Source organism: Sturnus vulgaris, chromosome 2 (assembly GCF_052056855.1).
Source record: "Sturnus vulgaris isolate bStuVul1 chromosome 2, bStuVul1.hap1, whole genome shotgun sequence".
NCBI classification, from domain to species: Eukaryota; Metazoa; Chordata; class Aves; order Passeriformes; family Sturnidae; genus Sturnus; species Sturnus vulgaris.
In genome coordinates, this window is record NC_142244.1 from 95,365,823 (window position 1) to 95,510,001 (window position 144,179).

General features: G+C 40.3%; 1 protein-coding gene and 2 long non-coding RNA genes across 13 annotated transcripts; 2 read left to right on the forward strand and 1 right to left on the reverse strand.

The window, feature by feature from the left end:
* Nucleotides 1–41,392: 41,392 nt before the first annotated feature.
* Nucleotides 41,393–59,526, reverse strand: LOC148224912 (uncharacterized). Of its 10 annotated transcripts, XR_015801745.1 has the most exons (5): nt 54,833–59,526; nt 53,512–53,841; nt 52,815–52,892; nt 49,175–50,069; nt 41,394–48,741 (listed from the first exon to the last, which is right to left on the reverse strand). It is a non-coding gene; the product is annotated as an uncharacterized LOC148224912 (long non-coding RNA). The 10 variants fall into 10 exon arrangements; XR_015801740.1 differs by having other exon boundaries at nt 41,393–48,741; nt 49,175–53,841; nt 54,833–54,994; nt 55,134–59,526; XR_015801741.1 differs by having other exon boundaries at nt 41,393–48,741; nt 49,175–52,892.
* A 6,193-nt stretch (nt 59,527–65,719) lies between these two features.
* Nucleotides 65,720–93,538, forward strand: IRS2 (insulin receptor substrate 2). 2 transcript variants are annotated; one of them, XM_014883241.2, is made up of 2 exons: nt 65,720–69,230; nt 91,111–93,538. In XM_014883241.2, the coding sequence occupies exons 1-2, from the start codon at nt 65,735–65,737 to the stop codon at nt 91,113–91,115; spliced, it is 3,501 nt and encodes a 1,166-aa protein (XP_014738727.1). In that variant the 5' UTR covers nt 65,720–65,734; the 3' UTR covers nt 91,116–93,538. The 2 variants fall into 2 exon arrangements, with proteins under 2 accessions (XP_014738727.1, XP_014738726.1); XM_014883240.2 differs by lacking the exon at nt 91,111–93,538 and adding an exon at nt 70,469–70,894.
* On the forward strand, nt 70,949–91,012 carry LOC148224913 (uncharacterized). Its single transcript, XR_015801748.1, has 2 exons — nt 70,949–71,348; nt 83,298–91,012. It is a non-coding gene; the product is annotated as an uncharacterized LOC148224913 (long non-coding RNA).
* Nucleotides 93,539–144,179: the final 50,641 nt, after the last annotated feature.

A 144,179-nucleotide genomic window follows, 5' to 3' on the forward strand; every position in this document is an offset into this window, starting at 1 on the left:
GTATATATTTGTTTTCTTGGGAGAAACATTTACAGATGAGATGAGGCTCACCCCCAGGCACATCACATCTCCTCCTACCCTCTTCTATAGGGATTCATTCTGTAAACTGATGAGTGTTTAATCAGTTGTCTTTCCTTCTTACCTATGGCAGAAACAACATCTCACACCTATCCAATCCTGATGTAACATTTGCTGAAGACAAAGAAAAAACCCTTTGGTTTCAAGCCTGAAGAAGGCATACTTATTCAAAAGGCTGGTTGGTTTTTTGCTGGCTAGTTTATTAAAAGATACTACATATTCTTACAAGGTTTGCCCAACATACCTTTTGGCCATTTCTTCTACAGCAATATAAGTAAAGCTTATATTTATACTTATAAGTAAAGAAGATTAAGGACCTACACCCCTACAAACGCTCTTCTTGGACTTGAGCATTTGAATGTCCCTAAGCATAGTTAGACTCTGAGTGCAATATTAAATGCAACTGGTGTGTAAATAAACAAATAAAAAAAAATCCTGCAGAGGCTTCTCAACTGTTTCAACTGCAAAAATGAGTTCCTCAAAAGACTGTTCTTGATATCAGTTCTTTTATTAAGTGCAGTGAAACACAGAAATTTCAGTGCATTTATATTTTAGCTAGAGCTCTGTCCCTAGTTCACCACACTAAAATTAGACTGAGAATTATCATTCCTGTTTTCATCAACTAGGTTAACTACTAGTAGTCATATTTTCATGGCTGAGTTTTCCCAAAATACACATTTATGTTCTGTGCAACTACTCTCTTATGCAAATATCACCAAGAGGAATTAATTGCATATGTTCTTCTCTCACACCCCTGGGGTAGAGCTTAGGTTAGGTACCACCCTGCTGAGCACAGCACAAGTTCAGTAATAAAATCTTCACTTTAAAGACTGTTAGGTCCCTACAGATTTCAGCTCCAAGAGACTGACTGCATGTCCTCTCCTGACAGCAGCAATGCCTCAAGTGGGAGTGCTTGGCAATCCCCACCACTGTCCCTGGTGAAGATTTGCTTGTGTTAGCACTTTTTACCCTGTTTCAGCTTTAACCTGGCTCATTTTGATGGATGTGGGTCAGCGACTGACTATCCAAGTAGCTCAGCTAGCAGGTCCCTAGGACAGTAAATTCTGGCAGTCTGGCAGTGACAGCCCTGAAAGTGGATCTTCACCACTTGTCCCTGCAGCTAACAGAGAGGGAGTGGGGATCTCAGTGAAATCAGTGAAAGTATTGGTTGTCTTTTCATTTATTTTAATACTTTTGCCTCTGAATCCCTTCTAGCATAATAATAACTGGTAGTCTAGTGCCAATGTGTGCTAGGGGACTGACATGAATTTGTATAGGAAGGAATATAAAAGGAAATATTCAATCTTGAATATGGAGGTTTTATTTCTCAGGCATAAGTGAAATTATCCATCTATGGAGGAGGACTCTTTTCATGCTTCCCCTGAAATTCTTTTCTGCAGCTCACTGAGCTTCTGACTCATTCATTCTGTGCAAAACAGAGTGATTATATGTTTTAAAAGCCTATATCTTTATTGCTGTTTGTGTACTCTCCCCGTCCCTTTTGTTGATTTTTTGAGGGGTTTTTGGGTAGTTTTTTTTTTTGTTGCTGTTTTCTTGATAAGCCAAATGGGTAAAAAGAATGATATCTTTAATCTGTCTTTCAGTCCAGATCTCATTATAGGCAAATATTAAATGCTATTTCATAAGTTTTAACAGATAAACCCTTATTGTCTGAGGTGTGAAAATGTGTGTCTTAAATAAATGTCTTTCCTTCTTTTCTTGTAGGAGCTGTCACTGACATCCTGCTGCCTGGAGAGCAGAGGAACCCACATTTCTTCCTGCTTTGCTAGCACAAAGGCAAGCTTACATGCAGACCAGGAGACACTTCTTGGGAGAAGCTGACAGCTTAGGCATAATGGGAAGGCCAAGATGCCTCCATACCACCTCTGAGAGAAAAAAAAAAAAAAGGAAAAATCATAGAAAATAAGTGGTTCCTCAGAGAAGCATTTTCCAGGCCCTGCAATAATTCTGTAGAGAGAGGGAGGTGAGAGGGCAGATGATGGCAGCATGTGATGGTTCCACTGGCCTCCTGCATTGGGAATGGCCTGGCAGGTCAGCACAGGGGGCAGGGAAGGCAGCTTACTGCTGGCACTGCTTAACAGGTGCAGAACAATTCTCCCCAAAGGTATACTGCCTCTGGACAGGGGTCCCAGCCAGGTAAAAGGGATGTGCAGTGCCCAAAGCTTTACAGCAATCTGATGCCAGCTGCCTGAGCTGGAGCTGTATTGTCCTGCACTTCCACTTTGGCTCTTACTGGAAGACACTGCAGCAGGACAGAGACTCAGTTCAGTTTGTTCTCCTTTGATTTCCTTTCTCTGACCATTTCTCCTTTTCTCATCTTCTCCCCATCTGTCTTACATAATTCCTGTTTCATCTTATGCTGAGTGACGTTATCTGTCACTATGTGTCATCATACTGACATTTAGACATCATTTAAACATCTTAGCAGTGTCTTCATCACTGAGGTTGCCTTGGACTCTTGAGATCTTTCACTTTCTAGTGAAAAGTTTGAACATCTTACATTAATTTTGAATTGTATAACAGCACTAAATACCTCACCCCAGCTTAGCACCTTCATCAGGTGTTCTCTGACTGTTTTCAGTGGGGATGGCAGGATTTCTGTAATTTCTACTCTTCCTAATACACAGCTGAACTGAGGCAAAATAATGAAATTTGTTCATTCCATGAAGCAATTCAGCCAAGATCATGCTGGTTTTCAGAACCTGTATCACCTGTCAAGTTGCAATAAGATAATAGGGCTACAAAGTGACATTATCATCTCTCTTCTTTCAAAACAGTCAAATGAAAAGTGTGCAAATGTTTGACTTTCACATGAATTGCATGATCCTGAGGTAATCAGACTATGATAAAAGTCATCATTCTGAAAGGGAAAAAGTCTGCACGCACTCACATCCACCAGCACAAACTTGTCTTACCTCTTCAGTACCACTGAAGCATGATGCCACTGAAGCTTTGTGCCAATAAATATCCCCAGGATAAGGCTGCTTACAAGTCTCCCATTCATGAAGTTCTCTAAATATTCACTGTCATGTGTGATATTTCAAAGGCATAACAGTAAGAAAATGTGTGCTATTTTACAAGGGTGAGCTAAATGCATTTCTTCTGCCCTGTGCTTGAGATGAAAAGAAACCAGGCAATTAAATAAGGAAGTCTGGGGCCCTTTTTATGGCATTGTATGTGACCGCAAAAGGGAGAATGGTAATTGCCACTGGTGTGTGATATCCTTTAGCAACCTCGCTCAGAAAATATCTCTGCATCCTAGAATGCTGGTGTTTTATAAAGCCTGCAGGCATATCAGTCTTCAATAAGGGAGCTCACCCCATTAAAGCATTTAAAATTAATTTTAATCCAGGGAATTCAACTCGTGTCTTTAAACCTTTACAAACAAGTTTAAAGCTGACATGTGCCATAAATTCGAGGTGGTCTGTTGAGGTTTTTTTATAAGCTGAACAAAGCATAACAGTTACATGGGGAATTCAGCAAAGCCCAGTTGGTGTGTATAGATAATACACTTAGAGGGGAGTTCTTTCTACTTTTTATAACAGCTACTGTATGTATAAAGTCTACAAGAAAATGTTGCTGTGATAACAACTATCCCTTAAGTCAGGCGTGTTAAAATGAGAAGACAGTGCCACTCCTTTATCTGTGTGACAATAAAAGAGCAAAGTAGATATCCTGTCCCATAGCCTGGACATTGTAATACAGGTACAGTCTGACATTTATCACAATGATGAAATTTGTCCTGTTCTGCTGCAAAACATGGTAAATTCTGTTGTTTGACTTCATGTGCTCCTTCCTTCTGAAGTGTTCAAACAAATGCACATTCATTGTCTTAAGATGAAAACAAAATGAATTTCAGCTCTTGCCCATTTCACTCCATGATCACAAGATGTTGTACTGACAGTGGCTAATATGAAGCCAGTACCTAACTGACCAGGGCTTGGCTTCTAGACTGGTCCAATTTTCTTCTCTTGGGCCTCATGTAGTAAAGCAATGTTGACTCCCACCTCTTCTTTGTCAAAGATTCTGACCTTCACCTGTTATGCTTCAAGCAAGCACTAAGTGCTTTTGGTGCTGCTATTTCACTTGACAAGGACACCTTAATGGTGCTGAAACTCCTCCCTGGAGCTGGCACACTGACACTGCTGCTTATTGGGCTGCTCCCTGTGACCCTGCTGTGTTGCTGTGTTCTTTGGCAGCTCTGCCCTGTTGCAATCCCAAAGGTAGCAACTCCATTGCACCAACAAGTCTCAGGCTGAAGCACCAATTGCCTGTGAGACACTGTTTGCCATCCCATCAGGTTTGCTGATCCAATCCTCTTCAGGGTTACACTTCAGACCCGAAAAGTGAAAAGATCCAAGCTAATAGCCCCCCAGTCCTGCCCTAACAGTAGTAGTGGTTTTTTTTGAATGGGAGCACTTCTTCGATCCTACAAAGGAGCAGCTGAGATGAAAGAGGATGGGAATGTCTTAAACCTGCTTCCCTGGAGAAATCTTAAGTGAACCCTTATGTTCATTTATTTTCTGTTGGTATTTACATGCTGACTCCAGTCATAATTAAACTACAGTTCCTTAGGGCAGAGACGAGCTTTTTGTTTGGTGTTAATTAGCAGTTTATGCAACAAGGCCTCTGTGACTTGACTTCTGAGTGACGCAAAAATCAATGTGTTATGTTTTTCAGGTTTGGGGGAGGTTCTGGCAGTCTTCACACAGAGAAGATTGACATTTGGTTGAGGATCATAATGCATGCAATTAGTGGAATGCTGCTGCTAAAATGATAAACACTTATGATTCATTTGATGTTAAGACTTGAATGATCATATTAGGATTTTGTGTTAGTAGTCTGCTGTGATCTAGTCACCCTCATCTCTCCAGGCTTTATTTCAGGCTGTTTGCACAGTCAGTAAAGGAACAATGCATGGATTTACTCCCAATTCATATTTTCCGTGTTTTCTGGAGTGGTTAGGGTTGAAAACATATTTATTTTCCTATGGTAAGACTTGGATTCCTGGGGGATTCCAATGGGCTGCTAACTGTGTAATGGCTGCCAGGAGCTGCTACTGACCAAGTGTCTATGCTGGCTCTGGTCTCCAGGCCAGTTGGAAAACAGTAAATATTTTCCACAGAATTTTACTAAGGAGCTATAAAAACTTTTCTTAGGGGAAAAGTAAATAAAATAAAGTATATTTCAAATTGTCTGTGCAATATTAAAAACGTTTGATTCTGAACAAAATATTCCTTTTCAGCTGTTTAACTGGTCCCCAAAAAAAGCGAAAGAAGGAAATATGCTATGTGAAAGAGTTTTTTTGAAGTCAGTTTTTCATTAAAACTTTTAAATCATCTGTATTTGTGACAAATAGAACACACATGGGGATTTAAGATACTGTTTGTGTAATATGTCAGAGAAAGAAATTTAGAACTTTTTCCAAGCATCAGAGAATTGTTAGGAGTTCTCAAACTGTTACCAGTCTTATTAATCACCTCGGATTTTAAAGTATGTATTTCCAACCATGCTAAACAATTAAATCAAAGTTAAGGCCAAAGTTTGTCTGTGAATATGCATATGCAATATCCATTTATGTCAATGTGAGGACAAAATTTAGCTCTTAAGCCTTTTAACTGATAAGGTCCTAAAATAGCTTTACAGGCAAGAATTTCCTGGCAAGACTAGAGTTTTGTAAATCTAAAAGCATGCAATCATATTTCAATGTAAAAGAGCATATAAATATCAAGCCACATCTTGAATTATAGCCAAGTGCAACACTACATCAAGCACAGCTCAGAAGTGCTATATACAAAATTAATGTTTTGTCAAGTTTCTGCATTGGTGCATAGTAAACCCAGAAATTTGCACATACACACACACACACATACATACATACATATATATCATTGTAAAATATGGGTAGGTACAGTTATCCTCTTTGTCTCAGTTATAAGCTTTTTTTGCTAAAAGGAATGTAACATTCAGCTTTTAAAGTCAGAACAGGATGTAAGTGGACAGTATTTCAAGGAGAGTGTTATGTCTAAGGCTTACTGCCACTGTACAGTGCTATATCCCTCCTGGGGTCACATGCAGCACAGTCAGTGGCTTTCTAAGAGTCAAGTACTTATGAACTTAGGTAGAACAGAATTTTTTATAAAAGTCTCTCATCCCTGCCTGCCCTCCTCCCACCTCCATCTGCATAAGTCACAAAACCCTGTGGGAAAATTTAACACGTCAGCAAGTAATAACACAATTAATCTTTCTCAGAAACTTTTCAGTTCCTGTTTGGTTATTACACTCCACCTGCGCATATCCATTCTAATTTAATATTGTATACACTATAATTTCTCATTTCCTCTCTCAAGCCTGAAGTTCAGTGTTATGCATTGCTGGAACTGCATCCTGCAGGAAAAGTTACAAAAGATTTGCAGAGGAGGGCTTAGTGACTGATGCAATGAACAAAGCAAAAACTGGGAACTAATGCTGAGGTTGGTATTATCATAATGATGCCTTGGACTGGCTACCTAGAAGAGAGGCTAGACAGAGTTAAGTGAATAAAGTGGGTGTTTATTAAAGGCCTTCAATAGATACACTTTGGGCAGCCAAAAGCCTTCCAGAGGCTACACTCAAAGTGGCCAGTGTTCATTAATTTTTCAGACAGATATGTTTGGTCTATTTGCATATCAGGGCTAATTGTCCAGTTACAGCCTCAGGTAATGAATTCGTATTCCCTTGGTTTGCTTTCACGCCCCCGATTCACTTTTGTTTTTACTTTTTGTTTCTTCATTTTGGGCCTGAGGCAGAGGGTGTCCTCAGTTCTTACTGACACTCTATATGGAGTTCAGAGTTATACACTAATGCAGTAGAGGTTCTGAAAAAACATAAAAGCTAAAATGCTTAAGGCATCAATAATGATAAGTCAAAGCCATCTCTGCAGCAACACTGTGTACAGATGTCAGTGCCTCTTGCTGAGGCCAGAGAAGAGGCCTTTGAGGCAGCCAGGATAATAATGGCCCAGACTACTGCTTTATATGTAAGAATGGAAAACAGAAGGCACAAGACCAAATGGAAATGAGCTCTGAGGCCAAAGAGAGAAATGATAAATGAGATAAATGAGCTATCTTTCCTTGTCTCTTGTTACATGGTATGTGTTCACATTGGGAGCCTGCATGTAAGACGACTGAAAACAACTCATTATGTCCACAATTCAGGAGGTAAGAGTCCTGGAGAGTGAAGACAATGACAAGAGACATGAGTGGGTCCTTTCTGAGCTGTAACTAACTAGGAAAGAGAGGCATAAGTGAGGAGATCTAAATAAGCCATTTCAACTCTGATGCTCAGTGGGCTCCTTCAGCTTGAGCCTGTCTATCACTTGGCTGCTGAACTCTCTCAGAGTACTGCCTAAACTTCTCAGACAATTCAAAGGTAATGACAGCTACCTACTACCAACTCAGGAGTGCTTCCAGGATGGCTTATTCTCTTCCATGGGGCAGTAAGACATGCCCTTTGCTTTTACATATGGATGTGCAAACACGGTCCTTGGAAGCAGCAGGGCAGGGGGCTGAGTCTAATCACATCAACAGTTCTTAGCTGTGCCATCCTCACCAGTAAATCAAAACCCATAATGATGCCTGTGGTGAAACAGCATCTTTTTGCTTCCACTCCTTTTACCCAAACAGGACTTCTTGTGAGCTCACTTTGTGGATTAATACCTTCTTATAACAGAAGAAGGCCCTTGTATTGATGACCAAGTTCTTATTCTAGACACAACAGTTCTCAGGACACCAACTGCTAGTCTTTCCATTAAATGGTAGGAAAAGAAACTAATTAATTCCCATAATTTCTGATGTTTATTTCTAAAAGCAATAGTACCAAAAAAAGTGTTTTTCAGTGAAAAGTAACTTACAGCAGATTTCGATTTGTGCATGTCTTAGCTTACTCTCTCTCAGAGGAGAGGGTTTTTGCATTCCTGCTTTTGTAAAACAAAATGCACTGATGAGCCAAGAGGCTTAAAACATACAAAATAATACTGATTTTTTTCTATTTTTCTCCTTGAAGAAGTATTATCTTCTTCAGGAAGCTTCTAGCAAACACACTAGTCACAGTTGCATTTCATCTTCCACACCCATTCATCTAGCATTCAATGTTCAGAACACTTAACTTCCTTAAACAAATGGAATTAATTTTATGGAAAAACTGAAAGTTCTTCTGTATTGATTAGTAAGTAAGTTAAATTGGAAATTCTTCTGCCAATTGATCCCATTTTAAATCCAAGGCTTGGAGGTTTTGCTTCATCTTTAACCACTGTTTATTTAAGAATGGCTTATTCTGCCAGTTCTACTGAGGCTTTCTTGTCTAACTTCAGTGAAAGTGAGGAAAAAACCCCACAGGCTTACTGAGTCTGAAGGCTTGTGCAAACAATGCAATCCTAGATGAGGATTCATGCAATTTATAACTATACATTTATAAATGTATACACACACAGACAGAAATATGCGCAGCAAGCTTTTAAAAAAAGGCTGGGGCAAAATTGCATTTCAGGTTAAAAAAGCCTGACTTAATAAAATTTGTTTTGACAATATTCAGCTTCAGTATTTTCATTATTATACATGTTTTGAAAAGAATTTTCAGAAGGTCTAATAATTAAAGATGCTATAGAGCCCCTGCATGCAGGCCCCAGACCAACTCGTGCATCTCTCCCATGTATCGTTTGGGACATTCATAGGCTTGCCACTGTTTTGCAGACACCTTCATACAGCTACTGGTATCCTTTACTGCTTAAAAACCATGCATATGTTTCTGAGAAGGACACTTTCTGGTGGCATGCTCCATTTTGTCCCTTCTCTCACTGTTCTTAAAGAATCTAGCTTGATCAATCTGTTGGCTCAGGTTGCAAAGCTGGTTTAAGAGTTCTTCCTTTCCCCATCCTCAGCTGCTCACCCCTGCTGCTGCACAGCAGGTCACTGCCCCCTCAGCAGTGCTGAAGCAACAGTTACAGCATGAAATAATCTAAGAGCTATTTTCAGATAACTTTATGTACTAGTGGGGCTTTTCTGTTGTTTTAGGTTTTTAAACCCAGTTTGGTGGCTGGCTCACCTCCATGGAATTAAACCAGCACAGCTGAGGAAGTGATCAGTTAGAGCCATGGGGCATGAATAAGCAGCAAATGCAGGAGCCTCTTAAATCAGCTGCCACCTGAAAAAAAGCTCCTATAGCTACATGGTTGTGTGATGTGCTGGGGGAGTAGAAGAGTATTTTTATGAATATAACTGCAGTGATTCATGTGTTTGGTGTTCTGGAATGTGTTGAGCATATGGTATTGCAGGCTTTATGTAAGTGACCTTGCAAGTTTGTATTTTTAAATCTATTATGGAGCAACTAATGAATAGGTTCTGATTTCTCCTTCCTACTGGGATAAATCCTGAACTTCTGGTGAGCATACTCTTTAGGGCAGAACCCACAACTATTCCTGTAGGACTAGCATTTCTTTCATCCCAATGGAAAGAGGAGTTCTCCACATCTCCTGGGAGATTTTTGCTCTTAGCATACGTTATCTTGTGGGGGTTTTTTTTGTGTGTGTGTGGTTTTTGCTGGTTTTTTCCCTTTTTTTTTTTTTTTTTTTTCTGTGGGAAGAAATTATGTGAGCCATGTTAGAAATTATGAGATTTACTGTATTTACAAAGTCTTAACACTTTCCAACAGCACAAATAAACTAGGAATAGTGCTACTGCTCTTGTTCCTTGACAGATCCAAGGCTGTGATGATTCCAGTGAGTGACAAGGTACCAGGGAGCGTTACTGACCTCAGAAAGTCCCTCACCCTTGGTGCTGTGCTGGTGGATATCTCCTCTGTGGGCTTTTGGGTTTGCTTCCTGTGGGTGATGTGATGAAGAAAAGAACTTGGTCTGAATTTATCACTTAGGTTGTTGACCACCTCAATAAAACCCTCACATCCAGGCCATAGTTTTTACACAGTAAAAGTGTTCATACCAAGGGCCAGCTTAATCTTTCTTCAGAGTTTTAGTTTAGCAGCAGATACCCAGTGTGCCATGGCACAAAGCATGGGGACCATAAAGGTGCTAATGCTAATGAAATATTGTAGGCAAATACATTTCCTCTGTACTGCTCTGAAATTCTTTGACTAGGTGCTTAATGATAATGTACTGTGCTTAACTGGCTTATAAACAGTGTCTTAGAAGTGTGATAACTGTATTTTTTCATTAAAAATAGTTAATTCTAAATATTGCATCAAAGGATGTACAAGTCTTTTCAGTGCAAAGCCTCAATTAGCACTTTGTGGAGTTCTGGTCTGCCTTTGGTGACATGTACAGTCTGCAGGGCCTCAGAGGCAGAAATTGATCAGAAAAGCTCTTTCAAACTAATTATTCTGCTGAGCCATTCTTCAGGCACTCATCCAAAATGTAAATGAGCATGTTCTAGAATAATTACTCTACTCACAAAGCAGGGTAAATATCCCAAAATGAAATAATTTCTGTTCCAAATTAGACTCTCTTCATAGAGGAATCATTCTGTAATATTGGAATAGCAAGGAAGTATGGAGAGTGTGTGAAGATTTTGATTACTCAGATAATTTTGCTGTCAGTAATTTCTCTAAAAAGTCATAGATTTCTACATTTGTAAAGCCATTTAGAGTGTGTGAGGTTGCTACAAGCACATCTACAAAGCTTAATGGTTATGTCAGATATATTTGTACCAAGTAAAAAATAAATTAAGTTCCCAGTTTGCATATTTACTATGGAGATAAGGATTTTTTAATAGTTTGAGTACAGCACATCCAGTGTAATGAACTAGTTTACTTGCTTGAATGATAAATTGACTAAGGCCCCATTTAGCTGAACGTTTATTTTTGTGGCAAAGTGTGTTCACATGTCATATCTCCCCATCTGTATGGTCTCCCATTGTACAGCTGCACAGTGAACTGGGATGAGAAACTGGTAAGCTAGGAAAACACTCAGAAAAATACACCTTTTAATCTTTATTAATTCCTTACCCCACTTTGTTTGGAGGCCTCACACAACTGTACCACATATAGTGTACAAAGGGAAATGAAAGGCAGACTGGCAATAAAAACCCATGTTCTATTTTGTTGGAACTTTCCACTGCTTAATGTAAGTGTAGAAAACTTTCTGCTGTTAAAGGTGGTAATGAATAATTTCCAAATCAAAGATGAGTAAGTGTGTGTGTACATCCAGTTGCTGTCAATCAGTCCAAAGGCACAGTTGCAAAAGAGGGTCATTTTCCTTCAACACCTTTCAGTATATTTATTAATTAGTGTTGTGTTTAAAACTATGTTAGCTTTTATGTTTTTTTCCTTATAAGACACTGTTAACTTCTCAGTATTCTAGCTTCTTTTCCCAAAGGCCTCTCAGAATTTGGTTCAGGTCTCTACAAGTAGCATGGCCGGCTTGAAGTTATAACACAGCTCTAATTATTTGCATGCAAAATTAAAATGCAGGAGGATAATTATGCCAAAAATGTTCTCTTGTCTAGACAAAACCTTATAAGGTTGTCAGGATGGGGGAAAGCTTCTGCATTTGTCTCCAAGAAATTCTGCACTCCTACCATGCAGAACAAGCACCCCGAGGACAGTGCCTCTGAGACAAGGCAGGCTTGATGATCATCCCCACACACGCACTAGGAACATGGGTTTTGATAGTGTCAGGCTGACTACTCATATGTAAGGCCAACATGCTCTGGCTTGTGCTGGCTTTACTTCATACCTGACTTTTGCATCAAAAATGACTGTTGATTATAAATCAGTCTTCTTCTTTAACCAGGCCAAATATTTTAATTGAGAACCAGTCTAGAAATACATGGATATATCAGGTCCAGCCCCACTGGAAATCTAATATTCAGAGAAGCCTTTAAGATAGAACAGTCAACTGTGAAAAGAACCCTGAAAATGTCTTCTCAAAGGCATCTGTCTAATTAAGGAGCTGAAATTCAAGCAGCTACAACCTTAGGAAGTGTTTTGTGAATGTTGGTGCACATCTTTGTGCATGTGCCAAATTTTTGAATATATAGCTCTCTCATTGCCAGGGATATGAACGTGGAAACATCTAATAAGTAAGCCTTGAGCCAAGCAGAAATGAGACAGCCAAAAAATCTGGCTAACCCATGACACTTTTTGATATTTCTCTTCAGAAGACATCTATAAAGCACTATATTTTAGAACCAAGGCTTTTATCGTTCCTAAAGTGTTAGCAGGAAGACCACAGAAAAAAGCCAGGGCTAATAAATCATTATGAAAAATCGTTACTGAGAAGACACAGAAGCAAAATTAAAAATAGGACTATCATCACTTTATTAAGAGCCATATTTTTAAAAATGCCCACAGGGCAGTGCTTCTCTTCTTTTTGCTCTAGGACTAAATCCTGGTTCTGCAGGATTTATCCCCAGAGAAGCACACACACTTACAGAGGGCTTTATTTAATATGTACACATACCCTGAACAGCAGAAACTGTACATGCCATATCTTGTGACACATATGCAGCCCACAAGCTTAAGCAGAGTGCCCAGGAATGCTGTGCAGTCACTTCCATGGCTGTGAGATGCCATGAACTGGGTCAATTGATGTGTGGCTGTGGTCCAGGGGCAGGGTCATGTGCCTGATATGTGCATGTGGTTGCAGTCAGATGGAGGTTGGTCTCCTTCACCAGGCAGCAAATAACAGAATGAGAGGACAGTCTCAAGCTGCACCAAGGAAAATATAGGTTGGATATTAGGGAAAAGTTTTTCACTGAAAGAGTGTTAAAGTACTGGAATGGTCTGCCTGGGGAGGTGGTGGAGTCACCATCCCTGGATGTGTTTAAAAAAGATTGGATGTTGCACTCAGTGTCATGGTTTAGTTGAGGTGTTAGGGCATGGGCTGGACTCAATGATCTTAAAGGTCTCTTCCAACCTAGTGATTCTGTGAATTCTGTGTGGCCCTGTGAGGATGTCCTGGGCACTGCATAGCTCATGCTGGGAGGATGACAGGGAAGGCAGGGCTGTGCTGCTGCTCTATGGGAGCCCCTGTGGAGACACAATGACCACTGAGTAACTAAATAGTTGGCTCCTTTCCAGCTAATGAATGCCAGGTGTAGCCTGAGGTAGAAGAATAACCATGGCACTGCCCTCTATGTGCATCAGGTTGGCTTGTCCAGGCAAAACATTATCTGTGTACAAACACAGGGCTGGCAATTTCTGATCTTTAAATCATAGCAGAAGATTTTGGTCCTGCTCTGTCTTTATTTAGGGAGTTCTTGAAGGGAAAAGACAACCCTCTGTCCACATGGCACTTTGAGAGCATGAACTTTGTAACAGCTGTCTGAATGTGACCCAAAGTGATGAGACATTAGATTATCCAGTAGAGAAGACTCAGTTCTGAAGAGAATGAGGTAGAATTTGAAGTTAAATTCCTCCAATGAGGATGAGACATCAGTAATAGTAGACAAAAGGACTGAGATTGCATCTAGGACCAAGGGATTTCCCAGACAGATGGTAGGACTGGAAGACAGGGGTGTTAATTACTACTGTTTATTTGGTGGCCAGCTAACCTGTTTCTTACAACAATAAGTGGGTCTTACTTTATAACATATTTGCTGTGCTATTCATTGTTACATTTTCACAAAAGTGGTCAACAGTAAACATGGCAGAAACTTCCTGCTCTATGACAGGGGTCACAAGGAGGCATTATTACAAGATGGGCTAAGATGTGAGACAGGATTTAGGGACCAGAACCTCCAAAATTTCAAATGTGCATGACCAAGCCTGCAATTTTAGATTGCCATTCAGGTACTGCCTTGACTGGAAAGCATGGAGTGCTTTGTTTCTGTTTCCAGAATTTCTGTATGTCAACCCATGGTTATTCTATTTAAAACACTAAACCAAAGCTAGGAAGGGACTGGAATCCACAAATACTCTCTCATGCCTTCAACAATAGGCCAAAGAGTGATTCTTCTGTCTGTATTACATACTTGTTTCTTCCACTTCTGTGGTAGCCCCTGCTACCCCCTTCACAGTGGGGTAGATTGTGTGTTCCTGCAGACCAGTAGCAACAACTTCAGAAGAAAACCCCCTGAAATAATCTGACAGAATCACAATTTGGCTTAGGGAGCTGAGAAAGGATAGACCTCGCATACATTTGGTAGGACAAAAGTCTTCTTAGCCTGAACCACAAGAAACTAGTGGGAAAGGCTAGAGAAGGAGCTGGAGTAGAGAAATGATTGCAGCTCACTTGCCTGGACAAACACACAAAAATGAAATGGGAGAGTCAACTGTGCCGATGGAAAGGCTGTAGAGAAATCCAGAAATACTGGTATGATAGCAGGATTTTCCCAGCATTAACTGTCCCCAAGCAGGTATGTCATAACAAAAATCAGGTGAAAGTTTAACTCCATCAAAAGCTGAAGCAGGGGAAAAGTTCTATGACACAATCATCTCAGAAATTCTGCCTACCAGCATTTGGATTGAAAAGATAAAGAACAAATATGAGCTTGGGATGCTCAAGACCTACTGTAATTTGACTACTTTTGAATTTGCTTTATCCCTTCACGTCAATCCTGTTGGAGTAAGTGAGGCACAAGCTTCCTTGGATTCCTTGAGGAAAGAGGATGTCACAAGTGTTTGTGCTGCATGCATGGGGGAATACATGGTAAAGTGGAAAGCTGGAGCACAGCCACCCGAGGAGTACTTTTGCAGGGCTGTACAAGCAGTATCACATCACTGCCAGAGCAGCACATGCCTCAGGGCAGTCTAGTTCAGGCTCTTTGCCCACAGTCCCTTCCACCAGCCTACTTCCCTTCTCCTTCATGGGGGATGAAGAGCCCTGGGTCTGCAGGGATGACCTCAAGGGGCAGTCTGGAGATGATATCAAATTGTGTTGCTTCTGCTTTCACTCACAGCTGTTGTGCCTTGTTCCTCTGCTTGCTTCCAAGCCAACAGCAGCCTCACCTGTTGTCAGTATTCAAGATCTCAAGCTCTTTAAGCTCTTTGCTGAAAGATGCTCCCCAAGTGCCAGATCCAATCGTGCCTGAGCCACACTAGTGAAGGTGCAACCCCAATAATAGTATGCAGAAATTATACTGAAGTGATAAATACTTGAATGATTAATCATTAGTCATATGATTTGCTCTGATAAACTAAACTAGAATAGCATTGCTATCTTGATTCAGGCTCTGAAAGGAAGTAAGCTGTACCTAAAGGCTGGCAGCTGCCCCATGGCCAGGCTTCCCTGGATTTCAGGAGGTTCTGTCCATTTGGCCTCCCTTCTGACTGCATTGCTGATACCTAGGCACAACCATTTCCTGGGATTTCCTGGACACAGACCCTAGGATCTGTCATTCCTAGACTGTAAGTCTAATGAAACCTGGAACCAAACTCTCAGTAGTAATGTGTTTGCTAAAAGTTCTCCAAACAGTGTTACTGCAGGTATTTTTTCTGTACACAATGCTATCAGTGGGCATCTCCCACAAAGCCAATAGAGACCTGGTAAGTGCAATGACTGTGCTAATGAGTGGTTAGTGGAAGTGAGAGACAAGTTAAAATGGCACTACTCTTTCAGAAAACAGCAGCAGCAAATATGGCTGTTGCTTTCTGACATTTCAGTGTGTGCATCCTGCTGACTACTGAGATTGGTAGGGAGTTGAATCACATCACTAGCTGGACTACATGGCTACCTCTTCCCTCACTAGTTGCAGCAGCCTCAAGTCTTCTGTAAAAACCAGGAATGATCCTTGAAGGCCAAGTAGTGTGCATACCCTCAGAGCAATTAAAATCCTGCAATGTATGTGTGTATTTAAATACATATGTGTGTGTATGAAAATGTGCCTGTGCTAGGGATAATTATATCAGTAGAGTAACAGGAAAATAGATGGCCTTTATTGTTTGAGTACAAGCAGTCCTTTAAGTAATAGCACAGTTGTGTAACAGCACGGAAATTTAAAGCTGAGCTCTGTTTGCTCTAACAAATGTAAGGCTGGCACCCTGTCAGTGATGACTCAAGCAGCACATTGTAACTCTTTAGCCATATTGAACTGTGCGTCACAAGGAGACTTATTTCGTACTCGTTTTCTTACTCGTGGAGGTAAGCACAAGAGCATAAGCAGAAGGGTTTTTTTTTTTTCCTGGTGAGATGTAGGTTTCTATTTGCTTTCACTAGGATGCTTTGTAATAGGATGACTGCCAGACTGGTTTCTTACAAAAAACACCTTACCTGAGTAACAGTGCTGTTTCTAGAGAGGAAATATGCTTTACACTTTTTTTTTTATTGGTGAGGTAACAAGGTCATAAAACTAAAAAAAAAAGTTCAATATTTAAGAATTTTAATTTCATTGTTGACCATTGTGAAGAAAATAACTCCCCTGTTTTTCTCTCTTCTGCAGAGAGGTCTGCAGTCACTCTTACTGAAGACCACTGAACAAGCAATAGAGCTTTAGCAGCTGTGATTTCATCCTCATTTTACCTCTGTGCAGTATTATTGCCCCTTATAAAGCTTTGTGGTAGTCTAAAACATGTAATACTAGCAGTTTACAGTGTGGTGTTTGGGAGGCTTTTGGGTCAGATTCTATTTAAATCTTTATTTTCAGAATTAGCAAGCATCTCATGTTAACTTTTGTCCTGAATAGCACAACAGATTCTATTAATTCATGTATTGTCATGATTTTAAAATCTCTTTTCCTCTGTTATGTTGTGACATACAATACTCATATATGTCATAACTTGCTGCTTAATCCAATGTTACAGTTAACCCTTTTTTCCCCTCAAGAGTAGCTGAGTAAGTATCCTCCTTTCTTCTCCCTTTGTTGTGACAAAGGCTCTTTCTCTCCCTCCAATGTAGCTCCCTTCTCTTCTACCAAAATATGGGAATGAAAGAAAAACTTTGTGACTTCTTTCTTGCTTAAGCTCTTGAAGCAACATTCTGTGGGTAGTGATTTTCTGTAACCCTGTGTAATCATTCACCAGGTTCTACTTTACCTAGGGAAATCTTCCAAGCAGCAACAGAATGCCAAACTACAGAGCTTGTCATGGGCATCAGGAAACAAGTAGTCTTATCCAAAAGTGCTTTTAACTAAATGTTATTCTCCTTCTGTTTTTAAATTCATTATGCATCATTGCCCACATTCAAACAGAAATCTTATTCTCTGAAGGCCTGAAATCTTAAATCTCCTCAAAGTAGACCTAGATGCAAAAGCGATAGGTGTTACCTTTGAAAGTGGAATTTCTGGATTGTTTGGGTACTTTAGATATTTTTGTGTAAGCTACAGCTATGAAGGAGGTTACGCTCTGCTTAAGGCTGTCAACAGCATAGAAGGAAAAAAAGGCTAATATAAAAATCATAGTTTTCAGTACTTTGGAAAACACTGAAAGAATTGGAGATTTTCAGTGTGCGACACTGTTTTTGAATATTGTTCTGATGCACTGGTTTACACTCCCAAGTAATACTACAGGTAAATGATGCTAGAAATGAAAGTCAGATTTCCTATGGGAATGTTTGGTAAACATGGATTCTTTAGACTACCAGTCCCACAGAATTATGTTTCAGAGGATATTTAAAAACTGACTTCAAATCATTTTAAGTGGTTGTTAGCATCTGTGGTAATATGCAAGAGTCTCTCAGCCACAAAACAGCCTGAAACTTATTAAGATTTCAGTATATTGACTTCTGCTGAAGACTGCTTGAATCTTGGCTTTGACTTCCATTTAGAAATAGATGAAGCTGGGAAGCGTCCATTGTCCCAGCTGCACACTGCTCAAAGTTCAACCACAGTAACAAAGAAGTTTAAATGGGATTGACATCCAGTCCTCTACTGCTGTAATTTCCAGCATGATATATAGCTGTAAGATTGGCATTCACAAACCCCCACTGATGTCAACCAGTTTCTGTTTATGGCTGTAGGACAAATTGTAAAGAGAGGTAATTCAGATATCTGTCCTGCTCGGGCACTGCTGGGAGATGGGTGGGATAGCTGTGAGTGCTGCCCCAGCTCCCCCAGCTAAACTGGTGAGCACAAGCCTGAGCCTTTTAAGAAATCGTGTTGTGAGTTTATTGGAGCTGGGGGTATCTATGTGCGTATCTAGAAGTTCCATTTGGAGATTGTGGGTTCCCAGACAAGAACTGGATAAGCCCTAGTTGGACTGGAATTGGGGCTGACAGTATATTTCAGAAGCCTAATTGGTACAATCATTGCATCAAAGATGCTGATGTTAAAACAAAACAAAACAAAACAAAACAAAAAAACCCTCAAAAAACCCAAGAAGAAAAGGAAAAAAAACCGGTGAAATATTTGAAAACAGCTAATGGTGCAGGTTGCTCAGGTGCTTCTCCTGCTTTTTTTTTCTTTTCCTAGAGAGTCCTGTTAAGGCTGTAAGATAGCTTTGGGCTATGTCCTTTCAAATCACACCTACCAGTCATTCCTTCCTCACTTACTCATTGTCTCATCACTCATCTGCTCCCATCTTTCCATTTGCTGATGTCATTCACTACCTACTTAAAAATTATCTTTCATCCACTTACTGAATGAAGGATTCAGATAGATCAAGGAGTTTTATTTTCTGTTTTAAACTTATTTTTCCTGCAGTCTGGAAGACTTCCTTTCAGAAGTGAATGTGCAGAAACCTGTGGAACTGGGAAGGAGCTTACTCCTAGCACAGTTTCCACGCCCCAGAAATGCCTCAGGGCATAGAGCTTTTGACCTTCTCTATTTTCCTCCCTGCTGCCATCAGAACATCAGAAACTCCATAGGAGCAGGATGAACTTCTCTGCTTCCATGAGAAGCACTCGAGAATTTCTCACTCATCACACTTACAAAGCATGTGCTGAGCTCTGAAATGCACAAGACTTAATTTATCACTAAGGCTAGTCACAAAAATAAATCACAACGCTTTTTCATTAATCATGTTTGAGCTTAAACACTTTCTGCAGCGTGTTCTGCACTAAATTATTTTATAGGCAAACCCCCAAACCTTTAAATGAAACTTTTTAGACTTTGATATCTGACATCAACATTTTTGATAACCAAATTATCTCTTATCGCAAAGTAATTTCTAGTACTCAACTTACACCACAATTCCAAAACTTTAGATAATAATTCAGTTTACAGAGCTTTGTAACTTTAGGCTTCTCTTTACCATTATACATTTCCCTTAGACATAGAAGATCCTCCAGTTTTTTATTAGAAGTATCCTAGCCATCATTATTATTAAAAATGCTCAATGCCTTAAAAAAATAGACATAAAGGACTACAAATATATCACAGGTTTTGATGTTTAAGACAATCTCATTCATTTTTTCTTGATTCTTAACTGTTGTGTTTGGAAACACAATTTAAAAATTTATTAAAATTTCATGTTTTTCTTCTAATAGCCTTGAAACCTAAATTTTTTTTCCTGGTTCTAATACAAAAAACCCTTTCAAATCTGTGAAGATCTCAATGTAACTTACCTCTCTTCACCTCATTTCCTAGTGAGTTTAAAAATGTTTTTTCATATCTTGCTTTTAGAGGACTTATCTGAATAAAATAGACAGGTCAGTAAAAATATCATTTGACAGTATATTTGGGCTCAAGAGATATTTTCTTGGAGATTTAAAGAAATGAGAGACAATCTTCTGATAATTTTATTTTACTTTGCATATAAGGACTGCAGTAATATACCAAAAGCTAGTAAACCACAGGCTGAAACTTTGAGGCACTGAAAACTTTGAGTGCAGTCTATCAGACTTGGTCCAAGAGCCCCTAGCAGAGAATGCAGCGACAGTGACAGGAGGCTGTGCAGGGTGGGGAGCAGCATCCACCTGAACCTGGGCTCAGCACCTTTGTGGGCTCAGGCAGCAGGTAGGGAGGTCATTTTTAGCTCTCCAGGAGAGCTGCTGCTCCTGCCTGCTGGGGAGAGCTGAGCAGGAGTCTTGGCTCTGCTCCCTGGCTGGGCTGGCACAATGAGCCCATGAGGGCTCTGCCAGCTCCCTGCTGGTGTCTGGCTGCTGGCTGGCAGATGTAAACAGCTCCTTAGCTGGAGGGTGACCATGGTATTCAAAGCCAACACACATACACACACAATGAATATTTTTATTCCCTCATATAAATTGTTAGACATTTGCTGCCAATGATTTGCTAGAAGTTAAGGCTTAAAAGCTTTCTGCAGTCCTTTTCTAGCTGTCTCCCTCCCTCCTTCTCCCCCATTAAAAAAAATAAACTTACAATCTTGTTTGGTCTCTGAGCATTTCACAGTTTATTATTTATTAAGGTAATATTTGGCTGCTGTACTTAATTTATATGGCAGGAAGAAAATTTTTGTTGCCCCAGGCAAACGCTCTACCTTCACACATGTCCTGTGAGCAAAAAGGGACCTGATCCCCTAAAGACAGGAGCTGTTCCCACCTACCTTATCTCAGCCCTCAGGAGGAGCACAGCTGACATTCTGGCACTACCAGGAGTCTTGCCTGAGACAAGAACTGCAGGTATAGGCCAAAGATTGTCCAAAAAGTGAAGCGACAAATGCTCTCCTTTGACATCTCTTTTGAGGCCTAAAGGCACTAAGCACTACATGAAAGCAGAAGTTCTGATTGATATTTTGCTGCTTGTACAATTGAACATTAGCAGGGACATGAATCTGGCACTCATTTTCCAATTCCTACAGAAAACATGGAAGAAACCTTTAATTTAATAAAACATTTCTCACTGAATACTGCCTTTCCTGGTTGAAAGAATCTCTTCACTCTGTCCTAGAAATACTTCTCCCTTTCTCTCTAAAATCTAAATAATTATGTTTTGACAAAGCTTCTATCTTTTTCAGAAATCCACTGACTTCAAGTTGTTCCTGTCCTTCCTGGGATTTTCACATCATGACAGTTCCAGAAGTCTTAATTTTTGTTTTCTTCCCTAATTTTGCTGTCAACATGCTGGAATAAGGACAACAGATTTAGAAGATATACTTAGTATTTTGACATATTAAATACAACTGCTCTTTGAAGGTAAGGGGAATACATTTTTGAATCATCAAGTCACTTGTAATTTCATACAAATAGTGCCTTCATGGTCTGCAGAATTTATTTCAACTCATATTCATTGTTTGAGGTATTTTTGTTTCGTTTTTGTCTGAGATGGAAGGTGGCCTTTTCATTTTATTTATAATACTACTGCTGTGAACTTACTACGAGCCAAGTACTAAAATTAAAACAACACACAAAACATGTACACAATGCTCACTGCAGGGAGAATATTTGATTCCAAGTTAGTGCAGACATGAAGAGGAAAAGGGACTAAACTTTGCCAAGTGGTATAATGCTGTACACAGGTGTGCTCCCTGAATGCAGCCTGCCTTGGGGATGGGTTTGGCTGTCAGCACTCCAAGTGTGTATTTTCTCTAAGCAATACTGTATTTGGCTTGCATCAGTGGCTATTGACAAATGTATTTAATCTTTATCACCTTGAGGTCAGGTTATAGATAAAACTTGCTGCCAAAACGATCTTCCTACTTCTCCCACATAAATCCATGCCTGTATCTCATGACTATTCCTGATTTTTACATACGATGTCATTATTTTAAACTTGAAGATGCACTTTATACACAAAGAGTGTGCTCAGTTTTGCTGAAGTCTGTCACTGCAGCAGCAGGGAGCTCCACGAGTTCACTGTGAAAGGAGGGGTTAATACAATGGAATGAAACCCTTTATTAATTTAAGCTCCTATATCAGTTTCTGGGTCTTTTATACTGCTTAGGCTTTTGCTGCCTGCCAACCATATCTCTAATTGAAGTTTGAAACATCAGAAGAGATGTCTGTAACCTCAGTAGCATTACTGTCCACTGGTATGAGTGGAATGTTGGCTCTGTATGGGCAAACCATGGCTCTCCTGGTTAACTCCTGCTGATACCATGGTGCATGAAAGCCACGCATACATCTCATACCTAAATTTGGTTTTGGTTTGTTTGAACTGGAAACTATCACAGCTCAGTGACCTTCCATTTGTTTACCAACAAAAATGTAAATGGGAGGATTTGTGGGCCAATGCACAGCAGAAATGTTACAGCCTGGTGCAAAATAAGTTGCAGAAACTTTTGTTTGCATTCTCTTCTGTTGTCTGTAGGAAACAAATAAATAAAATAAGCAATTTTTTTTTCACCACCTGGTTTTCAAAGCACCTCCATATTTAAATGTGAACTATAGACCATTAACTAAAATGTAAAATTCTTGATTATAAAAGCAAGAAATACAAGAAAATATATTCCATATTGGTGAAAAATGCTGTGTAAATTCATATTATTTCTTTGGATGGTGGGTTACTGTTTGCTTGTCAGTGACTGCTTAAGGGCTATAGAATTTAGCATCCACTGAAATCACTGTGAGACTACCTTTACTTAATGATTAGGTATTTACAACATTTGTGTAAGTAATACATTGCATCCCTGCCTATTTTCTACACTCATATATGCATGGGGTTGTGAAATAAATGTTTTCTGGGAATAAACCTGGAATGACCACACTATTTACAGATCATGAGGCTGTATTTTGTGAGGATGCACAAATAAGTATGTCAGAAATCTATGGCCATGAGTTTCAGATTTTTTTTTTAAATTTAGTTTTCTTTTTTATGCTTGTGGTACATCTCTATCAGCAGGTGGTGCAATGCAAGGTGGAAGAGCTGAGTTTTGTCTTGCTGAGACCTACTGTGGTTCCAGAACTGTATATCTGCATTGCATCTTCAGAACAGAACAGAACAGAACAGAACAGAACAGAACATCATATATGATAGACCAGAACAGAATATTTGAGTTGAAAGGGCCCTAAATGATCATCCAGTCCAACTGCCTAAAAATATCAGGCCTGATCAAATATTAACCACTATTTTTAAGGGCATTGTCGAAATGCCTCTTAGACACTGACAGGCTAGGGGCATCAACCTCCTCTCTAGGAAGCCTGTTCCATGGTTTGGAACCTCTCAGTAAAGAAATACTTCCTAGTACTTAGTCAGAACCTAACCTGATGAAGCTTTGAGCTCTTCCCACACATCCTATCACTGGGCCCCAGGAAGAAGACCTCAGCACGTCCCTCTCTACCTCCTCAGAAAGCTATGGAGAGAAATGAGATCATCTGTCATCTTAATTTTCTCCAAACTAAACCTGTCCAAAGTCCTCATCCACTCTTCATTGGACTTGCTTTCCAGCCCTTTCATCAGCTTTGTTGTCCTCCACTGGACGTATTAGAGGACCTTCACATCCTTCTTAAATTGTGGAGCTTAGAACTACACATATACTCCAGGTGGAGTTCCACCAGTGCTGAGATCAGTGGGATAATCACCTGTTTTGGAGCAACTGGTGATGCTGTGTTTGATGCACCCCAGAAGGGGATTTGCCCACCTGGCTGCCTAAGCTCCCTGCTGACTCCTACTGAAACCATTGCCAACCAGCACTGCCAGATCCCTTCTGTAGGCCTGATCTCCAGCCAGTCTTCTCCAAATTCATACCTCTGTGTGCCATTTCCAATCCTATGTGCAGAATAAGGCATTTAGACTTGCTAAATTTAATCCTAATTAACATTGTGCAATGATCCAGTCTATCTAGATCCTCTGTAAGTGTTCTTGCTCCTCAAGGGAGTTTACAGCACCTCCCAGTTTGTATCATCAGCAAAATTGCAACAGTGCATTCAATTCTGAATCCAGGTTGTTGATAAACACACTGAACAGAACTGATTGTCACTGCTAGTGACCAGTCACCAGCACTGTGATGTGGCCTCATTCTTTGCAGCTCCTTGAGCCCTGCTCTTCAGCCAGTTCCTTGTGCTGCACACTATGAACCTTCTCATCCCATAGCTGGACAACTTGTATGGAAAGAAAATTTGAAGGACAGTATCAAAGGCCTTACAAAAATCAAGATAAACCACATTCACCACCTTCCATTCATCCACTAGATGAGTGAGCTTATTAGAGACCGATATCAAATTAGTTGAAAAGGACTTTCTCTTTGTGAACCCACATTGGCCTGATAATTACATTATTATTTAAATGCCTTCCAGTAGTACCCAGAAGGACAGTAAGGTTTGTGGCCCATGGCACACACAGTGGCATCCATGGCAGGTGACTGCTGGAGGACCTTGAGTTCATGCTTCATGTGAGGTGCCCTGAGTGGTGGCCCCCTGTGTTTCTTCAACCTTTATTATCTCTGAAGGGAAACTGCACTGAACACCACTGATGTGCTTTGTTGTAAATCACTAACACAGAAGCACAGATGACATTTTTGTGTTCCTCATTCATTCCATTACCAGCCTTACAAGGATGTCTGCATATGTGAAATTCCCTAAGTTATATCAATGATAATATTATAATATATAATAGTATACCACTTATAAATAAGTGGTATCATACAAAAGAAACATATACACACCTAAGCATGTGCATATAATATATTTGCCTTGTCCAGATCTTTTAAAATTAGTATGGGGAAAGTATTTTGACTTCCATGCAAGGTCTTTCCACTCTGTCCAGAGGAACTGGGTGCTCCTGGTGGTAAGCACCACTGGAAAGCAGCCCATTGATTCCTTTCAATTAATGACATAAAAATAAGGGGTTTTTGCAAATTAAGTGGTTTATTGTGCTTCAGTGATTGTCCCAAAATACTGTATAATATATTATGATAACTAGGTGGCAAAAAAATCGATGAGTTCAAAAGATATAGGGACGTGCTTGTTGGAGCTTCAGAAAAAGGCTTTGTGATACGAATGTCAATACTCAATAATTTATGACATTATAAGGTGATTTTGTTTCAGAGTTCAAATGCTGTTATTGTATGCCAAAAGTCTTTCAAGATCCTGTGTTCAGAAGTCTCTTAAAAAGCTGTGTATTTCAAGGGGGAGAGGAAGTATCAATTTTCAGAAAAGATAAAAGGATTTTTATTATTATTATTATTATACCTTGGTTTGATACAAAATATACAAGGCAGCTAAGACAAAGTATCTGCAAAGTTTAGTTATAATAAAAGTAGAGACAAAGATTTAGCTATTCTAACATGGGGGAAAGAAAACTACAGACAAGGGAAAATCTGTAATGTAGTAATTGACTTGCTATGGAATGATTCATGTCTCAATTGTGTGTGAAGTACAGATAGGAGATATTCCAGAGCACAGAACACAATGTACCCTGCACTGCAAAACAGCAAAAGCCTTTAGGCCAGAAAAAGCTTATGAGATAGGCACAAATACTTTAAATACTGCTACAAATGGGGGAGCATAACCATTCTGGGTTTAAGCCTGCTGTAATAGTAGCTCCCATGCTCAGTGGAAACTGATGCCTCTCATGTGATGAGGAGTAACCTTGAAGATGCTGACATATGCCAGGTGACTAGATGCAGAATGCAAAGTGTCCTATACCAGCTCCTCTGCCTCGTGTGACACTGGTACCCTTCAGCTGAACTTCAATGATATATTTGGTTTTGCATTTTCTCAAATGTATGCATTTTTCCCTTCTAAAATCAACCTCATAATGACCAAATTAAGTAATTAGTTTTTTCTACAAAATGTAGAGAAATTTTGATGCTTATCACACTTTATCTCTTAATAATTATTGTCTGTTTTCAGCAAAGAAGGGAGAAGAGAGATAAAGCTTTCTCTGACGGTCTCATCTAGTGGATAGTCAAGACATTTCTAAAAGAATAATTTAGTGAAGTTCTATTTGAAATTATTAAGAATTTAACTAATAGTATTAAAATTGCTGCTCAGCTCCAAAGACAGCAAATAAAATTCCTAGTATGTCAACTACAAACTTGGAGGTGGTTTGGAGGATGAGTTTTAGGAAGACATGTCTAGACTTCCTTGTAGAGATAGACTATCATATGAACCATTATTCAAGACTATTGAGCCATCACTGCAGTTTTATTTCAGGACCATTGAAAGTAGTCCAATAAGTTCTTTGTAAAGTAAAATATTTTTAAATGATAATCAACAGTAGATTAAAATTATGCCATTCACAGACTGTGTAAGGAAAGACAGCAATAAGATGTCTGCTTCTGGTCCTTGGAAACATTTAAACTGCCTGCCACAAACCTTCATAATAAAAAGGCATAGGGCAGTTTGCAAATAAAATTAAAGTGTTAGACAGAATTTATCCTAAAAGTTTGGAATCACTTCTCTCAGACTCTTGCTAGATTTTTTTATTCCTCCAGATGCTAGTTTGAGAGGACAAAATGTAAATGCTTACTCATATATTTCAGGTAATTTTAGCTTTCTCTCTCCTCCCTCTCCAATGAAATTACTTAGTTAAACTACTCCTGAGGCCCTCCTGAAGTGACCTCCTGTCTGAAACATATACACTTTGAAATACATTAATTTCTCAACAGTTCAGCCCATCCTCGTCATTACTCTGTCCCACACTTCCTCAGACATGAAACTTTTCTTGTTTCTGCCAGTTGCCCATACTTCTACAGGATTTACTGGTGAGAACCAGCCTTTGGTGATGCACATGGGCACCATCTCCTTCTAGATGCATTTGAAAAAGCCGTGGAAGACCAGATGCTTTTCTATTAGCCCTCTGTCTACCCGAACTTCTAGTTTTGTGGATCTGGCACCTTTCAGAGGGCAATTCATTGTGGTGGGGAAATGAGCACAGCGTTTTGGCTTCTGGGGCCTTTTTTGTGCTCTGCAGTGACCATGTTCCAGCTGCCAGGGGACCATGGCCAAACTGCTGCTTTTCTGCAGGAAAACTGACAAGCTCCTGCTTGAAGCCTGGAAAAATACTCTCAATCGGTAAATCTTCAGCTTCAGCTTCAGCTTCAGCTGCAACAAAACATGGAAAGAAAAATTCCTTTCCCAGAGGTTCCAGGTGTCCGATCCTTGACAACTCATGACTTTGTTTTCCCTACTCTTGATCACTCTGGGTAGGTTCTGAACATTTAGATTGTTGTAAGTGGGAATGGGTGAGATGAGCAGGAATCTGTATGTAGACCTTCAGCAGAAAAATAAATTCACTGAAGCGTTGTCTGCATCTCTGTACTTAAAGAATTAAGCCTTTAGCAGATAAGGATTAATATGAAGTCTCTGAAATCTAGAAGCTCCTCTGATTTGCACTACACAGGAAATTTGTCCTTGAGCATCTTGTTCCTTTTGTTCTGCTAGATTCTTATTAGTATCTTGCACTTTAATTTTAATAAATTTTAGCAATACACAGTAATCTGACTATGAAAATTGTCAACATAACTTTTAGCAAAACAGGCCCTATTTTTTGAGATACAGACAATATTTAATACTTACTGAAGCTGATGGGAGAAACAACATAGCATTTTATAAAGTGGTCTGAGATTTTTGTAACCAAAATGATCAATTTTATTTTATTCTATATTTACCATAAGCTGTCTTGCATAATTGCCTACTTGGCTTCATGACTCACAGTAGGGAAACTGAGAGCACTATTCTTAATAAAACTGTGTTGAGCTTTTCACTGATAATGGAATGGGGTTTATGGTGCTCCCCATTCAATATGCTGGAATTCCTGAAAGTAACTTTTAAACTGAATCTAAACCAGTAGTATTACCTTGCAGCTAAATTTTGAAGTAAAATATATGTATTTGGACAGTATTGCCAATTTTTTTCTAGCTATAAATTTAGAAACACAGGATATCCTATGCTTTGTATAAATATTATTTATTATGAAGTTACTGGAAAACTGGCTTAAATCCGCAGCTTTTAGGTAACAAATAGTTCTCACTTTGCTTCTAGGTAACAAATAATTCTCAATGTTTTTCCACATATAAAGGAATATAATTTCTGCCATCTGTTTCAACAATTAATTTATTTTGCAGTAACTTCAGCTGCTGTCTGCAGTGACTTCAGTTGCAACTTTAAAAATCTCTCTGATGAGACTTCCCAATAATGTATTGTAGGTTTTAATTTCTTTGTTTTATTTATGGAACCCACCACATTTCTACAGAGTTTTTTAATGCCTACAAGAAGAAACTGATATCTGTACATCAGAAAAGGCAATTAGAACACAATTCTTGCTTAGGACAGACCAAAATCCAAAACAAATAATCTTTATACTTCTTGGGTGGCATATTTTTCCTTTAGGAATTTCTTTGACAGTTTATTCTGAGCTATTATTTAAAGGTCTGAATTTTTAAGAAGAACTCGTGTTTTCCATTATTTCGATGTGTCTAATGTGAATATCTGAAAAGGTACCCAAGATGTGTTTTCATGGCATTAAGTGTTCAGTGAAAAAACTGTCTTCAAATACTCTATTCTCTTTTTCATTCTTCTACCCTGTACTGTGGCATGAGGGTGAAAACAGACCGTCAGCACTGCTGAAAAATTGTTTGTGGCACCACACTGTGAGGTTGAACACAAAACTAAAAATCTTGCAGGTAAACTGTTGGTAGTGTGATACCATGGCCCAGAAATCTCTTGTCACTCTAGACACTGCAGGTCTTCCTGTTCCAGAATTTGGAAAATCATCCTGATCTGTTTATTCTACTTCTATGAGTCAGTTAAATCATAGTCTTTGAACTCCTCATACATGTCTCCTCATACAGCACCCTTACAGAGCTGTTGTTCACTGGATCTTCTTTTCCATTATGACAGCATTGTTCAGATCTAATAAAAATGAGGAGGCATTGCAGGCAGGCAAATACTGTCATTCCCTTCTGTAACTGTTCTTTGAGGCTGAGGGTGTATATTCATTCCTCCAAAAGGGTACAGGCTGTATCTAATCAGAATCTGGCAATTACTTCTGTGCAAAAAAATTGCAGTGTGATTTTTGTATTGTAAATTCTGGTTTTGTTATTTTTCTGTCTGTTTGCTCTGGGTGAAACTGGAATGAGAAAAGTGATAATTTTTATTAACAGGGTAAAGACTTTCATGATCAGAAGCAGGAGTTGGGCAGCACTTCTCCACCTCAATACAGGAGGAAAATTTGCATACAGTGGCATCCTGTGCTAGAAGGAAACCTGTTATATCTGTAGTTGGCCTGGTAAATTCAAGCTTGATTAAATATTTCTGGAGAGTCATTCACTTTCAAATGCTTCCAATGGGAGCCCAAATACATGAGGAATGACATAGCACTTTTGTCAAAAGATAATACATGGGGCACTAATTGGTCTAAGGCAATGAATCATAACCTTGTCCAAAATAACCTGTGCTTAAGCAGGATTGAATAAGAGCATATGAATGTGTCTGCCCATAAACATTATCCACTATCAGCAGTGTTCACAGGCAGACATTCAGATAAATCATAAATCTTGACTTCTTTTTCTCCATTCAACATGACTGATATTTTAACTTAGATTGTACTTAGCTCTATCCTAATACAGAACAGGCTGGGCTGCAAACCACAACTACTTGTGGGTCTATGGCTAGTCAAATAATAATTACTTGGAAAATAGGAAATGCTGATTTTCTTCTTAAGAGGACATAAGATCTTATATTTTTCTATTAAAGAGAGACACTTTGATTCTACCCATAATCCCAAGGATGTTTTGGTAACAAAAGTCAAATTATTACATTGTTACAGGTTAGAAAATTTCTTAGGTTTTTATTTATGTAGATTGATAGAGTGGCTTGGATAAGATTGTTCTTTATGAGAATGCTGACATAAACCCATGACATAATATTTTAAGATATGACAAAATCATCATTCAAGCTGATGACATAGCAATTATTTTAGCAGTTCTTCGACCAAACTATGAGAAATAATCTAATTATAATTTTACGTACTGTTGATACTTGTGCTATAAATAAGGAATTGTATGTAGGTCACTCAACTGTTTGGTTGTAAAATCGTTTACTTAACATACTGATGTCATTAAATTATTATTCCAGGTCACTGGGTAATCACACTTGGCAATCACTGAGTAATTTTTAAAAGAAGGAATCATCCTTTCATGGAATCAGCTTCTAATTCTGCCCCTGAATTCCTTTAGTTCCAGAATCTATTTTAAACAAAATATACAGGGCCACAAGTGTGCATGTGTTGCTTTCACTTCTCTGTGTCAAATTCATGGAATCATAGAATGGTTTGGGTTGGAAGGGACTTAAAAAATAATCTAGATGCAACAGCTCTACCATGGGCAGGGATGTTACCCACTAGACCAGGTTGCTCAGAGCACCATCCTGCCTGGCCCTGAACATTTGCAGGGATGGGGGTCTGTAACTTCTCTGGGCAGCCGGTTCCAGTGCCTCCCCACACTCAGAGTAAAGAAGTTGTTCTTAATATCCAATCTAATTCTACTCTCCTTCAGTTTAAAGCCACTGTCCTTTGTCTTATCTCTACATGCCCTTGTAAAAAGCCCCTCTCCAACTTTCAGTATTCAGTAATCATTCAAATATGAATAACTTGTTCTGGCACTCCATTTTCTGGATTCTGACCTGAAGCCTTCTGAAAGCATAAGAAGGGCAGTCAGGTCTCTTGACATTGCATAACAAAAGTGGGATAGGAATGAGTAAGTGGCCTGAAGTGCACGTGTTTCCTCTGACCTGGAGCCACACTGCTTCAGGTTAGTCTTCTTATATAAGACTTGTCTTAACAAGCAAGATGTGACAGGCCAGTGCAGAGCTGGGGAGTGAACTATCAAATCACTGTGGCAGTGATTAAGATCAGGGCTAGAACTCCCTCCCTAAGTGTTGTTCATTTAGCCAGGTGTACCTTCACTGAACTCCCTGAGGTTTGGGTTAGGCATCTGCAGTAGTGATGTTTGTTACTGACTTACTTTATAGAGCAGGAACAGTACGTGGGATTAATGTAGTCTTGACTGATGGTTCATAAACTCTTCATGGAACTTATCTTTGTTTGTAATAAATGTAATGGGAACAAGAATTCAATATGTCTAATTTGATTAATACTAGGTGAAAAGCAAGGCTGTGCTAGCTAAAGGGTGAGTATGAATTCCTTTTCACAATAGTTCATAATCAGTGGTAAGACTAGTTTCCCATTCTTTTTCCTCCTCTCCATCTCAGCTGGCCCTTTTCTGCCCCCAGTTGCTCATTCCCACACCCTGTCCCCTCCAAAGCAAATGTTATTTGTAATCCAAATCAGTTCAGTGATCCAGTCTAGATTGCAGTTCCACAAACAGTTGTGTTGACACAACTGTGGAGGTGGTACAATATGGGGAGGCAGGAATGAGTGGTTAGGGACTGCATATTGTGAAATGACAGCTTGAAAGTGATACCTGGAAATGCAAGACTTTTTGTATTAGACCTATGGAACCATTATCAAAATTATAAATCAACAAATCAGAACATAAACCTCAGTAGAGAAAGTCAACACAATAAATCACCTTGTCTTCACACAAACCCTAAAGCTGGGGTGTTCTGGTAATCTGCCTTTTTCTGCCTCTTGTTCTGCCAAGCTGAAGCAATAGCTGAAATGTTCAAGACTGTCCTGAATTAGAAAATGGGTTGCACATGTTGTTGTTTTCCTCCCTGCCCCCTACTCCCCCCAGTGAGGTTATTTTTCATTTTGAATGTAGTTGTTGAACCTTGTCATTCTACTGCTCATCTAATTCCTCATTCAGTTTTATAGTTAAGCAGTAATTAGAAACTATCACTGGGGAAAAAGTATGTTGCAGCCATTTGATGTGATCCAGCCTCATAAAAAATATAAACTGTCCAAAAGTAGCAGTAGGAGAATTGCAAAGGACTCATTCTCACTCAAATTCAAAATAAAACGTTAAAACCTATATCTTAGAACAAGTGCTACTTCTCATAACCATTTCCAAACAATGTACAGTAGGGTTAACAATGGAGAAAAGTGAGAGTAGGTTTTCTTTCAGCTGAAAGAGCTGAAATGAAGGAAACTCAGAAGAAAGCACAATGAGGCCAGCAGCTGTGTAACAGGTATGACAGGTCCTTCCCACATCCCAGCGCTTCTCTGGACAAAGTCCTCCCATTCACAGGTTTGTAGGTGCACACCTGTGTTAGGCACCAGCTGATGTAACACCTCGAGTAAATGTCTCTGGTTCCTCACCTCCTTTGCCACACAGAGGTTGAGCCGAGGGTGGGATGGGCAGGGAAGGGGAGCTGGGATTGGGGATTGGGCTCTCCTGCCCCAGCATCTGGGTGCTGCCCCTCTGAAATGCACTGCCTGTCCCCCTGCTATGGGAGCTACTTTCCGTTCTTCAGAAAACCTGCCAGTAAGAACACTAAACTATTTCTTCAACGTAGGAAAATACCCTCAAACAACTGATTGGCTCTCTACTTACCTTATTTATTTTTTTTTTTCAAACTGCTTTACCTGTTCATAAAATAAGGAAGAAGAGGGAAAAATATTTGTCTTTCCCTTGTGGACTAATATCCCAAAGAGATTAAACTCCCATGAGATTAAAGGGAAAACTGAGGAATGAGAGACCCACATAACAAACCTAGTTTTTTTTTAAATCAGGAACGCAGTGGGAGGAGGAAGGAAGCAGGAGCAGTCAGGCTTGAATGAAAATATATTTGCAATAAATTTTGTCCAAAATGTTTTCTGAGATTTTTATAAGAATAGAGCAGACGCCCTTCCTTTCACAGGAGACAACAGAAGGCCTTAAACATTTATTTTACATTTCTGTTTCCATTGTGTTAAGTTTATTGGTTGCAGTAATTTTATGATTGCTTTTCAGTGGCTTGGAGGCATAGAGTCTGCTTTATTTCTATATCAATATCACAACAAATTGCATTCAGCAAACTGAGAAATCTGCAAGGATTTATCATTGCAATTTCTCACCTAACCCATGGCGAATGCATTGTGGCAGATTTATTGTATGACACTATCCTCCCTCACCCCATCACTCCTTCACCTGGCTCTTGGCCTCTCGTGGCCCCAAGGGCATAGAGAAGCTCCCTTCCCTGCCCACACCCAGGGCTCCCCTGGGTTCACTTTCACTCGTATTTTCTTTTTTCTGTCAGCTCCTGCCCTGGTGTTGGCAGAACACAGCTCCCTACAGCCCTGCTGTGTGTGGTCCTGCTGAGCTGGGCTAGGGATGCCCTCCATACCTGTTACCTGAGCCTAGAGGTGAGAGGGGTGTCTCCAGCGTTTTCATTTCTTGTTGAGATCTCAGTCGTGGACTTTTTGGCTGTTGCTTTGCACTGTACACAGAAGTTCTGTGTGTTTCACAAATGTCACAGGCTATGTGTTCAAGGTTTTGTCTGTTTTGTGTCAGTGTACCTCACACTCTTAGCTAAAAAGAAGCCATGCAACAAAAATGTGAGTGATGAGGGTGCAGAACCTTCTTCTGAATCAGTAAAAATAGCTTTTCAAATGGAAACTGAAAAGTCAGCTGTTACAGATCTGCAAATTCAGGACCCAAGCAGAGAGCTGAATAGACAATCAAATTAAGAAACAAATAACAACTTTCTGTTCTGGATAAAAATTCCAAAGTACTTGTTAGACTTTAAGAGCTCTTTGATATTTGTGGATTTCATAGTCATGACTAAATTTGCTTTCAAGGCTTTCTTGCACTGCAGAGTTTCCATATCATAGAAAACAGGTGTTCCTGGTTCTCCAGTCTCTAAGGATGAAGGTTCATGAACAATTTTCCTTCTGACAATATTTTCCTTTCAAGCTGCTTGCTTCCATTCCCTTACTGATATTTGTCTCCTCAGCTCTGCCAGTGGAATGCTTGATAAGATTTTACTCAATAGGATCAACAAAATGTTCTAAGCTAAGAAAAATGCTCCAGAAAGAAAAAAAAAGGGGGTCTTTTCAACCCAGATTATTTCATTAATCTAATTTAGAGCATGCACTGAACACACATTGTCCTGCAACATGGGCACAACTAAGAGGTGATAAATTGTGGTACCACAGGAGGGAACGAATAACTGGGGTGAGAAAGGGCTGAAATTTATTAAATTGGTTTTGTCACCAGAGGAAATGAAGTCTGGAACTGCACTACAGCCCTTGTCTGAGTAGGGCTGGACAATACGAAGATTAAAAAAAACAGTGATAGCAGCCAGGGGCAAATCTATATGAGCATCACACAGGATATGTTGCAGCAGGGAATTTAAACAAAGTGCTGGTAAAACAGGGCTCCTAGGGTTGAGGATATTTTGGTTACAAAATTATGATAAGTCTATCCTTCAACTGCAAATCCTTCTTTTATTTTTCTAGTAGAAAACTAGAACAAGTGTTTTTAAAGTGCATCTTTGTGCACCTAGGTTGATTTTGCAAGGAATTTATGAGAAAGTCTCACAGGAACAAGAATTGAGAACAACTGTGAGATTTTACAACTTTACAGGGAAAGCATTCCCTTGGCTTGGACAAGAAGAGTTTTGTTTGGTATGTGTGGGTGTATGCTCTTGATGTATTAGCAGACTCCTCTAAGTCTGTGGTGTTTTCAGCTCAGGTGCTGATTAAAAGCTTAGACCTTTATGATTGCTTTATAAACAGTCAAGGCAATTTAAGATGTCTACACCTGCCATGTGGTTTGATAGTGGAACCATCAGTGCAGGTGTTGTGAGCAATGTTGACAGCGTTTCCTAGACACAGCTCTGGATGGGTTGCTGTCCATGTGGGTGCCTGTGGTGAGGCAGGGGAAAACACACTGCTGAGCTATCCCTGATATCAGCTGAGCTTGGGGGACAAAGACATTCTGCTGAGGATTGCTAACAAATCTCAGAGGTGCCTAATTGTAAGCCCCATTTAGAGCCAGAAATGATAACCTCTAGCACCTTACAAACCAAATTTCTGATATAAACCAAATAGCTGATATAATTTCTTTGCTTCCCCTATTCTCCTTCCTAGATTATGCTCAAGTCAGATATTATGGGATTTGGCCCTCATCAGAGTTTAAGAAATTAGCTTACTGAATGCTAGGCTTAAACTCCAAAATTTCCAAGTGTATCTGAAATGATTTTAAGTAAACCAGAAAGAAAAGTTTTTGAAATAATAGTGATATTATTATTAGCTTTGACAATGGTAAAGTACAGCCACTTCTCAACCTTTACTCTGAGCAACCACGGCTTCTAATAGACCACAAAATTGTCAGCTGCTAGCTGAAGAGGAGATTAAAATGCAAACTGATTTGCAGTAATTTATTGTAGGTCCTTCTAGGAAAAAGCACAGAATACTTCTGTCGCTAATGATGTTATACTGAAATGGGTTTCCACAGGATTCTGCTATGGTTCAAATAATATTATACACGCTGTTAATAACCTTGCACTGTTAATAACCTTCTACTGTTAATCTTCGTATAATATGAAACTGCAAATTAAGAAGTCTTTTAATGTACAGGGGCAGAACTTCATTTAAAGACCTTGATGGTGTAAGAAACAGACTGAAATAAATCCATATTGCAAACAGTCAGCTAATGGATGCGAAGATAAAGAAGGACTTCTGAAGACAGAAGCAGTGCAATGTCAAATCTATATTTTGCACAGTTTCTTACAGGAACTATTCCTATTAAAAGCAGGAATGTAGCAGTATATGAGTGCTTTGTGTGAACTAAGAAATGTTAATGGTAAAAATTATTAGTGAGGCTGAAAAAGTAAAATTTCTTTATGTATTATATAGACAGAAAAGTAAGATTAATGGACTCTGATTAATCCCATATTCAACTTTGGAAATCTACTAGCTTGGCAATACTAAATATCTTATTCACTTCTTATTTTTATATCAAGTTACAAGCCAAGACTTATACTGATTTCATAAACATTGTTTGATTTTAATTTACTATTTGTGCTTCTCATGGTTTAACTTTGATTAAATTAATATCAAGACCATGCTATTGATGATTTTCATTCTAAGTTCTTCCTGTAACATTTTTTTTATTTCCTCCTAAGAGGAACAGTCTTTTATTTTGATAGAGTAATTGGAATTCACTGAAATAATAAAGCTTACTCTATAACATATCCAGCTGGTGCACCCCTGCCACACAGTCTGGACAGATCGCAGCACTGGCAAAAACATTTTTCTGGCAGCAATTCTTTCATAAACACAAAAGGCTTTCTTTTGCTATTTTTCAGGGGTTAGGGCTGTTTAACACCTAAAGAACCCCACCCTGGTTTTGAAACACAAGCGTGATTTAGAGCCAGGTGCTTAAAAATTTATTCTTCATTATTCCATAATTAATAGAAAATTGAATTTCCTTCTGCAAACTCTGCTGGTCTTGTGCCTCTAGTCCATCTCAGCCACAACACTACCACCAATGTTTTCATAAAATGTGATTGTACTCTTCAGTGCATGTATTCCAACGCTGACACCACGGAGCAGGGCTATGGAAAGAGGTCACACCCCTCCACAGGGCATTCTGTCCTGTGTCCAGGACTGCACAGCCCTGGAGGAGGGTTTGTGCTGAATAAGAGGATCAAGGATCAGCTCCTGCTGCTGAAACCAAGTGGCACTGAGATGCTTATTCCCACTGTGCCCAGGCACAGCTCCTCCAGCCGGAGGGGTACCCATGCCATGGTGGACACTGTCCCGTGATCTCTGCCATGGCCTGGCCATCCAGAAGACAATCACCCCTGTTCACCTGGCAACTTCTTTCAGAGAAAGAAGAGCCAGCAATGTCAATGGTCAGGGGTCCAATGCTCACGTTTGATTTACGGGCATTTTTATTGAACTTGCTGATGGCCCTCTCTGTCCCCAGCACAGTGCACCCCTCTGCTCTGCTTCGGCACAGGGACTGTTCACATCAGCAAAGGGCCTGGGATGTGGCTTGGATTATGACTTTTTATGTCTGAGGATATATGAAGCATGGAATTACAGAATCACAAAGATTAGAAAAGGCCTCTGAGATCATTGAGTGCAACTGTTCACAGGCCAAAAAACTACGGATCTCCCAGCCAGGAGGGGAAATACAGGAAGAATATTCAGAAAGAATGTTCAGACAGGGAATGAGTCAAAGCTGAACAGTGAACAGCTGAACAGTGAAAAATGTCCAAATCTGGTTGAAGATCTTGGAAAGTGTGTCATGAATATGGCAGAGAACTTAAAATTTGAGTCCCTGCTTTCCTTTCATCTTTCTCTGGGTATCCATGTTAAAACACCTGGAGACTATTCAGGTGATTGCTAATGGCAAATAATTGCAGTAGAAGTGAACAGGATCAGTACTTTAACTTTATGAAACCCTGAAGTCACCAAATTCTCTGAAAAATCCAGCTGCCAGGCATGTTACATGGGGGAAACAGCATTAGAGGACCTTTTTTCTTTTTTTTCAGTGTCTTCACTCACGACATTCAAGAGAAAAATAACAACCCCATGAGAGTGTCAGGAAGATAAATTCATTAATATCTGTGGAGACTAGAGCACTACTATGAGAGTACTATGGGAAAGCCCATGAGAAAATGAGTGATTCTCTATTCAGTGCTGCATTTGGATGGAGAGCAGTAAATAATGGATAGGGCATGCATTGAGAGGTGAGTCTAAAAAGAAATATTGAACAACTATCGATTCATTGTGCTCTGTTCATGTTTTCCTGGTCCTTCTCTCTGCACCTCCCATGGAGTTTCTTGAGTTTAATCTCATCTGATTTTAGTTTATTAAATAAAGTATCTAGTGTGCTTCCCCTGTAGCCAGTGAAAAGAGAAAGGTACCTTAGGAAGCAATTCATCATGCTACCTCTGACACCTGGGTTAAAATGAGTTGATCACTGTCTGGGGTGTCTATCTCTTTTCCTGGACTCACACTGATGGAGTGCAGAGAAACAATTTGGCTTAGTCCTCCAGAGCTGGGATGACTTCAGTGTTTAGATTAATCCCTCCCTAAATCTCAATGTGAACGGAACAGTGTGCCATCCCAAAACAGGTAAATCATTTTAACAGCCTTGTTTTCCTTCTGGTTTTCTGTGAATCATGATCTGTTTTGCACTGGGAGGTAAAGGTGCTGAAATTTGCATTAGATTGTCATGACAAGATGTTTCAAAGGTGCTATTTGTGGGGCAGCTGGAGAGTGATGGCGTGACACCTGATTAGATGTAGAACAGCTGGTTTTGTTTTCACTATATTGACTAGAGAAGAATCCCTCCCTTTCTTCATGTCACGGTATGTAGAAGGTTCCTTCATAGTACACAATCCTGAAAAAAATACAGTGATTTTGAAAGAATCTATTTTGCATCAGGAAACAAGCTTGCATTATGCCAGGGTGAGGAATCACACAAAGTGAACAACCCTGTTAGCAAATCATACAGACCCAATGATAAAATTTTATTTTGAGATTGAATATGTATTTAATTTGAAATCTAAGACTAAGGGGAGAAATAAAAGCTCAAAGGAAAAATAGTTGGTTGCAACTAAATGGGGGGAGAGGTTTTCAGGCATAATTTTTAAAAAATTAATTATTTATCTTTCTGTTACTAAAATGGATTCGTGAGAGCTTACCTCTGTGTTACAAGGACCAGGTTCCTATGAGCTTCTGAGGACTGGGCTTCTTGAAATGGTGAGTAACTAGCTTAGATTTAAATAATTTTTGGTTTTCATGAAAACCTTTGTGAGCTCAAATCCAGTTGTATTTTATCTGTTATGCATTCTTTTCTTTTTCCAGGACAAGGTGTCTTTTGTAAGTGAAATTCATGACCATATTTTGATGATTAAATTAAAAAACTTATTTTGAAAGGGCACTCTGTAGGAAAATGCAGAATAAGAGGTTAATTAACAGAAAGCTCAACAATCAATCATCTTCAATTAAAATTTGGCTATAGTTAATGCAGTTACAAGTCTGTGTCAGCCTGTTCACTCCAGGGACAAGTCAAATACATAATGCAAATCCACCCTACTTCTCTTCATAACATTAATATTCATTCTATAAAATTTTCATGGCAGGTGAAGTTCTGCATTTTATTTTCTGACAGCAACTCAAAATAGCAGTTTTATGCCGGTCTTTTCATTTGTTTTCTTTATTTCCTAAACACTCTCATTTCTTATATCCCCAATTAGGCAACCACTTTGCCACATGCTTACACTAAGGCTTACTGCATCCTATAATCAGTATAGAAAACAAACAAATAAATCAAAGAGCTGACCAAATGAGGTAATACGGCTTTAGAAGCCACCTAAATAAAAGTCAAAGTGGCTTCCAAATGCCATCTCAGGTATTACTAAGAATGAAGGTGGACTTGCTGAAAAGGTAAATTCCCTACTTTTAGCCATTGCTAAGACATTGCTGGTTTTAGACTTCTGCAGTGACCTCCAGAAAGTGACATTTGTAGACTGGGTAACCAGAACAGAATTCCAATGGACTGATTTAAAAAGTTGCCACCTTCAGTAGTTTAAAAGTTTTATTGGAGTTTGGTGTAGAGCTATGTTAGAACTGACTACATAAAGACACTTCATATTCTCCAATGAAAAGCTGGCTTAAACTGGTTTAAGTAGCTTTACACTGCAGCAGATGAAGAATATTCACACGGTTAGTTCTGCCATAGAAATGGCATCTCAGAGAGACATGATGCTAAGCAGCTATAATGTAAAACATCCTGAGTCCATGTCTTCTGCAGGGAATCTCTCCCATGTCCCAGGGGGCCTGATCACATCAGGCAGTCTGCTGAAAAGGCACTTTCTATATCATGGAATTTGTTTCATATTTTTTTGAAGATCTGTGAGGTATATCTTACATGTTAAATGTACAAAACATGCAATGGCACTCTGTATTCTCATCTACTCACTAGTGTGCAAAAATGAAGACAGGCTTCTGTACAATGCCTCCCTCAGCCATGTAACTACATGTGTTTACATTGCCTTGCTAATTTATTACATTTTACCTTGTTCTCATATGCATGCTGCAACTTCAGTCTATAAACAGACAACTTCTTCTGGGCAACCAACTCTGGCCAGAATTGCTCCTTGAATAACTATCAGTGGCTGCAGTGCAAATTAATGTGGAATGGTTGCAAGAAACTAAAGAGCTCTGAAATGTTAGTGCCAGATAATACGAGTCAGGATTTGAGGCATTTTCAATGTCTCATAACATTCAGAAAGGCTCATGGTCAGACACCTCACCAACCATCCAAAAATAAGAAACCATGCTGCTGCTTGAAAACATGAGGCAAAACTGAGAGCTATATGTTTTAAGGTTTTTTATGTTTTAACTTGTGCTTAAAAATGTATTTTGGTCCATTCATTTTTTCAGCTTTTGAAAGTGCAACAATGGACTCAATGACTATTAGACTTAGGGAGTATATTAGATTAGATTAATTTAAATAACACTATAGATACTCATTAATCATATGTTACCTAATACTCTTTCTCTCTGAAGGGTTGCTTGAAAATCAGATATTTCAATTTGCTGGCAAGGTCTGGATTGAAGAGAAATGTCTCATGCAGTAACTGAAATTCATGATGCAACATCTATAAATCAAAACTATGTAAACAGTTTTGTTTAGTGTGCAGACAGTTTTCTCCATGCTTCAGGGCCTTCATACTGATTTCTTTTATGCTGACATTTGCTTTTGTCCATTGACTATTCTGTCACTATCTGCCATTTTTCTATAACCACTTATACAGTCCTTTCTGCTGTATTTTCATGCTATTCTACCCTATGCTATTTTCTCCTTCTCAACACTGCTTTTCTGAAAGCCTTGAGGAAACATCTGAATGAAACGCCAAGGTAAAAATAATTTAACTGCATGTGTTTTTTGACTCCTGAAAAGATTTAAAATGCCTACAATATATTCATTTAACTTTTTCTCTTCTTTTTCTCCCCCTGCTTTTTAGGTTTTTTTCCTCTGTTTCAAACTAGCCCATGTTAAGCTGTGTTACTTAATGAGATAAATGTTAGGGCAAATAGGTTGAGGACTAAGAAATCTGCACTGAATTCTGTGCCTAGGTGAATTATGTTTTTGAGTCCTAACCAGGTGAAAGGCAGCAACCTTATTTAATTTGATGTCTCCCAAACCTGCCAGAAAATGTTCCATTTTTCACCATCGTAGAGTGTGGAGCATGTGAACTATGTGAAGAACCTTTTATTTTCCTGTTTTGAGCCAAAGTATGTTCTGAGTTGCCAAACAGGAGAATCAGTGTACAACTAATATTATTCCAAAGTAGAGTGCTGAGTGACATTTTGAATTATGTATTCCCACAATTGTGCATAACCCCCTTCCAGTCTCTAATTGTGGGTCCTTTTTTGTGCATTTTAAGTAGTTTTTTATCTTGACTGAATTCTAATTTTATCTGAACCTTTGCAAGTATGTGTGCTAATTATACAAAAAATCATTCTGCATTCATTTTGAAACTAGAATATGTTTTCAAGAAAATGTTTCCATTTCATAAATGTGAAATTACAACTACTCCTAGCTTTGCCAGTCAAAAAGATTTTTATTCACGTTATATATTATAATATATTTGAGACACACAAATAAAGTTATGACCTTTTTTCTACACTTTCTTGTAGCAATTCTGTCAATACGACAAAAATAACCTAAGAATATAAAATACATTTTTAATAAAAGATACAGAATAAAATACGAGGCAAAATTAATATAGGATTTTTATTTCAGAGTAATTCAAAGGAATTCTTTTGCAAAAAAGTCATAGTGTTCCATTCACTAATTTATCTTATCTATGAGATATAATTCCATTTTAATTTTAAATATTTTAAATTATGCCACTCTACTTCTGATTACATACATAATAATAGGTATTATTTTGAAATGAAAAGATCCACAAAGATGGCTTTCTAATTATCTCTTACCTAGTACTGAAAAGGAAGGACAATGAAATACAAATGATCACTTGAAGATTCAAGTGCTTAGTTATGAAATGATTGGAAGTGTAAAGGAAATAACTAATTTTAAAGCAATTTTGGAACGTAATTCCCCGTTATACCATCAATGATCCAGGCACATTGTGATTTAGCAATGAAAAATTCAGCCTCATATTGGGTGAGAGAAAACCTCTGTCAACAGCTGCTACAACACATGAGCACTTGTTTTCAGGAGAGAACGTGGTGCAAGATGGATAAAGCATTGTTTTGAATAATTCACAGGTTTTTAAACTTTATTATAGTTATTCAGAGCCAAAATGATAAGCCTAACTCCTAACTTGGCTAATCCTATAATGGAATTCTGAACTGTCAATGCTAAAGAATACTCTCCTGGCAACAGATATGCTAGACAGAGGAATTACCAGTATAATTAGGAGCTCAATATTGATTTGAGTAGTTTAACACTCAGATCTGGGTGTAATTTAATTGTTAATTGTATAAGCTAATTTCTGACCATTAGCATAAAGCAAGTACACATGCATAAAAGTCAGCCTGAATGCCATTTTGCTTTTGCCGTGCAGTCCAAAAATTAGTATCACGGGCCCATCTGACTTAGATCACACCTCCTTCACAGAGGTACAGTATTTGGAAAACTATCACCAAAAAAATAGTTGGAAAAATATGGAAAAATATCATAAATGCTCCAAAACTTAGAATGTTTAGAATTCTAGTAACTTTTGGAAAACTGTGTAAGTTCTGTAACTGTTGTATTATAAAGTACAGATGTTATAAAAAGCAAATTGACTATACCAAGTCTTTTCTTTGAAAGTGTTCAAAAGAACTTTTAGCCACAGGCAGATGACATTTCTTTGAACATGGAGTCACTAATCAGTCATTGCGTAGGGGAGGTGATCTAAGACTGCACTTCTGAAGTGGTGATTTTGTCCTGATAATGCTTTCACGTCTCCTCCTCTGATCCAGGTGAAACAGAAACTTTATGTCTGGTAAGATCAGCATTTAGTGATATCAGAAAACTGATCCATGTCACCTTGTGTGCCAGCATGACAGGGACAGCAGCACATGTGGCCATGGACAAGATGGAAGAACGAGCTCCATCAGTGACTTTTCAAATGGGATTAAACTGTTTCTGATACCTTATGCCTCTGATGTGGTAACAGGACTTCCTCTAATCATGTGAGGAATTGAGTTTTGATGCATTTTGAGCCTTTCTCCAGTAGGTGATAGAACGCTTGCAAGAAGAGTCTTTTGTTAATCTTCCTAGAATGCCAATCCATTGAATTGAATTGAAATGAATTAATTAATTGAAACCTACCTGATAGATTTTTAGAGGGTTTCTGATTTCTGTTAAGCAACATCTGGCTAAAAACATTCACTTTCCTAAATGTGAATAGAAAAAAATATATGATGTTCCTATCCAGGGAGCTGGATGAGAGCGCTCCATCTTCAACTTGAGGAAGGCAGAAAACTCTTCAAATACATGAGCTCAGAAGTGGCCATTATCTAAGTAACACAGTACAGATGGGCCACCAAAACCTAGTTTTCCTAGTGCTTCTCAGTCAAAGCATACTGTGTAATGGACATAGGGCTTGTACTCCAGCTTATACCAGCTGACTCCTAGGGAAGAAGATATTAAGATACCTTCTGCTGTGTCTCAGATGCACAGCTTCTAAATTGCTATGGTGACACTGGAGCAGAGCACCAGACCCTCGTTCTGGCTTGGGTATGGCAGCACCAACTGCAACAGCAGTGACAGTGTTTACACAGCATCACTTGGGGAAAGTAAGTGATATCAGCTGAAAATGCAGAATAGAAACAAACAAAAGAAAAGCTATATTTTAAAAAGAGCACAGCTGGGACAACCTCGAATAGTTTATAGCTTCTGCTGATTGCTCTGCTCTTCTGGAAGAAACTGTTATCCCTTTGCAAACTTGAAAGAACAGACACGAGGTCTGCTCTTCAGCTGCCACTGCCTCAAGCTTGGCAGACTGGCTTAAATGGCCATCAATCCCAGTTGAACCTAATGTGCTGGACTGTGAGCTGGTGTGGCTGGGAAGCAGACACACTGGTTTCACTTTGGGCATGGTGACATCCCCAGAGAGGTGCAGCAGATCCTGGGGGCACTAAATGCTGAATTGTTCCAGCATGAATCAAGACACGTTTTTTGGTGGCACTCTACTTTAAGTCACCCTTATGCAGTTGGATTGCTGCTGTTCATGAAGAAAAGAGCCTTTTTCTTAACTTTTTTCTAAGGATTAAGTTAGCAATAAAGAGCCTGAGGCTTGGTCTCCAGCATTTCATGTGGCAAACTCTGTGCGGTGACCTGGACAAAAAACTCGCCTTCAGACACTGATCACATTTATTTTCTTGCCTTCTCTGTCTTCTTCAGGGCCAGTAGCTCTACAGACTCTTCCTGGGAAGGCTGGTATGTTCTCATAAGAACAGTCCTGTAAAAAAGTCTATTTCCTAGTAAATTGGTGGAAAATAAGACACAGAACAAAATTATCACTAAGATTTTCTAGGGGCTGTCATCTAGTTCATCTTCCCTGTAAATTTAATCCATCCTGTTCATATATTACCTTTTCCAATAAATAAGAAGTGTTACTTGAGTTGCCAATTTACTCTTAATTCTAGGCTGTAGAAATCCATTCTGACTTGTCTAAGGTTATACTTAGAACCAAAATGTACATTCATTAAATTAATAAAAAAAAATCTCAATTTTTCAGTGGGTCTCAGCCTTTAGGCAAAGATAATTCAAACTGGTTTATTTTCATCAGTATAACTATGTCCTACATACAGGTTCCACTCTCCATTGAAAGCAGAAGGTGGATCTTCCATACTAACCGTGCAGTGTGAGTTAGGACTTTACACAGTCACATGATGTCCATTTGATCCTGTTCTTGCTATTGAAAATTTAGAAACATGACAAGTGAATCCTAGCATCTAAAGAGATTGTCACCTGCAGCTATCTGCTTCTCTACCCCCCTTTTCTCCCTGACTAAGGTTACAAGTGCCTCAGGCAAACAGCCATACACAACAGTGAGTGATCCTCAGCCACTTTACAGCAGAGTCAGTGAGCTCAGCATAAACTTTTCATACAGGTGAACATAAACTGTCAGATTTTGGACCAATATGGTAACACATGGACTTGTATTTGATCCACCTGACTCCTAGCTGGGAGGTGATTTTCTGGCTGAACACATGCTGCACAGGTCCTGGCACTGTTTATAAGGGGCTGTTTGAAAACACCAGCACACTCTGATAATGTTTTAATATCCTAGATTCTTGGTATCCTCTAAGGACAGACACCTCCCTCTTTTCCCTCATTACCCCCTTTAATCTTTCTTGGGTAAAACTGTCTCGGTTAACACAGCACACCAACAACGGTTGTGTTAGCCATCTACAGATGGTACTAATTTCAGATACCATGGACCATCAGATACCAAGGATACTATCCCTGAAGAGGATGCATGTTCACAAGCTAATGTCTTAAAATGTATCAACTTAAATGTGACCAACATTGGGCAAGAGAGAGCATTTCCGAGATGCAGTTCTCCATCCCCACCTTTACTGCAGGGTGACTAAGTCGTGAATGAAGCTGCTAATGGTTAGGAATTAAAGAAGCACATATCAGTGCTGGTTTATATTGACAAGCCTAAAATCTTTGGGGTTATGGCTGCTTCCCAAAGAGCCTAGCCCATCTTGCAGTGGAGTGAGTAAACTCAAAAAGAGGGGAGAAAGCTAGATCAAAATAGACGGCTGTGAGCAGGAAGTATTACAGCCACACCAGCATAAGCCACTCTAGCTCTTGAGTCAGAGCCCTGTGTGAGCATGAGTCAAGTCCCTTAATTGTGTCAGCACAACCACAAGAGATTTCTAGCTATGGCACCTTATTGGGGCCCCTAAGCCAAGCCTAAAGTAGGAAAAATCCCTGTTTTAAAATTAAATGGCTAACAGGACTATACCATTTCAAACAGGATTAAACCCAGGTTAACATCTGGAAAAACTGTTACCTGACAAGCATGCTTTAGTGAGGAAAAGTATCACCAAAAAAATGTTTAAAAACAATCACTTTCCTGTTTGCAGCCTTTTTTTACTTTGCCATACTTTGTGCTGCTGGAAAGTTCCCAAAGCTCCTGGCTCGTCCCTCAGTAATAGTAGTAATTTCAGACATACATGCACACAGTGAACTGCATACGTCAAATCTACTCATTACTCAAGCTAGTGTGATGAGCAGAAAACAAAAAAAGAACGGGGCGGGGGGGAAAAAGGGATGGAAGAAATGTAGTCATTTTAGCAGGCATGCACTGACTATATTTTCTGTAAAATATGAGGGACAAGCACCCAGGGTGTTTTTGGGGCTGTGGGTCACCTAAACCTGAATGAATTTTTCATATTCTTGTGATTGTCTTTTCCATATGCAAACCCGACAGTTCTTAAAACATGTAAATCTGTGTTATTTACAAAGGCAGTCCGGTCGTAGATGTGATGAATCCAAATAGATTTCCCTTAGCTCAGTTCAGTGTTATTTTTCAAGCTCCTCTCTTCACACATGCAAGAGTCTTGCATTTAGAACAGGCTGCCTGAGGTCACAGACAGGATTTAACGAGTGCAAGCCTGCTTAAGGAGGCCGATTTGAACCGAGTGGATACAGAGCCTTATTTATGACACAATCATAATCTGAATGAAATTGGTTTATGTCTTGTTCGCATTTAAGAGTACTGCGCTCTCCTTATGCAATATTTGCATTGGAAAATAAGATATTTGCATGGGAGTGAATCACTAACATTATTCACAAGGCATTACAGGATTTTACAGCGGATCTTTAAGAAGGAAGTCAGGATGGATACTGTGGCATTGATTTCAAAATAAAATTTGGATGCTATGTGTGAGATTCTGTTGATTTCTTTTAGCAAAAAAGACTGTCTCACCATCACTTCAAATTTAAAATGCAAAATATCTTACCTTTAAATAACACCTTTTGCTTCAGAACACCTGCAACCTATCTATCTGCATCATGGTGTTAGTGCAGGCATGTTGAACAGGGAGAAGTCACTTAGTCAGAATGAGAAAGCAGTGCTTGGAGCACATAAGGTCATCTCTTCAATAGGAGGATTTTCTGCTAGCAGCTGCCACTGCTGAATCTGACCAGTGACTGGAAGGCATCATGCCAGAAGCTAGGACACAAAAAAATCTTCAGGCTGGGAAGCACAAAATTGAAATTGAGAGGAGCTGATCAGCTTTTTTCTAGTTTTAAAGATAGGTCAGGAAAGTGTGTGAGGCACTGACTAATGGAGTTGGCACCCATTGGTTTGTCTCTGGGGGAAAGATACACTAAGGTAAATTTAATTAGCTTTGAAGCCAGCATATTTATTGTAGTGCCTGTCCCTGATATGCACCTTCTTGGTATAGGAGGGCATTTTTCATTTTCAACCTGTCATTAATGGATTCAAAATAAATGAGAAGAATCATACTTACTTTGTCATAAAAAATGTACACATGAAAGTTTGCTCTGATACAAAAGAGCCAAATCCAAGTCAGGAAAGATTTGTCAGAATAGCCTTCCCAGAAAGCTCTCTTAAGACAGGGGCATCCTGTGGGGGCAACAAAAGTGTTTTACCTGTGTAACATGCACCAGTGCAAAAGTGCCAAATAAGCTGTACCACTTCTGTGCAACATAAGTGGGTTTCACCTTGGTGTTTTACCAGCATAAAAAGGATGCAAGACAAAGCATCTCGCTGGCCATTCACATGGCTACCAAGGCTACTTGTTATATCAATCTCTTTGTCTGTTTAAACTCACATCTATCTTATTAAGACTAGTCTGGTGGTGCATAAAGACACCACCAGACAGACTATTATATCCATACCACAGCTGCTAATGAAGTTCTAATGCAATAGTGAGCACACTGAAGAACATATTTAACACCTGACAACATATACCATGTTGGTAACACATTGGTTTTGCAGAGCTACGTATTGAAGATGACTGTATTGATTTGGACTTTACTACTGAGAAGAAGATAAGCTTTTTTTTTTTTTTTTTAACCTTAGAGAAACCAACATGTGCCAGCTCTCTGTCCTAAGAACATAGTCGAGATAAGGTGCTTTAGTTTTGGACTGAGAGGAATTTTCCAAGGTCAGACCCAGTCTAAGAAGACAGGGCAGACCTTATTAAAGTAACTTTGTGGTAAAGTATCCAGCACTTGGCTGTGCTTCCAGTTTGGCATATCTGATATATCCAAGTGATTTTTGTGGAAAAACATTGTATTTTTTTTTTAGCAGCAAAGAACTAGTCTTTGTAATCTGTTGTGTTATTTCAAAAGCATTCCAGCAGTTAACTCTCCACATAGCACAAAGCTTATAAAAGAGACCTAAATTCTACATGCAACTGAAATTTGCTGTGGACATCTATGTATCTATGAATCTATGACAAGCCTCTGAAACAGGGAGCAGTATGTCCAGGGTGTTTCATTATCCTTGGTGATGCAATTTCTGTTTGGAATAATCATGTCTACACACAGTGCTCTGGAATTGCTATGCCTACACAGCTGTTACAACATTGCTGCTTTGCATTCTTGGGAGATTCCATGGTTTATTGCCTTACCCTTCTGTTTTTTTCCATGCTTGCTCACTGTGAATACTCCAGTGCAGAAAGTAGTAGTAGTAGTAGTTTCTATGATTTCTCTCATTTCATTACAGATTTCAAAGTGAGCTCTGTTTTTAAAGGACTATTGATCATCAGGCAAGAAGCACTGAAGACCACAGAGGTTCCTGGGGCTATTTGCATACCTTTAGGGACAGGGACATGTGCACAGCTGAAGCTGAGAAGGGAACTGACTAAGAACTAATTCATGAAATGGTGAGGCTCAGCAGTGATGCAGAACAGGCAGCCAGCAATTTCAAAAGATTTGGTAATATTAACTTTCAAGAGCCTTAAATGGAGAAATTGCCCCACAACTGTAAAACAGGAACATGTCATAAAGAGTTTATCTTGGCTTGGTGAAATATACTTGTCCATTTTCATTTGTAGAGTCACTATTCTCATTTGGTAACCATTCCTGCAGAGAGAAATCCAAAGAAAAAATGGTCAGGTTTATTGTGAATGGGTTGCATGCAACAACTAAAAATCTAGTTGGCAGATATGAGTTGGCAACACACAGAAATGTATTGATGAGTTTAAGTATTTGAATTCAGTTAATTTTGTTTAGTGCATTAGGTAATTCTATGATTCTACCATTAATGTGACAGATAAGGTTATTCTCACTTCAGGTTGTACCTAACAGAAAGCGGCATTTTCTGATAATATAGCAGATGATCACTATGGGAAACTCACTAATACTAAAATGACATGATGAGTAGGTCCAAGAAAGTTGCATTTTTAGGAATACTAGACTACTTAATGCTATTTTTTTTTTCATTAAGGGCGAGTATAGAAAACAATAATGCTATGATTATTCTTGTCTGTTCAAAAGACTGTGCATACTCATATACCCATGCTTCCACTGCTTTTGGAGACTTTCAAAGGATGCTTAAGTAAAGAAAAGCTCATTTATTCTCCATAGATTGGACAGGTGTTCATCCAGGGTAGGCATCTGTGGCCGTGGTTGCTCCACTGTAGCATGGATGAGAAAGATAAAAAGGAACAGGTAGTCATTACCAAAGAAATGGTCTCTGTGGCAAAAATAGTAAAATATAGCTCTTCCCTTAATTGCACAATATCTTTGCCTAAATAGGGAACAATGTTTGCCTGAAGATTTCTTTTTCAATACCTGTGGGGTCAGTATAAAGTCATCTATTAAATAACTATCATTCTGCTCTCACTAAAGATATAAAATACTGAGAATCTCTGTAGTGATTAAAATATTTGTGTAGTCAGAGTTGGTGATTTGTAACAACTCAGTCCAAAGCTGAAGGTATAATAAAATAAGTCAGAATATTTATTCTATCCTTTCTTTTTTCATCCTGTATCTGCTGTTACAATTAACTTACCTTCTACTTTTTAGGCCACCCAATGTTGCCCTGTTAGATATGCATCTCTCTGATGGAGTTGTTAGAATGGGAAAGAAGGGTAACCATGGTGAAAGGCTGTTCAGTAGACTTCATCTAAAAATTGTTTTACATAGGTGTGACTGAGGTCTTGTACCTTGAGGCACTTCAGTGTTCAGATCCAAAGTTGGTATAGAAAATTAATAGTTTAAAATAATTTTTGTATCTTGAAGATTCTGAGGGTCAGCTGCTTTTTTTCCTCATGATTATAAAACAAATTTTCTTTTTTTTTTTTAAATCTCAGTGAGAAAAGAAAAATGCTGCATGGATGTCCAGACGTAGAAGTCTGCTGAGCAGAAGAATGGGATCAGGACTAATCACCATGGGCTCCTTTTATTGTCTGTGGGGTAAAAATGGAGAAAGAAAAAACACTTTAAGGCATGATTCATACTATCCTAATGCAGGCATTTAAAATAGGTCAGGTCCATTGAGCTCTAAAATATCTGTTTTTCTCTATGGACAGAGGTATGGTCACCCTGGGAAATTACTAGCTTAGATGTGGATATCTATGTTACCAAGTAAGGTGAGATGATTTCCACCCCATGTAACTTTTGGGACCAAGAATAAATATCTGTAAAGAAAGAAACATTGCCTCTAATGAAAAGGGTTTCCAATAGAATATATGCTAAAGCTCTTGTTCCACATTCCCTAGAATGACCTAGATCCTATAAAACTTAGATTGACATCTCATCCCAGAGAAAAGCACGTTATAATACTGCATTATCCTTCATTCTGACTTGTGAAAGTGATTTCTCACTCAACTTAAAACACATGCCAGGAAGTACACAGCAATGATCTAATTAAAGATAGTACACAGAATTCAGAGCTGATTATTATGTGTATTATAATTACTGCATGCAGCAGTACATCAATATATTAGTGTATATACACGTGTGTATAAACATGCTAATAGAATGTTTAAACGACAATTACAGATAATGGTTGTAATTTCATACATTAATACATGCAGTATATTGGTATGTTAACTAAATATATCTATGAAAATGTAGGGATAAATACAACAAGAATATGTCCTTATTTTATTCTGAATTTCTGAAAGACTATTTAGCACAATAGAAATCTTACTGCTGACATAGTTCCATCACTAATTGGGGAAAAGAAAAAGCATTCATTGGATATTTCTGTTTTGCATTTAGAAAGAAAAGCAGTGTCTGCATTGCCAAACTACTATCTATTCTGACATTTTCCAAAGCAGATGGTAAAGAACATCTATTAATTTTTTTTTAATTGGCAGGTCCACATAATTTAATTGAAAGATTTTAAAACCAGTTTGTTCTGCTCTGCATTGGCAAAAAGCTTTAGCATACTGGAGAAGTCCAAGAGGCCTGGAAAAATCTAATGCCATGTTGATATTTCAACAACGTAAACAGGATGACCACGGTAACTCTAGATGAGTTAACTTGACCTTGGTTCCGTGTGAAAGAATGGAACAGCTGATATGGGACTCTGTCCATAAGGAAATAGAAAATGGTAACGTAATTACTGCCAGTCAACATGACTTTATGCAAAACAGGTTAAGTTAAACAAACTGCATAGTACTTTTATGAGATAAGAATTTTTATTATTTGATTTGTTAAATAAAGGTAACTATGTTGACAAAACAATGCCTTTCAGACTTCTGTTAAGCATTGATACCACACGATGCTCTGATTAAATGTTACACCAGAACAAAACCAAGACAACATATGATAAAAGAGACTAAACTGTAGAAGTCAGAATTACAATGTGTAATTGTTAACTAAAATTTACAAGTATCATCAGTGTGCTGCTACAAAGATTCTTCCATGCCTTAGACAGTTATTCAATCAGTTTGCCTATGGAGGGACCAAAAAAAAAAAAAAAAAAAAGCATAAACTGTAATTATATCTCTAAATTCTGCAAATGGCAAGAGGAGAGAAATTATGAGGACAGATTACCAACAGGAAATGATTTGGACAACTGTAGCTAAGTAGAAATTATATGGGTATAAATATTGCCCATTAAAAGCTGTTTTGGGAGGAGAACACAGAGATTACACTTGCAAGACTGAGTGTAGTGGGTCTAAAAATGGGTGGGCAGTAGTTGGTGGTTAATATTTTAGTCCAAAAGAGCACTAAGTTGGTTAATGTGATCAATGGTTTTACACTGGAAGGGATGACAACTGGTCTTGTTATGGCTGTTGTAGTCAGACCAAATTAAACTCTCCATAAAGAAAGACAGAAGCAATGAAAGCTACCACCCCACAAAAATATATTACTCTGATTTGGACTATACAAACCAAGCAGTTTCCCTGGGATATACTGCAAACACAGCAGATAAAGAAATATTTAGCAGGGGTTATGTATATCTGCATAAATAATGCACAAGAAGAACAGCAGGGAATTTTTCCTTGTTTTGTTTGGGGAAACCAGACTTTTGGCTACATTATTTGTAAATAAAATTGCACAACTTTGCTAGCCCTTGTGGTGATTTTGTTTTTGTTTTGTTTTTTTTTGATTTCAGTAAGTACAAAACAAGTCTCAGAGTGAATCAAGAAACTTGAGGCTGTGATGAAATTTTCAAGATTTTTACTGAGAAACCTATCCTGACTGTGTCCTGCTTATTTTCCTGAATTCTGGTCCCCAGGGATTTGCTGTGTAAGAGTTGGAATTCTTTCCTGATCCCTCCCTGGGCAGTCATCACTGGCACGGAAGGACAGAGCTGTCCGTGGCACATACATACACACACACAAACACACACCATCCAGTTACACTGCTTCCTCCAGTCTCTCTCTCCCAGGAACACCAGAGAAAGACACTAATTTTCCACTCTTTGTTTTCCTTCCTGGCATGTTTTTAAAGGGAAAGATGATAAAGACAGGTTCTTTGCAGGTCTCACCTCACTCCTGTAGTTTGGCAAGGAGAAAGCATGTACAAAAGAAGTTGTACAGGGATTTGAGAAGCTATATGAGATTGCATGCAGCCAGACAAGGGACCCTGATGTCTTAGTACTCTCCAGTCTCCAGGGCCAGTGTTTCAGATGGAAACCACGGATCAGGAAAAGGAGACACTCAGTATTTAAGTTTCGTTTCTGTATGGAGTCAAACCTGAAGTTTGAAGAAACTGCTTGGGATTCAGTAACCTGGTAGAGCTCAGTAGGCGCCTGAAGGGAAGCAGAGGTGAAGCTGCAGAGAAAAAAAGTGGGGAGAGGTGAAGCTGAAGGAAGAAAAAACTGGGGAGATGCATATCTCTTGGTATTAGTCAGTGTCTGTGGATAAGACAGAAATAATGGCTGATAATGTGATGGGGAATCACACTGGTATATCAGGTCATGTGAGGGAGCAGCCCTCAAACTGCCCTGCAACACAGGCATATACCCCACAAACCTCAGGGTGCAAAGCACCTTTGGTGACCCACTGCCTTACAGTCCTGCAGCCTTTTCTCTCTCATCTGACATGTAGCCCTCTAATATATCAGTTTGTGGAACAGAAGAGCCTGCAGCAAAAAGAAGTACAATGTGGGCCAAATGGAGAGAAGTCAGGCAGGAGCAAGTGTACAAATGTCACTGTTAATGCATGAGATTCAACAGATTGGGAACTGAGAGGCAAACGTGGGGCAGGACTGATATTGGTACTGGGAGAGTGCAGGAGTCAAAAAATCACCTAATCTAATCTAATCTAATCTAATCTAATCTAATCTAACCTAACCATTGCTGATATTTATATGGTAAGTGAAGATCAATAAAGATGAAAAGGGATAAAATGGATTGGTTATAAATAAAGCATCGATGAACAACATCCCTACCCCTCAGCATCTTCACCATCAAGGATATTGTGGGCTTCTGTTTTTAATCCCTCTTTCAAGTAGCTTGTAATTCTACCCTTTCTAAAACAATGACCCAACAGCTGGTGTCTTCCTTCTTTCTCTACCATCATCAACAAACCATCTGTGAGAAGAGAGAGGGAAAAAATATATTTTGCTCTCACCAGCTTTCCTCGCTGGCTAAGCATCTGTCCCACAGCTGTCACACAGCACTTGGAGAGCAATGAGTAACCTTAAAGTCCAAATGTCTTCCAGTTTCCTGATTTTCAGGAAAATCATCTGTGTTGTGCTCCATAATGCCTAAAATGTTTCCTGAAAATTTCCAATAAATTCCAAAGTGGTCACATTGTATTCAGGCAGGCAAGAAATCAAACATATTCTTGGCCTTGTAAAAGACAGGGGGCATGTGTTAGCTAGTTCTCTAGAGTCCCTTTACAGCAAATGGAGGAAAGTTATTCTCTAATGGAAGTATGTCACATCTTTTTTAATGCATTGTTTTGTGATTGCTGACACCAAAACTGTATACAACTAAACATAAGAGTCTTTCAAATTAAGCTGTATGCTTTTTTAAGTGAGCAGAGCACACAATGTTGAGTCCATCAGGGTTTTATGCTACAGAAGCTCTAAAAATGCCCTAACTGGCAAGAAGATGAAGTGGGGCATGCTGAGAGGGGATGGTATCTGTCTGGAAATAAACTTCCTGGTACAAAGTTAATGCCTTAATTCTTTGTAAAAAATTTGAATTAGTAGTTGCAATTGTAGGAATCAACACCTACATAATATGGCTACACATTATCTCCTCCATTATTAGAATGCACATTAACCAGATTTGCTATGATTAATGTTAAACTTCAGAACTACCTGAAGTAAGGATTAATAACCCTCCCTTCATTACTCTGGAGGAACTCTAGATGCTAAAATGCATTAGTCATTGAACTTTTAGATAGCTGTGGTTAGCTGAGATGAACATCATCTCACTAAACATGCAGGGACAGCCAATTTAGCCAAGTTTACAGCATCTCTTCACTTATCCCATCACTTATGAATATAACCTAACAGCCCCTCGGGGTTTGTATAGGAAGACTTAAAGATCATAATCAAGTTTGATCACAAGTTGTTGGTGCTGCAGAGGACAGCAGATCTAAAACCTCCATAGCTGGCTTTAAAATTCATGCAGCTATAATAAATACAACTTAAATTGTGAATATCTATTCTTAAGTGACTTGTTAAGCCTGCAAAAAAGGAATCCAAGAAAATCCAAGAAAATCCAAGAAAAACAATAAAGTAGAATGAGAGAAAATACCTCTTGTGGATTGTGATGGTTTTCTTCAGATATAACATCTCTTCTGGAAATGCAGAGTACAGCTGCTGCATTTCTGTAATATACCCCAGTCTACTGTGGTGGTTTAAAACCAGGTGGGAATTAAACTCCACTTAATCTGCTCCCCTTCCTCCTGCCTCTGCTCTAGTGAGAGGAACAAAGGAAGAGACTGTGTGATGAGATAGCAATTTATCAAAACCAAACAGCTATGGAATAAGAAAGGCACAAAAATAACAACAGCACTAACAACAAAAGTGTACAAAGGAAAAGGTGCTTTACACACAGAGGTGGTCACCATCTCGACTCAGTTCTGCGTGGCTGCTGAGACAAAGACACGGTGGCAAACACTCTTCACAGCTGGCATTCCCTGTCCCGGAGCCCAAGACAATGAAAAACAGGGATGGACAAACTCCCAAAGGGCTGGATCCTCTGCACTATGCGACCACTTCCTGGGCTTAGGCTCAGCTCAGGCCCAGCTCAGTTCAGGCTCAGCCAGGCTCATCTCGCCTTCGCTGCTGGGCTCAGCTGTGTTTGCCTCCTGGAGCTGCATTCTTCCCGAGGGATGGGAAGGGATGGGCGGCAACGAGAGAGGGACAAAGTCTGCAGGGCTGGTCCTGGCAATTTCCTGAGGAAAAATGGGAACAAGATGGCCCCGCTTCCAGGGAGTGCTCCCCTTTTCTTCCCCCCAAGCCACTCTCCCCAGAGAGAGTGTGCATGGTATAGAACAGCAACCTAGTTCCACCCGTTCTCACCCAGCAGGAAAAACTGACATCCATTCAGCACTTACATTTACAATGAGGGACAGAAATTAATTTACTGAAACTCAGGAATTTGAGACAAAATATTGTCAGTTCTGTGAGGTCATTTTCAAATAGAAGGGAGCCTTGTCAATTGATGTGCTGAAACAATTCAGAGGGAACTGAAACATGGGAAGTTCCACATGAAGACAGGCAAGAACTTCTTTACTGTGCAGGTGACCAAGCACTGGAATGGGCTGCCCAGAGGGATTGTGGAGTCTCCTTTCCAGCAGATATCATAAGACATCTGGACACAATATTGAGCAGCATTCTCTAGGGTACCCTGTTTGAACAGGCAGGTTGGTCTAGATGACCTCAAGTGATCCCTTCCAACCTTACTCACATTGTGATTCTGTGAGTCAGTGACTGGTTTGTAAGATTTTCAGGCTTTCCCGAACATTACAATCCAAGTGGAGGCAATGCCTAAAGTAATATATTAACTTGATTTGTGTGTGCAGTGTGGCTACAAAGTTGAACCTGCACTTGGAAAAAGAAAATAAAATTAATTACAGAGAGCCTTCAAAAGTGAAAAATAGGAAATCCCACTTTTTTTTTTCAGTCAGAAAGTAAATAAAAACCCACTAAATCAACAAGTCATTAAATGGTGTAGTAAGATTATTTCAGTATTACCTGCCTAAAGGATTGGTAATGTAAGGATGTCTCTAAGTGTGAATGTTTTGGAGACTCTGATTTTTAACCTGTAAGTATTTATTTAAATATAGCCAACAACTGGTTTTTTTAAAAAAACCTTGATTATCCTGCCAGAAAACAAGATCATTTCCCCATAGGCATTTTTCAGCAAATGTTCAATTAACAACTTTACAGTCAACCACTGACTTTGAAACTATCTGATCTTTCCACAGTCTAAAAATTGAATCTATTTAACTTATACCAGTGGATAGTTATATGTTTAAAACACTGGTTGTGTTTATCCATTCCTAAACAAAACAAAAACATTTTGTTAAAAAGGACACCTTCTCAGAAAATAATTGCAGAGTAGTCTTCTGTAAATAAATGTTGGCAGGGGTAACCCAAAGGCCAAACGGCAGCGCAGCCCAGGGATCTCTCAACAGGTTCAATTTAGTTGGGATAGAGGTTTTAGCTAGCAAACAAACTTGGAATATTTTGTACCAGAAATGAAAGGTCCTTTTAGCTCGCTGGAGAGTATAAGAAAAAGATACCCCAATGAGGCTTCATTTCTAAGACATCTTTCATATCCTTTTGCAACACCAGATGAAGAAAGAGTTTGCTTTGGTTTGGTTTGGTCACTGCAAGATAGTGAACTGAATCTTAGCTCACTGATCCACTTCCACACCAGCTGCATTCAAGAGGTGACAGCAGCTCTTGCAATGTCTGTGTTTGGAGTTATTAATCTTTAAAAAATCTACTTCTGTAACCTTGAAAGTTTTTGCAGTCAGTAAAGAGTCTCTCAAAAACGAAGGAAGGAATGAAGCAATGCACCCAGAAACTTATTGTATGACTAAATGCAACAGATGAAATTAAAAGCATGTTCATGTGCCATGATTACCTCATTCTCTTCAGTTACATATGCTTCTCCTTTGCTTAATCAGCAGTTTAACTGAAAGCACACTTCACTTATATTTCATTTTGCGGTCTCACACTTTAGTAATGAACATTCACGTTCACATGAATATTTAAATAACATTAAGTGATCATTTAATTTTGCGTCCATGAGCACTCAGCAAAACAAGCAAGAAACTTTGCTTTTTCCTTTTTGTGGAATTTACTTGACAGCAATTTTTTAATCAAGTTGGTATTATTATTATACATGCAGACTGCCTCCAACCATGGCAGTGCTTGATACAACAAGTATCTTGGACATGCCCACTCCTCCCTTTTATGCCCCACAATCCATGTGAGAATCTCTAGCATGGGTCGGGTGTTTGAGCCCTGATGCCCAAGAACTGGGAGAAGTTTTATTCAATCTCTCTCACAGGCACATGAAACCGCATATATTTCTGGTGCCAAGAGTTCTGTACTCATCTTGTTGCGATGCTTAACCTTCCCGAAATTAATAGTTGCACTTAATCTGCATACCTGAAAAAGACGTGCTTCCAAAAATATATTTAAATAAAAGATCCTCCACCTCTTCTCTCAGGACGTGTTGCCTTTGTGCTTCCCCCATGCATACAAGCTCATCAAAATATGGAAGGCTGACACTTTTTAGTTCTTTACATGCTGAGCATGCTTGCAGTGTCCATTAGTTAGGAAATGGGTGAGCTGAAGCTGCTGCCTGTCAGCCACAGTGTTCATGGGACTGCAGAATTGCATTTGCCTCCCAAAACTGGCAATCTTCCTCAAGTCATTGCATATGTACAATATATACATTAAAAAAAAAAACCAGAAGGAGGCCTACCATTAATTACCCATCTACACAGTGTCTAACACAATTGAAGCCTGAGGCTCCAGTGAGTTTCCCAGGTGCTGTCTAAATAATGCAGATAGATGATAATTTTCCTTGAAAGCAGTCAGCCTACTCTGAGGGCAAGCCTTCCTCACCTTATGCACATAAAACTTCCACTGAAGGGGTATACTGAGAAAAGCAGGCAAGATTTTCTCTCTATTTCCCCATAATCCCAGTGGTCTTGTGCATGCACAAATAACATCAGCAAATGTCCTGCACAAGTAAGAATTTCACCAAAAGTGTATCCCAAACACTAAGAATAAATGATGATTCATAATCACAGTTTTACACTCTTTAATTTGCACAATTAAATTAGCAGATAGAGAAAGAAAAGAAAAAAGAATAGAGAGAGAGAGCAAGAGAAGACTGTTCTTTTCTCTATCAACAGTGATAATCCTGGAGCTATTTATAGGTATCTATATCACAGAAATCCAACAAAATAGGACTGGAAGTAAACATGATATCATCTAGACTATCACACTGCCCTGAGTCAGGACAACTGTACTTATGTCATTCCTGAGCAATATTTGAACAGCTTAAAATGCTCTAGTGATAGGGACTCTATAAAAATCCCTTGACAGTCTACTCCAGAACTGCATTACTCCTGCTGTTAGGAAAATTATCCTGATGTCAAAATAAATGATGGAGGAAGTTAGCCTACCTTCTGAAGGTTTTTTTTTTGTTGTTGTTTTTTTAAGGCTAGAGGAAAAAAGCTACTACCTAAAGCAGATGCAAAGGCCATGTGAAACAAAGGCAAATAACCAAATTAATTGTAAGGCAGAGGGGAGAGCTGAATGACTGGAATGAATTTGCTGGGGAATAGCCTTCAAGAGCATTCATAAAAGAATATAAAAGTGGCTAGAGTAACCTGCCTAGGGAAAAAAACAAAACAAATAGATTTTCCAACAGAATGCTACCTAGTAAGATACAGAATTGAAAAAGCAGAAAACAGACGAACAAAAAAGTCCTCTTCTGTTCAAGTCCCATGATGTTTGGGCAAATTAGGCTTTGCAAATTTTCTGTAAATATTGCATCAAAGAAATATTGAAATTCTACCATCCATTCTCTCCTTGGAGAGAAAAATACCCTAAAGGACTGTACATCTTGGCTATCCATACAGGTCAGAAAAGTACGTTGCAAAACCTCTTTAAAAAAAAAAAAAAAGGCAAACAAGCAGAAAGGGTTATATCTTCTCAGAGGCAAGAGGGGTATTGACTTCAACTATTCCTTGAAAATATTTTTCTCTGTTGTTTCACGAACACTTTTTTTCCCCCCCTCCCTAGGACAGAACTGGTTATATTCTATCAGACTTTTTTCATTAAATAACAATATTTTTTAAAAATCAGTGGTCGATCCGGTCGGAATTAAAGACAGCATTTCCACCGAAGGTTGGGGGGAGGGGAGGAGGGGGGAACAAATTTGAACGAAACAGAAACCACCAAACCAACAAAAACAGCAAGAGAGCGCATTCTCCAGGAGCCCCGTGCGCCGCCGCTGCAGGAGCGCGCCCGCGCTGCCCCGCGCTGCCGCCAGGGGGGGCGGCCCCAGCGCGTCCCGAGGCGGCTCCGCCATCGCCAAGGAAAGGAAAAAAACAAACCGAACCCGAACCGAAATAAAACCCGCAACCAACAAAAATAGATGTTCCAGGAAGAAAATCCTGGTTGATTGCGAAGCGCTGACGCATATCAGCCCCCAGTGCGTAATTTTCGCACCGGCAGCAGCGGAGGGGCGGGAGCGGGGCAGGAGCTGATCCACACCCCCCGCACGCCCCCAGCCCTTCCCCAGGCTCGCCCCGGGAGATTGACCGAAAGCGGCGATTGCCGCGGGAGGCGCCGGGCGCGCGGAGCCCCGCAGCGGTACCGGCGGTACGGGCAGAACCCCGCAGTGGTACCGGCGGTACCTGCAGAACCCCGCGGCGTTACCGGCGGAGTCGACCCCGCAGTGGTACCGGAGGAGCCCCGGGCGGGAGGGGCCGGGGCCGGCCCGAGGAGCCCCCGCCGGCCCCGCAGCCCGAGCACCGGCCGGCCCGGGAAGTGCTGCTGCAGCAGGACCTGGTGCCGAACCCGCCTTTTGCGGGTTCACCTGTCGCAGGAACCAGAACTGTCTCCTGGTTCAGACTAGGGGGCTTGCGCAGGGCTTTCCTCAGACACCACCGGCGTATCGACCTGCCTGAGGACTCCGGGGTTCTGCATCTGCCGCTTCAAATACAAATTCTGAGGAAGAAATAATCCAAATGCAGGTCTTAGTAAAAAAATAGTAATCTGTAAATAAGGCATGCCCCAGATTTTCCTCAGCTTAATCCCCCCTCCTATATAAGAGCGTACAAGGTAATAACATCAACATTATTTCTGTAGATAGTTCAAATAATTAGTAGAAGTATTATTTGCTTCAAGAGTTACTGAATATGCACAAAGTTGCATAACTGTAACCCCTATTTATTTAACCTGGAATTCTCAGGAAAACTGTGGGTGCGATATTCACTGAAGCAAGTAACCTTTACTTAAGGAAGAAGTATTTTTAGAGTCTGTGATTTCTGAGTATCTTTCCCTCTTGTACAAAGCCACCCATAGTTGTTTACAAAGGACCAGGGCGAAAAAAATTGGCAGCCCTTATATGAGGGTAAGGGCAACTATATAATTTGGCATTAGTCTTGCTATAAAGGAATAAAACCTGTTGTCAGGAGCTGTTAAATGGGTAGTATCAACAAAGTCTTTTGTAAAACTACCTGTAAAGATGGTCTGTCCTTCCTCCCAAATAACACAGACTTCTCAACCGAATAATAGCACAGTCATGGTACATTAGCACTCAAAGGAGTTGTGAAAGGTTAGAGAGAAACAAGTTGATGGGAGTTCATGTCCTCTTCACTCAGGTTATGAAATGTATAACTAGAATGACACTGTATCAGGAATATGCAAATAAATGTACCAGGGAATAAACTGACTTCATCTGTTTATGTAGAAGTTCAAGGACATCAAAATATAAATCACTCTGTTTTGCTGGAACAAATAACTGTACTCTTGATAGTAAAGAAAATGTTGCTGACGCACATAATCTTTCTCTGCACCTTTTTCCCATGGCTTCACTACCATCAGCTCTGTGAACCTGGCAACAGGTAGAAGGCAACAGCCAAGCCAAACATCCAACACATCCCTTTCAACTGTTACTCCTTATCCTTACATTGAAAGATATTTCAAAATTATATTTAGAAAAAGAACAAAGGAAAAACGTATTTTTAAAGGATGTCTCAAGTTTTGAAATTCAACCTACTCATGGCACCCAGTCTCTCAGAAAAGGTCTTTTGAATAACTGGCTGTGACCTCATGCTTCAATCTCCCTAACAGAGGTGGAGGGGAGAGGGACGGGGAACAAACAATAAAAAACTCCACCCGGACCCTGTGCATGCTGGGCTTGTAGAATCAAGCTTCCAGATATAACTAAAACCAGTTGGATGCCTCTAGAAGTAATAAATTCAATCGTTTAACTATTATTCAGACAAACAGCCTTCCCAAGCAAAATTCACCCATGGCTTGAGAAGTTCATTGCTTGCAAAACTGTTGTTGGCCAGTGCTTAGCATCCATCCATATAGTTCAGTAACGAAAACATGAAGTTTCAATATATTTATACATAAATTAATTTTTATTTTTTTTTTTTTACTACAGCTAAGGAGCCCCAGGTACTTGAGACACGGAAATGTGCAATCAGTAGGGCTCTGTGCTGACAAAACTGTATTTGCTATATCTAAACTTCATTGCCAAAAGCAAGGTCTATAATTTCCTGGGCATGCCTCTGTCATTTTAGGGTGGATAGATGTAACATTTTATGACTGACATAACTGAGGGAAAATGCCCCTCACACAGATAGTATATTTTGATAAATCTGACCATTACCCAACACAGTTTATTTTTCTTGGAGAAAAAAGAAGATGGCTGAAGCCTGGTATGTTGGCAAAAGCATAGTTTAGCATGCAGGAAAGATGCTAATATTAGAACTATTTGGTCAGTGTACGTAAATATTAGCAAAGCATTTGCAGTCAAGATCTCAAACTGGAAGGTGAATGTGGTGAAATAAAGTTAGGGTAGGGTAATACGACAGAAGAAAAGGAATGGGAGGGTAAAACGGGGTAAGTTTTTCTTTCAGGATGATGAAATTGATTTAAGCAAACATTCTCAGGCAAATATGTTGCATTACTAAAGATTCTGTCACCCCTACATTGTGCCTGAAGTTGTTTGGTGGAAAAAGGGTGCATGTGTTGTGCTTAACCATCCCAATTCACAGCCCTTTGTATCTCTGAAACCTCACTTATTTCGGAATTTAAAGCATACATTGCTACACAATGCACAGGAATAGCTAAATCATAAGACATGCCAGCCTGTAGGACCATTGAATTTTAGCTGAAAGGTGGGATGGACAGGTGGTATTTGTGCATTTATTGTAATTAAATGTCCTATAATTACATTGAAATGGCTGTGAGAATTTTTCAGAAGGAATGTAATGTTGAAAAACAATTCAGAGAAGTTCAGAGAAAACTCTGAATAAGACAGATCATCTATGTAAACTAGAATCATTCATTCCAGAGTGCTGGTCATGAAATAATTTACTTTTTAACCTAAATTTTACACATGCCTGATTCCCACTTCTTGTGTTTGGTACCCAAGTTATGCACTAAAAAACAAACCGCAAACACCAGTATAGAAAAATAATGGTTATTATGAATCAACCGCTGCTAAAAATGACCTGCTAACTATATATCAATGCCAGTATAGAAATAAAAACTATAAACTGCAACCTTGGATTCTAGTCTATCCTAATGTATTTGTTGTAGAAATTGTTTGCAAACAAAGCTGTGCTGCTATAGCCAGTATACTGAATGTGTATTACCTAGATGGTCAAGAATAATATACATGACAATGTCAAGTAGATGAAATAATATTTATTTTTTACATTTCAGATCTAAGAATACTTGCTCAAGGTCACCAGTATATTTCATAAATGTCTGGGGAAAATATCTTCAAATTCTCAAGGGGTTTGCAGACAAAAGTTTGTGTTTATAGGCCCAGATCACCCAGTGGCAAGAAACTTTTAGATAACTAACTCCCTTATGTCTTTGGTAGTGTGGATACAGGAGTTAGTTTGGCCCACTAGTCACAGCTGGAAAATCAACTATTCCTGGGTTTTTATATGAAGCTGTCGTCACTGAGTTTTCTTATGCAATCGTTACATATAATCTAAGTTAACAATTACCAATTCTATGCATTTTCCCAGATACAGAAATCAAAGCACATTGCCAGGACAGTAAAGATTGTCAGCATAATTTTCTGTGAACAATCACACAGGTACAGAGACATCACAGATACCCAGCCTAAGGTTACACTCTCTTCTTCTTTCTACAGTGCCTCTGATCTCAAATTATTTCTCTAACTCCGTTGATCTAACTCCGCTGATCCCCCCTAAAATTTAAAATAAAGTAACTACTACCTAATGTTAGTTATTATTTTCCCATAAGATGATGGCAGAGGTCTTCCTTCATAAGATGCTTTACTGCAGCATACCGGTATTTACAGTGAAGTGGTCCTTTCCAATCACGCTCCCCTCCCCCGTGTTACAGCTGTTAATTTCTAAATGAGTTATTATGATCCAAACTGCGGAGAATTTCGTGCAGGAGGGAGCTGAGCTGCAAGAGCGGTATATGCGGGCTGCGGGAGGCGCACACACGGCCCCGCACGGCGGCAGCTGGAGGCGCCGCATTACTTTCGTCTTTTTTTCCCTCTGCTTGTTTGTTTGTGGTGTTGTTTTTATGTTTTTTGCTTGTTTGTATTTTTCCCCTCGTCTTTACTGGCAAACCTGGCTGCTTCAGCTTCGCCGCAGGCCGCCAAATGAAAGCGTGTCCGACGGCACTCCACGGGGAACGGGAAAACACGGATGGATGTTTGCGTGACCCAGCCTCACTTTTCTTCCCGGGCATGTGCAAAGCGAGGCTTCCCCAGCCGCTCCCGAGGCGGGCGGAGATGCGGCTGCGGTTAGGAACAGGCTGGACGGTGTCAGTGCAGCCTCTTCCCTCCATCCCTCGACTTTTACTGTCGCTGCCCTCCCCGCACCACTCTGCGCGCTTGGTGACGCGCCACGACCGCCCTCATCGGGGGGCGAGCCTGGCATCCCCGCCCCGCAGCCCCCTCCTGGGCCCCTGCGCTCCCCCTGCCTTCCCCCGCTGCCGCCTCACACAGGAAAATGCGGGCTGGACAGACCCCCGCCCCTCCTGCCGCCCACCCCGGCCGGGGCCCCTCCACCGCCCCCTCGCTCCGGTGGAGGGCAGAGAAAGGCGCTCATTGATCCCCGGGCGCGGCCCGCCCGGTGACGAGCGTGCGGGTCCCCGGTAAACAAGCGCGGCACCTCGCACCATCCCCCCCGTCCCCGTAGTTCCCCGCCCCGCGGAGCTCCCGGTGAAGGAGCGGGCGGCGGAGGGAGGAGAGCGGCGGGGGGCCGTGGGGAGGAAAGGGGCCTGGGGCCGCTCTGCCCCCGCCGCTGCTTGTTCCGTAATCACCGCGCCGCGATCCCCAAACGGGGCCGGGATCGTTTCCAGAAGTATGGACGCTGTCCCTATTCACCACCAAAGCGAAGCGGCCGGATAAATGAGTGCCGTTTAATTAACACGGACTAGCAGCGGCAGCCCCTGCCCCCGGCCCTCCCTGGGTGGCATTTCCCCGCCGCACGGGGCGGGAGCGGGCGGGGGCGGCGTGGGCGCGGTGACACACCGCGCGGAGGAGCGCGCGGAGCCGCCGCGCGTGTGCGGGCAGGGCTGACGCACACGCGCGTGTGTGCGGGGGCGCGCGGGGGGCGCCCGGCGCTCACGCACGGCCGGAAGCTCCGCCCGGCGGGTCCGCAGCACCTGATATGGCCTCGGCGAGCTCCGCCGGGAGATGGCGAGGGGCAGCACCGCGGCTCGCCGGATGTGCCGGGTCTCCCCGCCGTGCCCGCACCCCCATCACGTTCCGCGCTGTGTGAGCGCAGGGCAGCGGCGGCATCGACGGGCTGCGCTGCGCCCGAGGGGGGCCGGAGGCTGTGGGCGGGAACGCGGAGGGGCGGGAAGGGGGTGGGGGGGCGAGGCTCCCGCCGTCCAACGGCGTGGCGCCGCCTCGCTGCCGAGAGCCCGCCCCGCCGCCCCATTGAGAGCCGCGGCCGTCCTTCGCGCTGCCCGGCGGCCAATGCGGGGCGGTGCCGGCGGCGGAGGCGCCCCGCCCCGTCTCCGTGTGTGAGCGCCTCGGTGAGGCGGCGGTCACGTGTTGTTTTGCTCTTTAGTTGGGGCACTCGGTGCGCGATGTGTTACTTACGGCGAAACTCCCGCCGGCGCCGGCAGCAGCAGCGGCAGCAGCAGCGGCGGTCGGGGAACCTTAACAGCGTCGCCGGTACTCGAGCCGGGGGGGACGCCGGGCGGCCGCCGGCAGCACCCGCTGCCTAGAGGTGACAGCGGAGGATCCTGCTGCGGCTCCGGACACCGAGCTCTTCTACGAAGGAATAACTTTATTTACCTGCTTTCCTCCATCCTTACTTTTTTTAAAATTTTTTTAAATTTTTTTTTTCCCCCGCGACGCTCGGGCTCCGGATCCGCTCAGCGTCGGCGACAGCAGCGAGAGGAGCCGGGCGGCGTTCCCGCCGCGGGGCTGGGGATGGCGAGCCCCGCTGTGCTGGGGCTGCTGCCCCCCCTGAGCTCCCCGCCCGGCCCCAACCTGAACAACAACAACAACAACAACCAGGGCGTCAGGAAGTGCGGGTACCTGCGCAAGCAGAAGCACGGCCACAAGCGCTTCTTCGTGCTGCGCGGCCCGGGCGGCGGCGGAGAGGAGGCGGGGGGCGCCCGGCTGGAGTACTACGAGAGCGAGAAGAAATGGAGGAACAAGTCCGGGGCGCCCAAGCGGGTGATCGCTCTGGATTCCTGCCTCAACATCAACAAGCGGGCAGACGCCAAGCACAAGTACCTCATCGCCCTCTACACCAAGGACGAGTACTTCGCTGTGGCGGCCGAGAACGAGCAAGAGCAGGAAGGCTGGTACAGGGCTCTGACCGACCTGCTCAACGAGGGCAAGGCGGCCTGCCAGGGGTCCCCCTACCGCCACCTCGCCTCCCCCTTCTCCGCCTCCTGCGGCGCGGCCGCCGCCTCCCTGGCCGCTGCCGGCGAAGACCTTAACTACGGGCTGATCGCGCCGGCCACCGCTGCCTACCGAGAGGTCTGGCAGGTGACGCTGAAGCCCAAGGGCTTGGGGCAAAGTAAAAACCTCACCGGCGTCCACCGTCTCTGCCTCTCGGCCCGCACGATTGGGTTCGTGCGCCTCAATTGCGAGCTGCCTTCGGTCACGCTGCAGCTGATGAACATCCGCCGCTGCGGCCACTCCGACAGCTTCTTCTTCATCGAGGTGGGGCGCTCGGCCGCCACTGGCCCCGGCGAGCTCTGGATGCAAGCGGACGACTCCGTGGTGGCCCAGAACATTCACGAGACCATCCTAGAGGCCATGAAGGCGCTGAAGGAGCTGTCCGAGTTCCGGCCCCGTAGCAAGAGCCAGTCCTCCTCCTCCTCTTCCTCCGGGGGGGCCGGCGGCCCCGGCGGCAGCGGTGCCTCCGCCACCCACCCCATCACCGTGCCCGGTCGCCGGCACCATCACCTGGTCAACCTGCCTCCCAGCCAAACCGGCCTCCTCCGCCGTTCCCGCACCGACAGCCTCGCCGCCGGCGCTGGCACCAAGTGCACGCCGTGCCGGGTGAGAACGGCCAGCGAGGGCGACGGCTGCCGGGTGGGCTCTGCGGCCGGCAGCCCCATGAGCCCGGGCCCCGTGCGGACCCCCCTGAGCCGCTCGCACACGCTCAGCGGCGGCGGAGGGCGGCAGGCAGGGAAGCTGCTCCCGGTGCTGGCCGGCGGCGGCGGGCTGCAGAGCAGCCGCTCCATGTCCATGCCCGCCTCCCACTCACCCCCCTCCGCCACCAGCCCCATCAGCCTCTCCTCCAGTAGCGGCCTCGGCTCCGAGCCTGCCCACCCGCATCACCCGCAGCGCCCGTCCAGCGGCAGCGCCTCGGTGTCCGGCTCCCCCAGCGACGCCGGCTTTATGTCCTTCGACGAGTACGGCTCCAGCCCAGGCGGCGACCTCCGGCCCTTCTCCTCCTCCTCCACTGCCAGCAACCGCAGCAACACCCCCGAGTCGGTGGCCGAAACCCCCCCAGTACGGGACCCGGGGGGCAGCACCGACCTCTACGGATACATGGCGATGGAGCGGCCCCCGAGTGGCCGCCTCTGCTACCGGCCCTGCCCCGACGCTGCCAGCGACAGGTGCCATCGGAAGCGGACCTACTCCCTGACCACGCCATGCCGGCAGCGACCCGCCGCGCCGCAGGTTTCCTCCGCCTCCCTCGACGAGTACACGCTGATGCGCGCCACCTTCGCCGGCAGCGCCGGCCGCCTCTTCCAAACCGGGGCTTCCCCCAAAGTGACCTACACCCCCTACCCCGAGGACTATGGGGACATCGAGATCGGTTCTCACCGCAGCTCCGGCAGCAGCAGCACCAATCTGGGCCCGCCAGCAGTGGGGGGAGGAGGGGGAGATGATGACGGCTACATGCCCATGACCCCCGGTGTGGCTGCATCTTTAGGGCAGGGAAGCCGGGGCAGCGATGATTACATGCCCATGAGCCCCACCAGCGTGTCTGCCCCCAAGCAAATCCTGCAGCCCCGGGCAGGGGTGGGTAGTGGGTCCCCGGGAAATGGGAGCAGCTACAAGACCAGCTCGCCTGGGGAGAGCTCCCCTGACGATAGCGGGTACATGCGGATGTGGTGCGGCTCCAAGTTGTCCGTGGAGAGCTCAGATGGAAGGCTGAGTAACGGCGACTATATCAATATGTCCCCTCGAGACCCCCAGAATGGGCCCCATGCTCCCTCCCTCACCCCTCCAGACTTCTTTTTTGCCCCTTCAGGGCATGGGTCCAGTGAGCCCCCAAAGCCCAGCTGCTATTCATACAGCTCCTTACCCCGCTCATACAAGAGCCAAGGCTTGGCAAAGGACAGCGACCAGTATGTCTTCATGAACTCCCCGGGCAGGATGATCCCGGAGGAGGCGGTGTGTGGAGCGAGCCAGTTGCCTACAGGCACGTTCGCCCCCTCCAGCCACTCGGTGCCTTCACCCCTGCGGCACAGCCGGACCGAGAGCTTCCTTAGCCAGCGGTGCCAGCGGGTGGCCCGGCCCAGCCGCCTCTCTTTGGAGACCTTGCGGACGGTGCTGCCCAGCATGAATGAGCACCCTCTGCCGCCTGAGCCCAAGAGCCCTGGTGAATACATCAACATTGACTTTGGGGATGCTGCTGTCTATTCTCCCCCCTCGCTGCCTGCTGACAGCCCAGCCTCCTCCCTGGGCTCAGGCACAGGGCAGAGACGCTCCCCTCTCTCTGACTACATGAACATTGACTTTGGGTCACAGTCTCCCTCCCAGTCGGGCACGGTCTCGGTTGGCTCCTTGGAAGCTCTCTCTCCAGGTTCTTCCTCCAGCACCAGCCAGCCCAGTGGGCGCTACCTGAAGGCGGCTGTGGAGGTGGCTTGTTCGTCCAGCCCATCCGATGGTGGTGATTACACCGAGATGACCTTTGGCATGGCCACTACCCCACCTCAACCCATCGTTCAGAAACCAGAAAGTGCCCGGGTCACCAGCCCCACATCTGGCGTGAAGAGGCTCACCCTCTCCGGGGTGGAGGCTTTCATTCTCTCCAGCCCTCCCCCAGACCCAAATCGGGGGGCCAAAGTAATCCGGGCAGATCCCCAGGGGCGGAGGAGGCACAGCTCAGAAACTTTCTCCTCCACCACCACTGTGACCCCGGTGTCCCCCTCCTTCGCACACAACCCCAAACGACACAACTCGGCCTCGGTGGAGAACGTGTCCCTCAGGAAAAGCGAAGGCCTGGAGGAGGAGCAGGGTAGCAGTCCCATGTGCCGGGAGACCTCGGCTGGCTTCCAGAATGGCCTCAACTACATTGCCATTGATGTGGTGGATGGGTCCCTGGCAAACTGTGACAAATCCAGGTTGAAAGCTAGGCACCTCCTGAATGGGGGCATCAATGGAGTAGAGATGAGCACCTATGCCAGCATAGACTTTCTGTCTCACAACCTGAAAGAAGCCAGTGCTGTGAAAGGTGAGTAGCTATGTGTGACAGTGCCTGCAGTGCATGTTTGTGCTCTGTGTTTACCATCACAAGGTTGTGTGTTGTTGTGTAGAGCACTATTCCTCTTGGCTTCCTTAAAAATCACTTTTATCCCTTTTTACATGTCCTGTAATGAGCAGTCCTGGAGGAACTTGGTGGCTCTTTGTATCAGGAAGAAGGTTTAATTTTGGACTATTTATTCATGTTTCAATACTACTGTATTACTGCCATTATTATGTATTTCTGCTTCTGAGTATCCCACGAGAAGCTGCTATTAACACAGTTTCTATGTTTGGGCTGTATTCAGAGTTTTCTTAAGTAAGATTTTGGAACGCGTTTAGAAAATGTGACCTAAATAGTTTATGTTAATGCAACTTCTAAATACTATTTAGAAATGTAAAATGATTGAGTTAAAACCAGGTTTGTTTGACTGAGGACATGAGATTACAGAAACAATCCTTGGCTCTCTAGCTGAGAAGGTCTGTAATATTAAATTGAGAAGGATAAATTTAATATCATGGTTTTGAAATACCTTATGTCTTGCAAAAGTTTAACACCAAATCATAGTGAGCATGGAATGTGAATTTAAAAAATGGTAATTCTTTCCAGAAGTCACTATATGCTTGCGCTGTTGTATCACATGTTTCACTTAAGGGCCCAGCCTGTGTGGGTGTGTAACAGTGTTCAAGTTGATGGCTTATGGATTGCAAATGTTGGGTGTCAAATTGAAGAAATCTGAAATTTAGGGTGAGAGAGAATTTCTATTTCCAGTATGTAGCTATTCCTTTAATTAGGTGCTGGTTATGCTGAGAAAAGAAGGAAAGAAACAAATACCCTTTCTTATTCCCCAAAATAGTCCTCCACCTTCTCTCAGTGAGTGAGGGTTTGTACACAACTGGAGCTGGTTGAGGAGGGCACAGAACAGCCAGTCTTTCAAGGAGGAAAAGTTAATGAGATACTTGTAAGAATTCTCTTGGCTCTTAGATTTATGCAAGACATCGTAGTCAAACCTTTATGCATAGACAGCTTTAATACGTGTTTATGGGTATAGCTGGGTGAAATAACAAGCTGTGCAGTATTTGCTTGGAGAGTAGGTATTGCTTCTCTATATCACAGTGCTTCGATAACAAGCGAGCAGCAGAAGCTTGTAAACTTGCAGGGTTTTTTTAGTTCGTGTTTCCTTAGTAGCTAGTTGATTTTGAAGAAGAAAATATTTTCTCTTTTGATAGGAAGTACAGGAAGATGGAAAAGATGAGAGATCCACCGTTTGCAGAGCAAGCTTTGAACCTAATTAAGACCAGAGGATTGTTGAATGCAATGTCAGAGTTTGAAAAGATGAAGGCTTATTCTGAATGACTGGAAGGGTTGAGGGCAGAGCCTTATTTGTCTCTTGCTTTTAGTTTTGCTGGGGTCGCTTTCAGGATCCCTGTGGCTTGCCCGAGCCCGGTGCGGATGCTGCAGCCCCCGCTCTCCTTGCCCGGCCTTGGGATGGCGGTTCCGGGCGCCAGCAGACGATCACGCCCCTTTGCTTTGCAAACGGATTTTTCGCAGAAACGAGGAGCTTGTCTTGAGCCACCTACAGCCCCGATTGCAGATGAAGCCCGGTGTTGGGAAAGAGCTATTTCCACAGCATTCCCCAAACTGCTGGCCCTAAGGGGGGGTGGGGGGGGGGGGGGGGGGGGGGGGGGCGGGCGGGCACCGGTTGCCGGGAAAACCCGGCGCGGGATCGCGGCCGCGGCAGGCGGCACGCGGGAATGGGAGCGGCGCGCGGGCAGATAAGGAGAGGGAAACGAGCGCTGTCCTTCCCATCCTGTAAACAAAGGGATAATGCAGAGAACGCAGCCGTGTTAATGTGGTACGCGGCTTAAACCGGAGAGGGCTCAGTGCTGCTGTGTTTGTCCAAGGACGGTTATAGGCTTGCCTTATTTTAATATTTAATCTGCTTGTGTGTTTGTTTTTCCTCTTTCCCGTAAGCTTCTAAACGCAGATCACATGGAGGAGTGGTGCGGGGAGGCTCGTTGGGATTGACCCTATCTGTAGGAGGTGGGCTGTCTTCTCCTGCACCTTGCTTCCCTGAGAAGGGTGCCAGCCTGTAGGGTGCACTCAGAGGTACGGGATGCAGGGATGGATGGATGGAACCAGAGTCAGGTCAAGGTAGTAAGGAAGAACCTCACACCACCAGCATCCTCAGCCAACAGTGGGTTGGGTACCAAAATCGGGGCATCAGGTTAATTGCATTCATGGCAGCCAAACTGGGAAAGTAACAGTGTGGGGAAGGAGAAATGCATCCTAAAGGACTTCACTGGCGAAAGTTTAAGCAAATAATAAACTTTTGCAAATTTCCTAGTTTGCCTTTTGGTTCTCATTGGGATTTCACACTAAAGTTTGTTTATGGAGAGTCTTCTGCCAGTGCTTAAAAAGGTCACCCAGAATTTTACTAATGTATTTGAGTTTCAAGCATTGTGATTCGGGAGACTACTAAGAATTTCACATTTTACTGAGAAAAATATTCTGTTTAAAGAAAAGTGTATTTTGCACATAAACAAGATTATTTTAACAGTAGTAATTTGGGTATGTTTGAGAAAATGTATTTCTGTAAAAATTACTAATTTGCACAAGAGAGGGCTTATATAATCAGCATTGTTTGTTTAGTTTGCACTTTTTTCAAACTTTGTTTTTAACTACTTCAGAAAAGTGAAAGTTCTGCTTCAAGAGTGGTTTCTAGTAATTATAAAATGGAGAATCCGCTTCTGTTCAATGTTTAGAACAAGAGACTCTGAGATACAGAGTATACAAACAAGCTCCTTGTAATTACTTTCTCAGAAAACTAATATTTTGGTTTGTGCAACATACATGTAAAAAAACATGTACTGAGTTCTTCTTTAAGGATTTTGATTTGTGCAAAATACATGTAAAAATCAGTTTGAGTTTTTCCTTCAGGTGTGTAGGAGTAGTTGTATTTTCATGTGGATAAATGTTTTAAGGGAAATAATTTGTATCATTAGATTATCATTTAGGCTGGCTTTCACATGTAGTGTGTTTCTCTGCTATCAGTAACTTGCCTCTGCTGTAGGGAGTGCTTTGCTTTTGGAAATCTGTGTCTGTGTTATCCTGTCATGGTAAGAGCAAGGAGTGCATCCACAGCTGTTGTCAAAACAGAACAGTTAAAAAGTTGTTTGAAGTTATTGCTTCATTTACTTTTACTGTGTTCTAAAAATGTGCAAATATTTAGGAGTTGGAGAAACAATTGCCTTCATCTGATATGTAAATAAAATAATACTGTTATTGGTGGTTTGAAACTTGTTACTTGCTAATAACTAGCCGTTGTTCTTAAATTATGACTGCTTTTTTGCTTAGAAACATATGGACTGTGTATGGATTTCATTATTTATGGAGATGTTTATACTCATTTTTCTCATGAAGTGTGAATTATTTATTCCAGTATATTTATGACAGATTGCACTCAACAATGATGTGACTTTTTGTGATGGATCTTAGTTCTGAAGTCAAAGTTGAAGTCAAGTAGAGGTTTTGTTTCTGTCTCAGTGGGGTTAATATTTTACCTTTTGTGTGTAATCCTGGAATTCTTAATTAATCTAGTGGGTGTATAATAGGGAATTTTCCTTAATCTAAACCACCAGAATGGGTTATCTTTAATTTTATTTTATTTATCATTCGCAGATTGCTCTGTAGTTTTAACTTGTAAATGTTTTTAGTAGTTGGTCTAGTTTTCTAAAATTGAACAGATACTACATATAATAATGCAAAAACCCTTGAGGTTTCTTTCCCTCCTGTTTCAGTTTCTTTTGCCTTGATTTGTGTGAAGAAGTCATCGTCTATAATGCATCTGCTTAAAATCCTAATAAGGTGATTTTTGATAATAATGATCCTCACCTTGCACTCGACTTGTCAATTAGCTTTTAGTTTTGTGAGGGTTTTATGGTTGCACCTAAACAATAAAAAAGCCTATCTTAATAAAACTCTTCCTCTGTCTTTCTAATGGCGTTTTGGATTGTGAAGACATAAACTTTGTTTCCTTTTTCTTTGGGATTACTTTACACAATAAATTATATTACTAAGTTGGTTTTTTGACCTCCTCTTCATATGCCAACTGCCAAAAAGTTTTGGTTCTCAGAGCAACATGAGAATGTTTTTCTCTTTAAAAAAACTAATGCTTATTTTAAAATGACTTCTTAAAAGTATTAAAATAACTATATGCTGTGTTAGAAATCTATACATCTTTTAAAGTCCTTTTAAAATAAATCTGTTGTAGTAGTTTCTCTTACTGTTAAGTTCTGTTAGAACATGAAACTAACAGCAGAAAGAGCTGAGCTGAGTTTTAATAACGTACATAGCTTTAATTTTTAACTCACACATAGAATTAAAACTTTGAGATTTTCTTTTAAACATCTTGAAATTCACTTACTGTCTTTCAAAAGAAAAAGGCGCTTTGCAGGTGACCAAGCCAAAATAGTTAGATCTGAACCTAGCAGTGCCACTTGGGAAACACAAAATGTAAACTGAAATAGTATCTAGGATTAAAGGAAGCTTTTAATATTTTAAATTATGTTGATTATATGGGTGTCAGCTTGTTACAAACAGATAGAATATCATAACATCTATTAGACTTTTTTTGCTTTACACTTTAAATTATGTTTAGCTATACTGCTCATAGAAAGAATGTCATGGTTACTTTTGAGTCATTTAAGATAAATTGTTATTGACCAAATTGAATGGTGGGCTTGTTCTAAAATGAACCAGTACAGTCATTGCTCAAGGCTGAGGAAATGCTTAGGTTGATGATTGCTTCTGATTACTTGATTTCTTTCAAGATAGCTACAGAGACTAACGTTCGTTTGTAAGTAAGAAGAATAAAGGAGTGTTTGAATAGAAAGAGTATTAGGGCATGTTTTATATGGTAGGGTTGGTTTTGGTTTTTTTCTGTTTTTTTGTTTTGTTTTGGGTTCTTTTCGGGTTTTTTTGTTGTTTTTGGTTTTTTGGTTCTTTTTTTTAAAGGAGAGACTAACTTGGGTTTCTTTACACTTGATTTACTCTTATTTTTAAATAGTGTTAAATACACTGGAATGCTGAAGTGGTTTATAAGCTGAAACACAGCAAGCATCCACTGAAAAATGTAGCCAGTTACTGTAGGCAATCTAACTTCCTTCCCTATTCAGCAGTTAAATGGCAGCATAATTTCATCCAGGTATTTTCTGTCTATAAGTATTTCTCCTAAAGCACCATTAATATGTTTCTTTTTAAAGTAATAAACATCTAAAAAGTGGTTAAATCTGGCTTTTTTCTTCTGAAATTATTGAAATATAGTATCCTTTTTATACTAGTTGTCCATATGTTTTTTTCTTTGTGTTCATTATGTTAGTTGTAATATAGCAAATTTTGTGGAAATTTTAAGTTGATACACTATGTGTAATGGCAATTTAGAGTGTATATGTTGACTGATTTGTTAAATTAGGATGTGTAATTATGAGAGTTTCACAACTCTCTGGGGTTTTTTGTAGTTTCTTACAATGTTTGCTTCGAAGTGATCTGTATGCATGGAAATCAGTATTATCCCTTGAGTTTTTAGAAGATGGTGTAGTGACCTCCAAAGTTCAGATATGTTTTCTTTGTGTCTGTTGTCTGGAGTGTAGTTATTTTTAAAGTTTTGTGCGTATGTATGTAGGGGGTCAAGTGTGGCAGCTTTGTAAAGCTCAGTCAGCTCAATAGTCCCCTTGTTGCTGATTGTTGAAAGCTCTGGCTTTCCTACACAGAGTTTTCAAAGGAAAACTTGTTTGTTTGTTTGTTTGTTTTGTTGTTGTTTTGGGTTTTGTTTCACTTGTGTTTGTGTCAGCTGCCTTTAGCTGTGTGGGCTTCTTGGATTAGTCAGTCTGCCAGGGCTCTGGAGAACCAGCAGCAGTGAACAGAACCAGCAAAGGTGGCTGCTGCCATTGTCTTTTAAATGCAAGGTACAAAGTAGCATGCATTTTCCCCTGCATCTCTGTCAGCTTTGGAGGAAGCCCGGGTTACTGGTTTAGATTGTGTTTGCAATTCCACACTAGTGGAGTAGAATGAATCCCCCCTCAGTTGCAGGGTTGTGTTCGTAGTTAATGCAAGCTTTTAAGACTTGGGTATTACAAGCCTGATGCAAACCACAGAAAAATCAATGCAAAGATTGCTTACATCTTTACAGAGGGTCACCTAAAATTTATTTATTAGCATGTTAAAGTGCTAACATGTCTAGTAACATTTCAGGCTGGCTCAAAGACAGCAGTAGTTCATAATCTTTGTGTAGGCAGTTAAACAGTAATGAGTAACTTTCCTGAAGAATAGGTGAGTGCCTGCTTATTTCCATGGAGTTATGCTATTTCTTGGTAGATCAGGTGACAAACTGGATACTAAACTGGAACTGTTTAGGAAAGATTTTCAATCTGATGCTAAGAAATCCCCTTAGAAATTAGTTTAAAAGACCAAGGACAATACTTGGAGTACTATTATTATTTTTGCTTTAAAAAATACTTCAAAACATTTTTTAGTCATGATGACCTCAGATTGTATATAGCTGTATCAAAAACGGTAATTTAAAAAGTCAAGTTCTTACTCACAATGCAGGACAAATACACTCTGGAAAGAGGCTTGTTACTAGTGAACAGTGGAGAGATACTTTCTATCGTAAACATCTTTGATGGTAGGGTGGTTTTTTTTGTTTGTTTTCAAATTCAGAATTGTCCATCTCCGTTAAATAAAAGTTATTTCAGAGTTTGTTTTTTATCTCTGTAAATCAATCACAAAAATAGGAAAAACAACCCAGGCCACAAACCTAAGCCCCCACCTCTGATGGTAACATCTACACTGCAGAAGAGTAACGTAATAGCTTTATTGCATAGATTAGGAATGATTCAGTGTTTTGTTTACATTATTTGTCAATCTCTTCAGCATCCTAGAGGAGAACACTTCCTTCCTGGCAGATGGCAGCCCCAGGGCCATGCACCTGCCATTACAAGTACTACACAGTAGTAATCTATCCCAGCATCGCTGTTGACAAGAGGCTAATGATTGGAGACTATCTGCCTGACAGCCTAAACAAAATAGGAACATATTTGTCCTTCAGCGAGGGTCTGAGAGATCTTAGGTAGGACAGTCAGGAGAGTATGCTGAAAAATTATAATGGGACTTAGTTTAGACCTCTTTGGTAGTGTTTGTAGTATGAGCCACTTGTAAGATAATGATGTTCAAAAAGCAGACCGTGTCTCAAAGCAGGGATTTTCTGTTTCTCTGGCAGAGCAATAGCTGACGTGTATTAATAGCTGTGTGTTGACGGGGGGAGGTTTGCACGATTGCTCTGGCTGTGCCGCTGTCCTCTGCGGCACCGTCTGCCCTCGCTGCGAGCCGGGCGCGCTTGGCTGGTGGATGGGGCCAGGAGCGCCGTTAGGAAGTCAGAATGTCTCTCTCATTGTTTGAGTGGTGTGTTTGGTGTTTGCATAATGCATTCCTATTTCAATAATTTGATTTGTAATTTTATGTGTTTTCATTATGACATTAGACCATAGTCTCTTTATTTCATTTTTTGTTCATTTCTCTTATGCATATGTGTGCGTTTGCTTTTCTTCTCTGAAACTGGTGTGGGCGATGTTTCTAGGGGACACTACCCAAGGCAAGGGTATCTTTGAACTAGGCCAGGATGTTCTTTGCTAAATTTAAAAACTACCCAAATATTACCCAGAGTTTGTAGGGTATTAAGCAGGATTACATGACGCACGGATTAGACATTGTTGAGCAGCTTGTTTTTGTTTGAAGGGGTCAGAAATGGAGGCACTGGGGCTCTAGTGTGATGCCGAAATAGCAAACTTGCTGATAATCACAAACAGCAGAAGTTTCTTAGAAACAGTAGAGCACTTTGGAGAATTTTCCAAGCTTTCTCCAAGTGATGCTTTAGTAAAATTTATTTGATATGTGCTGTGATGATAAATGTAAGGTATAAAACTCACTGCTCTCTAGAGTTTCAATTTCCAAATCTGTTTCACAGGTACTTTAAAGTACACTAAAAACACCACTGTAAGTGCAACTTGAGGCAAAGGACTTTGATTCTCTTCAGTCAAAAACAAATCAATAAATCATCCCAGTAACAGTGGGGAAATCATGTCAATGAAATAATATCTAAGCTGGTTTAGATTTGTCTCTTGCATTGTTTCCTCTGAGGCAGTATATTATTTTTAAAAGTCTTTATGGCAGTCATGATGTCTACCTCATTAAACTGAGTGGCATTGTCAAGGTAAGGCAAGGAATTTGAATTACGAAGACTTCCTTTCTATTTTGGTTTGTTGGTGTTTTGGGGTTTTTTGTTTTGTTTTGTCTTTTGTGATTTGTTTGTTTGGTTTGGCTTTGAATCTAGGCTTTTTCTCACCAGAAGTCACAATATTGATTGAACAAGGCACAGGACAGTCTTTTGGGGCTGAGTTAGGCTTAAGTGTTATGTAGAAGGCAATGGTGTTGAATAGTCACTCAAGAACAAGAAAACAATGATGTTTTTGGTTTAGTCTGCCTTCACTGATGGAGATAATTTCGCCTGTAGAAACTTACTAGCAATAACTGGTAATGTTACATTTTTGCATTATTTAAAAGAGTAAGAGTAGAATTGACAAATGGATGCAAACCTCACCAGTTTTCTAGTTAATGCAAAACTTTCACATCACCAAATTGACTGCTTCAAATGCTGTGGTCTCTTCCATGCTTGAATTACTCAGAAGTTATGAATTTCTTTTGTGGTCTTTTTGCTAGTTCCTCTAGTAGTGATTTTTTCAAAAATTCCAGTGAGTTGTTTTTAGTTTACTTCCAAAGGCAAACCAAAATCAAGTGATGTGTTTAACTAAAATTTTCACTTATACCTAAAAAAGACTTCTTGCGAGGAAATAACGAGATTTGGAACTGGAAGGTGGAGGTAAAGTTCTTCTGAAAGTCAGTTGCACTCAGTTGTGTTGTAACATCATTCATTTTTACAACATAAACATTTGGTAAAGTTTATAGGAGGGTGGACCTGCATCTTCTACAAGAGCTTTCATTCCTGAGCAATTAGTTCTGCCAAAATTGGTGAAATATAACTATAATAACTAAATAACTATATATATAAATACATAGTTATATAAAATAACTACAACTATAATAATGCTCTCTCGTTAACATAACAAAAAGAAAAGTTACACTTTCGCTGTAACAATACAGAAGTGATAAAGATTTGTCTTGGTGATTACTGTGAAAGCTGTTTGTGAATTATGAAAAGTCACTTAGTCGAAAATTATTTGCAATTAGTTTTAATCTAGCATAAGACTTCAAACATTTGTGTTTGGATTTTGAGTCAATCTTGTATAACAGTACAAAGTTACATACTTTTCTGAATGTTGAGGTTACAGATTTAGTGCTCATGATATTAACAATAGTAGTAGAAAATGAACTGTTTGGAGCAGCATTAGGAATAAATATATGTATATGACCCTGATGCACAGAATACTTGAAAGAATTGGCCATAAACTTAAAACTGTTACTACTTACTGTTTTAATATCCCAATAGTCTAGCAGTTACTCTATAGCAGTTACAAATAGCAGAGAGACTCTTAACATGCTCTAATGGGTGCTAGGATAATATTGCTTTCTTTTGGATACCTACAGAAAGGTGACTTATTATACAGTTCTGTTTTAATTTTCAAATGTCAAATGAAAATTCAGTAAAAAAATGAGCTTTTAACTTTAACCTTGAATGATGTATTTTCATATAAATGGTAGATCGTGTGGGCTCTAAATAAATAAATTGGTGATACTTGGATGTTGAATGTTAGCCAATAGGATGATTTCCAGATACAAATGCACTGATGTATTTCAGCACTGTAAGTGATTCCTCGTTTAGGTCCTCTCTTCCCCCATGCTACTCCTTCCCTGCCATTAATTTGAATATTCAAGGGACAGTAAATGGAAAGGCTTGTAAGATATGGTAACATGAGATAGTATATCTGGTACTAAAAAAAAAAATAAATCATAATTTGATACTAGTGAAATACTATTGATTCTTAGTAGAAGTCAGATTCAGCCCTCAGGAGGTAAATTGATGGACATTTATTTTAGTACATGTTCACTTGACTGTGTGAGGAAGTCGAAACAACAGCTTAGATCTTGCAGCTTGAGTGAGCACAGTGGAACTGGTGTGCCTGAATGCAGAGAGAGCAGGACCATGCTGTGAATGAGCTGTGTAGGGTGTTGGGATGCCAGGCTTCTGTTTGATGGAGTCATTGTGAGGGGTCATTTAGAGTCTACTGAGTCTGAAATTGTTCCTTGAGTCTTGAGTTTGCTTCATCAGTCACGAACACGGCAAGCTTTAACTTGCCATACTGGACATGCTGTGGATGGATGCTATGTTGTCATATTAAGAGAAAATGCTGCAATATTTTCTATTCCTCTCACTCCTCAGTAGATGTTTCCAATTTTCTGTGTTCTCATAGATTGGCTGTTTTCACTTTTACAGGGTGACAACATTTCAACCATAGTGTTTTAAAAACACGTGGTGGGTGTTACTTCCATTATATTTTGTGTCAAGTAGATTTGGGCTGGTATTCCACTTACTTTGCCAAAGTATTCTACTGTACTTTGCTGTAAAATAGTATTGATTTAGTGCAGCTTATGCTATATCCTTAATAAAGCATAGGAGAAACAGAATGAAGGTTTTATAATAATAAAAAAGAAAAAAAAGAAGAGGTGCTAGAACTTTAGAACATGTTCATAGGAAATAGTGAGTTATTTTGAGATGCATAGGAGACAACTTTAAAATCTCCACCCCTACTGGAATGAAGTGTGTGCATCCTGCCTTTAATCAGATGTCTTAACCTGTCTATCAGGCACTCATTTTTTTTTGACTTCTTGAGAGATTTTCCAGTTTGTTTTCTATGTTACCTGAGCAGCTGACGCTTCATTCTACTCTGAAGACAAAGTTCCGTTAAGTTCTGCCGAAAATGTCAAAACAGTGGACAAACAAGTCTTTTATTGAATCTGTATGTGAAATGTTTTTGCAATCTTAATTTGATTTTTTTACTATATAAACCCATTGTTTTATTGGGCTGTGAAGTGTCTTTATCTTACTCATTCATATAGCCATGTTGAGTGTGTGTTTATACCTGAGTAAGATCTTAATTTTGGTTCTGTAGTCAAACATTTCAGTATGTCTCAAAATATATTAACTCATTATTTGCATCAGATACACGTTATTTTCTTACTCCATGTAAGAATTAGCCTTGTTTGTGCTTGATACATAAAAGCTTGTTGTCTCATATTTGGCAATTGTAAATTAATTCAGAAGCAATAGGAACTTGTGTAAATTATGTGATTTAGTTGAGGAAAAACATTGAAAATAAGTGGTACAGAATATAGTATACCGTGGCTATGACTGTAATGGTTGGAATAAACAGCACTACTTTACTTGTCTTTTAAGTTTGAAATTCTGTTTCTTCAGTGAATCACGTGCTAGTGCAGTTTTTTTTCCTAGTAGGTATGTTCTTCTTGATGTATATGGTGACAGTATTCTTTAGCTTCCCTGTTTCTGGAATGTGGTAACTTTTAATTTGACAGAGACTTCCAAGATTTTTTTTGTAGCAGTGATGAGATATTAATAGGGAAGCTCAGAACCATTTCTCCTCTCTGTCGTGGATTGTCTTAGGTCCTTTCTTTGGCCATTTGTAACCACATAATATCTTTCTGGAATAGTAATAATTAATTGCTTCAATTAATTTTTAAAGGTATTTTAGCTAAAAATAGCTACTGGAAATAAGGATCTCTAATACAGTCCACAGACAATTTTTACTGTAATTTGAAAAGCTTTGATACAGAGAAACCAGTCATTTACAGCCTGTTCATTCTGGGTTGATTTCATATATCTTCTGTGGACATGGTTATGTGAACTTGTCCAAGACTTATTCCTGGTCTGTAGGAAAGTGTATCTGTGGTCTCTTGTCTCAAATGTAGATTGAATCTGAATTTTTTTTTTTTGATGATGATTGTTGGAGAGGCTGAGGGATCAAAGTGAGAGACTCAAAATTGCTGTATCTTTTATTAATGCCTCAGGTTGCTTGGTTGCTTGATTTTTTTATTTTTTTTTTTCCCTCCTTGTAAACAAGCAGCTTGTGTTTGCTCTAGAAATGTTTTGGTAGGATTGTTTTGCCTAGATGGGATGGGGTAATTTGCAAGCTGAGGGAGGATATTACAGAGGAGGCAATTTATCTGTGTTTTTCTTAATAGGTTTTGTGAAATTCAGCTGTGCTGGGATCCTGTTTTGGTCTGATGGACATGACTCTAATTAAAAGGGAGAGGCTGTAGGTTAACCATAGGACATGAGAATCTTAAGGGACCTTCATGTATTTGTCATGAGTGAAGCTGCTTAATGTCTTCTGTGTTGCAGATTGCAACTCGGGTGTCTCCAGTATGTCCTAAGGGTCCGTGTTCCTGGTTTAGATTTCTAGGTATATGGTGGTTCTCTTTCATCTAGCCAGTGCTGTTGCACTTTATGCAGAACTATAATAATAACTGTATAATCCCTACACTTGCACCTTAGGAGCCTACCAAAAGACTCCTCTTCAAAGAAGGATCTGTGTTCTGTAAGTAGTCATTAAAAGGATGCAGGTGCCTTTTAAGTATTGAAGAGCCTGGTCAAAGCCAGACTTGGGAACTGGCACAAAACCACCTCCCTTGACCATAGAGGGAGCCTATATGCTTGGCATAAATGGAACATCTAACTTCCAAAGATCTGCAGCCTGTAAGATCAACCTAGCTGTGCAGAGTCTTATTTTAAGGGAAAGGACTTGAAATAAGATTGATACTTTTATGTGGATCAGCTGGCATAGTTTTATATTCCTGCTTGACCTGGACCGTGTGTTAGTTAGTTGATGATATATTGTACTTGTTCAGTAAATATGAAATTAAAAGGATTTGTGTTCTCTCTAGCTGTGCAGCTTCTGTGCTGTTGGCTGAACACTTTTCAATATATTTCCTGGTCAACCCAATATGTGACTGATGCAACAGTATCAGGGCCTTGGCATTTGCAAGCAAACTTGGGCTTTAAAGGTGCAGATGCCTCGGGGAAATACTGGTGTTCTGCAAAGCATTTCCTCATGGCAGTGCCTGCAATCTTTCTGTTCTTCTAGAACAGCATCATAGCTTTATAAAGTCTCAGCTACTGCATTGTTTCCTTCGGGAAGTCATAGTTCCTTAATAAGATATCCTGGGGTGTTCATCACACCTATTTGTGATGTCCTAAAGAGCTTTGAAGAGCTGGGATGCTGGCAGTAGGAGAAAATGCATGCAGATTTTGATGTGCTAGAGAGCTTCCCTGAAATCTAGGGGAATTCTCTGCTAAGGATCGTGGGATTAGAGCCAAACTCTAAAGTATTCAATCTTAAGTGACGGAGATGGGTTTTAATCTGTTTTATAGAAACGGTCACGGCAACATAATACAATTTCAGAAAGCTGAGAGTGTCGGTTATGTAGTTGTGTGGTCATATATATTGCTATAAGTAAAATGGTTTTTTTTCTAAATGCTGTATTGGTACTGCTGAGCCTTTTTTAGACAATTAAGTGTAATTGGTTGCTTATAAATATGTTTGCTGGCAACAAATATGGGGAGCCATAAAACGAAACAAAGACACCTGTGTAAGAGCCCTTGGGAGAGGAGGAAAAAACTGGTGAAACAGTAGAGTACACCTCTGTTTCTGTAAATATTTACTGAGAGCTCTTATAATTACAGAAGAAAGTGCATCTTGCACTGGAGCTAGTTGCAAGTAATTTTTGATCTTTTTGAAGAAATCGCTTTGAAGCTTTGAGAAAAGTGCTGTGAAAGCACACTGCTCTGAGAGCATAGTATTTTTCATACTTTTAACAGGTTGGTCTGCTGGGGGATTGTGTTCGAGTGGCTGTTTTCGAGGAGGCTTAGTGGGCTTCTGTAGAGTAGTGAGTGTTAAGCCTGAAAAACGTGAAGGTGTTGAAATCCACAGGGATGGAGAACCCTGCTAAATTTGTGATTCTGGCTTTCAGAAAGTATACAGTGTGCCATGGGCTGCTAGTCTACAGTACCAAGGAAGTTAAGAAGATCTTGGCTCGTGGTCTTTAACAAGCTGACTTGTCCTTACAGGTAAATAATTAGAAAGTAAAGAGAGCTTTGGGTAGCATCTCTGTTTGCAAAATCATTATCTTAGATTTTGTATGCAGCTGCTTTTGACCCACTGTCAGAGAGAGGAAACTGGATTAGGGGAGAGCATAACCTGCTTCAGTGCAGCATTTTTGTGCTTTATTGCTCACTTCACTAAATGGTTTCGGGGAGTGGTGTTGTATTTTCATCATGGAACATGATGGAACTTCTTGCCTAGCTTCATCTTTTCCCCACTTCTCCGTTACTGACAGATTCGTATTGACAAAGGTGAGGCCACAAAAGGTTTCTGGAAAAGCATTGATAAAATTGGAAAATAATCCTTTAAAATCTTTATCCTACTTGAGGTTGCTCAAGAGTTTTAAGTGAGGATGTGGCAAGAAGAGAAATCTGTAGGGAAAGGATTGCCTTCCTGTCCTTGCAAGGTTGTTCCTCTTATGCCTTCCCTGCTTTCTTTTCCTCTCTTGTGTATCTCTCCTGCAAGAAGATGTATTTCTCTGGACCTATCTCTTAACCTGAAAGTCAAAAAGCTGCAGTAGCCAGCTAACATTTAGTGTGTGACCATCCAATGTGTTTAGGTGACAGGTGAGGTGCCTAAGTCAATGTATGTCATGCCAGGGGCGTTTGTCTCCTTGGTAAGCTGTCTGAAGGTCAGTGTACAAAACAAGAGGGTGTTTGGTGAAAGTTGAGGAGAACCTTGTGTTTTAAAACATGCTGCTCTCTGGAAAATAAATGTCTTCCTCTAGGATGCTCTTGTAAATCTGAAGCCTCTTTTTATACTAGGAGCCTAAGCCGTTTAGCAGTGATGGAGGCAGGGATTACTCTTTGAAAGAGTACCTGGATGTAGTGTTTTTGTTCCCCTCTCCACAATATTTGTGAGAGCACTTACCTGGGACTGACCAGTGTCCAATATCTTTCTGGCTGAAAAATTATCTCAATCATCTTTTCCCCCTCACCACCTTATGGCACTTATTAACCATATATTGTTTGGTAGAGTGCTCTTGTTCTTTCTTATTGCAGCTGTTTTTGTGGAATAATTAGATATCCACTGTAATGGAAAGGGAGACTGAACATGACTTCCCACAACTTCCATGAGTCTTCATCCCTGTTCCTATGAATACTTAAATTTTTAATGTGAATATTTCTTCAATTTAACCAGTGGAAAAGGTTGCTTTTTATCCCAAGTGGGAGAGGGGAAAAGCATACTTTAAAGTTCTCTGAGAACACTGTAATTTTGTGTTTTCAGGCATGTGTTTTCAGTCTAGTGGCTCAGGAGCAGTTCTTGAACTTTTGTATTTGTCCCTTGTTACCTAGAATGGCAGTCAAAGCTCTCACTTGTCGATCTGAACCAAAAGTCTGATTGTACTTTTTTTTTTTTTCCACCTCAGTGTTACCTGCTGGAAACAGGACAACTAACTTTGATGGCATTTCAGTTGGCAGTTGTGAGAGAATATCTAGCTCTGCTTCACAAGAGCTCTTCTTCCTTGTCAAAACTTGTTGACCTTGTTAATGACTACTGATATAAATTAGAAAAGGCGCAAATATGCCTTTGACATCCCAGCTGAGCAAACTTCCTAGCAACTGTAAAGGTGTGTAAAAGGATATCATCTCTGTTCCTAAAATGAATACCAAGTTGTATACCTCACAGGATTTGAGATCTTTCAGAACTCTTATTCATCAGAGCCCAATATAAAATAGGACAGGAAAATGGTTGCTTAAAATTCACTGTTTCTTTCTGTTGACTCTGAGTTGGAATGGCTGGCTTCTCATAGGGTAAGCAGATCAGAAGTGCAGAGGTACACACAGAGTTTGGTAGAATTTAGCTGAGTATTGCCTAGTATGTCCTTTTGGGGCAGGCATGCTGATTCAGTTGTTGTGTCTCCAGAGATGGGGTTGGTAGGTAGTTTGGTGTGTTAGTCACTGATCCCTTCCACTCTTGCTTTTTATCACTTGGAAGGTGAGCATGTTGTTTTGCAAAAATTCTGTCTCTTAAGAAGCTTCCAGGCTCGCTTTGTGTGCAGAGTGGTATTGTAGGAGTTCCCACATTTTTGGCAGGCTGCTCCTGGGAAAAGCTGTGCTCTCTCTTTGGTGTAGTGAATGGAGCTGTAAATTCAAGTCAACAGCTGCACTGAGGCCGTGTTTGTGGTGTTGGGTCTTGAATCTGCACTGATACAGCAATAGTGTGATGGCTGTAGGGCGGGAGGCAATTTTACATGTATGATAATGGTCATCGACCAAGAGCATGACTTCTTGTTGTGTGATGGTTAAATGCTGTGTGTGCATTGTGGAGTGCCTCTTTGACTGACTGCCACAGACAAATCTCTCCAGTGGCAAATTTTCTATGTATCTTCCACATCTGCTTCTGTGTATGGGTTTCTGTCCCTCTTACAAGCTCCCAGTGGAAGGGCAGAAGAACTAAACATTTTTATTTTCTAGCATTTTGTTTACTCAGAGAAAGCGGCTTGATTTTGTTTCATTTCATGTAATGCTTTTGAGTGGTTGTATACCCAACTTGCAAGGGACAGGATAATTGAACATATTTCAGATAGTACTATGTTGAGGAGTTTCTGTCTATTTTATTTAATACCTAAGCATGGGATTAAATCCCATCTATACATATTTGTTTAATAGTACACATTGGCTGTAGCTCTGAAATTAAGAGATATAATAGCAGCTGTATTAAATTAATCCTGGGAAAAATGAGCATGTCTAGTTTCTTAATTTTAAATTGGAAGTGCCTGTATTTATTATAATTGATATGGAAAATGTATTTCTGGACCAGCACTATAAATTCATTATAATTGCATTTCTAAGTTTTATCCTTTTATTTTCCACATAATTAGTACTACATAGTACTACAAAATCTATAAAAACCTTAACAAAATTATATGAAACATGAATTATATCAAATTCCGAAGTCAACTAAGCATAGCCCACATTCTCATCTGTAATTCTGCTATAGACTCAACTGCTTAATCTCCAATGCAAGATCATAGGTAAAATAAGTATTTATCATGTAAATATATGGTATCAAATACAAAGAATTTTCATTTTTAGTACCTTTGGTTAAAAGATGATGCTCATTAGAATCTCTGGGGGATTTGTCCATGACAGCAGATGAACATTTAACCTCTTGACAGTATGCTTGAGCATGCAAACCCAAAAGGTATTTGCAGGTACTGACATACAACATCTTTTTCCAGATAATCCAGCAGTTTGTTTCCCACTTTAAAAGTTAATCTTTCCCCATGGTTATATTAGTGCAGTTCAAAGTGATACTATTCTAACCATTTGACAGAAAAATACTGTGAGCCCATTTTAATATAATTACTGTGGATGCAAAATGCCTACTTTACTACTCTAAAGAAATTTAGTGATGTTTAAAAATTAATATTTTTAATGAAGAATCTGTGTAGAGCAGATGCTCGCTTTTTAAAATTCATAAAACAAGAGACATATCTGAACAACATCATGTACTGTTTCTTAGTAGAGTAACATATCAACAGGGCCTGGTTACTTTGTGCAGTGTGTTGCTGATTATGAACAACCATGACCTGTTTAAAAAATAAAGATAACGTGGCTTTTTCATTTCATGGTTTAACTTGTTTTTTTCATCAAATGTGGAAACATTTTACTTTGGATTGATATTATTTGTGAGCTTTGTAAACTTTTAGAGCATACTACTTCATGTTTTCTTGCAAAGTATTGGTAAAGTGAATGTTTAAGCTCTGATTGAAACCGGTTTCTCTGAGAGTGTCTTTGCTCAGCTTTATTTGATAAGAGTGGTCCTGCTAAGTGGAGCACAGGTTCCCTGGAATTACTTGAGGAGAGCCATAGCTCAGCACATGAGCTATTCTGTTATCTTCAGCAGGGTTACCTATGATGTTAAGTACAGTATTCATTGCGTTGCTTAATGAGAGTTGGAGCCAGATCAGGATTTGGTTCCCACTGTGCACCTCCCAGTAGTATCCTGGGTAGCAGTCAAGCTGGATCTGCATTTGGATGCTTGGCCAAGTTTGTGACCCTACGATGTGTGTGCATCCTGTGATGCCTCCAGTAAGGAAGCCCTTGGAGGCTGTGGTTCAGACCACCTCTGGTTGCTGTCAGTGCCTGGTCAGCAGGAGTTTTTTATTACTATCAGGTCTGTGCTGTTCCTTCCCATCCTCAGCCTCCCTCTGTGCTCCACTTGCTTGCAGACACAGAGTGCTGTGGGCGTGGGGACGGTGCTGCCAAGGCTCCAGGCTCCAGCCTGTGTGGGTGCCTTTGACCCATCTCCTGCCGGGAGCCCAGCCAGCACAGTGCCTGCTGCTGGAGAAAGCTTCAGGGCTGGGAGGACAGTGTAACCTGCTGATGGAGGCTGCCTTGGCCCTGTCTGGGTGGCAGCAGCTTTGCCGAGGGCCATACGTCTCCTCTCAGGTGTCTGGAGTACCAAAGATGTCTCTGTGAGTGAGATTCAGTTCCTTGTGTTGTGCCGTCTAATGGCCTGGCCTGATGCCCGCAGATGTATGGGCTGTTAACCTCCAGTTTGGTTGTATCAATAGGATTGCTCTTCCAGGAAAAGTTAGTTAGCAGAATCCCAGCCTTAATCGATTTGGCAGATAACATGGGGAGGAGAAACAAAGGGATAAATCCACTGAGTGATTTACCTAGAGTCAGGGCAGAAGCCTGCAGCAGAGCTGGGGGTTCTGTGTCCAATGCCTGATGTGCTCTGGCAGTCACACTGCCAGTGGAATAAATTTACTGATTATGAATAAACAGCAGCGTGTTTTTGCTACCAGCCACATGAAAAACCGTTTCTGCCTGCATGCTTGTTAGCAGATGAGAATTATTTTTAGAAATTGAAAAAAATTGTATTTGCTGCTTACTGACTTTGAAAATTAATAGGCAGAGTAGATCTTCTTTAATTGACTAACCATTGTATTCTCTTCACAGTATATTTAGCAAATCTGTGAGTATTTGGTAGTTTCATAGCAGTTTGTGTGTGTGTTTATTCTCTGATTTATTCTCCAAGAAGCACTGGTAGAATCAGAAGACTTGAGTAGTTTGGAAACTCGGCAATGATCATGATGATTTTCTTAATAAAGCCCAAAAATAAGAGGAAACCTCAGTATTGACACAGTGCTGGACTTTGTATTTTGATTAGTGCATGCCCACGGGCAATGAGGCGACCAAAGACCAAATATGTTTGTGCCCTGTTGGAATTTTGAATTCCTGGATAAAGACGGTTCATACGGCTGTGACTTGCTATGTGAGTGGAATGTTGACTTGAGGCTTTAAATAAATAAAAGATACTGAGGTAAAAATAAGCATGATGTTGAGGGGTTGGGGTTTTTTTGCTTAGTTTTGTGTTTTACTTTGGCATGGAAGCTGCAAACTTTTTTTCAAAGCAGGCTTCCTCTGAAGCTGACATGGGTCAAGTGATAACAGTAGTTATTTTTCCTTTATTGAATCAAAGCTTATTCAAAACATGATTCAAAGCTTATTGAAGTTGGAGGAAATAGTTTTGTTATTGAAGACTATGTTTGGGGTGCTTTTTTTTAGCTACAGATCATCATTATAGACTCATTGGATGATGTATTTATTGCATCATGAGGTCTTAGGCTTGTGCTCACAGTCCTGTCATCCACCTACAAACCATGCAAACTAAGTTATGGAGGTGTTTTGAAGCATCAGCCACTTCACCTCCTCCAGTTTAATTCTGACTGGATAGTACCTGCTATACTGTAAGAACAGTGTCAGATATATTCTTCTCTCATGTCTGCCCTAGACTGGCATACTTGTTTGGAACCATACTTGTTTGTATCCTTTGCATTTTCCACCAATTTCTCTATCTGAAGTTGAGCATTTAAATTTTTGGTTTTTTTAATATTGTACTTGGCTTTCATGCTCATTCTCACTTTGGGGAATGGAAATTTAGTTGTCATGTTGGTTTCCATTTGAAGGAAGAAAGTTAGCAAACACAGAGTTTGAACACTCACTTGTTTGCCTACATGATGCATCTATGCTACTTCCCTGAACAAAAATGGGAAAAAGTGCTTTGTTATTGTTCCTCAAATGAGGAATTGCTGCTCCCATCTGAGAGCTGTCCATCCTGCCCCATGCTCACCCATGCAGCCTTTTGGGATGGTGTTGGCAGATTTGGAGCTCCCCCCCAGATTCATCATAAACCAGTTCAAGTTCTTAATTTGAAACACTCGTCCAGAACAAACAATGAAAACTCCTTTACTGAAGACTGAATGGATAGATTTTACTTAGTTTCTGATCAGAAAAGAGGCAGCAAATAAATGGCAGTGGATGGGGGCAATGAGGCACTTTTTCTTTGGTCTTGGCAAGCTATTAATTCATCTTAAGATATGGCATGAAATAAAATCCCAAGTAATATCCTAAGTATTTGATCATATAGTGGCTCCAGTTGACTCCAGCAGGACTAATGCCTTAAGTAAACCTTAGCTCCCAGAGATTCAAAGCAATTTGGCAAGTCTTTACATATTTGTAAGATACATCAGCCTTTGGTTTTGGGTAAACTTGAGGGAAAAGGCTTTGTATTGGTGTATCAGAAGCTTATATGTGTTGAAAATTGCACAGATAAGTGCTAGGCTTACTTTGACATCCACATTTTGTATCTTAATTTATTTTGGTTTTGTGGTCCCAAAGAATTTGAAATAGATAGGAATATTGACTTCTTCAATACAATACAGTCAAAACTATAGACTTTTCTAAGTAACAATGATTGTTCCCAAAATGTTCCAAATAACTTCAGTTTTTAGAAAAACTTGTATAGTACATCATCTAACTAAAATTTTCATTTAACTTGTAAACCTGGGGACAACATGCAACAAAGAAAATTGTTATAACTATTAAATTTTGATTTTTAATGGCCAGATTATCAAATCATTTTAATTTTGTGAGTTAATAAATAATAATTTGTGGGGTAGGCACATACTATCCACTAATTCTTTGCAGTGAAGAAACACTAAAGGAGTCAACTGCATGTTTTTAAGTAGAATGGGTCTCATTGTAATCAGTTTCTATTTCACTGCATAATTCACCTTGACTGTTTAAAGCAGCTTTGTAGTCAGTAATTGGGAGAAGATTCTTTCCTTTTGCATGCCTACTCATTTTTTTTACTTCTGGAATAATAGTTGTTTAGTAAATCAAATAACTAAATTAAAAGAAGGTTCTTTCTATACGTTGCTTATTTTTTTAGTAGACTTCTTCCCTAAAGACAAGGTAACTTGTTTTTAATGTTTGGAAATGGAAAGCATTTTGTAATATCCAGCTGACAAAAAATAAAGAGTTAAGCTTGTACCTATTTTCTCCAACCCCTTTTCCTTTCCACTGGTGCAAAAAACTGTGACTGTCACAACTTGAGTGTGTGGGGGGGGATTTTGTGTCAAGTTTTCCAACCCATTCTGTGTCCTGCAGTTTGCTGACCTGAAGAGCCTTAGCTGAAAGGTTCTGAAAAAGAGAATGGTGTTAGATTGGGAAATTCTCCCTTTATTGCCTTTGCAATACCTTATGGTGTATACAAATATGAAAGCAATTATTGAACAGCTGTGCTTTTTTTCAACATTCATTCATTTCTTTCAACAGAAAGCCCATTCTGAATAATCTCTCTATGGTATTTTTTGTGTTGTCTGTATCATATATATGAAAAAAAATTTGTAGCTTTGATTGACTTTCTTTCATTTTTCTTTTCAGAGTGAAGGAATTAGTTTTCTCATCATGACCTCAAACAACAGAGTACAACATTCAAAGAAGCTGCTCGGCATATTTGTTTTTGGGTTTTTTTATTTTTGTTTTTGGTAACTGAAGCTGCTTAACGTTTACTTTATATTGTTGTTAGTGTTGGTCCTAACAGTTGCTTAACTGTTGCGGGCTAAACTGTACAACAAATCTGGGAGGAAGGGAAGGCAATCTGCCTAACTCATTACCTGTCCATGGCATCTGTGTTATCATTTTGCTGCTGTTTCGACAGAAGTTGGAGATGCTCTTTAAATCATAGGAACTTTTCTGCCGGCCTCTTTAACGAATGGCCAATGCCTTCATTTTCTTTTTCTTCAAGGACAAACTGTATTTATTCTCTGGCATATTAGGGGATTCTGTAACACCTGCTGAAGCAGCAAGATCTGGTATTTACTGGCATAATTTCAAGCCTACGACAGTACTACCTACCTCAGTTCAAAGTAAAGCCGGATTTGCAGTGTTGGTGTACAACAGGAGCTCCTTTTTCTCTGTGCTGAGTTTCTCAAGAATGGTCGCCAGCCTTACTGAACTTGCAACTTGTACAGCTGCTGCAGCTGCTGGGTTTTGAATCACTAGCTGCAGGGTTTACTTCTCAGACAAAGCCTAAGTAGGGCACTGAAAAGTCTAAAATGGGATGAAACTCTGTGAATCAGACTTGGACAGAGGATTCAGAGTAGTTAAAAAATATAAAATGTGTAACTGAAGCAACATAAGTTAAAAACATCAACCTGTATTAGGGGTATCTCTGTACCTTTGACACACTTGTTTAATCCTCTCTATGTAGGTGTTTATGTAGGTACTTCAGATTGCAAAAGCCTTTTCTTCTATTTAAAAGCTCACTTTTGTCAGCTAACTGTTCTTAGCTGCATTTCTTGTAACCAAAAATCCACATAAGCATGCTAGGAATGCAGGGATGATAATGGGTATCGGGCAGATTCAAGAGCTAATGTTAACACAGTATTATTATCTTGCCATCTATAAAGTCCTGATATTTGCCTTTTACCAAGAAAGCACCATTGTAGCTGCAGGCACTATTACAGGGAAGAAGAACCATAGCAGTCACTTGTCCTGAGTTCTTTTCAAGGCTAACTGTGCATCACATTTCCAGTGGCCTGAAAATCTGAGTGGTGTGGCAGCTACTCTCACAAAAGTCACATACAACTGTTGCACCAGACTAGCAGAATGTCATGTCATGCCACCTTGCTTCTCCTTTGATTGAAGTGTTTGTGTACATTTTAAGGGTACCCCTCCAGTGCCTGCTCTGATAGACATGTAAGTATTACTAAATTATGAGTTATATGAGGCTCTTTCATTTTCTTTATTTTTTTCTTTAATCATTGTGCTTGGTGGAACCCGTACTTCACTATTGACAATGCATTATCTTCTTTTGGGATTTCTTTTTCTGAGGAAGACGAGAGTCAATGTCTTAAAAATACAGTGAACGGCAATGCAGTCTTCCGCTTACATGCTGAATTTTTAGAACTGAGGATTGTATTACAAGACAAAGATGAATGTAAACTAATTCCTTCCCTACTCCATGGTACACTTTATTTTTCAGTGTAATTTTTGGGGTCTTAAATCACAGCAATGCGTAGGTTAATACAATATTAGATCTAAAATCAATTTAAATATCTGATCTGATTGAGTTTTTCTCTAGTACTAATGATATAAATGGTTCTAAGACCTTCTAAAATGGCTGCTTGTTGAAGTCTGGAACTAAAAAAACCTGCATACCTTTGACATTTTCTTTCTGACCCCTTCCTGCCCCCTGCCAGCACTGAGTGTGGTACCTGCTGAATTCAGTGTTTTGAACGCCTCTATTTTCAAATAGCCCTTTGTATCAATTAAGAAATCATGCCACTAAAACAAACGGCTAAACTACATACAGCAACTTAAAAAAAAAAAACAAAACTTGACAAAATAATAAAATATTCTCTATCCTGTATATTTCACAAAGGCATATGCAATACTTACATTCTTAATTTAGTTTACAGAATGGAACCAAAATGTATAAATGTTATGTTTGCTAAAACTTCACAATGTATATTGGGTCTTTGTACATTTTGCCTGACTTACCTTAAATTTAAAATATTTTTTGCTATATAACCTTAACAGTTATTAAGCAGTGTTTTCTTTTTGGGTACGTATTGTTTCTGGATATCAAGATGTTAAATATATTTCTTGCTATTGTGATATGACAAGAGACTTAACTTATCTTGCTGTGTCTTCCAATGTACACGCTGTATATAAGGATAAATGTGATGCTGCTGGAGACCAGAATAAATGGAACTAGAGTAGTGTATTGTATTTAGTCTGTATTGATCATGGATGCTCTCCTTAATAGCCATATGCAATAAAATACGTTATTTATGAAAGCAGTAAAGTATTTGTGTGCCTATTTTCTCTAGGGGTGAAGTGGATTTTTCTAGTTGTTTACATAAAATCAGTTTATTCTCTCTTTTGAATGGAAACACACTTTCTGTGAATAAATCTTACTGAAGCATCATGAAATCATTTCAAATCTGGTTTAAGGATAAAACAACTGGTTTTATAAAAGTGAAGTTTGAGTATTTGAGGAAATAACTAGGAGCAGAAATTCTCTTTCATTTTTAATTCCAGTTTTAAAAGTGAGTGGAAGACTGTGGGAGTACTTCTGGCAGCCTATTTGGTGAGAACAGACTTGCCCTATAGAAGCTGTATAGTCACACTGGTACAAGGAGTGTGGGAACCTAATGCTATTTGTAGTTGTCTCCTTCTGCTGGTTTGTATGCAGGGAACCTGGGCTGCAGTCTGAGACACCACAGGGTCACTGTAGCCTGATTTGGTCAGTAGGAATCTCTTACACCTGACAGTAAACCTTTTTTCAATATTCCTTGCACCCAGGAAAGTAATGGGTGTGGGTCAGGCTCTGGACAGGGAATGTGGCCAGGAGGGGCAGGGGACAATAACAGTAGTTCCATAAAAAGCCTGATGTCTGTTTTGCAGCAGTCTTGGTGAGAACTCCTTTGCTTAAGCTCAACAGTGTCTGAGTGACATATCTTTGATCAGATACAAGGCCTGCTGGTGCAAGGACAAGACATGATCTCACTGTCTTCATGTTTAAACTCATTTGAGGTGAAGTCCTGCCTTGGGGATATGCATGTTGTATTCTTCTGGACACATCTTGCCACTAAGTGGCTGGCACTTTCATGGTTACATGATGTTTTGGGGATGGTTCAAGGACCATACTTGTACACCTTGGCATTTAAAGGACAAAACCTGGCTCACTGTGGTGAGATCCTTCCTCTGAAACTGGCTTGAATGGAAAAGAGCAGTTCTCAGCAGTGGGATCATCCAGTGGCTGCTGGAGTGTCCATATAAGCCACAAAGTGCAGAAATAAATGTAAATGTTCCCCAAGAGAAAATGTTCAGTTCCTTCTCTCACCTGTCCTGACCTTCTTGTCTGTCAGCTTTTCTAGGGGAGAGAAAATGGGACACTGTGATCTTCATAGTGCCTACATCTTTGGCAAGAAAAAGCAATTGTTTCAGTCTTTGAAATTGCTCTGGAGAAATGCAGCTATCCAAAAGTACTTCCTCATTTTTCTGCTGTCAGCAGGTTTGAGGGTGGTACCTTACAATACCATGGAAGAAGAATGTCTTTGATAAGACATCTGGAAATCCAGTGTCAGATTCTCTGGAAGCTACAATTTCTGATAAGCAGAAAATAAAAAAAAAACCTTTGGATACTTGCTTCCCTATGCAGTTTAATGTGATGTAGGATGCTTTGAAACAGAGCAGCATTTGCATTGACATGGAAGTGGTGCTCTGTAGTCATTTTCCAGTGACTGTACTTCTCAAGGATGAATCTATGGCTTCCAGCCTCCTCAAGAACCTGCATTTACTCTTTGTGGTACATGGTTCAGAGAAGGGTTGATACACGTCCAGGTGTTACACCAGCTTGCTTTCCATTCTCAAAATCCATGGGAATAGGAGAAGGTGTAGGTCCTTGCTGTGCTCATTCTGAAGTATTCTGTGAGCGTTCTGGGGTTTGCTTTTGGGAGAACTGTTGCTGAATAGTGTAAAGGGAACAAATCTGGCTGCAAGTGCAAGCCTTAACGCTTTGTAGGAGGCAAATCACTGCACAAATCTTTTAGTATATTACTACAGCTTCAGTCTTTTCCAATGGCTTTTCCACCTTAAGAAACTTCAGCTTCAGCCAGCTCTTGCAGAGATCAAAAAAAGTTATAGGGACAGAAAATGTCATCATTTATTTTTTAAAAGATAGATCCCAGTTGGGCTTTTTAAAAAATTTTTATTTATTTATTTATCAATGTGATGTGTCCTATCTATCAGGCTAAACATATGTTTTATAATGTTCAGTCTAGGGATGGGGAAACCATGGCCTGTGGGATGGATATGGGACATAAAATTGCTTCACATGAACTATGGCCTCATTTTTTTTACATTTTATTAGGCAACATAATGTCATGTGTTGAATGCACAGCTGCCAAAAACTTTTTGAAAAATCCACTTGATCTTCAGTATTTCTTTACAGGGCCTCCTTGTGTTTTCTCTTTTCATGCTCTCTTTTCTCCTTCGCTAAAAGTGAGTAATAAATCCAATCCTAAAAATGTATCAGTAAGTGCGAAACTGAATGTAGAAGGTGAGGAGCACTACTGCTAAAATATGAGCTCTTATGTAAGAAGAGGATGTAAACATCAGGCTGTGTTTACATGTCTCAAATGGAGGAAGGCAGGAGGTGGAATTAGACACACCTTGAAACATCCATTAATGTGAATACAAGGAGGGACTAGACAAAGGAACAGGATTCCCTTAGCTGGAAACAAGCTTTCTGCAGATGGACCAGTTCAATTTAACTCCCACATTTGATGGCAGTTAAGCTTTAGTATGTTATTCTGCCTCAACCTTTAAAATTTCTGCTACTGCTCGTTAAAGTAGTTTTCCTTCTCATTAAATAATGATCCTGTCTGAAAACGTGGGTGTACCAAACAATTCATTCATTGGTGAATAAGCTATAGTTCAGAGCTGAACATCCAGGCCTGCCATTCTACATCAGGCAAACTTCAATATGGAAGTTTTGCTCAAGCAAAAGGGTCCAGACTTAGATCTTGTACTATGACTTAGATTTCTCCCTGCAAATAGTGAAGTGTGTGCATAATTCAAAATACAAGATCAATCGATGAAACTTACAAGGGATGAATTAACTACATCTCCACTAGAATATTATTGTGTAAAAGTCTGACCTTAAAAGTGTAGAGTTAATATATGCTCTTATGCTCCTAATTACTTTTAAAAGATTCCTTTCACCAAGGCATAATGGCTTTTTGAACAAGTACACTAAATGACTGTGGAAAGGTGTTCTGGTACCCCCTATAAGGTCTCCAAGGCCTAGTCTAATTATCTGATGCTACAATATATTACAACTGTACTTGACAGAGCAGTTACTCGGAAAAATAATTTCTGTATCATTGGCCCTTTACTGGCAATTTAGCTGTTTTAGATGCAGATGTTGAAGAGAGAGGACCATCCTGCAAAAGGACAAGAAAGTGCAGGGACAGGGGGTGTATTATGCCTTTACTTGAGCTGTGTGAAAAAAATATGTGAAGGCGTCATGGTTCATGTACATGAGTATACAACACTTAAACGAGCTACCTAGATAAAGGAGAAACAAGGGATACAAGGCAGCAATGGTGCCATATCTATTATTTTACTTAATCCAGTCCAGAGGTAACTATGAGGTATTTACCCCTTCCCTATGGAGCAGTGATTGCCTTAAATTACCTCACACTTGGGATCAGGTATTGTGACAACACAGACACTGGGGAGTAGGTTCACCACTGGTCAGCTACAACATGACCACCAGTTGTCCTTTTACTGCTGCCAATTTGTAGTTAAATATCACAAGCTGTTGCACAAAGATAAACTCTGGAGCCCTGGTCCCAGTGGCCACAGATTAGGAATATGCCACCATTGAATTCATGGTGATTTACTGCAGCTTCAGCTCTGATTCAGAGTCATTTGGGAGGTTGTTTATGTATTTCTGTTATATTTTTTTTTAAACCTTATGTCCTCTAAAGGCTCTTCTGCGTTGTGGTATAAGATTGCCTTTGAGCAGTACTTCAGGAAATGTAATTATAGTCAGTTATTTATCATGTCTATCAAGCTGTTCCATATAAATATCTTTGTTCTTAAGTGGATACATGAAGAATATTTTTTTTTCTAGAAGGACAAACCTCACAATGACTGCCCATTTTCTCAAGGCTAAACTGCTTTTAGATGACTTTTTTTTTTTTAATTCTGGTTCAATGTGTCAATGGAAGCAGAGTGGAATTTTCACAACTAGTCTATGCCTTTAGCCAATGATCAATAAAGCAATCCAGTATTTATTTCAGCTGCAGATAAATGAATGTTTCTCTAAAAGTTTCAAAAGAGTAAAGGTTAAATTTTAAACTTACTTATCTAAGAACAAGTATTAAAGTGTTTCTACTTTGAGTAGAGTCTTTTCTTGGTAACAGACTTGACAGAAGAGCAATAATGTTTTCCTTCTTTGTCTGTGATGCATCATGTTTAATATCCCAGTGCTGGTTTATATATTATTTTAATCAAACAGTGGTTTTACTATTTCACAGGAAAGCCTTTCACTGTATAAACATTTCATTTTTTTGTTGTTGACTATGCCTGTATTTCTCAGATGACAACAGACCGAAGGAATTTTCTGTTCTAAGGGAATTAAAACCAAAGGAAGTTTCTAATTTGGCATCTGTAGTCCATTGCCTTCAAAGCCAGAGAAGATACACCACAAAAAAAAATTCAAGACAGCATAATTTTAGTTGTGAAAACTTTTGGTTTTGGATAATCACACTCACGTGTTGTACCTGGAGTACACCATTGCCAAGTTATTTCCACGATCTTTGCTCTTCATTTACAAGCATGCATATGAGGAGAAACATCCAGGGGCCATGGACAGAAGAACCTCATTTATGCTTAGACCTGTGCTTTCCAGCCACTGAACTAACTCCCTGACCTGTGACAAATTAGATGTTCCAGAAATTCTGTTGTTCTACACTGTTATTGCCCTCAAATTGAAATATAAAGCAGTGATATACCATCTCAGTTTGAGGTGCATCATCACTCTGTGTGAAGTTCTCTCAAACTGCTCAGAAAAATGCTTTGGTTCTCAAGGATATCAATGGATACTCTTGACAAAGGCCTAGTTATACTAGTTACTACACAAGAAATTTCATGGGTTTTGTGCAGTCAAATACAGTTTGTCAGATGTCAGTGTATATGGAGGATTCTGGTTGTTTGTCCTGTTTTGTTAATGAGTGGGTGACTAATTTACTTATCCTCAAGTATAGATCTGCAAGGTGAATGTTCCCTGAATGATAATTCAAATGACCTTGAAACTTTTTTCAGCCACCAGACTTCACCTTCCTGCCTCAGAGCCTGAAACACCGGCTGTGCCCCTCTCTTAGTGTGTCTGTGTAAATCATCACATTGATCTGTGGGACTGAGATGCAGTGAAGGCAAGAGCTCTGCGAAGCTTTTGTGAACTGTTTCACTACATTAATCTGCAAGGAGGCTTTGGAAGATGTCTGACACGGGAAAAAGAAAAGTGAGACTTTTGTATCTCCTTTAGCATTTCAGGTTTTTGAGGAGCCTTACAAGGGAAGAAATAACCCCTCCAGCTAAATACAGAGCTGTGTGCATCATTAAACAGGAAACCTTTATGGTGGTGGGCAGGGAAGCAGTGTAATCCTGCATGGGACCGGGGGAATTAATGGGATGGATGCATCATCTGCCAGCTCCGCTCAAGCTGCTCCCGCTCCACCCAGCCCCACCGCTTGGGAATGTCACAGAACATCAGACTCAGCCTCTCGGCGGTGAGAGGGCGGCACTGGGATCCTGGAGGTGTTTTAGCACCTTCCTGCACGGCGCTGCTGCGGGCGGTGGCCCCGGGCATCCTCCGCATCCTGGGTGTGTGGCACGGCCATCTCCCGCATTGTGCCTGCCTCATCCACAGCGCTTTATAAAGAGGCTTTGTCAGGGATCCCCTGCCTCATTTCCGTGCATGCCTCCTTGGCGAGAAGCCAGCATTTTGTTTACCTCTTAAAAGAAGATTCATTAATATGTTTTTCCTGTTCAAATTTATTTGTGCGCCATTTACCCTGCATAGACAATTTTGCTTTTCTATTTTTTCTGTTGTTTTTTATTTTTTCTGTTGTTCCTTTTTTTTTTTTTTTTTTTTTTTTTTTGGTTGGCTGGAGAATATGGGAGGTTTGTTTTTTATCATTAATATATTGGTGAGCTAAGTAATTATTTGCAAAACGTACCACATACCATTTGTGATTAAAGGTTTGTGTTTTTTAAAAATTTTTTAAGATTCTACTCCATGTTTGGCTAGCACTTATTTTTATGCAGCCCCACGGAAGTCAGTACAATTCCTTAGTTATAACTGAGCCTCATACTCAGCCTGCTGTAGTCTTCTCTCAAGCCTTGTATAAAGGGTGTGTTTATGTGACACATCCAGGATTGCCAGCACCAGTGGCCCTGCAAAAGGACTAGATGCAATGTTAATGTTAGCAAATGAAGGTCCATATTTCTAAACTTCCAGGATAAGATAACCTGAGAAATTTAAAGAAGCAATGCTGAAGATATTGATCTGCATTAATATTACACTACTGCCAAAACTGGGGGTGCTATTTTAGCAGAGAAATCAGATTCAGGTTTTTTGATGGTGTAGACAGGTGCATCAAACAAAGTAGTGGGAAGGTAGTAATTTCACAACTTTTACTGCACTGTTCTACAGAGTATGTAACTTTTTTTCTGTATTTTCAAATGATGAGACAACAACGAAGTTAGCAGAGTCCCTTCTCTTCTTGTTACATGCATCAAATGATTTTTCAAGGTTTCTGTGGTCAGTTTATGTATTCTTGATGGGCTGTGAAAGGAGAAGATGATAAAGAGTGACTGCTCACAGTGTACTCTGCTCCCTTCACTCTGCTTTTAGGGAAGGGAACAGTGCCTGGGGCAGTGAGACATGTAGGGAGCAGTAACCTGTGGCTGCCTGTGCTCTGAGAGCCTGCCAGGTAGAGGGGAATCAGGGAGGCCAGATGTCCAACATATTGCAGGGGTTTACAATGGTCCTCGTGTGGTTATTTAAGCATAGGAGTTCATACATAGCAAGAAGCATAGCACAAGCTATTCCATTCCTCAGTCCTGGAGCTTAATTAAGTTTGTCCTACAAACTGTCATTTTGGGGTGAAATTATTTTAGTCATTTAATCATGCATTCAAGGTCAGATTGAGAAAAGGAACTAATGAATACATTGTGAAAGAAAGACACTTTCTGTTCAGTGCCACTCTGTCAGGGAATAGCTGAGATCAATTTCCTCTTCTTATAAAGCCATAGCACTGAGGCTTAAAAGATTTATGCTAAAAAAAAATGAATCTCCTCTTTTCAGGATGGGAAAAATGTGATTGATTGGCTCCCCCAAAGAAAGGAAGTCCTTGTCTAATTAACACCCCCATTTGCTTTCTTTTAAGGTAAAGCACTAGGTGATGATGCGTAATGATCTTTTGTTCCATATTCCGTTTCCAGTTCTGCTGGACCAGTGAGTCAAGGTCAGCAATGCAACATTTTCCACTGGCCTCATGACCACAGCAAGGAGGATTTTGAAAGCCAGCTTCCACATTCACTCCTCAAAAGACAGACATGTTCCAAAAAAGTGTAAGATCTCTGTCATCATGAATACCTATGTTTCAAGTTTAAAAACCTGTTTCCTTGGTAACTAGACTTGTTAGGCTGGTCTGCTCATACCATGCATGCAGAGGCCAGCACATACCATACAAAGCTTATTGAGCCATTTAGCAAAAACATGTAATGCATTAGAATTTTGTACTAATTTTAAGGAACTCCTGAGAGACAAATGATGTACTTTCTCTGCTGCTTGCCTTGTGCTGTATAAAATCTTCTCCTATGATGCCAGAAGGTATCATGATGGAGGATGGCAACAGTGACTTTGTGAAAGTCGCTCTTCTCTAGACTCACCTCTCCATCACAATTCCTTCCTGGACTCCTCACGGGCATGGTCAGCTGCGACACCCATTCACTGTATTTTTTCTGTCTATGAAGCTGCTGCTACGGAAGACATTCTAAACTTGGCTGTTCGTGGCATATCTCTGTGCTGTCGTCACATAGCTGTGTGATGGGCATTAACTTGGATATCCCTGACTGGCAATTTGACTCCCCACACCCAGACAATGTACATTCATAGCATCTTGGTTGCCTGCCATTTAGCCCATCTGTTGGATTGACTCTTTGCCCATTTAAAAGTCAGTCAGACAGGGGTGTAGGTGCCAAGAAATGTGAATTGAGAAGGGGAGTCTGCATAACACTGCTGGCAGAGCATCTTCAGTAAGAGCCTCCTCCTTTGTGGCAGCCATCACTGCCAGATGCCTCCCTACAGTGGGTTACAACTGCTGACATTTGCGTACCAAGAAAAGGATACACGAAGCAGAGAAGAGGAGGGAAGAGTTTCCAGGCTAGCCTTGGCAACTTGCAAGGCAAGCTGTGCTCTTGCAGGTACTCAGTTCACAGCACAAGTAAGAGACGCATGGAGATTGCAGGGTATTAAAAAGTTACTCAGTAGGAAGGAGACCACATCATTAGTGTGCTAAGGTGAACCTGAGGTATCCCTTTACATTTAAGGGGAGAGCCAGTGACCCAGCAGAGATAGCTGCAGGAGCCCAGTAAAGGTATTTCTCCTCCTCCTCCATCTAGGAGACCTAGATGAGAATGTTAGCCCTGCCTGGGGAGTGTTTCTGAATGTGGAGTAGAGATCCAAACATGCCTTAAGGTCCTCTCTCTCTTAGCCACAATTGGGTTGTGCAGTGAATTAACTCATCTGTGTGTGACATTTATAATCCAAATCTGGAGAGTGTCAGGCACACGCAATATTTGCAATAATATCCGTAAATGCATGGTTCACTTCATGTTTGGCTCACCAGAATTTCTTTATCTGTGAGACTAACTTGTGTGTCTGTCTCCTTTTCCTGGACAGCCCTTAATTTCTGCTGAATAGCTGTTAATGCTGCTGCACTTTATACCAGAAGCACAGATAGCCTCTTTCCATCATCATTATTATACTTGAATATAGCAGAGAAATACCTCCAGCCTGTCAGTGGCTATGGCTCAGCAGTGGATTGCTACCTAACTAGTATTTAACAGATAATTTTCTTTTCTGATCAAACTTAAAACATAACTAGATGTGTGAGGACAGTCTGAACTTCAGATAGTTTTAGATAATTTTTTATAAATTGATGAAAAGGATAATCCCAAGCCAGATGAACAGCTCTGTTTGATTTCAATTACGTTATTATGTTTCCAGACTTTTTTCAGTTTGTTGTTTGAGTTTCTTGTTTCTTTTTGTATCAGACAAAGATATGGCTTTCCCAGTTACCTCCATGAAATACAGTATGGCACAATTATATCCCATAATTAGTGCAGCGATGGTGTCTGTCTTCTCATGGATCTGAGGAAGAAGTTTATGGAAGGCACTGAAAGCAAAGAATTGCTGAATGTTTTTATTTGAGGGAGCTTTCAGGCACTGGATAAGATTATTTTTGTGATCATCCAACGCCTTTTACATCTTCTGTTACTTTCTCTTCCTGATGGCTAATCCCAAGCAGAGAGCCCCAACTTCTGCAAGCCTGGGCTAATGTGCTGAAGAAGTAGCACACCAAATGTGATGTCTGATGCTGTGCTCCACTTTCCCTGATGTCAGCAAGTAACACTGAGGAATCTGGTGCTCAACATGTCATCTCTGAGCCAAGAATTAGGGACCACTGCCTGAGGGGACAAGAAGCAGATTTAGTGTGCCTACTTGTCAGTTAATAGTCAGCCTTATGTTGTACAGTAAAGACTCTACTTGCTCACTACAAGGGAAGATAACAACCAGTTAGAATACAGGAAAAATTCTGAACAAGAGGAACAATTCTCCCCCCATCCCCTATTTACATCGCTGTTAGGCAGCTTGCTGCAATTCTAAACACACACGGTATCAAGTAGTACCAAAAAGTATTAGATGCTGATGCACGTGTGGCTTTTGCAACACCAGTCTCCTGTTCTGTGGTGTGCTAGCCACACGACCCACCTTCTATTCCTCTTTCCCCACCCTTATCCCCTCTGATCTTACACCCTTGATGTGTGAGATGGAGCCTGCACACTCTGCCTTCATGGTGTAGATGCATGATGGGCAAGTGAGTGCCCTTGCTTATCCCTAACCATGTCACTGATCCATATTCCAGGAGGGTGTTGTGGGGGGCTAGGATGAGTCTGGCAAAGGACCAGGGCTTTAGGGATACAGGGACTGGTAAGGATAAGGTAAGCCATGTCTCCAGGAAAAGGAGAAAAGCAGAAAGCCAGGTTGGAAGAGAGTTCAATAAGACATAGGCTGAGAGGAAAAAAAGAGAGTTCTAGGGATAAAAGAGGAGACAGGAAGAAGAACAGGTGCTGGCGATGCAGGTCTCATGGTGCTACTTTCCTTGTCTCCACTCCAGTGTGGTCTGCTGGGAAAGTCCCATTGCCTGGAAAACAGAGGTGTTAAATATTTAGTGCAAGGTGCTGCACCTGGGTTGGGGCAATCACAGACATGAACTCAGACTGGGAGAAGTCATTGAAAACAGCCCTATGAAAGAAGAACTTGGGGATTCATACAGATGAAAAGCCAAAAAACCAAAAAATGTACTCTCAGAGCCCAGAAAGCCAGCTGCATCCTGGGCTGCACCCAAAGCAGTGTGGCCAGTGGGTTGAGGGAGGTGATTTAAATGGCAGTGCATAAATCCAAGCAGTCCAATCCAGGTAGTTGCTTGTCAATAGATCAGTCCATCCTGGGAAAAGAAAGAACGATCAGCATCACATAGGAAATACTTAATATTCAGTCTGACTGGTACTAGGAAATATGAAAGTTGTAAGAATTGAAAAAAAAGTAAAAGACCCTCCTAGTGTTAAAGTGCTGCAGCCTAATAACAGTTCCAATCAATGAAAGCAGCCTTTTAAAATAGCACAGCCTAATTCCTCACTCTTCTTCCATGTACTCTACAGGCAGTTTTGCCAGCAGACTGCTGCTTTTTGGTCCCAGAAGAATACTGGGATTTTTTCCTCTTATTAAAAACTATCCAGAACTCAGCTGAGAAAAACACATATTATATATTTAAACTGTTTGTTAAAATTAGATTAATTTTTTTGGAATTTATTTTTCACTAGGTCTTTTTCAGCCAGAGATTGTGAGGGTCCTAACCTAGGTCCCTTCCCCATTTTGGATCATGTGTTGTTATCCAGTGTTTGTAAAATGTAGCCCTTTCAGTTATAGTGGATATCTAATGGATACTCAGCATTAACATAGCTAAAACCATTTATAAACCCGTGTAATATATGTGTACTGCATATTCTGTATATTTTCTTTGTGTAAGCTTTATGCTGTCGCTTTTATAAATATCCTGTATAAGTAACAGCCTCTTAACACGTTTACAGCCCGTCACTGTGGAGGATGTACTTCCAAAACAGGTCAGTGAGGCTGCAGCCAGAAGGAATGACTCTGATGCTGCAGTCATTCCCAGCCAAGTTAAACTAGCAGACAGTTCTGCCACTGGAATAGGCAGGCGTGCATTCTCTTTGCCCATGTGCATATTTAGAATCATGGAGTGGTTTGGATTGGAAGGAACATTGAAGATCATCTTGTTCCAACACCCTGCCGTGGGTTTCCCCCCCGAATTTATGCAATCCCTGGTGCCACCTGAGGTTTTTATGCAGCTGCACAGCACGCTAGGCAGGGAAACCCATCTAGGAGAAAGCTGTGTCAGGAAAAGGGGCTTGGATAGCTCAGATGTGGGTCTGGTCCCCACTCTGGTCCACTGCAGCAACATGCACCTTTTGAATGCCAGAAAAAGGGAGAGGGCAATGTTGAATCAGAAAAAAAATGGGATTGCTCCTTTGGCCTCAGTGTTGGACCAAAGCATTTGTGAAATTAAAGTCTCTGAGTGGTTAAACCATGAATAAAATCTTATTCTGGCTGAGAATTTTCTCTGATCAATGGTAAGCGGCATCCATTTCATCAGGCTTCTGGAATACAGGCAATAAATCTATTTATATTTTACTGGATTTTTTGTGTAACTTTGTATATTAATGCTTGACTGCAGCAAGTCTTTTCCAGTCTGAGTTAGGTTGTTCTCCCTTTGCTTGCACTTCAAACTGAGGTATTAGAGACTGACACATTTTTGCACTTTTGGGGGGCCTTTACGGTGTCTATGACAGCTGTGGCCTTCAGCAGTCACTGCTGGGGTCCTGAGTAAAGCAGAGAGAGTAGGAATGATGACTGCCCTCTGGAAAGGTGATCTGGCTGCTGCTTCTTGCTGCAGTCTTCCAATCCAAAAGGCAGATGAGGTTAATGTAACAGTCTGCAATAAAAGATAGTTTTTCAGGTATTGTGTGGGGATGTCTCAGGCACTTGCTGGCTTTACCAGTGGAATTTATAAGTGCAAGCACAGCTTTTGCCCCACACTTAGACTACAGCTGTTTGCACAATCAGTCTGAGTGAGGTAACCATGTATGAAGCAAGGTCCAGCATGCCCAGCAGTCCACAGTGAAAAATATGTGCAGTTCAGCACAAAAATTGAAGTCTTCCAAACATTGCACAATCTCTCACTCAGAAATCCCAATTAAAAAAAAAAAATCAATCCAGATACCCTAGATTTAGAGAGGGACTATGGGTTTTATGGGCTATGTAAGGGCTTCAGAAAGTAGCAAAGGGAGGCTCCAGTCACAAGAGTGCAAAGGGTAGGTGGCAGACAGCCCCCAACAAAACCAGGCTGAGTGATGGGTAAGAGGGTGGCCTGGTGCAGCTCAGCTGAAGCACAGACATCTCATGTTTGGAGGAGATAAGTTAGAAGGCTAATGATCTTGGTTGGGGTCCTGTAGAGAGCTCTAGGTGGACTGTACAGGAATAGGAGACCGTTTTTGTCCTCTATCCTTGTAAAGTAAGACCAACACATAGATGCATGAAGTTGGAGGAAAGCACTTCTATTGATATGCAAAAATAGTGGCCTAGTAGGATAAAAATACAAGTTCTTTTATCAAACACACTGATCAATATTGTGGTTGTGAAATGCTGAGAATATATAAGTACCACTGAAACATCAGGAAATAAAAATGCTTTCCCATCTTTACAGCCTTTTCTACCCCTTTAAAAACCTCGTTCTATTTGTTTTCTTTTATAGGGTAATGCATTTCTTCCTTCCTTCCCGTTTCCCCTCTGCTCCCCCAATCTTTTGTTTTACTATGTGTTGGGAAACATCTCCTTTATTGTCAGTATTGCTTTCATTTGTAGTTCTACTTTGTTTTGCAAAATAATTCAGGAATTCTTGATCCAAAGGCATTTGTTTGAAAGCATTTCAGTAAAGCCTGTAGGGAGAAAGACATCTATTCTTCCACTGCTCTTTTTCTCTATAATTTTTCTTCTCTCCTTACTTTGTCAATGACTACTAATTTGTCCATTTAGAATCCAAGGAAAAACCCACTTTTCCATTTTCTGAAAAAGCCCATGTTATTTTCTGTCCTTTGCAAGATGCCACATGTGCAATTTCCTTCCTGCCTGGAGGTCTGAAATCACCACAACAATGCCTTCTGCATCAGGGGCTCAGGGGCTCCTCTGCAGCAAAACACTTGAACAAACCCTTAAAGTTAAGCCTCTGCATACCCTCATTGAAGGAGGTGAAGTATGAATGTACCTTGAAATGCACTGTTCTTGTATAAACATTTGGATGATTTTCATTCAAAAGCAAACTGATGAAATTTTTACACCAGAAGTTGCTTTTCACCTGAATTTTCATTTCCATTGATAGCAAAATCATTTGATTTTTCACAAGAAAAACAACAAACTCCTCAAAGCCAAGCCTCCAATGGGAATAATTACTGTTTTTTAAAATTCTCACAAAACTTGTAAGATTACACAAATTTTAGCTGTACTCTTTTTTTATTTAGGAAGGCAAAAAGCTAAGACCATTTGCCCTAGGTCTGAATTTTAAAAATTACATGAAAATGAAGAGAAAAAAATATGTGGAGTTTTGTCTGTCTCTCCTGTTTTGTGGTATATAAAGCAGCCTGAAAGTTTTGAAGATTAGATATGGTGACTCCTGAGTCAGACTCCACTTCCTCATGTTCAGCATGATTGAATTTGACATTCAGGTTTGTTCAGACTCTTCTCTTCTTTGGAAGGGGAGTTTGCAATCCCTGCTCTCTAGGGCTGTAAATGACTATGTAAGCTGTAAAGTACTGGAAAGCCCACCTGAAATATCTATTCCTTTTTACTTGGCACAGTCAGATATGTGTCAGGAATTGCTGTACATCCCCAGAGAGGCTTCCAACATCACCATGTGGATTAGGGTATCTTGAAATCCGATAAAATGTCCAAGGAATGGACCTGCCTAATAGAGAACTGTAAATACTTGTATCAGACAAATGCACCTGAAAATAGATGAATAACCTGTTTCTGATGCAGGGAATTAATCAGAAAGTCTTCACACTAAGAGTCTGAAAGACCAGGCCCTGTGTCATTTGGATTAAGACATCACTACATGGTTATCTGGGATAAAGTGTAGGATTTATATAAACATAATTTTCCCCTTGCTGACGATCAGCCAATTCAAACAACCTGTATAAGTGGTTTCCACATTATAGAGGACTACATTTACATCTTGAGCAGCTGTTGCTGTGGTTTGGTCCTGTACAAACCCAAACCAAACCCCTGTTTAATTTCACATTTGTTGCCATGTTTCCAGTCTTCTTGGACATATTGATGGTTTTGTTCATCTCTCAGCATAATGCCCAGGCAATTTGGCCAGGGAAGGAATATTCCTGCCTAGTGGGACTGCCAGGTTTTGGTAAGTGCTTTTGTACTTCCTCTGCCACCTTCCAGAGCTGAGGAAAGAAGGGAGAGAGAAAGGAATTTGTTTTCCATCTGTATAGAGACATCCTCATGACATCCAACTTAGCCATTGCAGCTTATTTTCTGCCTCTTTTGGGGATACAGGGAAGGGGTGATATGGGACAGCCTGAAATATCAGGGCTCTGGATTGACAATCACTCTATGATATTAAATGCTGAGTGACTATCACAGCTTCACTAGGCACCTCCAATGGGATGACTTGGAAAGTGCCTTCAAGACCAGGGACTCAGGATTAAGGACTCATCATCAGTAATTTCAAACCAGTTTCTGACAACCCTAATCAACTACACCAAGTTTCCTGAGAGAACATCAGGGTCCTTATTTCTTCCTGAAGAATGAAAGGTTAAATTTCCTTCTTCAATGTTTTTTTTTCCTTCCGTGTACAAATCCCTCCTTGGGTAACTCTGATAGCTTTAGTACTTTAAACAAATACAAACATAAGGAAGAACACAGCTCTTTATAGCTTACTCATTTTGCAATTCATATGGCCCTGACAAGAATTTTTTTGCTTTAAAATTTGGAACCTGCATGTTAATGCACTTTATCCTGCCTAGCTAGTTCAAGCCAGGTCTGATGAAAGCCACCTTTGAGTTGATTTTTTGTTTGCATTAAATGCCTGTTTGAACTTTGGTGTGGGTGGCTGACCTTTAGAATCAAAAGCTATACTGGTGCAATGCAGCTAGAAGCACTAAAACAAGTGTCCTGACAGCAAAATAAAAAGTGACTGGCTGGGCTGAGGTACACGTGTCATGTTAATGCTGCCAGGACAACTCGGTGCTCACGTGATGTTTTGTTGTTATTTTTCTTTTTTTCCCTTATAAATCTCAGTTATGTAAGTTTGCTAGGGGGATTTACATCTACAACTCTGGCTTCAGAGGCACCTCACATATTTAAAGCAACTCCAGTTCCTTTCCTCTGGAATCCAGCATCAAGAGAGGGCTTACATGTTAAAAATGAAAAGCTAAATCAAACAGCGGTATTTTATTCTTTAAAGTAAACAGAGCAAAGGCTACCAGTGTCAGACAGAGCAGCAGTCAGGTATGTGCTGACAAAAGAGACCGAAGAAATTTTTCTTAACAGAGGAAATTATTGAGGTTTATTTACTTTTTACAGGGGGAGAAAGATAATTTTTAAAGGATGCAGGATGCTACTACTAATAATAAATCAGAAGGCAAACTTGTTTGCAGCAAAACCATTAATGATACCCAGCTTTTGGTCCTTTTCAGAACACTACTGATCACTCTAAGTTTAGAGGTCAGTAGAAAATCAGGTAATGCTCTCAGAATCCAGCCCAATGGTAGGATGAGACAGTGCTTTCGGGAATACCTCCCTGATTTATCATTAATAAGCGGTAGGCGAGGAACTCTGGTCTCACACACAATTTTGCCAATAGGTAAAGATTTTTTGCATAGTCATGTTAAAGCGATTTTCTGGCACTGCTGCTGTTTACCTTGCTTCTTCATGAAAATAGAACTCTGGTTTGTTTCTTAGGCTGCCTGGATTCTGTAATCTATTTTGGATTTCCTAATGCCAGGCTAAATTACTGTGTGCTTGATTGCTGTTTGCTCCATCAAGCATTAACTCCAGTGCAATGAAGTACAAAAATTGAGCATGCCATTGAAAATCGAATTCTCTTCTATGAAAATAGCAAAAAATCAAAAAGAACGGTATTTTTAAGTATGCAACAGACAGAGATTTTAGTAACTTACCAATGATAACATTTTGTCACTGGAGACGCTGCTTTCAGGGTTCTTACTCCTTTTTCCTTTGTAAGTCTGTTACTCTTGGAAAGAAACTGGTCTATCCTTATTTTGAATCATGTTGGTATTGCAAAGAAGACAAAACCTGCCTCAATAGCAGCACTGCAGTGACTTTTGGCAATGGCATCCTGCTACTTTTGCTTGCTTTGGAGCCACGTGCAATAAGTACTGCAGGGTTAAACATAGTTTAGGAGGAGTTGAAGGAAGTGCACGTTGTGTGCTGGAGGTTCTGGAGGGAAGAGGAGTCCCTGAAAGATCGTTCAATTTCATAAAGTTGCCTCTCAGACATTTTTAAAAATTATATTAGACAATGGACATGTTTATAGCATCATTGCATTTCCTGCTCTGAAGTCCAGCCTGGCAAGGTTGGGGTGCAGCCCCTTGTCCCCACCTGCTGAAGTGCCAGTAGTACAGACACACATCTGTGAAAATAACATCACACAGAGGACTTTTACTAATGATGATCCATTTCTGTCTTACATATAAGAAACCTGACTGCAAGAGAATAACTATTATTGGTTGCAATGGTTATCTTATTAGTGCTGCTTTTTAAAAAAAATAATTACAGCAAATTTTCTTGACACAGATGAGCCAAATTAATAACTGCTACCCCTGAAGGAACAAATTCTATCCTTGTCCTTCTCCACTTGTCTTTTCGTGCCCTGATTCTTCCACACATCTCATTTCTTTTCCCACTCACAAGCGTAATTCATTCCCTTCCCTTCCTCTTTAAGCTAACTCAGTCATTTGGGGAAGAAAACCCCAGACCCACAACCCCACATTTCTGTTTCCACTGAGTATTCATATCATTTTGATGAATGGAATTCACTCAATTTCTTGGTTGTCGCCCTATACTGCCAGACAACCAACACAGCTGGCACAAGGTGACAGACCATGGGTGTCCAGTGCACCATTACAAAGGGTGTCAGCTTTCTCTTTTCCTGTAACAAAACAGATAGTTAGCTCATCTTGTGGAACAAAGCCATACTCCAAAAACTTAACCCCAGTGACATTCTCCATTAATATTTTTCCTATTATCAAAATCAGTTCAAGAGGTTTTGATTTTCCTATTCCTCTGTCTGTTCCCACTCTCCACAATGCTTTCCTACTCATTTCTTAGCTGTGCTGATACAATTATTTATAGAAATTCGTTGCAAGCTGGATCACTGAAATTATCAAAATCCCTTTTCAGAAGTAGCTTTCTTTAAAAAAAGGAAACCTCACCTGTGATCCTTCTGGTGATTGTGAGTGCAGCTGAAAGAGCCAAGACAGCCCTGCAGCCCTTTCTTGTCAGCAGAGCTGGGAGGGCACTGAGCTGCAGCTGTGAACCAGGTGGATTTGCAAAGAAGGGAACCAAATGTCCAGGAACAGGGAACTAAGAAACTGTTTCACACTACTTTGCCACTAGAGAAAACAAATGCCTAAGTTACATGGATTTAGGTTTTGTTTCCAGTAAAGGCTGCAGGGAACACAAGCAGGTAATGTTCAGCAGCAGATGAAGCAGAACTTCTAGCCACTGATATAAGCATAAATTTTTACAGTGAAAACAAAAGGATAAGGACATCAAGGTGACAGCTGTGTTTTTGGCTTTGATCATATAAATTGAGAACTGGTGCCAGCTGGGAATAGTTCAGCCTTTCCTGGGATCCAGCTTTAACAAAGAAGCAATTTTGCTGTGAGAGGCTAGGCCTTACTTGTTACACCTGACTGACCCATACTTAAAAATATATATAATAAAGAACATTTTGTAGGTTTGAAATGAAAGAAATGCTCATCATCATCATGGCTATAATTGCTTGGCATAGGAGAATGTGAAATACAGTATAATATTCTGCAAAGTACAGGTTAAGGAAACCTATTTCCTGATAGATCTTTGTCTAGTGTTATGTCCAACCTCAATCAACAATAAACAATGAGCACCTCATGCTGTAATTTATAGACTTGTATAAAATACCACTGTCATCTTAGATGTTTACATGGGATACAGATTTTTTTGGTTTTAAAGAATATTTACACTGAGAGCTGAGTTCTTTGAATACCAGGCATGAGGGAACATTGTCTCCTCAGGATGTTAATTACTTGTTTATATTAAGTACATAGTCCCTGGCAGGTTTCTGCTTATGGGGAGAGGACTTGACCTGAAAGGGACCTTATTAACTCCCCAAGTTAAATGGGGAGAACAAACACCTCCTCAGTGTCACAGTTATCAGTCTGATTAAATTACAGATCCTGTGTCTGTGATAGGGTAAAGGTTTGAGCTTGAATGAAAGCTCAACAGTAGCCTACTTTCAACCATATTTTCTTCTGAGAGCAAAAGACAATAGTTTCATCTTAAGAAGAGTGTGCATGGGAGAATGTTAGTATTTGAAATAAAGAAGTAAAATGTCTTTGAGTGAATCTAAAGTACAGACACATATAATCATTATTCCCTATTGTATTTACTGAAATTTGAATTTAAACCACATAATCAGTGTGGCTTTATTTGAACCACGGTAAACAGTTGTTTTACATAACTTTCTGCATTTATTTCTGTACCTGTTTTTTAACTCTGTCTTGGGATGAAGTTGATTTGAGGGTAACTAAAACACCAAGGCATTTTTTTCTTGTAGATGTGATGATCCTTAAATCCTGGATTGCTCATTGCTTTTCTGTGTCACTGCCATAGTAAACACATTTTGAAGAACTGAAAAGTTAATATTGCTTCCATAATTTATAACAATGATTTGAAGTATAGAATACCACCATCAAATAGAATCTCTTTCAATAAGTAGTGTCAACCAGCATTTCAAAGTCTTTCATTGATATAGGAGAGTGTTTGTGCTGAACTTCAGATGTAACTTGGAAAAAAATGTATTTGAAAGAATTGGATCATAGATGAACCATATTCTCATAGCAGTAGAATAATTTTTTTCTTTAATCTCAAATGCATTAAATAAGAATAAGCAAATAAAGAGCAATGCAGCACAGGCCAACTGTTCTAAGCATGTATAACAGTGACATAGAATCTGTACTTGTGTGAATAAGAAACAAAAAGGAAGGACAGTTGTTGTAGAAGTTGCTGCTGGTGCATGATATTTAGGATGCATTCTACCTAACTTAACCTCAGTTCAGCCTCAGAGTTTCAAGAAGGTTTTAGGGCCTGTGCAGATGGGATTCTAATCAGGAATGCAGGTTCAGTGCCAGAGGGGATAGAAGTCTCCTTTGTTTACAATCAGAGCTGCTTTCTGACCTTCAGCCATTGAAAGCTCTCATTCAGCTTTAAAAATATGAATGTTCTCACTACTGATGCTTTCCAGGCTTCTTATTTCTTGTTACCATGACTAAAGCTAAGCTAGGCACACACTGTTTACAATTGCTGCTCATGCTTTGCTAAGCTGGCACCAATGTTGTTATCTCAGACTCTTTCTAACGCTCTGATTCTGTGATTCTATCTTACACTATTCAATATACTAAGGTCTATTACAAGCATCAAGATTAAATTTTTGATCTGAACCTCGGCAAAATCCTTTTGGAAAGCTTCTGTGGAGTTTAAAACTCTCTTTCTTTCTGTTTGAACAGGTCTGTCTAGCTCTTTCTTGTAGAAAACAAGAGCTTCCAAGTAGTCATAATAAGGTTTATGATTTTTATGAATGATAGAACCACAGAAGTGACATTATATAGGCTAAAATAGATGAAAGACGCATACTCTAATGCTTTAGGGTCAGTGTTATGTAGGTAGAATTCAGAAAAAAACCAGTGTCTGTGAGGCTATTTCATCTGTCTTAGATGTTTTTGGAAGAATTTCTTTGCAATTTCCAAATATGTGTACAGTCTGCCAGTTTGAACTGTTGTAGGCATTCTGGGGCTATGAAGACTTATTTTTCAAGCCTCAAAAAACTCGCAAGTCATCACCAAAAGCTAACAAACATATGAAGTATGTGCTATCAAAACTTCAAAGCAAGGAGGAAGAAAAAGCAGGTGCAACTGTGCAGTTCACAGGAGGTTTATTTTGCTAATGCTTGTGTTTTGACAAGGAGAGGGCTTAAAACACTAAGGCTGTAGCCCACTGAGGGAGAGGTCTGTTTCTGCTACAGAATCACCAGCTCATATTAGACAGCCCCGAGCAGAAATGCAATAGAAATGTTGTAGAATCAACATTTTCGTGTAAGGCAGGTATGATACTAACCATGTGCATACACTTCTAGTTACTTTGGGTGATACCTGATTTACTACAGAATTTTAGCAAGGTGTGTAGCTGGAGGTGATTTTGCAGAAGAGGCAGTGCTAGATTGCTGGTGGTGTCTGGGGGACATGCTTTGCTCTTTGCTCAAAACGGGTTCTACTACAGCTTTTTGGTTTGTTCTAGCTGACTTCTTCCCGTGTTTATAAATATTCCATGTTAGACACCTTGTTAAGCTAAAAGCTTTTGAGTTTGTGATTATAAATCCCCAGATGAGATAGGGATAAGAAGATTTAGCAAATAGAGACAAGATTGAACATCTAGGAAATAAGACCAGATGTAGATGTAAGAGTAGGAATATAGACAAACTGTAGTCCGTTTAGATATCTTCATGAAGAAATTGTTCAGGAGAGAATTATCAGGAAATTACAGTATTACTAATTAATTTTTTAACTATTCAAAACATATTATGGATTTTGAAATTGGGTTCTGTGTGGTTTTTGACTAATATCTATAGAATCCTTCTGTCTTAATCCAGGGATGTAAACAATTAATCGATCCATCATATTTCCCCTTTAAACGAAAAGCATGATTTCTCAGTTTGCATACTGTTGGGATTTTTTTCCTCCCAAGGTCTAAAGAGCATGTTTGAAACAGTTTTCTATCTGTTACTAGTACTTTGTCCTTTTTCCCTTTCCCATAACTCACAATTGACCCTGAATCAGGTTCCAAGAACAATTCGTACTGTTGTACGAAATCAATAGGAAAGTTTTATTGCTTGTTTTCCTTTCTGCTTTATTTCCTTGTTCCTTACTGTGCTGCTGTCCTGTGGTTTTTATTTTTATTTAATTTTCAATTGGGAGGCTAGTAACCAACTTGTAAAATGTCTTGTTGGTTCCTTTTCTACTTAGTCAAAGGAAAATTCAAAATATAGGTTTTAAGGAAAATTCAAAATATAAGTTTTAAGGAAAATTCAAAGTATTGCTTCTTAGGAAAATTTCTTTGTGGAGGTAACAAAAAGGACTTCTTTCATTACTCCTGGGTAGGAGGAAGATGGTTGAAAGAAATGAGTGCAGGGGAATTTTCTTCCTTTGAAGCTTTGTTCCACTCTCTGCAGCCCTAAACAATACTCTGATATGGAAGACAGGCTTTACTGCTGGTTTATGAAGGACCTGTTCCCACATGTACAGAACATCTCCTCTTCTACAGGATAAGAAGATACATTTCAGATATGCCTGAACTGAAATTAAGTCATAATTCTGGCAGTCACAGTGAATAGTCATCACTTCTGAGTGTTCATCATCTTACAAAGTTGGGCTCAAAGACACTTATAATGAGATAAGGGAAAATCTTAGCCTTTAAAAGTCTTAGGGAGTTTTGCTGCTGACTTGACTGAAGTCAAAATTTCACCCTGAATATATTTAGCCTGTTGAATATCCTACATTCCACTGTCAAGTAAAAATTTTCCTCTCTTTCTAGTGGCTGATATCCCAAGGACTTATAGATCTCTTCAGGAAAAGAAACTGGAATTTAAATTATTATGAGTTTGCCTTAGAGTCTTTTCATTCAGATTCATGACTCTGCACTCATGTATTGAAATGCAAGAGATTAATCTGATTTTAAATGACAGGTGAACATCTTCAGAGCAGGCATATGGTACATCTCTATTTATGCAGCAATTCTGCAAATGGATCCTTCCTACATAATTAACATATTTCAATTCAGTGACACAGTGATAATAATTCATTCTAGAGTTCAGATATGTACTTGACTGACTTTAATTTAAATACATTAAGATAAAAATAATAATAAATTCTATAATTCAGGCATTGTTAGAGCTTAAAGGCAAGTGTCAGTTTGTTCCACACCTCCTAGTGGATTAGTTTTCTAATATATCTCCTTTATAATGAAATTGCAGTGGCGAGGCTGTAATTTGGGTTATCTGCCAAATGTTCTTATGCCTATTTACATTTAAACTTCAACTGGCAGTGACACATATTAGGTACTTCCAAAATACACACCAGATTTATACAGCACACAGAGAGAATTAAATACTTTTAATTTAAGATGGAGACGCTTGCTGATCACAAGCAATATGATCTTCATATATGATTCTAGGTCTGGAATCTTAGTGAGGACTGTTGTCTTCACTTAGTGGGTCTTAGAGTTTCACTTTTCACTTCCCAGTATGACCTTTAGTATTTTGTGAAAGACATTTGGTCATAAAAATCTTGGTTATAAAATAATCTGCCATTGTGAAAAGCTAGATATTTTCTTCAGGGTAATGAATAAAAGTCTGCTCTTGATTTTACTGATACTGGGGCAAACATGGAGAAACTTTAGTGTGGGCATGGAATAATATTTATATTCATTCAAATTGAGGGAGGGATCAGAATCAATAATATTTTACTTCTCTATTTTAGAAAAGATTGCCAATATTGTCAATATTTATTGCAGTTGTATTTCTTAAGGAATTGTGCCTTGATCTCCTATCTTTAGTGATTAGTCCAATGAGCTCAATTAAATCAAAGAAAGCTTTTTAGCATTATGCTTACTAAAAATAGATCTGATTCTTACAGCCTCAGACAGATTAAACTGTACTTCAGGTGGTGAAAGGACAGATTTCTCTGGCACGATATCATTTTTGAGATATTTCTCTCTGAAACTAAACTTACATGCAGGGGGAAATATAGATATTTATTATATACTGCTCAGAACCTTAAAAGATACCTCTATTGTCGCCTCCCTGTGTTTTCATGTTGGGTTATTTTCTACCTTCTCACCCACCTACAACACGAAAAGGATTAGCACCCAATAGTCCTTATTTCCCAAAATTGTTAATAGATGATAGTTTTGTTCTGCCTGCCTTTCTTCTGATTACATGTCAGCAAGTCATTGCAATTGTTTCACCATTCACATATTTTTGCACAGTAGATCTTATTGTCAAATTAAGCAATTTTCCTGTATAATTTTATTCTTGTTTTAGATTTTTAAAAATCTCTTTCTTAAACTTTTATGAAAAACACCAGTGTCTATAATGTTAGAACAAAAAACCTTCTCTTTCTCACTGTAGCAATTAAGATGCTCTGTGATTAGCAGCAGGTTATGCAATAGAATAAAAGACATCTACTGTTTTGCCTTTTCTCTAAGGGCTACTAAAGTAACCTTTTATGCCATCAAGGACAGGAGTACCTTAGCACCTAATAACAAATATAGATTTGTGGTCTTAAAGAAAATATAACTGCTGTAAATACAACTTTTTTACACTTAATAATGTGTGTGAAACTTATTACTGAGTCCAAAGCTTTTGGAAATGAAAGTCTTTTTAATGGAAAACATTTTTGATAGCTTCTGTATATAAATATCTGTTATTAATGTGCTAGCTCTGCTGTGAAACAAAATAAACAATCAGGAACTAGATGAAGCATAATTAGGAGAAAACACGTAGAGCACTGTTACATTTATAATATTAGTGAACTAGAACTTGGGCTCTCAGACATTTAAGCACCGAATTCCTACTAGTTTCAGTAGGAATCAGGCATTCAAATACATTTTTAAATTGTGGGATTGTACAGGTACTATAAGGAGTACAAATGACATGCAAGAAATGAATATTTAACACTAAATTTCTACTTTGACACATTTATTATGGCATATTTATTTCTTATATGTTAGCAGTACTAGGCTAAGCATTGGGAGAGTTAAACATCAATCCAAGAACTGCATTTAATTTTTAAAATACGTTCTTAAGTAAACTTTCAAGAAGACCCCTAGGATCATCAGCTCCAAGCATTAAGCCAGCATTGCCAAGTCCACCACTGAACCATGTCCCTAAGTGCCACACCTACATGGCTTTCAAATACCTGGATCTCCTCTTTTAGAACAAGGGGTGAAAAGGTGGCATCAATGGCATCACTCTGCTAATACCAGAGTGAAACCTGTCCTTCTGTGTTACTGTCACTTCTTACTCTGACATGCCATCCTCCTCCTCCTTTTTCATCGCCCTCTAACCCCTGATCTGTCCCTATAGCTGAATGTTTGCAGGTTAGGCAGGCAATGAATGAGGTAGTGTTTGCTCTCTAACACTCTGATCTGATTCCACAAATAGTTTCCCAGGCGTGGAGTCCAGCTAAGATCAGTGAGATCATTCACATAAGCAAATAAAGATTTGTAGGATCAGGCCCTTGATCATCTCATCTTTTCTCTTGGGACTAATGTCCTTTCCCAGCACCACCATAACAACACTCCACAACATCTCTTTCTCATATTGTTTTCCTGCCAGTTTGCCCATTCAATCTTTCATTTCATCCTTGAACTTTCTTGAAAGCCCCATCTGTCCTTTCACCAAATCCAAAGGCGGGGGTTTTTAAAGTGAAAAGTAAGGTAAAATTATTTAAAATGGTTGATTTCACTTATGCTTAATTGCTGGAACATTATTTCTTCTCTGAAGCCTGATGTGTTAGTACATGCTTTCTCCAGAGGCTTTCTATCCTGCAGTGTTCAGCTCCCATGATTGCTGTGCCACAGAGAAATATTATTGTCACTGAAAAATCACTTCTCTATTTCTGAACATCTGTACACACTGAGAGCATAATTTTTACAGTGGGTTGCATCATGTGATGTCAAAGCTTTAATGAGAAAAAATTCTTATTGGGAAATATGGAGAAAACACCTAAGAGCCTAGGGCTGCTTCATATGAAGCCAATAGAGATTTGGCCACTGACTTTAGTGGGAGCAGAACTGGGTCCCAAGATTACAACTGCAAGGCCCCAGAGTGGCTGATTTGCACAAACACTCCTTATTAAAATAAATAATAAATTCCCCAAAGCATTAGGGAGAAGAGCATATGAATGCTTAAATGCTTCCCCTGTGCCACCAGTACCTTTATGCTTTGTTGCTGGTACTCAGACCTTTTTGTGGTGACCTGGGCAAAGGAGAGACTTTCTACTTAGACAGGACACAGAGGTGTCCAATTCGTCCTGAGATGTTTCTATGGGAAAATAAGAAGAGCTGCTTCCCTGAACAACCCATCACACTTTCAGGTTAGTACCCCATCCTTGCTCCTGGTATTTTCTCTGACACCTCCTCTGTGGTGTCTTTTGCCCTTGTGAATGGAGATGTGATTGGATTGTATGAATGCCAATCCAATGGGGCTAAATACCATGACAGATAAATAGGAATTCATCAGTTATAAGCCACAGGCTTTGGAAACCAACCTAAATCCAGTCCTGCCATTTACTCTAATGTATTAGGTTTTATTCTGTTTATCCCTGAATGGCTAAGTAAGCTTGTATGATGGCATTATTTGTTTCTGGCAAAATACTGGCTACATGGTTTGTCTTTCAGTATGTGAATGTATGGTGAAGTAAAAAATATAAAGTACAAAAACTGTGAACTAGCTGTTCCTGGATGTACAACCATTATATTCCCAATGGGCATGTTGACAAAGATCTTAATGGCTGTGAACCAGCTATTTCTGTGCTCATGGCTATTAGAAAGGCTCCACTGAGAAGCCAAAGGAGTTTATAATGGTCATGAACCAGCTATTTTTGAGTTCATGGCTATTACAGATCTCAGAGCAATGCCAGTGAAGTTTATCATGTTCATGAGCTGCGTGTTTCTGTCTCACAGTGCCTATAAACTGCTGAGAAAGTGAAAGGGTCTGTAATGGTCACACACGAGCTATTTGTAGGCTCAGTACTATTACTGGTACTATTGCTAGCTCAGATAGGAAGCCAAAAGTTCACAAAGTGGTTTTTCTTTCGCCTCTGGCAAACTCCATGTAGAAACTGATAAAACTACTAATGTTTCTCAGAAAACCACACTCCAATTCACAATAACACCTCTCAGAGTACTACAGTGGTGCAAAGTCTCTGCTCTGCTCAGAGCCACTGTGGCAACTTGCCAAGACCCTGAGGGCTGCAACTCATTTATATATGCATTTACATAAATTTACATGAATTTTGCGTCAATTTGTATTCCATCAATGTTGTGATGAAACCTATACTGAAGAGAATAAATAACATATAGCTAACACCAGTACTGTTTTTCTTCTTTATGTTATTTATTTCACTCTCATTTTTTTGTATCTTTCTAATACCTGTCCTGTAGATGAATTGACTTCCAGTCTCGACAAGAATCTATTTTGCAGAGTAAAAAAAAAAATCCTGTTTTATCTATGTTCAGTGGCAGGGAAGCAGAGAGTTGTGGCTTTGGCAAATTGCTTATGCTGCACACTTAGCAATCTCCCCAACCACCAGTGGCTAATATACATATTAAAGAGGGCAGTGCTAGCATAGTCCCTTGCTGACCTCGACATGTGAAGCCCTCAGAATATTAATGAGATTTTAAACACACACATTAAAAAATCCTGAAAATCAGAAGTAATAGGTAAATTTTTTTGTATGAAAATTACTGCTAAGGCAGAATTTTAGAGATGAAAATAACCCAGTGGACTGATTTAGTTATTTAGTAGTAACAGTCCCCTTTGTGACAGGATCTAGTAGTATTTAATGAAATTTGATGCCTTTATGCACCTCTGCTTTCTCTTAAGGATGCATTTTGTATAATGCTTTTTTATTCTTCAGTGCTGCTTTCAAGAAAGGTCACTATGACTTCATAAAATTATCTGTAAGAACCACAACTTCATATTCTGCTTTCTGCCATCCTCATGAAAACACTGGCTCTGAGACGAGCACAGTCCCCGACTTGTTGCTTGAGGGCATGACAATATTTTAAAGTGGAGACAGATTTAAATCTTGTGTAGTTTTGTCAAGGTCAGGAATCAACAAATTGCCTTAAAGACTCAAGATCTCCCTGCAATTACCTAGCATGAAATGGCTCATAAGACTTACTTGAGAAGCCTTGCTGGAGTAGGAAAAATCATCAGCAAAGGCTACAGCTAACCCCAGACAGCTTCAGTGCTTGTCAGTGCTGAAAGTGCAGTTTATGTCGGCTGTTTAAAACCTATTTTTAGAGTGCTTTCAGCTCTCTGCTGCTACATTCCAGTTAGCATGATGTTTGTGCTGGTGGACAGCTACAGCAATGAAAGCATTTTTTCACAGAATTGCTCATTTGAATGACCAGGCATTCACATCAGGACCTGTATCACCAGAGTGCTTGTAATATACTGCTCTCACCAGAAGTGGAAGCTTTAAAACTCACATTTTAAATTGCAGAGGAAAAACATTAAACATACTGGGCAAGAATTTACTATGTGGAAGCAAAATTTCTTTAGTCCAGGACCTTGTCTGGTAGTGTGGAAGTCTGTCAGATCTCTTCTTTTGCAGTCTAAGCAAACAAGAACAGTGACCAGACACAAGGAAAAGGAGAGCAATGTGGTTACCATGTTGTGAGGTTTTCTGTGTTTGGTATCTGCCTGGCAGTCTTTGGAATAAGGACTGCCTGGTATCAGGTAGTGCTATCAGCATCTGGATGGATTTTTATTTCATGACTTTATTTAATTGCTTTTTGAACCCATTCACAGCTCTGTCCTCCCAATTTTATGTTATAAGGAATAATGAAAAAAACATTTATTCCTTTCTTTGCAGAGTCTGCAGGAGTGAAATACAAAGCAAGATACAGCCAGAGAGCCTTTAAGGCAATTGGACATACATGAGTCCATGGGACCAGACAGGCAGCACCCAAGGGCACTGTGGAGCTCTTTGGTGTCATTGTGAGGTCCCTCTCTGTCAACTTTGAGGGCATGGCAGCTGGGGGAGGATCCTGGTGACAGGAAAATCCGTCCTTGTAGATATTCAAAGCTCAGAGGTTTGGACTGGATGATCTGCAGAAATCCCTTCCTACGTCTGGGATTCTGTAATTGTGTGCCTGTACAGAGGTGTGACTTAAGGGAGTCTGTCAGCTTTTCAAAACACTTCTTAGTGCTCCTCTGATTCATTGCCTGGGTAAAAGAAATTCTACAGGCAGACAAGTTGAATTGTTTAATTGTAAATTACATGTACTCTAGCATTAAATGGAGCGTCTAAATAAGTTATGCAGTGTTAGAGCTTTGTGTAGATATATTGTTAGGCTTAAACTATCCCTTGCTCCTCATGAACTCAAAATTATTTGTAGACATTAAATGAGTGTCACAGGCATTCTGTGGGGACAAGAAGTGTCCTGTTTGTAGTGACAGTAGGTAAAGAGAAGCACCACCTGGCTGCATGGCCGAGACAAGGCTGCAAAAGTAGACAGATTAGGGCGGGTCAGCAGGGAAATCACAGTGTAGAGAGAGCAGGAGGAAAAGGCAGAAGCTTGTCTTATGTGATTCTGTGCAATCTGCAAGCCATGATAGGGTCTTTTGCTACAATGTGGGCTTGCATCTTTGAAGGAAGAATGAGAAGGAGGAGTAGCAGCCTCTCCTGCTTCCTTTCCTGCCAGCCACCAGCAGAGGCTTGTAGGCTGCCAAGGAACAGAGACAGCACATCTGCTGTGCTGCTGCTGGAGGTGCCTGCTTGTGGCACGGGGACATTGTGCCTTCTTCATGTGTAATGCCCTCCAGAGCTCCAGCTGAGCCACTTATATGGCCCCTGGTGTTGTCTGTTAAGAGACTGGCCTTTTTTTCTAAACCCAGCCCTTCAGGTGATGAGCCTTCCCCCGTCCTAAAAGAAGTATCTCATTTCACTGTTGCACAGGGAAAGAGAAGATTGGATTAGTCAGTCAAATGATCAGACATCCACAGTGCAATATTAAGCAATGTAAGTTTTGATTAAATGTTGCTTTAAGTGCAAAATTCAGCCAAGATAAATCCTTTTACAAAAAGTAACAGCCAAGCCTGGGAGAAATAAGGCTCTTCTTTTTGTGTTGTCTGAAGATTACACTGAACTGAATGCTTTGAAAAAAATAATCATGGATTTGGCTTCCTGTTCAAGATTGCTGCTTAAAACACAATATTTCTTCACAGTTCTGCTTTGCAAGCCATACAAAAAAAAATTCATGCGAACAAGGAAACGTATAGAAAAAGAGTTGATTGCTATAAAAAGAGCGAATGTGTGATGCTGTCAGGTAGTGAGGGTCAGTGAGTACTGGGTAGAAGGTACAGTTTTGACATGTGGGGTCCAGACAGATTCTTCTGTCAGAGCTGAGATATTTTAAGAACAGATCTTTGCTGGAACTCTCTGGAAATCTCCAGCTGGCTCAGTAGCTTATGGCTAGAGCAGAACTGCTGCTCCTTGCGGAGTCTGGAGCTCGTGGAGAGGAGCAGGCTCCCCTGCAGCTCCAGGCAGTGTCTTACGGAGGTTGACAGAGGACAGGCATAAAATTATGTGTGCAGGGTCTCCCACTTTCCAGGCTGACATGCTGTTCAAAGGCTGAAGGGTCTGGTTACTGCCAGGGAGAGTAAGTCAGGGAGACACCAGGATTGCTCACTCCCCCAGAGCAACATTTGGGTGATTCAATCTAAGTTACCTTTGCTGAATGGCATTTCATTTATCAAAGCCACATTATGGCTTGAAATCAAGGTCTATGTCTTGATAACAGCCAGAAGCAGTTTGGATCTTACATGACTCCTCTAAAACCAAAACCTGTTATATTTCTTTACAGACTGTAACAGAAATGATCAAATCATTGCTGAAGTATGAAAAGCTAAACTAGAAATTTAATGGTCAGGAGAATTGTGACCACATTCTCCTCTAATCTCAGCTTTTGGTATGTGGAGTTTGCCACTTTCTCTATGTCTAACACAGGCTAAAACTTGCTGTATGGGAACAACACTCACAGCATGCTGTCTGTGTATTATCTAAGACAAACTGGTCCTGTGCAATGCAAAACAGATAAAAGTGTCAGAGATCTGAGGCTGGACTGAGGCACAATTTCTGTATTTTCAGTTGGCTGATTTATCACAGTCTCTTGTAGCCCGTGGCTGACCACGGACTCAGTGGCCATATTCTGATGAGAGGTGGGGGTATACCCACTAAAAGGCAGAAGATGGGACTTTGTGCAAGGTGGAAAGAAATTATTTTGCATGAATCAGATAGTAGTGATTACCATAAAACACATCACAACATACACAGAGGTGTCTCTGTCAGTTACAGTGCTTTGTCAGTTCAAGGCCTGCATACAAATAGAGCAGATCATAAAAATCAGACTAATGTGATTCCAAAAAAATATTGAGGAAAACATTTATAGTAAGAAACATGAAAATACAGTAAATAACATTTTTATTCCTGCAAAGACAACAAAAATATTTTCATCCACTGTCATGCCAATAAGTCACTGGATTGTGATGGGAAATAAGAGCTAGCTTTCCAGTTTTGTGTATAGCTAGAATTTTGCATCTTTTGTGACAAGGCTTTATGTACTGCAAACACTCTATTAGTGTTCTTTTGATTTAAAAAAATCAACTAAAAACTTCCTTGAAAGTTTGTTGTTTTGTTTTTTATGTATGAGATTTTGTTTTCTTTGGAGTTTCTTTTCGGTTTGTTTATTTAGTTGGTTGATTGGTTGTTATTTGTTTTTTTTCTGTGGCCAAGGATGCCTCAAAGCCGTGTAAATACAGGACTGTTACTGGTAGCTCTTGTCCATATGCTACTGATGCAACTGCAGCACCATGTCATCACAGAAAAAGTTGTGCAGACACAACCAGGGGAATAATGAGATTTAGCCCAAAGTTATTGTAACTTTAAAGTGAAAAAATATGCTTTGTATGTGCCCAAGTCTATGAGGTGAAGTATAAATTTAAAAAAAGACCTGTTGGTAGATTTTTTGGTAAGAAATTTTGCACTTACTTGAAGAAAAATCTTGGCAATACAAATGGAAAGGGATTTCTCTCCCATGTGTATATTAGCACAAAATATCCTGATTTCCCATGTAATTACAGCAAAAGTTATGTTGTTTAGTCTTTCCCATGTCCTCTGAAAGGTATTTCAGGCAACCACAAGTATTACTGAAGGGTTAGAAAATAAGATGACTTGGTATGGATTTCTGGATTTTAGGATAAATGTTTTACTTTCACAAATTATGCAAATGATGGGTAAGTACTTCAGGAACAAGTCCAATATTCTACCTTCAAATTCTATTCCCTTAGTTTTTTGCAATGGCTGGCATGTTTATTCCAACTTCTACATCAGAAAAAGTTTTTATTGAGGGATTGAGGTAGACCTACTAAAAATGGTGAATGTTGAGACAAATGTAGACCAATTTTTTTTCTCACAGAAAGAATTTATGAATCAGTTAAAGTGAGCTATTGAAATAAATTCATACTCTCCATAATTCACATTTGCAGTAGCATGCTGAAGCCAAGGGTAACTGCATTGCATATATGGAGGCAAATGAAATGCACACTAAAGAAACTGCCTTTTAGAGCAACACACTGTTTAGGTGATAGGTTTTCCATTCATGTATTTGCTCTTTAGTTGTCTTTCCAAAGTGGGATAACATAAGTAAATTTTTTGTTTGTTTGTTTGTTTTTTAAATTGCAGAGTTACCTCTCCTTTTCCCCTAGAAAAAAAGTGCATGTTCTCTCTAACAGGAATTTATGGTGTTTAGTGTTTTACAGGATAGAGCCCTCTTGGCAAAATACAACAATCAGGATAGTTCTCTACAGTTCATTACTGATAGTGCAATGAAGTGCTCTGTTTATTTTAGACCTCACATCACACTTGTCTCTAAAGTATCTCAACAGCTCAATCTTTGAACTTATCTCTCTGTGAAATGCAGAATTGCTTCTTTTTCTTATGCATGTACTAGTGCTTTATCCAGGGTAGCTTGTGATGTGTCAAGATACGGAATTTCCACTGCTTCCCTTTGGAGACTGTTTTACCCCAGCCAGTTTCCCTGGCAAGTGGTTATTGCCTGAGATCCAGGCTGACTGATTTCAAGCACTGAATACTCTGAATTGATTCTTCACTATTAAAAAGCTTTCTGGAAATCTCTTGTATGCAGCCTGAATGCAAAATTTCATTTATTGGGTCGAAAAAGCATCTTAAGCAGCATCTTGTGTTGAATGCCCCAACAACATTACTAGGTCAGGAGAGTATGGAAATTCAATGAGTGGTGACTCACATGCCCCTGAGCTCCAATTCTGTCAGCAGTTTCCATTCTTCTGCTTAGCTGATGTAAACAATGAATCTGTAATGGGTTACCAAAGGAGAATTTGGCACTGCAGTGTTTTTGTCTTCCTAGATTCAATATTAATTTTTGTTTGTTTTCTTCCCTTTTTCTTAGATCTTCTCTTGTGGCTGAAACCCAGGAAGCAGCTACCCACCAGTAACTTCCAGGGAGGGCAGCTGCTATTTTACTTCGTCTGAGGCACAGAAGCACAAGAAATATAAACATTGAGGATTAGGGAATCAGAGATTGGCTCCCACATCCAAGATCCAAGAGCAGGCTCTCAGTTCTGCCCCAAGGGAACACATGAATGGGTAGCATCTCCCATTTGTTACTAGGAAAAGAACTGTGGGCAGCTGAGGATCAGAGACTTAGCGAGCATTGAGTCCCTTCTCCTCCTGCTCCAGGTAGCTCTGGAGCAGCCTCACTGTCTGCCATGCCACTGTGGAAGGTCAGGAGCAGCAAGTAATATCTTCTAGACTTGCCTGTGGTTCTGGACATAAAGAAATTAAAATTAAAAAAACTGGTAAGCAAGCTGTGCTGTTCTGCATGTTTGAACATATTCAAATGAGAGTATTGCAGTCCTGGCAGCACTGCTAAGAAGAGATCAGAGAGGATTACTAAGTATTTTGACATAATAATAGCTAATAAGCTGAGCAGACTCAGACTGACCTGATCAGTAGAAAAGGTAATGGGATTTCTCTTTAAATAAATAAATAAGGAAGGAAAGAAAGAAAAGAAAGAATGAAAGAACAAACAAAATCAAGATAAAGAAAGTTACTCACATGGCCCATAAAAGAAGACATCAGGCTTTGGGAATATATAATAACAACACTCAGCACACAGATTATATTTTTAGACAATTCACGAACTATTTCCCTTTAAAATCTGAGGAATGTGGGGATCAAAGTTGGGAAGTTCTTGTTATTAATGTATGCTCATGACCAAATAAATCCAGTGATGAGGGAGTCCTGTGCAGCAAACTGGTTTCAGCCAGCCCTTTTAGTGCTTGAGCAAAGCAGGAGGTGTGTGTTAAATATTTGTATTGATCACCAGAACTGAAAATAATCTGGGCGGTCAGTCCCAGTGCTGCCAAGATTCATTGTCACTCTGCAATGCTGCTGACAGATGTTATTGATTGTAGTTCATATTGTTTACATGTTTCTCTGAAACAGTTAATTTTAGCACAGTGGGACAGAATGTCTTACTACAAATGGGACAGTCAGAATGAATGGCTTCATGGAATTTTTAATTACTTTTGTTTACTCTCATCAATTAATAAAGGCAGGAGCAGTTTTGCTACTGTCAGAAGAGACTTTCAGTGTTGTTTGAAGATGATGACTACAAAAAAGCCAATTAAAACCTATACTTTTGTGAAGAAGGTTCTCTTGATGAGAGAGTAGACTTTTTTCCTCCTTGCCCTTCCAGAGGGAATGAAATCTCTTTAGTGGTACACTGCATGGGGCATTCCCTTTGTGATCTGGATGCACTGTAGCTTCTTAGAGATGCATTCCTGCATCCTTGTGCAAGTGAAAACATGCTGATGTTTTCATTGTACTACCCAGAAGCTCTAAGCTGACAGTATTGATAGTCTTAATTACTTTTACTATCCTTAGTGTGTCTATTGTCAATATGGAAAAACATCTTACCTTTTGGTACCTCTATGCCACTGCTGCCTCTTCCCATAATGTTGTATCTGAGCATCTTCAGTATTTGGAGGCTCAAAACACTCCAGCAAGGTGCCACTGTCTCTGGCAGAGAGCTGAAGCACAAGCTCTGACAGCCAAAGTGCATGTGTTTGTAAGGATGCTTGTTCTACTGAGTTGCTAGGGTGCTTCCTGCTCTGTTCTGGCCAAAATCAGCTGGCACTCCTCCAGTCACTGGAACAGCTTGGGAGCTTTATGAACACAATCAGTTATAGCCACTTGATCTGGATGCCAGAGTAGAGCTCATGGCATGTTTAATTCCTTACTAAAGCCATGGTGTCCTGTCACATCCCTCGGACCTCTGCTCACACAAAGATTCGGGTTGCTACTGATGTAAAGGAGTGTTTGGGTAAGTAAAAACTAGTTTAAAGGTGTAACTGCTGTCATAAATTGGGAGATAACCACTGATACTTGTGACAATCACTAGTACCATGATGATGTCTACAGAACAGTAATGTAATAAAATTGCTAATACAAAGTCACCTAGGCTACAAAACCTTGTTACTAAACCTCTTGCCCTGAGGAAATGCAAATAAATGTCCTTCTGCTTACTGAGTTACCTACAGACAGTGCAGGCTGTGGCAATACAGATAAATGGCAGATGCATTTCAAGAATGATGTTGTTCATGCATATGATCCCACCAAAGAGGAGTGGAGACAAATTCCTTCTAAAGCAAATAAGAAACCAAGAGGGGTATGTTGCTGTGATTTAGTATGTTTTCTCTAGAACAAAGAGACTTTCTAGAGCTTCAGTGGAGTATCATTTAGACTCCTAAGCTCTCTGGTGGCAATTTGCAGTAGGGGCTTGGCTTGTGTTCATAAAAGTGATTAAGTGGAATGGAAGATATCAGCAGTATAGTATAAACCTCTTGTGAATAAGATCCAATAAAGCATTTTAGTCCTACTGTGCTGACTTAGTTGTGAAGTTCAATATTATTCACAGGGTTTAGTCTTCATAAACTGCCTGTCCTTGGTACAAAGGTTCATTAAAGAGGGATAGCATTAACACTCTGTTTTGCAGCTGATCCACAGAAATAAAATGTAAACAAAATACAGCTAGCCAGAGCTTATTTTCTCAGCTGTATTCTAGGGCTTTTTAATTTTGGAGAAAATTGAACTGAACAGGGAGATTACTAAGGAATTTTTAATGTGAAATCTATCAACATATTTATTAGGACAAAATAAAGTATATATTCTTTTCTAAAGTTCTGAACTCTCAACTCTCTTAGTTGTTTTATACTTATATGAAGCTTTTTCAATGCTGATAAACACAATAAATCTCAAAATTACTTAAAGCAGTTAGAATTGTCACAGTGAGGTATAAGAGTTCTTTCATTTTTGTAGATGGGGTAATTGATGAAGATAGGTGTTATGTGGACTTCAATTAGCCAATGTGTTGGTGATGAATTCCATGTTCTGAGGGTTTGATCCTGTTTTCTTAGTGATAGTAGTATCAATACTGATTGAAAATATACCAATTCAACAAACTGAACTCTCCAACTCACAAAAAGGAAGTAGTTAAACTATTTACAAGTTCCAGGCTGTAGCTCTCCCTACTCCAAACTCTCATTGAAATCTGCCCTCCTCAAAATGGAGTTTGATAGCTCTTACATATATCCTTCCACTTCCTTTGCTGTGACTACTTCACAAACTGCCTGTGGGAGCCAAAGAACTGTTCTTTTAAACATAGCCATGCCTCTTGGTCATTTATTGTGTTTACTGATAAAGGTTCCTGCTGGGTCTTTGCTCATGTGCTACAAAGACATCTCGTGTAAGGATGTAAGGAACAGGCTGTGCTGGGACAGGCATTGGGGTCTGAGAGGTTCCCTACCCTGTCTCTGGCATGGGGCAGTACCAGGTGATGAGGGAAGGGTGTAAGAACAAGCAGAGTGAGATGGATGCTCCTCAGCTTTACATCTTCTATGGCAGTGGGCTGAGCTCTACTGGGCTCAAAGGTGCTGGCTTTCCTCTTGGAGACTCACAAAAGATTTTCCTTCTGCAGGAAAGGCTGCAAAGTTAGCTTTGAAGATATGTCCATTTTTGGCTTTCTACCATCCTGTAACAGCCAAAAGGCCCATAATTTAATTTTGTGCCACATGAAAGAAATAAAAAAAATCCAAAAAAACCCCCTCACTTGTTTGGAAGAAAAAATAGATTTTGTATTACAACAATATAACAACTCATAGTACAACTCTTCAATCCTACCTGACACTCTTGTCTCCTAAGGCTCTTGTCATATTCTTCTGCTCCCTTCCCAGAATGAGAGGCCACAGACAACTTATTTCCCTGTTGTAGAGAAGCCTTTCCACACACTTGCCAGTCCCTATCTTCATTCTGCAAGCATTTCCTGGGGTACTTCTTCATTTTTCAGAAAGATGACTTGGAATTGCATGGAACTTCCAAAATGCAGTGAAGTCATGAATTTATGCAATTGAGTATGGAGGACATAGGGATTTTTCATAGGTGGAGATTAGTATTCAGGTGCAGATTTACCTGATGGCATGTCTGCAACCCTTTTCTTTTCACTCATTACCCATCCATCTGCTGCAACACTTTCTGATGTGGCCTTTTTTTTTCATGTGTCAAATAATGTGGACAACAAATCAAAGACACAGCTGTCTGGATCTGGCCCCAGTAGGGTTTATTTGATAGTCTGTGTTGACATTTCCTAAAGGAGGACAAACTGCTCTTGCTGCTGACCCTGGTCAAAGATTTCTGGTAAAATAACATGAACTCAGCAGAGATGGCAATTCACCCTACTTTTTGCCTTCCAACAGGATGGATTTTTTCTCCCCCATGCCCTCAAAGCCAAAGCAGTAGCTTATGGAGGAAGGGAACAGAGACTTCAGGCTACCTAGTCCTGATATAACGAAGTCTGCCCTGCACTGAGGTCATTTATGCTGCATATGAAGTGGTTTTATCCAGTGCAGTCACAAGTGCACAGAATTCATATGGCTCCCAGTTTTTTTGAAAACCTGGCAGAGCTGGGATCATTACCAGATTTTTTATGTCATATCATATCATATCATATCATATCATATCATATCATATCATATCATATCATATCAATCACATCATATCATTTGACATTGTTAGATGGTACTGTGTTTCTAAATATGTGTCTGTGAAATCTCTGAGTCTCACAAAGTCACCAGTTTTCAAAGAAACTTTTTCTTGTCCTTCTGGGGATGATTTTTGCAGTGTATCAAGAAGCATGAAATACTGAAAAGGAAGCAAGAAATATGCCATTGGAGATCCCACTATTGCATCAATTCTCCAAGAAAGTGCTCCAATTCAACTGTGTAGTTTTTAATTATATTTCCTGATATTTCCTGATACATATTTCATTATTCTAAAGGCTTCAATAATACGAATAGAGTATTCTGTGACTAAGGAATCAAGAAGTGAAATACATGAGAGAAAACACAAAAGAACTGAACAAATCACTTTTTTCTTTATTGTGATTTACAAAGCAAGCATATAAGTTGCTTTACTACAGAAGCTGAGCAGCTTCATTCAGCACTTTGATGTGTTCAGGCTAATCTGCTATTCTGCTCTACAAATTTGATGTGATTTCAGAAGTAGATTTAATTCTCAGTTAATTAATGTAGGTGAACATGAATAGCATTTTTTTCCTGCACTAAGCAAAGTTGCTGAAAATAGGTGTCTCTGCAGGTTGAAGCAAAACAGTAAGAGCCTGAGAAAACAGACTAAAGGTGAAAATGCAGCCAGGAGCTAAATCTCTCTGTAGGGTGTTTCTACCACTCTTATTTCCTCCCTGATAGAGCTTTGAAATTCTTAGCAATTTCCAGCTCTCATTGTAAGTAGCAAAAAGCTATTAATGTATACTCTGATAAGAGGACCAAAACAATTGTAGCAGAGGAATAACGCAGCATGCCTTCTAGAGTGCAGAGTAAGTGCAACCTTCACACGTTGGATTTATCAGGACACAGTGAGGTATTTAACAGCAACACACTCCTGCTCTTTGTCTCTCTTATGTGCATATTCTCATACACAAATACCTACAAAAGACTCCTCAAAGTTCTCACTGATCAGCCAATGTTTATGAGAGTGAAATAGCTCTTGGTAATATTTTTAGGGGGCAACTTACTGTGGCCTTCTCCACAGAATAGGATAGATCAGCTCTACAGTTACTGAAACCTTGTTTTGATTTAACATTTTATTTAAATTCATATCTGTGTCATTACATTCCAACATTACTCTGTTAAAAAAAGAGAGAGAGAAAAAACGGAGAAAAAATGGGAAGGAGGAGAATAATAGATTCAAAGGAAGAAAACGGCAGTCCTTTCCCCCATACAATTTACATCTGTTCCTTTTACTGGTCTTATGTGACCAAATGCTGGGTCCTGCATTTGGGTCACATCAATCAATCCCATGCATCACTACAGCCTTGGGGAAAGTGGCTGGAAAGCTGCCTGGCAGAAAAGGACCTGGGGATGAACGTGGGCTGTGTGGCCAAGAAGGTTAGGTGGCCAAGAAGGCCAAGGGCATCCTGGCCTGTATCAGCAATAGCGTGGCCAGCAGGAGCAGGGCAGGGATTGTCCCCCTGCACTCAGCACTGATGAGGCCACACCTCAAATCCTGTGCTCAGTTCTGGGCCCCTCAGTACAAGAAAGGCATTGAGGGGCTGGAGAGTGTCCAGGGAAGGGCAGTGGAGCTGGGGAAGGGTCTGGAGCACAGGTCCTCTGAGGAGCAACTGAGAGAGCTGGGGTTGCCTAGTCTGGACAAAAGAAGGCTCAGGGGAGACCCTATCACTCTTTACAAGTCCCTGAAAGGAGGTGTACAATGTGAGGGTTTGTCTTTTCTCACATGAAACAAAAAACTGAAGACAAAAAGAAATAGCCTCAAGTTGCACCAGGGGAGATTTAGATTGGATATTAGGAAATTTTTTTTCACTGAAAGGTTTGTCAAAACCTCTGGAACAGGCTTCCCAGAGAAGTGGTGGAGTCGCCATTCCTGGAGTTAGTTATTTAAAAGTTGTGTAGATATAGTACTTAGGGACATGATTTATTGGGGCCTTGGCAGTACTGGGTTAGTGGCTGGACTTAAAGTCCTTTTCCAACCTAAATGATTCGATCATTCTTTGATTCTATAATCTGGATTGTGACAAGAGTTTTTCTACTTTCCCTTCTTCCAATGTTGCACTGTTCCAAATATTCCTCAATATCTCTTTCAATCAGCATCTTTCCTTAGAGTTCTGATAGCTTTCCTTGGGCTTTGGCTGCTGTGTATGTTTTCAGAGCCAAGAGAGGCATTCTTTTGAGTGTTCTCCTCACAAACCAGAAGAGTTTATACAGCCTTTGATGAGGAAACCTGGAATAACAGTAGTTGTGCTGGGTATCCTCCACCTCCAGACAGAAGGCATTAATACAGCTGCTCTCCCGTTTTAAACAAGCTAACAGCCATATACCCACCTGTGGCAGCAATATCAGACAGATACAGCCCTACTAGGAAAAGCTGAAAAGTCTGAGCATCCCCACAACAATCCTGGCTAGGCTGGCTCTGACCCCAGGCCTGAGGTGTACTCTTCCACTGTAACATTTGCTACTACCTTGATTCAGAGTAATGACAAGGTATATCCCCTTCTAGCTGGCAGGGAATTGTAAACTGGGAATGGGAAAAACTCCCAAACCTGACTGTCTTGTGTGGTGACCCTGTTGGTAGGGTTCAGCCCCATCTTTGCTGGAACAGGGAGACTGTTGTCTTTGTATGCAGAATGTGCACAGCTATGCATGAGAGACTTCATGCAGAACAGTTTAACCAGACATCTAATCTTGCCTGGAGGGAGGAATGATTGTACAGGGTGTGTATTCATTCTTCTATTCATTTAGCTCTGTGTTTCTGCACTAATGGATAGGAATAATTCTTTATATTTTATTCTTTGAATAATACTAGAAATCCTGTCACCCAGTTTTGTCATGTCCCTTGTTACTCTATAAACATTAGAAACTTCAAAACCAGAAATGCAACTTGTAACAATTTGGATGTGTGTGTGCAGATAGGTCACTGAGCATGCACTACATTGAAGAAGGTAATTTTAAATTTGTATTCTATTTATCAATGATTTCTTAAACTCTTAGTTTTTTGTTTTGTTGGGAATTATGGCAAGTTACAATTCCAAAAAAGAGATAGCACTAACATTTCTCACATATGATGCCTGATGTGACCTCATAAATCTTTGTACCTCAGTAGTGATAACAGTTCTCCAGGTGTAAGTCTTCAGACTAGTAGTGGTCTAAGCAAGAGAAGTGGGTGTATTCTTTTTTCCAGCCTAAGTATCTCTGGAGTAGCCCTTTTGGCTCAGGATTTGTGGGAATGTTGATCAGCTTCACAACATGTGGGGATGCCCCAAAACTCTCCCTTCTGCCTACAAACTCAAACTGCAATCTCTGCCTCCAAATCCAGACTTTCTCAACATTTGTGAAGCTGGAATAAGGCATGGGGTTTGTTTCTGTTTGAGACTTTGGAAGTTTTTCATCCTTTCCTTTGAACTCTGCTGACTTCATTGGTTCAAAGTGGATACCTTGAACATTAAAGTCTTAAAATTCTAATTAAACTGGCTAGCAAAGGAATGTGAAAAATCTCAGTAAGGCTGTGAAGCATAGATTGATAAAACATGGATTTAGTTTGTAATTTAAAAGGCAGATTCTGTTAGGATTAAAAACTGAGCCAAGTTCATGCTCTCTCAGACTTTGTGCTTCCACTTCCTTTAGTTCCAGCGACCAAGATAACTGAACAGGAGAAAGGAAGCTTTGTGCAATCCTCATTTAAGTGCACACAAACCTGTTCCTACTTATCTTATTTGCTCAGCATCATGTCATGGCTTGCTCACAATTACTTGACCATCCCAGAGACCAGGCTAGACCATTTCTTTCTTTCTTCTATCTGATGGAGGCAGTCATAAAAACAATTCCTCTCACCCAAACCAGGAATTGCTTTGTTGCACATCATGGCTCAAGGCAGACCCACCCTACTTCCTGCCATGGACCAGCTTGGCTACATTGCTAAACTCTACACAGATTAAATTACAGATTAAAATCCTGAATGTCTTAGTGGGCCACTGAGGCAGGGTTTCAAGATGCAGCCTCACTTCCCTGTGGGAGACAATGGGGTGAGGAAGGGGACACTTGCTCCCTCCTCCCACTCCAAGGCTCTCACTTTGTGGGATGGCAAGGAGCAGGCAGAAACACTTGCCCTCAAGCCTCCCAGAGCCTTCTGCCTTGCACACAACCTTGGCAGACAGGAGGCTGTGGGAAACTCTCAAATGAATGCTTTCATCTGTTTTGGTAGGTAGCCTCAGTGAGCAGGGTTATGATATCAGTAAAAGCTCTCTGCCCCAGAACAACCATTTTCAAAACATGCTTCAGTGTTTCATGTGACATGTTGCAGATTTTCATGTGACACACATGAAAGTTATCTCTGAATTCAGGACTGCTTTCACTTACCAAAGCCACTAAATCTGTTTAGTCTTCATGAAAACTGTAACCCTCAAAATCCCCTTAGATGAAATCTTGACACATTGTGATTCCCTCAGGATCTTCCAGAAGGCACTGGACATGCCAGCAACCTAGTCCAGATCATAGAATCATAGAATGGTCTGGGTTGGAAGGGCCTTCCAGATCATCTGGTTCCAAGGCCTTCCTGTGGGCAGGGACATCTTCCACTAGACAGGGTTCTCAGAGTAGCATCATGTTTTTTGGACTGGCATCAGTGAATAATCTCATTATGTCATCTGATCTATGATAACCAAGTGCCACCAAACTGCATTTTCCTCCTCTTTTTCTTTTTTTTTTTTTTTTTTTTTTTCTTTCCTAAACATGACTTGGCAAAGGCAAAGCTGCATTTTGTTCAAGACTAATCTTTGGACCCTGAATTAAGGCAGTTGCTGATTCCCCATGAGAAGCCCTGGGTGGCTGAACAGTTTGAAACGCCAGGTCAGTGCTTGGTTCTAACACCATTGCATTTAATCTCTGTTTTCAGAGCATGCTACTGCTTAGGGCACAGTATTTGCCTCTGCTGACTACAGAATAGAGACTCAGCACAGAAGTCTTACGTGCTGCAAATTGCCCTAGCCCCCCTATCTGATGCTGTACATTACACTCCTTAGTCTCAAAAGAGTTTGCATTCATCTTACTTGCCTTTTTTTAGAGGTGGCTTGAGACCTTCCAGAAAATTGCATTTTATATTACTTATCTCCACAGATTCACATTCCACTCTGGCTCTGATTTATTTGCTACAGGATATCAGCAAATCTGAAAGTGCCTAGCCAAGTCTTCATGACAAAATTGTACAGGGTGGGCAAAGTGCTTGGCAAGACTGGGGATTCAGGGCTGAAGAGACTCGGGACTTTGGGAGCCAAAGGGAGAGACTAATGAACAAGAAGGCATCTGAGACTGTAGCCATGAAGCTGCTTCTCTGGGAGAAGAGATGGCCTGGGTTCTTACTGCTGCTTCTGATGCTTTTTAGGCGATGACATTTAATTAAAAAATGCACAAGCAATGCTGGGAAAGGCAGTGGTGTCTTTGCTTTCTCAACTGGCCCTTTCTTTCTCTTTGCTGGATACCCAGGCTTAGACTGACTGTATGGCAAATAGCATACCCCTTGCTCTGCCTCCATGGGACTGGGTATGGTGAGGTACAGGGTGAGGTACATCTGTGAGGTATAGGGCAGTGCCAGAAATAAGATGCAGTCAATTCCTGATCCCAGTTTAAGAGGTCTTGATCCCATCCCAGACCTGGCTCAAGTGTGAAGGTGACTCAGAGCACCTTTAAGTGAGGCAGGGAGGTCTCACCAGTGGTAGTGAGTGAGGAGCATGTCTGGAGGCTTAGTGGGGTTCCTGAAAGCAAGTTTTGATTTACTTGCTTGGTCCTGCCACAGTGAACATCAAGATCTCGTTACCCTGGTGAGGTGGCTCCCACCTGGGTTTCCTTCACCTGAATGCAGACTGGTGTCACTGTGAGGGGGATATTACTCAGTTGCAAGGTCAGGGCACAGCCAGGGCATGTCCCTACATCTGGGGACACAGAGGCTCCTCTGTCTGTGTCTGGACAATAAAGCTGAATAAGGCTGCCTGGGCAATGAAGGTGCCCATTTACCTTGGAGGAAGACTGCATGCCTTCATCAGCTGTGGGAAGTCATAGAATCATAGAACAGTTTAGGCTGAAAGGGGCCTTTAAAGACTGTCTAGTCTAAGCCCTCTGCAATGAGCAGGGACATCTTCAACTGGATCAGGTTGTTCAGAGCACCATCCACTCTGACCTTGAATGTTTCCAGGAATGGAGCATGTATCATCTCTCTGGAAAACCTGTTCCAGTCTTTAACCACCCTCACTGTAAACAAGTGTTAGCCTAGAAGGGGTGTGTTTAAGCAGGACAGAGGAATTTATGCCATTGTCTTCCTGCATTTCATGACACTTTCATTTCCTAGGGGCAGGGACCCTACAGAACCGCAGACAGTTGTGTAAGAAACTGAAATCTCATCTTTCTGCAGAGAGAAAGGGAGAGGTTTCCTACTCTCAGGAAAATATCCACGTTTGTTTTTCTGCATTGTTTCGATGTTAGTGTCCAGAAAGCAGAGCCTTATAGTCTGGTTTTACCCTTTCCTGATGGAATTCAGGCTCATCTTGGCCTATTCTGCCTTGGATCTCACTTTCTTGGCTACAGTATGGCCCAGATTTCCATTCCCAAAGAGGGATCCATGTGCTCTGAGTCCTGTTATAACACCCTGCTGGAACCTGGGCACCAAGGAAGGGAAAATCTGTCTGCCCCAGTGCTGAAGAGCACGCCTAGTACAATAACCCATACCATCTACTGCTTCCATTTAGTACTCTGACCTGCTAACTCTCATCATGACCTGATTTTTCCCTCCTACATCTTTCACTGACCTGATTAAATCTGATGAGCAGTGACCTTCTGAGGAACATGGTGAACTATTTGGAGGGTTCTGTTGAGAAAGAGGCAGGGAAAATGCTTGCTCTTGAAGTCTGACTTTGGGTGTTTGGTACCATGGGTGCAGTAGCTCACAAGAACTTTCAAATAACCATCTGATGTAAGATCAGGTGAACAACATCACCAGGGCCTTGTAAAATCAGATCTCATGCTGTTAAGACTTCTACTAGTCAGCATGTTAGGCCTGCAAGTACTCATTCCTTGTCCTTTCATTTAAAAAGCAGTCAGTGCCTCTGGCCATTGCAAAGTTGGTCACCACAAACCAGCATCTCTAACAACTGTTGTTATCAGATATTGAGTTTGTAGTCAATGGTCTTGATGATCTTGATTCTACCTCTCTACTATATGTATATTTAAACTGTGTATTAAATATACATGCATTAAATAACTTTACATCTTGGGTATTACATTAATTCTTAGTGAAAAAATAATTTCTTCCTGTCAAAACTCTAACTGCTGCTCTTTTTAGGGGTGCATGAATGACATGCAGAGAAATATGTGCCTGTAATAGGGAGGAGGCAAACCCTGACCTACTTATTTAAAGGGAACAGATCTGAGTGCTAATCTCTGAGAAGGACTCAGAGGTCCCATTGTTCCACATTACAACCAGCAGCAAGAAGCTAGTGGCTAACAACGAGAGTTTGAATCTGCCTTTGGTGCTCCTCAGAAACACTTGCTGATCCTTCCTTGCCTGTATGGAAAGTTTAAGATCCTGGTGTCCTGCTATCCAAAGAGCAGGTGAAGCAAGGCCAGGGTAGGGAGCACAGTCAAGCTTGTGGATCTGCCCTGTTAATGCCCTCCCTAAAGGCTTCAGCCTAAAGCATTTCCCTAGGAAAGGAAGAATGTGAATGGATGCCTTCTACTTCAAAGCACTTCAAAGTAAGTTTGGTGCCATGTCTGCAACTTATTTAGGTGCCTTAAAAAAAATCCAGTTAAATAATTTAAGTATTCAGAATTTCTAACTGGTAATCTGGAGCAAGGTTGTTGTACAGGTATTACAACAGAGTTCAAAATCCCCCTTTTTATCCAGTTTTTCACTTGTGTGAGTGTCTATGCATGTTCAGACTCCAGAGAAAACTCAAACTGAACTGACCCCAATTGCCTGCTGATTGAAGCAGAGAGTTACTCATTTTTGAAACAGTGTTACAGTTTTATCATAGTCCCTTTACAGTCTATGGCAAGAAAAGGCATCAATAAATTAAATTTGCATCATATAATGTTTCTAAGGGACATCACAATGCCATTGTTATCTTCAAATACTATAATTTGTCTGAAAATATTTGATTTCTTTTTCTTTGAATTTCAATTAAAAACAGTGTTTACACCAAAAGCTCAATCTCATTTAGCAATTTCTTCCAATTTTAAAACTTGATGTTAGTGCTCACTGCATAAATTAAATACTCTGGGATCGTCTTTATCATCATATTTTTTCTGTAATAGGGACAAAATAGAACTGGTACAGTTAAGTGTGGTATCAGTATATTTAGTACAGGAGTTTTGTTTTTTCTTAAGAGCAGGGCACAGGAGTCCTACAAAATTCCTTGAAAACAAGAGTCCAGACTTTTTTGCCTTTTTTTTTTTTTTTTTTTTTTCTTTTTTTAATGACACTTTTGCAGGCTGGAAATGCAGGAGTTAACTTGTTTCAATTTTGAATGAAGTCTAATAAGCCATCTAACTTAAAGTAAACAACGGTCTGAGTTACATCATTTTTGTTTTTATTAGCTGACCTTGCAAGCTAATAAATTCAGCCTGTATTTTTCTGCTACTGCCAGTTTGCAGCATACAGGAAACTAATCTTGTACAATAACTACCTTCCTGTAGTCAGTTCTTAAATGGAGCCAAATGGATTGGTGGCGGAAGAGCTCCCCAGCAGTTCCTGTGAAACAGTGCTGAGCACAGCAAGACCTGACAGAGGCTGCTTGCTATTATTGACTTTGACAATGTAATTATGTTCTCATTTACCTCCCTAGCACTTAAGAAAAAAAAAAAATCCCCCCCACTACAAAGACTGCAACGATTTTAATGTCAAATTAGTTGTGAGATAGGTATTTGTAACATGCTAAATACACAGCAATTCCTCTGATTTTTTTTTTGAGAGATAAAATATGCTTGCAGTGGCCATTATAGCACAAAGGTCTTTCATATGTATCTGGCTGCTGCAGCAACACTTTGTTCCAGATGCAAAGGCTCACTCAGTTCGTTAATAAAAGGTCTGTATTCTAATTAGAAGCTTGTGTGTGCTCTCCAACAATAAAAACAGACTACCATTAATGTCATATCATATAGTATACTACAAATGAGTCTAGCATTGCTTTTTCTGAGCTGTTTCTTTCAAGTTTAGAGATGGCCATGAGTGTTTTGCATACTTAGGAATGGTTTCATCTTGCATGCACCGAGATCAGCTGCAATCAGAGCTGCTGAAGATTCCACTGTTGCAAGGCCAAACCCCTGAGCAGATCCCAGTGTGCTGTGGCACCCTGGACACATGGAATGTTCAACACTGATATCCTCAGTTTGCCCCATCTGGGGAAAAAGCCTCCAAAAAGGAAGTATCTGATTCAGTCGAGTGAGTTAAATGTCTGGACAACATGAAAATTAATCTGGAAAAGCTTTGGTTGCTTTGATCTGTCATGAAGTGCTTTTACAATGAGTGTCTGTCTCTCTGACCTCCCATCCCCCATCAAAACAAAGAAAAGGACAAGAACAAACTATTTGAACGACATTTTTGAAAAAAATGTTTGATTATGTGGTTTCCTCCTCTAGTTCTTGGTTATGCCTGACTTCTGTTTCGTTTGCCCTCTCAGAAAAGGTTAAACACCAAGCACTGCTCACATATTGCTCTCCAGGGAAAAAGACCATGATAGCTTCCGAGCTGTGACTGTCATTATTGTAAAGCATTTATGAGAAGTCACACAAGCTACTCTACACTAAAATGGATACATTTCTCTGCAGCAGCTTTTATATGGATGCTATGTAGCTGTGAGTATAGATGGGTGGAAAGGGATAGAAAAATGAAATTAGTTTCTTTGTTCTTTTTGAGTCTTCTAATCTGTGATTTTTTTTAAATTTTAAATTTTAAAAATATAACTGAAACCTGAAATTAAATCCTGGAGTTCAGTATTCCATTTCAAATTAAAAAAAAAGTGTTTTATACACACAAATCTTAGGTAAAGGTTTCTGGATCATTTAAGAGAAGTAAGCAATTTGGATAGAGGTTTTCTTGATTAGTGATTTAATGACATCTCTTACTTTGTATAATGGGATATTGTCTTAAAAATCCTGCACAGGAACTGCTGCTGGAGTGGTTCTGGAAATGAAGTAGTTAATGATGGTCAGGAAGACAGCCTGTAGATAAAACTGAAACATACACTGTTAATTTAATTCAAATATGGAAATGCTTGCTATTAAGTAATGATTTCTAGTATACATCACTGGCTTAATCTTCACCCTTTAGCCTTCATCAATGAGGATCTTTAAGGTCCCAGAGCAAGTGTCTTAAATGCATGTCCTCTGCTTTGCAATCAGGGTAGCCTGAATCCACACTCAGACACTAATGGCATCATAACTCAATCCCCACTGGGCCCAGTTCATCCACATATCGTGTCCCTCCTGACTGAGACAAGGGTTCTGTAGAAGATGATATGTGATCCTGTAATTAAAGATACTGAAAAAAATCAGACTGCAAAAGTAATGTTCTGGTCTTTCTCAAACTTTGAATAGACTTAGCAAGATTAATATTCTTTAAAAAGTCTAATATTTGGATTGGTTGGGGGGTTTTTAAACCTAAAAATAAGCAGATAAAATATCCACAGGAAAAAGCAGACTCCTTCCCAGAACAATACTGGATTCTGATCTGGGGTCTATTAAGATGGGTCCAGACTGCTGGCTCTCTAGGTTGTATCACTTAATAAAAGAGCCTGCAGCAACTGTGAGACCTTAATGGCTGTTTAGGCAGCTGGTTAGACCAGCATGGAGTGGGGCAGTGTGCTTTGCCATCCATTGCACAGGCATGTCCTCTGGGCTCAGCTTCTCATTTGGAAAATGAGCAGTCTATAGGCAATCCTCCCTATGCAAACAGAATATCTCTGTCCCTGTTCTCCTTTCCATCATTTAATATGGCTCCCATTCTCCACCTCACTTTCTTTCTTCCACTCTTCCTCTCTGCCTCTCTTTCCAGCCCTGGCCCACCTCTCCAGGTACAGATCTTTGCCTGGTCTGAGACACCCTCTTTGCTGGATCCCAGAAACCTGGGGTTTTTGAGCTTTCTGTGCTTTCTGGCAGTGACCCCCTGGAGAGCACTGCTTTTGATCTGAGGCCTTGGAGAAGGCTTCCAAATTTGAGTGATGAAGTTAAAATCACGAGTGTATAGTTAAATAGAAGTGTGTGCTTTCACATGGTGAAGAGTTTCAAATTTGAGGGTTTTGTAATATGGTTACAGGTATGGGACAAGATGGAGGATTTTGGGTGGTGTCCTCTTTCTGTGCTCATCTTTCTTCTTCATGGTTTCAGGTAGGAGTTTCTGCTTGGACATGGGAATTTTGTTATTAGGTCAAAAGGATAAATAATATAGGTGTTATTTCTCTATTAGACTGTTTAGCTTTAAGAGACCTTGTAGCTAGCTGGATTCGTCTCCATTTTGCTCACTTCTAGCTGCTAGTTAGAAGTGTTGGTGAACATTCTGTACTTTTGATAAGATTTAATAAACAACCAAGCCCAAACATGAGAAAATCCATTTCCTTTGTGTATTTTTTTATCCTGGCTCTGAGTGAAGACAGAAGAGACTCCAGACAAACCACTCATTAAGTGGTACAAAACACCACCACCATTACACCTCTTGCTGCTCATCTGTGTCTTATCTGGCACCATGGTCCCCCAGGCTTGCAGGGCACCAGGAGAGGAAGGAATGGGAGCTCAGTCTGTATCAGGGACTGCCTCTTGCAGCTGAGTGCAGCAGCACTCCTGGTGGGTGGAAGTCTTGTAGTGATCCCAGAGGTAACATTGCTTTGTGAAAAAGTTCCAAAAGTTTGATCATATGGAGGACCTGTAGTGAAAACCTCAATGAAAACAGACTCTTCAGTCCATCCAAAGCTGCTGAACTCCATCATAATCCTTGTCAGCTCAGAGAAGTCCTCATAAAATCAAATTTTCCCAATTTTATTTTTAATGACACTGAGAGTTTTCTTGGGGATAGAAAAAGCAGAACAACTCAACTCAAATGTGTTTCAAGCCTCCACTCTGAAGTACATGAAAGAGACTGGAGATTGACAGTAAAATGACTTTAAAAATATTTTTTAAGTAAGGAAAAGTATGTGCTTCCATGATTTTGTTCTTGGAAACTGTCAAATCCTCAGCAGAAATGTGCCCCGATACTTTCATGGGACAAATGTATAATGCATATCTGAAAAACAAAAATCATAATACTCTATATCTGAATGACTCATTTAGTAATTCACTGTAAACATTATCTTGTAATGGATATTTTGGCAACATTAGACTTAGTTAGTATTCAGTATCTGTCTATAATATTTAAAGAACACTGTTATGGATGGGAACATTTGCACTGGTATGGTTTGCACGTGGCTGGCTACAGGAGCTGTGTCATTGCACTTATCAGATTTATTGTACACATGTTCAAGATGCTGTCTCTTTTCCCTGAACCTTTAAGACACACATGTTTACTTGGTTTTTTGTACAATTCCGTCTTCATAGCTCACTGCACTTTCCCTCTATACTTTTCAAATCCTGCAATGTCTTGTTTAATCTGAATAGACAAGAACAGAACGCTGTGTTCTAAGTGGAACCCTACCAGGGAAATGTATTATTCTCATCATTATCACTGTCTTAGACACAGAGAAAGCCTGTTGTGAATGCTATTCTAGGGGCTTATTTAACTTCTTAGAGTCAGGAACAGAGAGGCACTCCTTTCCCTGTCTATCAAACCAGGTTCTGTCTCTGTTTCATCTGAAACCATCTGGGCACTCAAGTTTCTAATTTTTTACTTTCAAATAAATAATACTTCAATTTTCTGCTGGTTTGAGTCAATTTTGTTAGTTCAAATAAACAGTTTTGCAGTCCTATAGGAAGATTTATTCTGGGGTTTCTGAATTTCTTAAGCAAACCTGATTTGACTATCAACATGATCCAAGTCCTGATTATTCATTGAATAATTTACATGAACTCTGAAACTCACTAATATTTACACACCAGTATGATATTTATTGCTCCAAATAACACCTAATTTATTCATAGCCATCAATAGCAGGTAATTTAATTCCACTGGCTTTCCTTATTTTATTGTGTTTGCACCGTACCACTTGAAAACTGTTTTAGCTCCTCAAAGACAATTGAACACACGGGACTTTATGGAAAACAGTCAAAAGG

Coding starts and splice junctions, on each gene's coding strand:
- IRS2 (XM_014883240.2), top strand. CDS start 65,735: ATGGCGAGCCCCGCTGTGCTGGGGCTGCTGCCCCCCCTGAGCTCCCCG. Junction 69,231..70,468: donor AGAAGCCAGTGCTGTGAAAG/GTGAGTAGCTAT, acceptor CTCTTTTGATAG/GAAGTACAGGAAGATGGAAA.